This window comes from Nerophis lumbriciformis, linkage group LG05 (assembly GCF_033978685.3).
Source record: "Nerophis lumbriciformis linkage group LG05, RoL_Nlum_v2.1, whole genome shotgun sequence".
NCBI classification, from domain to species: Eukaryota; Metazoa; Chordata; class Actinopteri; order Syngnathiformes; family Syngnathidae; genus Nerophis; species Nerophis lumbriciformis.
In genome coordinates this window covers 45,139,385-45,283,563 of record NC_084552.2, presented here as the reverse complement: position 1 = coordinate 45,283,563, position 144,179 = coordinate 45,139,385, and the positions used below count along the sequence as shown (strand labels likewise).

The 144,179-nt window shown below is 41.0% G+C and overlaps 7 protein-coding genes and 1 long non-coding RNA gene across 13 annotated transcripts in view; 5 read left to right on the top strand and 3 right to left on the bottom strand.

The window, feature by feature from the left end:
* The window catches only part of polr2a (RNA polymerase II subunit A), a 12,011-nt gene extending 7,286 nt beyond the window's left edge, over positions 1-4,725 (top strand). Inside the window, exons 20-29 of the mRNA XM_061959289.2 lie at positions 1-36; positions 132-339; positions 431-531; positions 607-711; positions 791-973; positions 1,055-1,258; positions 1,342-1,528; positions 1,605-1,718; positions 1,807-1,956; positions 2,036-4,725. The exon at positions 1-36 is cut by the window's left edge and continues 228 nt beyond it. Of these exons, the coding sequence (XP_061815273.1) occupies positions 1-36; positions 132-339; positions 431-531; positions 607-711; positions 791-973; positions 1,055-1,258; positions 1,342-1,528; positions 1,605-1,718; positions 1,807-1,956; positions 2,036-3,186 (2,439 nt within the window). The 3' untranslated portion in view covers positions 3,187-4,725. The remainder of the gene's footprint in view (positions 37-131; positions 340-430; positions 532-606; positions 712-790; positions 974-1,054; positions 1,259-1,341; positions 1,529-1,604; positions 1,719-1,806; positions 1,957-2,035) is intronic.
* An 8,139-nt stretch (positions 4,726-12,864) lies between these two features.
* Positions 12,865-23,101, bottom strand: LOC133605644 (uncharacterized). The gene is made up of 3 exons (XR_009815161.1): positions 22,984-23,101; positions 21,940-22,014; positions 12,865-12,998 (listed from the first exon to the last, which is right to left on the bottom strand). It is a non-coding gene; the product is annotated as an uncharacterized lncRNA (long non-coding RNA).
* On the top strand, positions 13,484-22,194 carry capgb (capping protein (actin filament), gelsolin-like b). Of its 2 annotated transcripts, none has more exons than XM_061958971.1 (9): positions 13,484-13,626; positions 16,286-16,479; positions 16,680-16,834; positions 16,909-17,067; positions 17,139-17,288; positions 17,369-17,455; positions 17,523-17,655; positions 17,737-17,828; positions 22,006-22,194. In XM_061958971.1, exons 2-9 carry the CDS (start codon positions 16,287-16,289, stop codon positions 22,069-22,071), a joined length of 1,035 nt encoding a protein of 344 aa, XP_061814955.1. In that variant the 5' UTR covers positions 13,484-13,626; position 16,286; the 3' UTR covers positions 22,072-22,194. The 2 variants fall into 2 exon arrangements, with proteins under 2 accessions (XP_061814955.1, XP_061814954.1); XM_061958970.2 differs by lacking the exon at positions 13,484-13,626 and adding an exon at positions 13,898-14,105.
* Positions 23,102-24,383: 1,282 nt separating the features above from the next.
* On the top strand, positions 24,384-34,677 carry LOC133605708 (uncharacterized). The gene is made up of 10 exons (XM_061958973.2): positions 24,384-24,416; positions 25,381-25,430; positions 27,085-27,230; positions 27,320-27,418; positions 29,780-29,914; positions 29,993-30,109; positions 30,185-30,313; positions 30,743-30,821; positions 32,507-32,533; positions 32,607-34,677. Exons 2-10 carry the CDS (start codon positions 25,397-25,399, stop codon positions 33,143-33,145), a joined length of 1,305 nt encoding a protein of 434 aa, XP_061814957.2. The 5' UTR covers positions 24,384-24,416; positions 25,381-25,396; the 3' UTR covers positions 33,146-34,677.
* Positions 34,678-37,077: 2,400 nt separating this feature from the next.
* On the top strand, positions 37,078-41,968 carry hacd4 (3-hydroxyacyl-CoA dehydratase 4). 2 transcript variants are annotated; one of them, XM_061959288.2, is made up of 7 exons: positions 37,078-37,419; positions 37,508-37,594; positions 39,891-40,023; positions 40,101-40,210; positions 40,283-40,389; positions 41,627-41,752; positions 41,855-41,968. In XM_061959288.2, coding segments are annotated over exons 1-7 (648 nt in total). In that variant the 5' UTR covers positions 37,078-37,417; the 3' UTR covers positions 41,938-41,968. The 2 variants fall into 2 exon arrangements, with proteins under 2 accessions (XP_061815272.1, XP_061815271.1); XM_061959287.2 differs by having other exon boundaries at positions 37,083-37,419; positions 37,508-37,614; positions 39,896-40,023.
* Positions 41,967-77,894, bottom strand: focad (focadhesin). Of its 2 annotated transcripts, XM_061959283.2 has the most exons (44): positions 77,794-77,894; positions 75,881-76,147; positions 75,701-75,775; positions 73,952-74,106; positions 73,756-73,854; positions 61,394-61,495; positions 61,092-61,305; positions 60,808-61,017; positions 60,620-60,707; positions 59,601-59,794; positions 59,275-59,535; positions 57,259-57,363; positions 57,081-57,182; positions 56,872-56,999; positions 56,673-56,799; positions 55,519-55,653; positions 55,342-55,392; positions 55,180-55,263; positions 54,978-55,104; positions 54,677-54,865; positions 54,478-54,599; positions 54,306-54,398; positions 54,101-54,189; positions 53,933-53,974; positions 53,741-53,849; positions 51,010-51,126; positions 50,691-50,929; positions 50,529-50,618; positions 50,304-50,451; positions 50,103-50,222; positions 49,823-49,945; positions 49,629-49,706; positions 49,020-49,091; positions 48,854-48,956; positions 47,861-47,941; positions 47,640-47,768; positions 47,452-47,567; positions 43,376-43,636; positions 43,215-43,304; positions 42,954-43,131; positions 42,754-42,851; positions 42,435-42,686; positions 42,281-42,356; positions 41,967-42,147 (listed from the first exon to the last, which is right to left on the bottom strand). In XM_061959283.2, exons 2-44 carry the CDS (start codon positions 75,932-75,934, stop codon positions 42,074-42,076), a joined length of 5,400 nt encoding a protein of 1,799 aa, XP_061815267.1. In that variant the 5' UTR covers positions 75,935-76,147; positions 77,794-77,894; the 3' UTR covers positions 41,967-42,073. The 2 variants fall into 2 exon arrangements, with proteins under 2 accessions (XP_061815267.1, XP_061815268.1); XM_061959284.1 differs by lacking the exons at positions 73,756-73,854; positions 73,952-74,106; positions 75,701-75,775; positions 75,881-76,147; positions 77,794-77,894 and adding an exon at positions 67,078-67,120.
* On the top strand, positions 76,545-124,482 carry mllt3 (MLLT3 super elongation complex subunit). 2 transcript variants are annotated; one of them, XM_061959286.2, is made up of 13 exons: positions 76,545-76,622; positions 79,076-79,256; positions 97,724-97,806; positions 97,883-98,026; positions 98,315-98,353; positions 99,847-99,975; positions 115,434-115,982; positions 118,794-118,863; positions 120,588-120,726; positions 122,690-122,786; positions 122,889-122,957; positions 123,040-123,111; positions 123,193-124,482. In XM_061959286.2, exons 2-13 carry the CDS (start codon positions 79,160-79,162, stop codon positions 123,322-123,324), a joined length of 1,620 nt encoding a protein of 539 aa, XP_061815270.1. In that variant the 5' UTR covers positions 76,545-76,622; positions 79,076-79,159; the 3' UTR covers positions 123,325-124,482. The 2 variants fall into 2 exon arrangements, with proteins under 2 accessions (XP_061815270.1, XP_061815269.1); XM_061959285.1 differs by lacking the exon at positions 76,545-76,622 and adding an exon at positions 78,401-78,544.
* Positions 124,483-141,442: 16,960 nt separating this feature from the next.
* The window catches only part of LOC133605641 (uncharacterized), a 5,107-nt gene continuing 2,370 nt past the window's right edge, over positions 141,443-144,179 (bottom strand). Inside the window, exons 3-4 of one of the 2 annotated variants that reach the window (XM_061958875.2) lie at positions 142,903-143,205; positions 141,443-142,839 (exon numbers count right to left, since the gene is read on the bottom strand). In XM_061958875.2, the coding sequence (XP_061814859.1) occupies positions 141,464-142,839; positions 142,903-143,205 (1,679 nt within the window). In that variant the 3' untranslated portion in view covers positions 141,443-141,463. Of the gene's footprint in view, positions 143,206-144,179 lie in introns of both variants that reach the window. The other variant, XM_061958874.2, reaches the window with a different exon arrangement.

Here is a 144,179-nt window from a genome sequence, read left to right as displayed (position 1 = left end):
ATCCTCTGTCGACTGGAGCACACTACACTGAGAAAGGTGACAGCAGCTCTTATTATGATTACCTCCATTATTTTCAATAGTGTGCCTTGAATCAATCAATAAAAAAAAAATCCCCTTTTTGTGTTTTTTAGGTGACGGCCAACACTGCCATCTATTACGATCCGAACCCTCAAAACACTGTGGTCGCCGAGGACCAGGAGTGGGTGAATGTCTACTACGAGATGCCAGATTTTGACGTGACTCGCATTTCCCCGTGGCTGCTGCGTATTGAGCTGGACCGCAAGCATATGACTGATCGCAAGTTGACAATGGAGCAGATTGCAGAGAAAATCAATGCAGGTGTGTGCGCATTCAGTTCTCAAGTACTTTAGTGACTCACTTCTTCTTCTCGCAATTAATGCCCATTCGAAATGCAAAATGTCAAACAAAGGTTTTGGAGATGACCTCAACTGCATATTTAATGATGACAACGCTGAGAAACTCGTTCTGCGAATCCGAATCATGAACAGCGATGAGAACAAGTTCCAAGATGTGAGCAATTGTTTCTGAAATCGTAGCACGTAAATAAGTGAAGCCATCATAATTGTGTGTAACTTTGTTGGCTAGGATGAGGAGGTGGTGGACGAAATGGATGACGACGTTTTCCTAAGATGCATTGAGTCCAACATGCTGACAGACATGACACTTCAAGGCATTGAGCAAATCAGCAAGGTAATGACGGACATCCGACAACGTGTCGCTTGTAACTTCATAAAATGAGCTTGCCTGAGGTCAAACTTTGCTTTCCCAGGTGTATATGCACCTGCCCCAGACGGACAATAAGAAGAAGATCATAATTACAGAGGACGGAGAGTTCAAGGCTCTGCAGGAGTGGATCCTTGAGACTGATGGTGTAAGCCTCATGAGGGTCCTCAGTGAAAAAGACGTCGATCCTGTCAGGACCACGTCCAATGACATTGTGGAGATCTTCACGGTATGAAAGTAACTCTGGCAGCTTCAATGGCAGAGATGTGTTTTTCAGAAAAAATCTTGAACATGTTCTTGTCTACTGCAGGTGCTTGGTATTGAGGCTGTGCGAAAAGCTCTGGAAAGGGAATTGTATCACGTCATCTCATTTGACGGCTCATACGTCAACTACCGTCACTTGGCGCTGCTTTGTGACACCATGACGTGCCGCGGTCACCTGATGGCCATCACGCGTCACGGCATTAACCGTCAAGACACAGGGCCGTTAATGAAGTGTTCCTTTGAGGAGACGGTAATATTGGTGCTTCTTTACAGACATTCTTCAAAGATGGTTGAACTATTGTCACTTCTACATTTTTGTCTTTCTGTCTCCAGGTGGATGTGTTGATGGAGGCTTCATCTCACGGAGAAAGTGATCCGATGAAGGGCGTGTCTGAGAACATCATGCTCGGCCAGCTCGCTCCCGCTGGAACGGGCTGTTTTGACCTGCTGTTAGATGCTGAGAAGTGCAAATATGGCATGGAGATCCCCACAAACATTCCTGGCATCAGTGTAGCCGGACGTAAGCGGAGACATTTTAGCCCACTGTGGTGCCCTTTTTGTTCTTGATATTCCTGATTTGTCGTTTTTGTTTCTAGCCACCGGCATGTTTTTTGGCATGGCGCCGAGTCCCCTGAGTGGAAGATCCCCGGCTATGACCCCGTGGAACACTGGAGCAACACCAGCCCACGGTGCCTGGTCCCCCAGTATTGGTGAGTTGACACCAAGCTTCTTTCTGTTGTTGTCGTCACTATATTGTCCTTACATTTACTGACCTCTGACCTGTTTCTCCTCCCTCAGGTAGCGGCATGACCCCCGGGGCAGCGGGCTTTTCACCAAGTGCAGCCTCAGATGCAAGTGGCTTCTCACCTGGTTATTCCCCGGCTTGGTCTCCCACTCCTGGCTCCCCGGGTTCTCCTGGACCTGCCAGCCCCTACATCCCATCTCCAGGTTGGTGGGACTTAAAAAAAAAAAAAAACATTTAAATGAGGCGATGCCATTTCGTCAAATGTACATTTTTCTACTCCAGGTGGCGCCATGTCTCCCAACTACTCACCCACTTCCCCTGCCTACGAGCCTCGCTCCCCGGGTGGCTACACCCCCCAGAGCCCAGGATACTCACCAACATCACCTTCCTACTCACCAACTTCCCCCTCTTACTCCCCCACCAGCCCCAACTACAGCCCAACGTCTCCTTCCTACTCTCCCACCTCGCCCTCCTACTCCCCTACATCGCCCTCCTACTCTCCTACATCTCCATCCTACTCTCCAACCTCCCCTTCTTACTCGCCGACCTCCCCATCTTATTCCCCAACATCTCCCTCCTACTCTCCGACCTCGCCCAGCTACAGCCCCACTTCGCCTTCATACTCCCCGACCTCGCCTTCATACTCCCCGACCTCACCTTCATACTCCCCGACCTCGCCTTCATACTCTCCCACTTCTCCGTCTTACTCGCCCACATCACCGTCTTACTCGCCCACCTCTCCCTCCTACTCGCCAACTAGCCCCAGCTACAGCCCCACATCCCCAAACTATACGCCCACCTCGCCCTCCTACTCTCCTACATCGCCCTCCTACTCTCCTACATCACCCTCCTACTCCCCAACCTCCCCCAACTACACGCCGACCAGCCCAAACTACTCCCCCACTTCCCCCTCATACTCCCCAACTTCTCCGTCTTACTCGCCCTCCAGTCCACGTTATACTCCTCAGTCGCCTACCTACACGCCAAGCTCACCTTCATACAGCCCCAGCTCCCCGTCCTACTCGCCCACCTCACCCAAGTACACCCCGACCTCACCCTCATACAGTCCTAGCTCACCTGAATACACCCCCACCTCTCCCAAGTACTCCCCAACATCCCCCAAGTACTCCCCAACATCCCCCAAGTACTCCCCAACATCCCCCACCTACTCCCCGACGACACCCAAATACAGCCCCACCTCGCCCACCTACTCTCCCACCTCTCCAACGTACACACCCACCAGCCCAAAATACTCTCCTACTTCGCCAACCTATTCCCCAACTTCACCAAAGTACTCGCCCACGTCGCCTACCTACTCGCCAACTAGCCCGAAAGGCTCCACTTACAGCCCCACTTCCCCAGGATACAGCCCCACCTCGCCCACCTACAGCCCAGCCATCAGCCCAGACGACAGCGACGAGGAGAATAACTGAGGGGCTGCAAAGGAGGAGGCGAGGCAGCTGAGGGTGGACCATGATACAGTTTAGCCATCTGAGCAGTCTTTACTTCCCCAAAATAGTTGAAACTATTATATGAAAAACTAACTGATTTGCCTGAAGGGAGGAAAAAGTCTGCCGCCTGCACACAGCATTGAAGCGAAATCCCAAAAGGGTTGAGGAAAAGGATGATGCTGAAGATATTGTATTTTTTTCCCTCTAGTTTACTGCATTCAGCCTCTCATTTGCGATGTTGGACGTACAGCTGTTTTGGAGAAGCGTACATTTTGCCAAAAGCGCTTTGAAACATGTAATGGAGGAGGAATAGTTCAGATTTTTGTTTACTGCCTGGTGTTGCAGTGTGTCTTGTGGATGGAAAAGAACTGATCAGGACAAACACCTGATAAATGACATGCTGACCATCAACTATCCTCGCTGCTTTCTCCTTCATCCCTTCAAATACTGAATATGATGTCATGAAAACACTTACCAGCGCACACACACATCCTCCGGGATTTTGAAGACATTTGCATTAAAGGCAAAAAACAATAGTGTTATTTCCCTAGCATATATCATTTTATTTTCTCTTAAGTTTTAACTTTCTGAAGAAATGGGTGGTGCGTTGAGCATTCTTTCCATGGGTAGCATCATCCAACTTCATGTGGACATATTCCCAGACCCTCCTTTGTATTGCAAATTGTTTGTACCCTTTTTCCGTTCGTCATTTGGACTATTCCATTTATTTAAAGGTTAAGCTACGGATAAAGGACAATTTCAAGTTATATACATATATATATATATATATATATATATATATATACATACATACAAATATATATATTTAGCTTTTTCCTCATTTGCTTTGGTGATTTTGTAAACCTTTTTTTTGCTCATTTCTTATATGGATGAAGAGGCTAGTGGATGAAGATGAACACCCCTGCCCCTCACATAACCCCCTTTTTTTGCCTTTTCTCTCCCAAAACCTGCCTGCAGTTAAACGTCAGAAGCGACAAGTTTGGCTTTCTCACGTAAGGTTAGCACCTTGCAGAGGTCATTAAAAAAACATAAGTTGGCCTCATGTTTTATATAAATTGTTACTTTATTTGCCACTTGCTCTCCTTCCTTATCCCTGCTTTTTTCCGGTCACATATACCGGTAAATCCTTTAATTCCTCCCACAACCGTGGAGGTTGGGGGTTTGGGGTTTCTGGTTCTGACTTGCAGTCTGGAAATAGGAATTATAAGCAGTTGATCATTGTTGCTTCCAAAAATTTGTGACGCACCCCCACCCCCACTTGGTATGGGTTGACTCCACTTAACTGGGAGCACGATTTACTGCCAAGTCCATCCAGAAGATCAGGACTTGTTCAAATGAGCATTGTTGTGTTGGCGAGACAGGGTTTCAAGCTGAGGAAAGACTTATTTGAGCGAGCGAAGGAAGGTTTAATTTAATGTTGCCGCTGTATAGAAATAATTTCACAATTTTGTTATATGTATCTGTTCTGTTTCTGACTTAAAATTAAAAGTTTTACAGTAAGTCTGTGTTTTTGTGTCAGATATGTAATGTGTGCACTCAGTACATGTGTGCTGTACTTATTACGATACGTAATTTTCAATAAAAGCACATGCAGTCATACCTTAAATCAGTGATTCTCAAAGTGGTATGTGGGCTACATCTGCTATGCCAAATAGTCACTTTATTGTACTGTCATGGAATTCAGTAAGTGTTTGTTTTCCTTTATTCAAACAGTGTTACTGTTCAAACTGTAATTTTACAGTGGCCAAACATGTCAAATGTACTTGCTAAAATAAAACCTCTGCCTTGTTTTAAATGAATACTTATCGTAGGTCTTAGGACTAATACGCTACTGTATTTTAATGGTTGTCATTGTGGCGCTTAAAGAGCCAAGTGTTTTCTGAGGTGGTACTTGGTGAAAAAGTTTGAGAATCGCTGCCCTAAATTACTCAAAACACCGTTTAACTACCAGCATTTTTTTAAATCTTGATTGGAAATGACACATGTACAAGAGGAATCATTATAGGGATATTAATATTTATTATCTTTTATTTACATTTTAACGAGAACTTAAGTCATATATTTCCAGGTTTATGAATAATTTCGGGCGCGACTATATGTGCCAGTCAATATTGATATTTACAGAACAGTCCAAAAGTTATTGAAAAATACTGTTGTATTGAAAATAAATACTTGTGTCTAGTAATGAAACGAACAGTTACACTTTTAGAAAAATATTTACGAGAAAACATCAAAACATTAGCATTAGCACGAGCATTGTCTTTTAACCCGACACGTGCCACAAGAGGACGCTGTTGCTTACAAAGAAAACAAAGTGCGTTTTTTCCTCTGAAATTACATACAACTGTTTTATTGTGTAAGTAGTGTGTCCATACAACTAACTAACTAGCTAGTGGATGTTAAAGCTACTATTTATTTAGGATGACTTCGACGATCAGATTTCCAATATGTAAACGTCATCATGCTCTAATCTTTCAAATCGTTTGGGACATATGTTGCCAAATGAGAGAAGACAAATTGAAAACACAAATTATTTTATCGGAAGCTGAAAATAATGGTATTTTGAAGAATGTCATCGTACATACCCAATTTGATGTTACTCGGGACCACGTGCTTCAGTATAGTGTAGCTTACAATGCATTGTTTCGACAGTGTAATTAACTGCACTGTGAGGGGTAAAAAAAAGCTACTAATGACAGAACAGCGCATCCACCTGGCTGTAAGAGGCAGGTGACACAATGCACAACATCAGGCGCAATGCAAGATACTTATTAATAATGCCTGCGGCACGGTGATGGAAAATGTATGTATATGTATATGGTAACGCCATATATGTGTGTTTGGTACTCAGTGTTGGGTTAGTTACTGAAAACCAGTAACTAGTTACAGTTACTGGTAACTCCGTTACTAACTCAGTTACTTACACCAAAAAGTAATGTGTTACTGTGAAAAGTAACTATTTAGTTACTTATTTTTTTTAAGGCTCCTTTTCGACTTCATTTCAGTACTGTTATTGCACTGGAGAATAATACAATCTGTTGATAAACTTGACATGCATTTGCATCACTGAACTCTGCTAATCAATGTGGTCTACGTACAACACACAAGAACAAAGATATGTTTCAAAGGGCCAATTTATTTCGGGCCAGAACAAATTGACAAAACCATTTTAAATAGCTGTAACATAACATGCATAAGTAACAAACTGCATAATAACAACATGTCACAACATAGCTGTAAACCTGGCTTCACCCAAAGAAGGCACACATGACATGATTATATGTCATGTCACTATATACAGCACACACACTGCTATACACACGCCGAACAAGGCCTTTTTCTCTCTCAAGGAATTTTGAAATAAAATCATGTCTTCAGGAGATCAACGCTGTACTGAAGCCCAGAACATTCTACACATTTCCCCAGTTTTAGTTTAGAGATAAGGAAATATTGGCCTGGCCCACTAAGATTCCTCTTTATGTTTGGGAACTTTATAGTCTATACATTTATAGTGATGTGATAATCAAACACTCTAGAAGTCTAGAATGAAAGAGTATATAAGAAAATTGACGGAGTGTGTGCACCTTCAGTGCTGAATGATGAGCAGAGGCAGAGTTTGGAGTGTTTTCTTTAGCTTGCTTTCCATGTTTATGTACTCACTGTCCACTGTGTCTAGCTGCCTGAAATCGGATGACTCCACTGTAGAAATAGTCTTCTAGCACATACGCTGCAATGGCTCTATCAATGTTGTCCTGGCTAGCAGTCCCTCCGTTAAAATCCAGCCGCTGTTGTTTAGGTGGTAGTGGAGATGGAGTGTCTCTCTCTTTACTAGCTTCGTCAAAGCATGTTCCTTTTGTAGCTGTTTCAGCAGATTTGAATTGCTGTTTTGGGCAGTAGATAGGATCTTTGATCCAAGACACAACTTACATTTAATTAAAATGTTCTTTTCTTTGCGCTCGACAAAAGAAAAGTAGCGAGAATATCTCCATGTTAAGAAACTCGACTTCTGCTCCGCCATGATGTCTTGTTAGTAAACACAGACACCCAACCCCCCCCCCCCCCCCCTCCACATACAGCGCGCCTTTCTCTTCTCCGGCTTGTGAGACAGGAAGAATCAGAAGGCCGACACTCAGATCTTCTCACTTTCTAGCCGATACTACATAAAAAAAATACGTAAAATAACGCAGTAACGCATCATGTAGTAACGGTAACTGAGTTACTGAATATTAAAAAAAACACGTTAGACTACTAGTTACTACCGTAAAATAACGGCGTTAAAGTGACGCGTTACAAAGTAAGTCCCAACACTGTTGGTACTAGATATATCATGCCCCTTTAAGCTGGGTGCCGAAGGTTAGTTTAAGCTAGTAGGGTCAAAGTGTCAGGTTGTTCCATTGTTGTACACCACACAAAAACAAAAACAAGAATCTATTTATCTAGTTATAGCTATACTGTTCTAGTATTATCTAGTTATATCTATAATCTATTGATTGAGCGTGCTATAGCAGCCATGCTAAGCGATGTACCTACGTGGTGGTCATCTTAGTAGGGGCTACTTTCCCATTTGAGGCATTTTTAAAAATGTTTTCCAAAATTTCCATTTGTTTTGTTTTAAAAAAACTCCTATGAAAAAGTATTACTTGTGGCCTTGTTTAACCATACTGCATTTTTGTAACCGTACGCAGCACAATGTGCCGAGATTGTTGTTGTCTTAGTCTCCGTGCAGACTACAACAATGAAATACAATGGCATTTTGCCCCTACTAGCTTAGGTATCAAGTTCATAAGCCACTGTTATACCTATGACTCACTTGTTCTGGCCAACATGACACTGCCTAGTGATCCCAGCATTGCATCACATAAAGTGCATCCCGAAAGTATTCGGAGGGCTTCACTTTTTCCACATTTTGTCATGTTGCAGCCATATTCCAAAATGGAAAAAATATATTTTTATACTCAAAATTTTACACACAACATCACATAATGACATGTGAAGTGTATTTTATTGTATTTGCAATTGTATTTAAAAAAAAAAATCACATGTACATAAGTATTAACAGCCTTTGCTCAATACGTTGTTGATACACTATTGACAGCAATTACAGCCTTAAGTCTTTTTGAATACAATGTCACAAGCTTGACACACCTATCTTTGGGCAGTTTCGCCCACTTTGCAGCATCTCTAAAGCTCCATCAGGTTGGATGGGAAGTGTTGGTTTTCATCCAGGATGTCTCTTTTATTTGCTGCATTCATCTTTCCCTCTATCATGATTCCTGACTAGTCCCCCAGTTCCTGCTGCGAAAAGACATCCGCCCCGACACCCAAAAAACCAGGCACCTGGTCCTTACATATGCCAGGTTTTTATGATCTGTGACAACCAGGAATGGCGTCTCCAACCAGTGCTTCCACTCCTGTAACACGAGAACAATGGCCAGCAGGTCTCTATTCCCTACATCATAGCCTCTTTCAGCCGCAGTGAGGCGACGCGAACAGAATGCACAAGGGTGAAGCCTCCAGAGAACGCTGGGACAAAACTTCTCCAACTCCTGTATCCGATGCTTTAACTTCGACAAAAAATTGTAAAGCAGGATCAACATGCTCAAGGCTTGATGCTTTTGTTAACAATTGTTTTAGAAAAAGAAAAGACAGCCTCTGCTTCTGGGGTCCACCGTACCTTGGTGAATGTGAGCCTCGTCAAGGGTTCAGCTTTGCGGCTAAAGTTGCGAATAAAACGCCTATAGAACTTTTGCAAGTTCCCAATGGAGAGAAAGAGGAGGGAATGAGACCCACCGCAAGAGACAAGGAAATATAGTCACTTTATGCAGACTGTTCCGGACCTTCGAGCTTTTCTGGATGAAATGAAATTCTTTTTTCCAATCATTTTGGAGCGTATTTCTTCTTCTTACTCGTCGTCGCCATGTCTCTTCTTCGTTCTTCTGCTTCGTCTCCTTCTTGTTGTGTGTACAGTTGTGCACTGAGCTCCAAAAGCCGTAGATGTTATTGTAGCGTCTTGGAAGAGTTAGTGCTGCAAGGGATTCTAGGTATTTGTTCTGTTGTGTTTATGTTGTGTTATGGTGCGGATGTTCTCCCAAAATGTGTTTGTCATTCATGTTTGGTGTGGGTTCACAGTGTGGCGCATATTAGTAACTGTGTTAAAGTTGTTTATACGACCACCGTCAGTGTGACATGTATGGCTGTTGACCAAGTATGCCTTGCGTTATCATTAAACCAGTTAATTGATCATACAACGTGTCAGCATTTCTTGACATCTTCGAGTAAAGTTCATTGTTAAACCTGTCCAACGCTACATCATTATGTGACTGGGCCGGTACGCTGTTTATATGGAGGAAAAGTGGACGCCTGGACAGAATGCGGCTGTTAAGGGGTGAAGGTTTCAGGTGAGAGAGGACGTTAAACGCAGTGTCTTTAAGGCACGTCCCCAATATTGTTGTCCGGGTGGAAATCGGGAGAAATTCGGGAGAATGGCTGCCCCGGGAGATTTTCGGGAGGGGCACCCCGGGAGATTTTCGGGAGGGGCACTGAAATTCGTGAGTCCCCCAGGAAAATCGTCAGGGTTGGCAAGTATGCCCAGGAGGAGTTTAATGGAATAGTCATAAGGAAGATGTGGGGCAAGGGACTGAGCCCGGTCTTTTCTGTTTGAGGTTGTGATATTCGGCAAGTACCCCCGACAGATAAATGTTCTCACTAACATGGCTAGGCGTGGCGGTCGAGGGAACCGGTGAACACAAATAATTAGCGTGGCAAAAGGTGCTCCAATTCAAAACGGTGGTCATACCCCAATCAATACTGGAATCATGCAGTGTCAGTCGTGGGGAACTGAATACAATGGTTGTGCACTCAAAAAAGAGTGAGGAAAAATATATGAGGATGCACACAAAAGGTGTGAAAAAACAGAAAATGCACACAAAAATAGTTAACATGACACGGGAGCGCTGAGACACAGCCACAGGAAACGAGAAGCGTGAGTGGAGCCAAAGCAAAGGAGATGAACACGACTGGAAGAGTGAACTATCACAAATCTACTGGCTTAAGTAGAAAGAGGAAATTAAAATTAGGTGTACCTGAAGGTGGTTCCGCCCCGTGACCCAGAAACCGGGCGCTGCAATAAAAAGCAGACAATTGGAATCAGTAGAGCTGCCAGATCATCAGGGTCTGTAGGTGTGCCTCACATTAAGAAAGTTCTGGGTTCGATCCCCGGGCTCAGGTTCTTTCAGTGTGGTGTTTGCATGTTCTCCCTGTGACTGTGTGGGCACCTCCAAAGACATTCAGGCTGATTGGCAACACTAAATTGGCCCTAGTGTTTACACCACTTGTCCAGGGTGCACCCTGCCTTCCGCCCAAATGCAGTAGAAAATGGATGGATGGATGAATCACGTCGTTTTTCAAAACTTCATATTTAAATGACTTATAAAACTTTACAAAAGCCCTGCCTTTCACCTGTGCTTGGTGCACTCGTGCAACGCCCCTGAGATAAGGCTAGGATAGGATATATTACCCAATGGGGCAATGATGTGGTTGCAATGCAGATACAAAAAGTCCACAAAAATAGGGTACACGTGAAGACGATAGAAACATAAAAGAACACAAAGGACATAAAATACATTAAAAGAGCACAGAGCTGATGTAACCAGCTGCCACTTCAGCTGTGCCATTTCCACATACAGCTCCAACATACTGTTTAATACTTACAACAACAACAATAATAATCAATAATCTTCATCACACAATGATTAAGAATAACAAATGCATGTAACACAGTATATTAACTAGATTAATACAAAAAAATTATACAAATAAAAAAGTTTTACTGACATTGTATAGGCATCTGCATGTCGAGACATGTGCAAACTATGATTTGTTGTGTGCATGATTAGCACAAACGTTACACTCAGCCTGTACAGGGGTTATTTGAAGGTGTGTTAGGCTGAGTCACAGTCCTAAAACTGTCATAGTAATACTTAAGTGATATTGTAGTAGTGATGCTGTAGTGGTAATACTGTAGTAGCAATACTATAATAGTAGTACGATCTGACTGTTCCGTAGGGGTGGGTGGATCGATCCAAATATTGACAGTGAAGACATAGAGTTTAGTATCAGTATCAAAGTGAGATCAACAATTATTATTAATGTTAATTTTTTTATTTTTTTTTACAAAAATCTCTGTTTTTTGTTGTGTGGTTTATATTGTTACACTGTTAATATTCTTTTATGTATAAATTGGTATACCGGTACTGTTTACAAAATAAGGAAATATGACTTTAAATGAGAGACAATATTAGTTTTGTTTACTTGTTTTGCACTACTGACTTTATTTTGCATAAACAATTGTAAAGTAATAAAAGTGAAAACTGTAGTATTTATATCAATTTTTTTAGTTGCATTTGTTTATATTCTATTAGGGCTGATGTAAAAAATCACATTAATCACATTTTGGAATTTGGATTAACCATGATTTATTACAGGGGATGATTAAAATTTGCCTTAAAAAAGACTCAATATTTGTAAACAAATGCAATTTTATTGTCAAAATGTCAGGTGCGTGTTCAAACATTTTACTTGAATACAATGTAATTTATTTGCACAACATTTGTGAACAGTTTTAGTTTTAGTTCTTTCAGGCTGTATTTTGGAGTGAACTTTGCTAGCGAGCACACCAGTCGGAGACTCCTAGGTGTCATTTTTGTACTGACATATGCATCGATTTGATCACGGTGTCACGGCTGGTTACACCAGACCGTGCCCTTTTGTTGGTGTTCTCTGTGTTTGTGTTTATTTCCTGTCAGCATCTTATTTTGGTTCTGTTTCCTGTTCGTCTCCCTGAGGGCTGTTTCCCCTCACCTGCTTCTGATTGGCAGCCTGGCCACACCTGGTGTCGATCAGCCGGCTGCTATTTATGCCTGCTTCGCCCTCCAGTCAGTGCTCGAGGATTGTTTGCGGTCTCCAGTTTTGCTGGTATCCTGTCTCCTGTTATCCTGGTTCCTGTTTTCCCTGCATTTCCTTTTTGGCATTAAAGTCATGATTTCCTGCAACACGCCTGCCATCTCTGCATCTTGGGGTTCATCACCAGCAGTTCCTGACAGAATCCTCGAGACACATACGAACCCCGCGCAGATTTCTATGGTGGAGAGGCTTGACAGGATTTTGGCGCTGAGGGCCGAATCGAGGAGATGTTTTGCCTCGTTTCGGGCTCCTTCCCATCCATCCCTGTCGTCTGTTGGCCTCTTTGGGGACGTCTGGGATCTGTCCTTTGAGGGGGGGCTAAGGTGGGAGAGGTGAGAGCTGTGCGACAGGGGAAGCACAGCTCTCACCTGCAAGAAGGAAGTCTGTGAGCAAGCAAGAGGTCGGGGGCTGGAGAGCGGCGTCGAGGTCCGTGTCCGAGCGGGGGTCGAGGTTCGAGGGAAGCAGTCCAAAGTCCGCCGAGAAGTCCAAAGAAGCGAGGCGCACAGCTCGATCAGTGGAGACGGAGGGAATACCGCGGGGAACAGAAAGAACATGTAAGACACAGGCAGAGGGAAAGCACAGAGAGCAGGTACGAGGAGGAAAGCCAGAGACGTGGTACTTACTACAGGGAGTGAACTACGTTCCGGCACTGGATCTTCGGGTCCGCTGGTCTTTATGTCGTCTGCCCTCATCAGACCCAGGTGCGCTGATTGTTGATTGCCTGCAGCACTGCAGGCGCGTGGCCGCAATGCGTGAAGAGCAGGCAGGGGCGTGTCCCGGGGCGGTCCTAGCGGAGCTGCCTGCGGCGCTTGCTGCAGATGGCATGAGGGATTGCGCATGCGCCGTGACAGTTAACTTGTTAATTTTGACAGCTCTAATTGTTATATTTAAATGTTGGTAAAATGTTGATGAGTAAGTTTGTGGATAAAAAATATAATTTTTTATATACCGGTAATCACAATCAACCAATTTAAGGCAAATTAATTCAATGATCTTTATAAAATTGTATAATGTATCTGTATCAGTAATTCTGGCCCTATATTTGCTTATCAGCTTAGGTATCAGCTTGATACCTACAATTAAGTGGTGAGACTTCTTATCAGGCGTTTATATGTATTCCCATTATGACAGCCGTTTAAAAAAAGACAAACTCATTAGAAAAATGATTAGGTTTATTTTGTCAGCCCTTCACAACCACTACGTCGTATCAAACAGTTGCCTTTTTTATGTAAAATTGAATGTCAATAGGCCTTTTGTGTTTGAGACAGCCACAGAGGGCTGGGTTGACACAGGCAGGAAATATGTGCTGAATGTGTGTGTGCGTGTGTGTGCGTGTTAGAGAGAAATAATTTGTGTGTGTGTGGCTTGCTTAACCTTCCGTGACTGCTTTTCACTGCATTCTTTGCCTGTTTGCCCCTGTAACCACACTTCCTCTGAAAGGTAAGACTTCAACCTAACCCTTTTATATGCTGCACACTATTGTGCTTGTTGCCTTTTCGCACGTCCTTTACCTTAACTTTCCTGTTTTCCACACCACAAAAAATGGTTTAGAGCAGGACATAGTGATTAACTAGTCAGATTTTTCACTGCAAAGCTGTTGCCAGGAGTGAAAATGTTATCTTCTTCTTATTATTATCCACATCAGGCAGTGCTTCACCACTTCCTGAAAGTAAGGGCGGTGGCATTTCTAGTAAACAGTATGCATTATGCACAGACATAAGGTCGCTGTCCTTGTGGCCAGGCTAGAGGAACCCGACTCTTGCGGCCTCTTAGCCCCAGGTAGACTTTCATCACAGCGGCTTCAGTTACCTCCCACATAGAAGCCGCTCGGGTAGGTGAGCACAAACTTCTCCTGGAACTCTCCACCAGATTCTTCAGAGGCCTCTAAGGATGGCGCTCGAGTCAGACAGCGTTGTGCAGTTGAGTAGACCTTTCCTCCTGCTTGGAGTGGCCTTTCTTGCGCTCTTATTTGAGCCCTTAAATATTACATTAGCCTTGCGGATCTCTACAATATGGCAATAACAAAGCTAATTATGACTTCCTAGTGCTTGTCTATATTCTGTGGCTGCTGTCATGAACCACTGACTCACGTTATCGCTTTTGCTCCATCCTTTTTACGTAAATATTTATTGAACTCTGGGAATATGACCTGATAGGGTATCACCATCGCCAGAGCATCTTCATTATCTGTTGTGCCACATAAAGCAGACTTTGTGATGTAGAGATTTTGAGGGCAATGCCAGAACCCAGCCTTCCTCCAGTGTGATAAGAACATATTTTTGAAAACAAACAGATTACGAGAACTAAACAATATCGATCTCATCACAATAGTATGGATCTGATACTATTGCTAGTGTTGGTATTGATATATACCAAGGTGTGTGCAGGTGTGACTTGCTTGAGGGCCCACTTGGTATTGTGTTGCACAAAAACAATGTTTTAAGAGCAACACAATACCTTCTTTGAGTCTTTGCGTAATGGCTGTCATCTGTCTTTTGTGTTTACTCACAAAAGACGAAGTCACCATATGTTTTTTTTTGTAACTTTGCAAAGATAGTTTGTTTTAACTTGTCCTTCCAGCACTCTTGCACGTATGTAAAGATCTTCTTTCATGGCAGACAAGCTTTGATCTTGTTGAAAATGTTGAAATGCAGCGTTGGGGAAGCTACTTGTAAATTGTAGTAGCTCAGTTACAAGCATAGGTGGGTAGTAACGTGCTACATTTACTCTGGTACATTTACTTAACTAAGTTGTCAGAGTAGTTCTAATGCGACATCTTTTTTTACTTTTAGTTGAGTATTTTTGTGAAGAAGAAACATTTCCTCTGTTGAGTTTTATTTTGATCGTTACATTTATTTTTTATCATTATTATTTATAGTCTATTGGTAACTGCTTGCAAAAACATATGAATTTGGCTCGTCAGCGAGCCTTCTTCCAGCTGGCACTGTCACATGACTCTGTTTCACCAATCAAACGAAGCATAGCATACTACCTGGCGAAGAACAACAAGCCGGTGGTGGGAGGGATTGCGTACAGTACATGTAACAAGCACATAAAAATATAGAACCTCAAATAAGTCAATATTTTTAAAGTGTATGATTAAATAAAAACTTAACTGTTTAATAAGATACTTTTAAGACATGGCATGATTCCAGGTCATCCCAGCTGGTGGAGCGAACACGTGAACAGAAACAAACAGAAATATTTTGACACAAAACAGGTTTGAATACGCAATGGAATTAATACAGAGTATAAATAATAGGAGTATGTTTTGTTAGTCAGTAGACAAAATTAATAAATTGTAGATCACATGACTTCAAGATAGCATTGATCTTACATGGGATGAATTCAAATCATTCATGCAAACATTGTTGTTCATACTTTATTTAGTGATGTAAGAATTCCATGTCCAAATACAACAGTTTTGACAGTGTTATTGACATGTAAGCCAGCAATTGAAAAATAATTTGTAGTTTGCATTAACAGTAAATATTAACTGCTAACAGTACTTGTAGCACCGCGTAACGCTACAGTGCTATTTGCAGAACCGCTATTTGTTGCACCGCTACTTGTGGTATTGATACACCACTACTTGTGGTATCTCTACACCGCTACTTATGGCACCGCTACTTGTGGTACTGATACGACGCTGCCAGTAACATCGGTACTTGTGGCACCGCTGCTTGTCGCACCGCTGCTTGTGGTACCGATACTTTTTGTACCGCTACAACGCTGCTAGTCGCACCACTACTTGCTGTACCGCTACAACACTACTGGTAGTAAAGCTACTAGCAACGTCGCTACAACATTACTTTTGGAACTGCTACTTGTATTGCTAAAACGGTATCACTAAAACGCTACTTGTAAAACCGCTACTCACTGTATTGCTACCTGTAGCACCGCTATGCGTAGCACTGCTGCAACGCCACTTGTAAAATTGTTACTTGTACCACTTCCATGGAACTTGTACCACAGCTGCATACTTGTAGGAACAATACTTGCAGTACTACTACAACGCTACTTGTACAAACTCTACTTGTGGCACCGCTACTGCCCAACACTCTTGAAATGACACTGACACTGGTTTCTCCCTGTGTAGAATGCTCCCCTTCCAGACCGTAGCGGGACAGTTTGGTCCAAAGGTCCGTGAGCCGGGCCTGCAAGTGTGGAGGGTGGAAAAGTTGAAAGCTGTGCCCTTGCCCCCCTCAGAGGTGGGAGCATTTTATAATGGCGATTCCTACCTGGTGCTGGAGAACCGTGGCGAGCAGGGAGCCGACGTCCACATGTGGATAGGTGAGACGAGACACTGCTGGATTCTGTCTTCTTTTGAAGAGGCTGAGAGGCCGGCAGGATTGCTCACCTCCGTGAAAAATACACGAGGACAGAGTCCCAAGTGACTGTTGTTTCCAGCATGTGTCCAACGCTTCAGGGGCACATTGTCCCACCTCGCTTCTTCTTGGAAAGATATGTGTCAAAAGAAGTCGCTCTTACAGGTGAGAAGTCATCCCGGGACGAGCAGGTGGTGTGCGCTATGCTGGCCACCCAGCTGGACAACTTCCTAGGCGGAGACCCCGTCCAGCACAGGCATGTCCAAGGCTACGAGACTCCCGAGTTCATGATGCTCTTCCCCAGAGGGGTCAGCTACAAGGTTCGACCTTTAGCCCCGCATGTACTGTAGAAACTACTGAGGCTGTTTTGTTGAAGAGGAGCCTCTCGTCACAGGACGGAGGGGTGGAATCAGGCTTCAGGAAATCTCAGGGTTCAGGGACGGTGCGGCGTCTCTACCAGATCAAAGGAAAACGTAACATCCGTGCCAAAGAGGTAGAGCTGTCCTGGAAGAGCTTCAACAAGGGAGACTGCTTCATCCTGGACCTTGGAGAGGTGATGACGTGTTTAAAAAACATGTGTCCCAGAATCTGTCTGATGTATACTGGCTCCCATTGTGTGTTTAGGTGATTGTGTCCTGGACTGGATCCCAGGCCAATGTCTTTGAGAAGCAGAAAGTGCGGGAGATCGCCTCGCTGATTCGCGACACGGACAGACACGGCAAAGCACGGATTGTGGACACATGCGAAGGGGAGGAGCCTGAGGAAATGCTGAAGGTATGCACTACCTGACGTGGGCGATCATGGGATTTCTCACTCTTGTTAAAGTCTTGCATGCTTTCTGGGCTGTGGGTTAGGTCCTTGGACAGAAGCCTGAGTTGGCTGAGAGCTCGCCAGAGGAGGACAGCAAAGCAGATAAATCCAACGTGGCCTCCCTCTACAAGGTTTTAAAAATATATTTTTTTGAGTAAAAAATTACTTAATGTTTAACTCCTCTTTTTGTCTACTCAGGTGTCTGATGCGACCGGCTCCATGTCACTGACCAAAGTTGTGAATAAATGTCCTTTTGCCAAGGAGGTGCTGCTTTCTGATGACTGCTTCATTTTGGACAACGGCACCAATGGAAAGATCTTTGTGTGGAAAGGTGACCACTTGGCCTTGAATATGCCCTTTCTTGTAATGGTTCTTCTCATTGGTTCTTATCGACATTGTGCTGATTATCAAGGTTCGAGGGCCAATGCCGAGGAGAAAAAGGTGGCTCTACAGATGGCAGACAACTTCATTGATCAGATGAACTACCCCAGGATGAAAACACAGGTGATGCAATACACTCCCATTCTTCTGCATTCACACTTGTCATTTTTAGTCCGGTTAAAAAAAGACTACGGTGCCAAATTCATCCATCCATCCATCCATCCATCTTCTTCCGCTTATCCGAGGTCGGGTCGCGGGGGCAGCAGCCTAAGCAGGGAAGCCCAGACTTCCCTCTCCCCAGCCACTTCGTCCAGCTCCTCCCGGGGGATCCCGAGGCGTTCCCAGGCCAGCCGGGAGACATAGTCTTCCCAACGTGTCCTGGGTCTTCCCCGTGGCCTCCTACCGGTCAGACGTGCCCTAAACACCTCCCGAGGGAGGCGATAGGGTGGCATCCTGACCAGATGCCCGAACCACCTCATCTGGCTCCTCTCGATGTGGAGGAGCAGCGGCTTTACTTTGAGCTCCCCCCGGATGACAGAGCTTCTCACCCTATCTCTAAGGGAGAGCCCTGCCACCCGGCGGAGGAAACTCATTTCGGCCGCTTGTACCCGTGATCTTGTCCTTTCGGTCATAACCCAAAGCTCATGACCATAGGTGAGGATGGGAACGTAGATCGACCGGTAAATTGAGAGCTTTGCCTTCCGGCTCAGCTCCTTCTTCACCACAACGGATCGATACAGCGTCCGCATTACTGAAGATGCCGCACCGATCCGCCTGTCGATCTCACGATCCACTCTTCCCTCACTCGTGAACAAGACTCCGAGGTACTTGAACTCCTCCACTTGGGGCAAGAACTCCTCCCCAACCCGAAGATGGCATTCCACCCTTTTCCGGGCGAGAACCATGGACTCGGACTTGGAGGTGCTGATTCTCATCCCAGTCGCTTCACACTCGGCTGCGAACCGATCCAGCGAGAGCTGAAGATCCTGGCCAGATGAAGCCATCAGGACCACATCATCTGCAAAATGCAGAGACCTAATCCTGCAGCCACCAAACCAGATCCCCTCAACGCCTTGACTGCGCCTAGAAATTCTGTCCATAAAAGTTATGAACAGAATCGGTGACAAAGGGCAGCCTTGGCGGAGTCCAACCCTCACTGGAAACGTGTCCGACTTACTGCCGGCAATGCGGACCAAGCTCTGACACTGATCATACAGGGAGCGGACCGCCAAAATCAGACAGTCCGATACCCCATACTCTCTGAGCACTCCCCACAGGACTTCCCGAGGGACACGGTCGAATGCCTTCTCCAAGTCCACAAAACACATGTAGACTGGTTGGGCAAACTCCCATGCACCCTCAAGGACCCTGCCGAGAGTATAGAGCTGGTCCACAGTTCCACGACCAGGACGAAAACCACACTGTTCCTCCTGAATCCGAGGTTCGACTATCCGGCGTAGCCTCCTCTCCAGTACACCTGAATAGACCTTACCGGGAAGGCTGAGGAGTGTGATCCCACGATAGTTAGAACACACCCTCCGGTTCCCCTTCTTAAAGAGAGGAACCACCACCCCGGTCTGCCAATCCAGAGGTACCGCCCCCGATGTCCACGCGATGCTGCAGAGTCTTGTCAACCAAGACAGCCCCACAGCATCCAGAGCCTTACGGAACTCCGGGCGGATCTCATCCACCCCCGGGGCCTTGCCACCGAGGAGCTTTTTAACTACTTCAGCAACCTCATCCCCAGAAATAGAAGAGTCCACCACAGATTCCCCAGGCACTGCTTCCTCATAGGAAGACGTGTTGGTGGGATTGAGGAGGTCTTCGAAGTATTCCCTCCACCGATCCACAACATCCGCAGTCGAGGTCAGCAGAACACCATCCTCACCATACACGGTGTTGATAGTTCACTGCTTCCCCTTCCTGAGGCGGCGGATGGTGGTCCAGAATCGCTTTGAAGCCGTCCGGAAGTCGTTTTCCATGGCTTCCCCGAACTCCTCCCATGTCCGAGTTTTTGCCTCCGCAACCGCTGAAGCCGCACACCGCTTGGCCTGTCGGTACCTGTCCGCTGCCTCAGGAGTCCTATGAGCCAAAAGAACCCGATAGGACTCCTTCTTCAGCTTGACGGCATCCCTCACCGCCGGTGTCCACCAACGGGTTCTAGGATTACCGCCACGACAGGCACCAACTACCTTGCGGCCACAGCTCCAATCAGCTGCCTCGACAATAGAGGTGCGGAACATGGTCCACTCGGACTCAATGTCCAGCACCTCCCTCGTGACATGTTCAAAGTTCTTCCGGAGGTGGGAATTGAAACTCTCTCTGACAGGAGACTCTGCCAGACGTTCCCAGCAAACCCTCACAATGCGTTTGGGCCTGCCAGGTCTGTCCGGCATCCTCCCCCACCATCGCAGCCAACTCACCACCAGGTGGTGATCGGTTGAAAGCTCCGCCCCTCTCTTCACCCGAGTGTCCAAAACATGAGGCCGCAAATCCGATGACACAACTACAAAGTCGATCATGGAACTGCGGCCTAGGGTGTCCTGGTGCCAAGTGCACATATGGACACCCTTATGTTCGAACATGGTGTTCATTATGGACAATCTGTGACGGGCACAAAAGTCCAATAACAGAACACCACTCGGGTGCCAAATTATCGCGTTAATTGCTAAACACTAATGAACGCGTTAGTTTTTTTAATTGAATTAATCAAAATGTTTAATCTCTAATGTTACTGTCTCTGTATGCCTGTGACTTTCCTCGTTGTCTTCTTGTGCCTGACTGAGAACAACAACAGTACCGCCATGCGGCACAAAGACAGTATGTTACCATGTCGAAAAATAAGTCTTGCGTTGTCACAAGACTGATGTTGGCAGCTTTAACTGGTGGGGATAGGATGAATCATATCTAACAAATAGTATAAAGTATTCATAATAAACTTCAAGACGTATCATAAGTAGGGATGTATACAGATTACCGGTATTTTTTTGGTACAATTCCTAATTGGGTTGGTCCAGGAGGACAGTTAAGATTCAGGACATATGATACGGCTATCGGTATTTAAAAAAATATATATCTAAATTATGACACCCACTCGTTATCACGCTAAAAGGCCAGTGCCAGAGGACCTCAGGATCCTGGAGGGTTGATACGGTAAAAGCAGGTCAGATAGATGAGAAGGCGCAAGTCCAATAAGACATTTAAAAACTAATAATATAACTTTAAAATGGACCTTGAAGCGGAAGGGGAGCCAATGCAGCGACTTTAAAACTGGTGTAATGTGCTCCCGCCCTCTGGTCTTCGTCAGCACGCGGGCAGCTGAGTTTTGTAATAATTGTAGATTTCTGATATTCTTTTTGAGAAGGCCAGAGAACAAGGCATTACAATAGTCTAAACAACAGGAAATAAAAGCACGCATTAGCACCTCCGTGTTGGCCTGAGAGAGAAACGGGCGGACTCTGGCTATGTTCTTAAGACGATAAAAAACATTTTTTGTAATATGTTTGATATGTGGAATATAAGTCAACTTGGTAGTAAAAAATTACGCCCAGAATTTTTATAGACTTTGTTGGTTTGAAATCTTGTAATTTTGATTTCTACCTCTGGTCTTCAGGGCCAATAACTAAAACCTGTTTTGTCCTGGTTGAACTGTAGGAAATTCACTGCCTTCCATGACTTGATGTCTACAATGCAGTTAAAAAGTAGATCTATTGGTCCTGTGTCATCAGGAGACATGGCAATGCACAGCTGTGTATCATCAGCATAACTGTGGAAACTGATGCTGTGTCTCCTAATGACGTCCCTAAGAGGCAGCATATAAAGATGAAAAAGAATGGGACCTAAAATTGACCCTTGAGGAACCCCACATCTTATCTCATAAAGATGAAGTCCATCATAAAGTTGTTCTGCCAAAAGTTGGTCAACTTGACAACATTAGCCACCTGTTTTTGTTAGTATGGTTCACCCTTAACCTAGTAACAAAAGTCCTGCTTGGTTTTTTGGATTGATTGAGACTTTTATTAGTAGATTGCACAGTACAGTACATATTCCGTACAATTGACCACTAAATGGTAACACCCGAATAAGTTTTTCAACTTGTTTAAGTCGGGGTCGACTTAAAGAATATCTTTATCGACCGCCGCAATATAATAATAGAAAATAAGACAATTACTGCACTAAACTGAATTTACCATATATTACATGTAGGATATGTTTTTAAAAAGTGTTTTTATACCTGTTTCTGCAATTTTTTTGGTCTGACCACTGAAAGTCTGCATTTTTTGCTGCTGTTGTGCTTCAGGTGGAGATCCTGCCCGAGGGGAAAGAGACAGTCATGTTCAAGCAGTTCTTCAAGAGCTGGAACTGAAACATATCATTCTGGTTTTTATACCCGCATTGACACACGTTTAAGTAAATGTGCAAGGTACTGATGCTCTGTGTTAGCTTGTGATGCCATTTTTATAAAATAATAAAAATACATAAACCAGAAGTTTAGGTTTTGACTTGAAATGCTTTCTGTTTGGGGTTTTGTTTTCATTGTCGCCATGACATCAATAGTAGCAAACCATATGAATGTGATACGATGATTCACTGATATCATAAGTCCACTTGACCTATGAAACTAGGCGATCAAATTGCACAATATTACCAGGTTGAAGCTTTACTCACAGAACCAGTTTAAAGTTTAGAAACACATTCTAATGTTATTCAACAACAGTGTGTCTCCACAATTTTGTCCTGATATATACAGTACATTTGTACGTAAATCTATCAAAAAATATGTACTTATTTTTGTCTATATACATAGATATTTTCAGATCATGATAAACGTATGTCCATATTTGTAGATATTTGTACACCTTTTGTAAATCTGCACATCTTTGTAGCCCAACTTGTGGATAATGTACTTATGTGTATTCTGTAGTATGTGTGTATCTGTTTACCTATTTGTAAACTGATGTACACTGTTGTCACTCTATGTAAATAGTTTGTTAAATTTATGTTTGTAGTCAAAAGATTATAAACACTCGATATTATAAACACTCATGATATTCATTATTGTAATTTTTTTTTCAATTCATTTGAAAAATTGGAATTTAAATTGAATTGGGGCCACCCCACAGGATGTTGACTTGGAATTACAAGAAGTGGAATTAATTTCATTGTGTGCCCCATGACTAACGTAAGAGCTAATGAGCAAGCATTTATTAGAATACGTTGTACTTAAGCATTGAACATGGGTACATTTAAAAGAAATTGAACAACTGCAGCAATTTACCTTGTTTACCTTTCAACTGGTGCTAGAATCATTTTAACTGCTAGTTTTCTATTTCACCTTTACATATACTCTTTACCATAGTGTCGTCCTAACTTTGACATAGAAAAGCAACAACTTCTTTTTCCGTTTTCATTCGTGAGTTCCTTAACACAAAAGCATATCCGCTTGCACAACCTTCAAAATAACAGTCATATATTACATAACAAAACAGAAATACATTTACTATACCGCATTTTTAACAGTTGTCCCTTAGAAACACTATTCCTTAATTTGTACTTAGATACCTACAAAATTGGCTGAAATGCTAACAGTTAGCACGCTAACTAGTAAATTGGAAAGCACTACGCCAAAATTATAATTCGACTTCTTGCATTTTGAATTGTACTTCCTGTTTGCAACTTGGAAGACATTCTCAATTCATGTCAGAACTTTGCACAAGCCTGATTCAAATGTGTCTAGAAACCATTGACTGGTATACAATATATCTGTTTATAATGATAATGGATTAATTGTCATAATAAATCATAAAATTACTATTTAGACATACAGGACAGTTTGGACACACCTTCTTCTCATTCAATGCGTTTTCTTTATTTTCATGACTATTGTGGATTGTCACTGAAGGCATCAAAACTATGAATGTGGAGTTATGTACTTAACAAAAAAAGGTGAAATAACTGAAAACATGTTTTATATTCTAATTTCTTCAAACTAGCCACCCTTTGCTCTGATTACTGCTTTACACACTCTTGGCATTCTCTCGATGAGCTTCAAGCACACCTGTGAAGTGAAAACCATTTCAGGTGACTGCCTTTTGAAGCTCATCGAGAGAATGCCAAGAGTGTGCAAAGCAGTAATCAGAGCAAAGGGTGGCTATTTTGAAGAAACTAGAATATAAAACATGTTTTCAGTTATTTCACCTTTTTTTGTTAAGTACGTAACTCCACATGTGTTTATTCATAGTTTTGATGCCTTCAGTGACAATTTACAACGTACATAGTCATGAAAATAAAGAAAACGCATTGAATGAAAAGGTTGGGCTGTACTGTACATATAAGATATTCCCCTATTGTTTAGTTCTGGTTTAATTTAAATTACATAATTTTGTCCCCACCCTCCCCCCCACATACAGTAAAATAATACGACATACAACATTTTACGTCAAGTAGAGCCACTGTAAACTCACAGTGTGCGTCACATTCAGCGATAGCACAAATATTTATTGTCTTTACTGCTGTAAAAGTTCAAATCTGGCAGAGTGGGAATGTGCCAGCAGAATAAAGGCTGGCTGGCTGGCTGTTGGCGTGTCCTCTTAAAAGGAGAGTCCAAAGATCAAGTCCATGCAGAGACAATGAAAAAGGCTGGACAGGCGGCGGAGGTTGTTCAGTCTTTTTCCGCCTGCAGAGCTTCATCTGCGCTCCCTCCGACTACAGGTAATCATTGTTAGCTTAATGATAGGGTTTTAATGATAGGGTTACTTTTTTCATTATTATTTTCATTTTAAGGTGGATTTAAAAAATATATATATTTTACTTTATACACTAATTATGAATTGATTAATAATATATGGTACTCTACTCTAAAGCAAGGATACTCACCGTTTTTATTTAAAATGATTTTGCCTCCAACTGATTGGCGTATGCGGATTGTTATTAATCATTCAGCAAAGGAAACTTAATTACATTTTCTAATTGGGTAACGAAATTTTTTTTTGAGAATGTGTAACAATGGATAGCTGGCTCATAAAAAACAGTGCAATATAACCATAAATAAATATAATTAATTAAATAACACAAAATTCATTACATAATCTAATAGAAATACGAAAGCAATAATTATGTAGATAAATAGAATAAAACAAAATAAAGCAGAAACTACATTAGGCTACATAAAAACATGACAGATAAATAAATGAATAATACAGGAGTAAAAACAATACAGGATACTGAGCAATCATTAATTCAATTTGTACATATATTTCTGATAGAATATTGTTTTATGGATTTTTATTACAACCAGGGTTACTAATATCACAGTTTAAGAGCCTATGTTGGAGATCGGGGGTCTTTTTTCCACCGAGAGCCACATACTGAAAAATCTATAATATAATGATATTTATATATATATAAAAAAAAATAAAAAAAATAATAATAATAATAATATTTGTTGTTAGTAGCAGCATTTACTCTTTTATTTCTGTTTATAGTGAGGCTTCTTTACCATTTTTCTGGCCTTTTGGTCCATAACGTGAAGTCCAATGCTAAAGTGTATTAAAATAGCACCAAGATGGCTGCGGTCGTCATGTTGCATTTTTCTCTTCCCTTGTTTAATCTAGTTTGAAACATTTAAAACAAATATCAAATCTGCATTGATTTTTGTTTTTGTTTTGGTCCAAAGGAGTGAGAAGACTTGAATGGAGATGAAGAGCATTTTGAAATCAGAAAGACGTAAGTTCCCATTTAGTCACTTTTGGATAATTCCCAACCTTTGACCTCAGTTTGGCGCTGACACAGGTGGACTAGGACTCAATTTCTGCCTTGGACTTTTTTGTCCACAACATTCTGCAACAATCTGCATGCAAATATTGTACTAACTCAACCCTTTGATGTGCATATTTACACACAAAGCATTAATCGGACCTTAATACTCAACAGGACCCCTTTTACTGTATATTCACAGTATGTTGCTCAGGTTGCGGAGTAAAGATTTAAGATTTAGGACTATTTATTTATAACTAACCCATAGAGGTAAAAAAACAACAACTATCATTGCATTGGCAGACTGGCAGTCAGGTATATTGTAAGTAAGGGCGATACAACTGCCAAAATCCTGCCTGAGAATGACGCCTTACTGGCCCCTGAGTTCAGTTCAAAACTTGGGAGCTAATTTCTAAAAACACTACAGTGTTTAACTTGGACCCCTGTAAACACATTGGCAAATCATTGCTTGGACGTTTTAACCTTGCTAGGGGTCTATACGTACTACTACTGAGGTGTTCCCCTCAGTTCAGTCCTCTCCTATTTAGTGGTTACCATATTTTTCTTCGCAATGTGGCTTATGTAACTAAGGTGTCGCTGTGGCTTGTTTTTCAACTTCTTTAGTTATACTAGTGGTGTTCCTCAATACTCCAGTTTAAGTCCGCTCTTTTTCATCATTTGTGCTATTCAAAACACTTGCGAGAGACTTAAAATCAAAGCGCTCCTGTAACTCTGACAAAATGAATAGGGCAAAATCAAATGTCTACTACGTAGGACGCTGGTTCCCAGGAATATTCACAATAAATAATAATAAATAATAATAAAATAATAAACAGCACAGCTCAACATATTATTTGGCATATATTGTAACTATAGATATTAATTGTTTTATTAATTTAAACTGTATAATGTGTGTTATTATAGGTAGATATGATCAAAGAAACAGTGAAAATTAATTTTTGGGGCGGCATGGCGTAGTGGGTAGAGCAACCGTGCCAGAAACCTGAGGGTTGCAGGTTTTCTCCCCGCCTCTTGCCATCCAAAAATCGCTGCCGTTGTGTCCCTGGGCGGGACACTTCACCCTTTGCCCCCGGTGCCACTCACACCGGTGAATTGAATGATGAATGATAGGTGGTGGTCGGAGGGGCCGTTGGCGCAAATTGCAGCCACGCTTCCGTCAGTCTACCCCAGGGCAGCTGTGGCTATGAAAGTAGCTTACCACCACCAGGTGTGAATGAATGATGGGTTCTACATGTAAAGCGACTTTGGGTACTTAGAAAAGCGCTATATAAATCCCAGGTATTATTATTATTATTAAAAGACATCACATTGCAACAAGGACTAAAACCCGATTTACACTAAGACTTCGACTTTAAGAACGTCTAGGAACGCAACTCATTCATAATCCGAGGACCACCTCCTCCAACGAGGAGGGACATATGAATATTGCACAAAAAAGTTGCTTTTAGGACCAGTTTGTCCAAAAGACAATTTCATACAAGATAGTAAGGAGTCCCCGCTCCATCCCTCCATTAGTTTGGGGGTCCTCTGAATTTAAATCAAATCTAGATTAGATTTAAATGTGAACATTAATTACATTTTGATATGACTGGGCACGCTACAGGGACGCTCAAGGCGGAAAATTACAGCACCAAGCAGAGCAGCTCTATCGGGGCCCTGCGCTGGGCCCTCCCTGAGGAGAACATCCAGGTCCACAGCTCTGCCCCCAGCGGACCCATCAGCAGCCACAACCTCACTGGACAATCCCAGGTGAGCCACTCACATCTACCGCCATCCACTGTCCACACTAGTAAATGTATTTATCGTATGGATATGTTTGTTTTTTTTTAAAACACCAGCATCACCCTCGCAAGAGCAGCCTGAAGGATCTGCGCAGCCTGCAGGAGTGTGTAGAGTTCATCCTTCACTGGAAGGAGCAAGTGGAGCAGGTTTGCAAGGTAGACCTAACACACGTCTAGTCAAGATCAGCACCTTCTGGTACTAGCTTGGTTTGAGAGATGTGGCGTTACAGGAAAACAGAAGTGTAAAAGATATGGTGTGAATGAATTATCAGTAATATGCAACAAATAATGCTCCTTAGACTTAGACCTAGACTTCCTATTTATTATCATTCAAATTTGAACTTTGCAGTACAGATAAGAATGAAATTTTGTTGCATTAGCTCGTAATAAGAGTAATAAGATGCAGATATAAATAAATAGATTACTCTACGTCCTATCCATCCATTTTCTACCACTTGTCCCCTTTGGGACAAGTCGCCACCTCATCACAGGGCAGATAAATATATTGAACTTTTGCATATGCATCCTTGTTTATGGATGTATGTTATATTGTCTTTATATTCCAGCAAGTTAATTCGTTTTGGGGGGGAATTGAGGGGATTGTTATGATGCGTTCAAGAGTCTTATGGCCTGTGGGAAGAAGCTGTTACAGAACCTGGAGGTTCTGCTACGGAGGCTCGCGGTTCAGACATGTAGAGTTGTAACCATGTGATGTTGTGTTCCTTAACGTTGGGTTTCTTAACCATAAAGTCGGGCCCCATTGAGGTCTGCCAAAAATATCTGTTTCTCAGCCGCATAATGTCTTGGCCGCAGCGGTACTCTGTTGTAATACACTTTTCCACCATTTGTGGCAGTAATGACAATATCAAACAAACAGAAGAAGTCTGGAGCTAAAGTCATAAAGAAGTTTTTTAAGCGCAAAAATGATGGCTAAAGTGGTGAAGCTATATTTTCATTGGCACTTGAATTTTATTGATTGATATTTATTACTAATTTAGTTTTAGCACAACATAATTGTATGTAAATTTATTTTTTTTGTCAGTTATTTGTGACTCTCTTCTTATGCAGTATATTTGTTTTATTCTTATTTTTCGAGTCAGCCTGACCTAAGCGTAGGGCTTATGTGTTCAATAAATAATCATCTTTGTGATTAACACATGGTTGCATATAATCTGACAAGGTTGTAAACTGTAAATCAGTTAGATTATACAATTATTGAATAGGCTACGATTCAAATCAAGAGTAAGATTACTAATTCAGTGTGTTAATATTTAAGTGGGCCCCGAGCACTTCAGTTGTGGAAAAGTTGGGCCACAGGGGCATAAAGGTTTCGAACCCCTGCCTTAATGTATCTTGTTAAGCATGTCCAAAACAAGTAAGCCATAACTTTATTATTTTAAGGGGTGTCCCGATCTGCTATTGATGTTGACCCAATATCGACAACAAAAAGTCTTGCACGATATCAGCTTGCCTGTAAAATCTCCGATACAAGTAGTCATGCAGCATGTTTACTTGTGCAAACAGCCATTTAACATCTAAATGTTCGCCAATAAGACACAAAATTTATATTTTCTTGTAACCTGGTGGGTCATAGGCTACTAGGAGCTAGCAGCTACGCAACAGCTAAGCACACAATAGCGCACAAGTATGTAATGAGTGTCCTCAATTGAACAATAATGCAGTGTAAAACACCATATTTGTCAACATAAAAATGTACCAAATAATTATATTTACATGATACAAAGTATCCTAGGCAGAAGAGTATTAGAAAGTATCTAGTAACAAACGTGTCTGCGTCATTCAATTTACTGCGTCACGTGCACAATTAATTATCATGGCCACTCGGTGTCACCAAAAACAATTCCCACTCCACTTTACTGCGATGAGGTGGCGACTTGTCCAGAGTGTACCCCGCCTTCCGCCCGATTGTAGCTGAGATAGGCTCCAGCGCCCCCCGCGACCCCGAAGGGAATAAGCGGTAGAAAATGGATGGATGGATGGCACTCCACTTTAACTTAAAAACAGGGTGAGTCCATCCGGTTAATACGAAATAGGTTACAGTTTTTCATACCTACCATTGTTCTCTGTTTGAGTAATTTCACTGGATTTGTGCTGATTAATATCGGCATTGGCCGTTAAAGTTTTCATAAACTGTTATTGTATTGTATCGGGGCACCTCTAAGTATTTTTATTATTATCATTGCTGAAAATTGCTCACGTTTAACACAACACGGCACATGAAAAGCCTATACCATATACTGTATGGTCATTATACTGTAATAAAAGGCCATGTGCATTACTCATAACCAATTTGGTTTGCATCTCTGTGTTTTTGTTGGTTTTCAGTGTTATGTTTAATTTTGCCTGCATAATAAGTCCCGGGCCAATAAAAAAAACAACTGAGGAGCAGGCCAGACTTTGGACACATGACGGCTTTAATCATACATGAAGGCAGTTGTTTGGTTGCTATGGGAGACGGGCCTTTACATAAGTCAAGGTCTCCTTGTACTGTTCCAGCGCGATGGAGGCCATGAAGAGGCGGGAAGCAGCAGAGGGCAAGCCCAGAAGTCGGAGTCCCGCGCCGAGCGCAGTCTGGAAGAAAGCCGGAAGCTCATTTTGGAGTGGGCCAGCGAACTCAACCACGCGGACAAGGTCAGTCGGCACGCTAACTGATGGGTGCATGGCGTCTTGAAAAACACTGGGCCTCACGTGGCGAATGCGTGTCTTCAGCTCCTGAAGAAAAACCCTGTGACTCCTGAGTGCAAAGAGCATGAGAAAGACTCGGAGGCTAAAGAAGCACAGCTGAGGATCATGGATTGGGCCAAGGAGCTGCAGAAGGTCTCTGAGGTGAGGAATCCCACAGAACCCTGCGCCCTAATCTTAGGAAACACACTGACAACATTTTGCGTTTTTCGCTTGCAGAACTGCGGCGTGCCGAGTGACCAGCTGGGCAAAGTGCTGCGCCTGCTGGGCCTGAAGAAGAAACGGCTCGTCAGCATGCTGCCGCTGCTGGAGTTCATCACATGGTCGCTCCTCAAGGAAGACAGCGCGGTGAGTTGCTGAGCTGACCCCCAAGGCAGGGGAAGGCCCGCAGGTGAAAACTCATAAAGCAATCGGATTTATAGTCCGGATAAAGCGAGGTCAAGCTGATATGTGGCGCAGGGCTTTATGGAAGCATTTTATGTAAGATCTACCTGCTTGTGCGTGAGAGGGACAAGTCACTGAGTTTATATAACCGCCTCAGTGCTGATAACAGCCCACTTAAAGGTGACTGGAAGATGTCATAGAGTCGCTATAAAGGAAGGTCAATGACATTTATTGGGTTTCATAAAGTATTTTCATTTTGTTTGAATGCTGCATTTCTGCTCTCGTAAAGCCGCTTTATGTGTTTTCCCGCATTTATTTTATTTTTTTACAATTTGCTGTCCCACACAAGGAAACAGGAGAATGACTGCTGTTTTATTCTGTTTTTATTCTCAGATGATGATCCCACAGTTATGGTTACTGGTGAAGCAGCGCACGTGGATAGCCGGAACTTCAAGATACATCCCCAACTCAGGTAGTAGCACTGGGGAATACTGCAAACTGTGATCTGATATTAAGCAAATCGAGACCGATAATGCAGTGCTTCTCAAATTTTTCCACCAAGTAGCTCCTCAGAAAACACTTGTCTCTCCAAGTACCACCATAATGACCAACATTATTATACAGTAGCGTAGTGCGCGTACGTATTAATTAAAAACAAGGCAGAGGTTTTATTTAAAAAGTACATTTAAGCTTTTTGACCACCGTTTGAACAGTATCGCTGTGTTTGAATATAGGAAAATAAAACACTACTTAAATAATAATAATAATAAAATAATACTTTTTAAAATTTCCCTGAGGGAACTCTCCTGAATGAATCAATAAAGTACTATCTATCTATCTATCTATCTATCTATCTATCTATCTATCTATCTATCTATCTATCTATCTATCTATCTATCTATCTATCTATCTATCTATCTATCTAATAAATCAAATATTTTGCGTACCACTGGATGGAGCCCACGTACTACTAGTGGTACCACAGTTTGAGAATCCCTGTACTATAGACCACACCGATGCTTAAAACCATTCAAGATCACTAAATTTTACTTCAAAATAAACCCTGACTGGACTTTAGGAAAGACTGTTGGCAAATTTCGAGCGAATTAATGATGTGCATTCCATTAAAGCATTTAAAAAAAATGAAATTTTGAGAATTAAATTGCATTTGTGTCAAAATATTTGGGTCTTTTTTAAGTTAATTTAAATTCTGCAATCAAGTAATTCACTGTGATTAATTAAGATTAATCAAAATTAAAAAGCCTGATAGATCTGGTTTTAAAATAAAGCGCTTGTAATCACTAATACAATTATTTGTGGACAAATTTAACAATATATATTCATAAAACAATGTAGGAAAATTTACCAATGTCAACAAAATCGTACAAATGTCGCCTTTGATTAATTGAGCTAAATAAAGTGCAAAATAGTAAACAAAAGCAAAAAGTACTCTGGGCTCTCATTCAAATGTTTTGGCCGCTGGCACCCAAAGCCCTCCTGTGTCAGACAACTTATTCCCTGAGTTTGCAAACAATATACAGTATTGATATATTATATACACACACTACATTTAAACAAAGAACACAACATATTGATGAAAATAAGAAGAGAACCGCTAAAAACATCGATCGTGCTGGCATCAGTATCGGAACGATATTGATGCCTTGAAGATAGAAAAGCGCTATACAAGTACAACCCATTTATCATTTATTAGTCCACAAAAAGCCAAAAGATTTGAACAAGAGCCAATAGTGTTTTTTGCTTTTGCCTAAACAATTGTTTGTAATAAAAAAGGAATTATTTTTAATATATTAGATTCTATTAGATAGAATTTTATTCATCCGATGGTGGTGTCCTCAAAAAAATTAACATTAACCACAGGTGATGGATCAAATAGAATAATAAAGTATGAATAAAACATTTATGTATAATAATCACCAAGGCATAGTCACACATTATCCCAATGGGCCAGTCTTAATCTTCTGGATTAAATACTGTTAAATGTACAAGTAAGTGTATTGATACAAATGCTTCTTTTGCTTGTTTGTACTGATACTGGTATCAATCATGTCAATACTTGAGTCAACTAATTTGAGTCGACCCCTGTATGGTTAATGATAGGACAATTCAATACCTGATGTTTGTGTCTGCTTTCAGTTTGGAACTGGATCTGCAGTGCAGCAGGTGAGTCCAGCACACAAACAAAAAATGAGGCGTGTGAGAAATGGGAAATAACTAACAGACTTCACTCTCACAGCGGACGTGATTCTGGACCCCATGACCAACCACCCGTGGCTGAACCTCTCCGAGGACCAGCGTCAAGTCCAGGAGGCTCTGTCACAGGCCGACCATCCCTACAGTTCGCAGCGCTTCGACGGTTGGGCCTGCGTGCTAGCCTGGGAAGGCTACAGCCGAGGTCGCCACTACTGGGAGGTGGACATCGCCAACAGCGGCTACTGGCGGCTGGGACTGACCACGGCGAACTCCAAGCGCCACGGTCGCTTCCCCATGACCCCGAAGACAGGCTACTGGTGCCTGTGGCGCATCCCGCACCAGTTCTATGCCTGCACCAAGCCCGAGACGCCGCTACCCGTCGGCCTGGTGCCGCGGCGGATGGGGGTCTACCTCGACTACGAGGAAGGGCAAATCTCCTTCTACAACGCCGAAACAAAGTCCCACATCTACACATTCACCGGAAAGTTCAAAGAGAAGGTGTACCCGCTCTTTGCGCCTTTAGATGGCAACACTCTCATGACGGTCATTCCACAGCAAAACAACAAAGCCAGTGGCTTTTAAACTTTTTTCACCAAGTACCATCTCCGAAAGCACTTGGCTCTCCAAGTACCACCATAGGGACCGACATTAAAACCCAGTCGCGTAGTATTCATTTAAAACATGGCAGAGGTTTCATATTTTTGGCCACTGTATCATTACACACAATGCATATAAACATCAACAATGATACTCCAAATATATTTACAGACTTCTTTGGTGTACCACTTGATCGAGCCCATTCATGGTACGCGTACCACAGTTTTGAGAATCACTGACCTAAGCTAGTCTTGGACATCTGTAGCGTCAACTAGTTAGTTTAAAAGAACAAAACAAAACCAAAACACACAGATGTGTTCGGACATCATAAAGATCTCAAGAGTACTCAAGGTTATTACCAATAAATTGTCAGGAACTGGTGGTGACAAAACCCAAGATGCAGAGATGGCAGGCGTGGTGGAGGAAAACATGACTTTAATGTCCAAGGGAATCAGGCAGGAAAACAGGAACCAGGATAACAGGAACACAGGATACAGCAAACAGGAACCAGGAAAAAGGCAAACAGGATACAAGAGAACTCGAGACAGGAAACAGCAAACAATACTCAAGCCGTGACTTGAGGACGAGGCAGGCATAAAAAGGTGTGGTCTGGCTGCCAATCAGACGCAGGTGAGGGGACACAGTGCTGAGACAAAGATGTGTGACGCGGTCATGAAAAAACACCCACACAAAAGGAAAAGTCACCAAAATAAAAGTACAAGACAGGAACTAACCCAAAACACCGCAGAACATCAACAAAAGGGCACGGCTTGGTATAACCAGCCGTGACATAAATGTATAATGTCTGCACTATACAGTGTATACAACGCGTATATTCAGTACTTTATCGGCATTCTTTCTTCGTAGCTGAATGTCTAAATGACCTCTATGAAATATAGATTTGACACTTTATGATTCACAGCATTCACATGCACTTTACAATGCACTCGCATAATACACTGAAATAGATACATGTCTTATGTAAATGTCTCTTTTTTTCTCCCTGACTATAGAAAAAAACTAAGAGAATTGACCCTGCCTTACAGGAAAGTGCAATATTCTGTGAAAATACAAGCTAAACTTTAACGATATCTAAATGTATGTGTGTACTCGGTGTTGTGCTTTGTGCTTGTCTTTGAATTAAAATGCCGAAATTAGTGAGAAGAATGTTTTGTGTTACAATTCGAATACAATAAAGCTTATTTGAACAGTGATGTACTCCGATATGCTGATGAATCACAATTGTTCATCATTAATCATTTTTGCTTACAGCACCACCTGCTGTACATTGCAAAGCACTGCAGTAATTCCAGAGTTGATGAAATCAGCATTTTTAGTACTCGTCTATATTTATTTTCACAAATATCACTATTCTTGTTCTGTATTGTTACATTGCTGATATTGTTCTATTTGTGTATTGTTATATTGCTTACAAACCAAGGGAAAACGGAAAACATAGGAAAATCGAGGGCAATATAACAAGCCAAAGGATTGTACTAAATTGTATGTAATTAAAGGAATAACTGTGCCATTTTACTACTGTTTTATATATTCTCGTGTTGTATTTATAACAACAGATAAGCGTGTTCATAAACATTTGTTCTCATTTGTCCTGTTTTAATGTAATTATATCACAAAATCATCCATCTATTCATTCATTTTCTACCGCTTGTCCCTTTTGGAGTCGCGGGGGGTGCTGGGGCCTATCTCAGCTGTCATTCAATGACAAATAATTATCAGTATCACCAATGCTGACCATGGATTTACCCGGTATCGGATCGATACTGACTTTTTGCTCTGCAGTATCACCCACCCCAAAAGCCTACCGTACTGTAAAAGCAGGATGTAATTTATATAATGGCCATTAAAGGTTATTGCAAGTAAACGTTGCCAGACGTACGATAATGACCGTATACGTACAGTAATTACATATTTATTAAAAAAACTACCACAATGTTGTTGTTGTGCTTTGTCTCACGTGACTCTTTACAGCCCGTGTCAGCTTTTTTTTCTAACGAGCGCTGGTATGTCACTCATTTTTATTTTACTTTAACCAGGTAAAATCTATTCTGCAATATTATTTTAAGCTCTGATACGAAAATGTGTCATTTCCCATCTGGCAACGCAGGCGCAGGCTGAAGAAAGAACAAGGCCAATCAGCATGAAGCCCCAAAACCCACACATAAAAGTACTAAAAGATGACAAAATACAATATTAACCACGACTTTTGAGCTACTTTGTATTTACTACTAGGTAGAAGGACATATTACTTTATATATTTGATATGGACACCTTTGTCTATGTTTACATTGACAGTCAAGCGCTGACCATTAGTGATGGGATCGGGAGTTCTTTTGACTGTACTGAATCACTAGAATCAGTTCCTTAAATTGATTCGTTCAAAAAATTCGTTCACCGAATCACCGAATCACTTCTGCAGTAGCAGTTCTGTGGGCAGGTCGGCGAATCATGAGTCAGTCAGTAACAGCTTCCCCAGCGGCAGATCTCGGTGTGTCAGTTCGCGAACGACACAAACCCTCAGCACCCAATGAACGACGCGCACAGTGACTGAACGAGAGCCTCAATGTGATGTCCTCCTCCGCGACACAGTCAGTTCTCTGTGTCAGTAGGTTCGCGAGTCCTGTTGTTAAATATGTTTTATTGCACTGAAATGAAAATAAGAAATAAATAAAAGTGGGAAATAAAAAAAAATAGTTATAGCCTACTAAAATGCTTGCAATCAACAGTTAAATAAATAGGCCTCGTTTGTTTAGTGCAAAAACAAATATTAAATTAAGAAACCCTTAACAAATGCCAACATAAAAACTAAATGTTCTGTAGCAAAGAAAATGTAAACTTAAATATGCAAACAAAAAGAAAATAAATACCTTCAAAATAAAACAAACAAATTAATTAAGAGCCAGAAATGCCAACATAAAAACTAAATGTTCTGTAGCCTACGTTTAAAAATATAACAAAGAAAATATTAACTTAAATGTGCAAACAAAAAGAAAATAAATAGGCTACCTTAAATAAAACAAAACAAATATTAAACCAAGTGCCAGAAAAGCCAACATTAAAACTAAAATTTCTGTAGCTTACATTTAAAAATATAAAAATGGAAATATCAACTTAAATATGCAATAAAAAATAAAATAAATAGCTTAAATAATATAAAAATCAAGATAAATAATAGCCTATGTATATGTACATACATTAGTTATTATTTTTATATATGGCGTGGCGCAGTGGGAGAATGGCCGTGCGCGACCCGAGGGTCCCTGGTTCAATCCCCACCTAGTACCAACCTCGTCATGTCCGTTGTGTCCTGAGCAAGACACTTCACCCTTGCTCCTGATGGGTGCTGGTTAGCGCCTTGCATGGCAGCTCCCTCCATCATCAGTGTGTGAATGTGTGTGTGAATGGGTAAATGTGGAAGTAGTGTCAAAGCGCTTTGAGTACCTTGAAGGTAGAAAAGCGCTATACAAGTACAACCCATTTATCATTATTTATTATTTTAAATCTTCTCAAACAGCCTGCCCTACACTTTAGCCCCCGCCCCTCCCCCTCGCGTCGCTGCTGCTCAGCCTTGCCCTGCACTGACTTTCTTTCTGTCTCCTCTACTCTCATAACTTTATGTGTTGAGATAATGTGTGTGTTTGTTTTCATGTGGCTTGAGTCAACATTAGCCGTTAGCTTGGGGAATGAATGGAGAACGGATGCCAATGGCATGAAACATATCCCCGCGACGGGAGGAGAATCACTCGCGGCATTGGGGCAAGCAGAGCAGAGAGCGAGAGCGTTGTCGTTCACTGAGTGATTCATGTCGTTAATCCGCGGTGAACGAATCGTTCGCTCAGTCCCTCCCCCTCGCCCCCATGATGAGTAGCTGGCTGCGTCGTTCGCCGACGTCGAGGGTTCAGTGAGTCACAGAATGCGCCAGTTCCACTCATACCGGCATGGTCGCGGCGGAGCTCAACTGAACTGAGAAAGGAACGAATCAGTTCATGAAGTGATTCGGTTCAGTACGTTCACTCAAAAGATTCGTTCGTTCGAACGAATCGTTCGCGAACGACACAACATTACTGACCATCAGATTATGAGGAAGTGCAGCAGAAGCAAATATTGCAGCTTTTTCCTGCTTCCGTTTTAAAGTAGACAAAAAGAGAAAGAAGAAAACGGTTAGTGAGAGAGAAATGATGACTCGTCACATTCCTTAATAACAATAAGCAGCTGGAAGAGAAACCTGGACAGAACATGTAAGTTTGATGCAGCGTTAAAGAGGCTAGTGTTTGTTGGTAACTAAGTTACTTCATGTCTGTTTATGTTCATTATTGTTGCCTGCAGGCTCCGCTTTAGGCTTGTCTACATCTTCTTCTACAACTTGCTGCAGTTCTGTGGACACACATGGATACTGACTAACACCATCATCAGGTTTCTCATATTTGGCCAAGGTCTGCTTGAAATTATTCAGGGCAGGGGTGTCCAAAGTGCAGCCTCATTTGTGGTCTTTTGCGTAAACACTGAAAATGGACCTGTATGTCTTACTATTTACAGTACAGGGCATCCGGAAAGTATTCACAGAGCTTCACTTCTTCCACATTTTGTTATATTACAGCCTTAATCCAAAATGGAATAAAATCATTTTATCCTCAAAATTCCACAGACAATAAATACACCATAATGACAATGATTTTATTTTATTTTTTTAATTTTGCTAATTTAACAAAAATAAAATCACATACTCACAGTCTTTGCTCAACTTTGTTGATACACCTTTGGCAGAAATGACAGCCTCAAGTCTTTTTGAATACATTTCGCTCATTCCTCTTTGCAGCACGTCTCAAGCTCAATCAGGTTGGATGGGAAGCATTGTTTTTCATCCAGGATGTCTCTGTACATTGTTGCATTCACATTTCCCTCTATCTTGACTAGTCTCCCAGTTCCTGCCATTAAAAACATCCCCACAGCATGATGCTGCCACCAACATGCTTCACTGTAGGATTGGTATTGGCCTGGTGATAAGCGGTGCCTGGTTTTCTCCAAACATGATGCTTGGCTTTCGCCAAAGTCAAATCAAATCAAATCAACTTTATTTATAGTGTTCAATCTTTGTCTCATCACACCAGAGAATTTTGATTCTCTGAGAATATTTGAGGTGCATTTTTACTAAGAAATAGCTTCCGTCTGGTCACTTACCACACAGGCCTGATTGGTATTGAATATTAAGCAAATGCTGTGAAAACAAGTGATTTTTTTATTTTTAATAAATTAGTAAAAAAAAGTATTTAAATATTTTTTTCATATTGACATTATATATTCCATCCATCCATCCATTTTCTACCGCTTATTCCCTTCGGAGTCGCGGGGGGCGCTGAAGCCTATCTTAGCTACAATCGGGCGGAAGGCGGGGTACACCCTGGACAAGTCGCCATCTCATCGCAGGACATTATATATTGTCTGTAGAATTCTGAGGACAAAAATGTATGTATTCCATTTTGGAATAAGTCTGTAACATAAAATGTGAAAAAAGTGAAGCGCAACGTTTGAGTTACAAGCAGATACCCGCCATTAGTTGACGTAATAAATGTCAGTTGAACCCCGTAGGTTTCGACTAAAACATCTGGTCTTACTCGCTAGCTTGCTTATAGCTAGAGATGGACATAACTTTGGTTTTCAACCATGGGAAAGAAGAAAGTAATTGTGAAAAAGAGTGCTGAGAAAAAGTGGATGCTATCCATTGAACTAAAACAAGAAATTATCAAAAACTCGTATTACCAATTTGGCGCATCAGTTGGAGCGTATCGCTGCTAGTCCGCACCGTACTAAAGCAGAATGAGTCTACCGCCAGCCAAGGATGTTTAACATAACATCTGAACAACACACATTTAGCCATAAAAATATGGAAAAAGTGCTGATGGTGTGTTTGATGGAGAAGCAGCTCGAAGAAGATACTGTAGACGTCCTCTCTCCATGGTAAATGCTGTAAATTATTACATTACTTCATAAAACTACTATAGTTGTTAGTAATACAATCTGTTGTATTTATGCAATATTTCTTATTTAAATTAAAAACTACTGTAATAATAATAACGGATTAGATTTTTAAGTGCTTTTTTAGACATTTCCAGCGCTTTTTAGTGAAAACTGAGAACCCATCATTCATTCACTATTCACACGTTGATGGTGGTAAGCTACATTGTAGCCACAGCAGTCCTCGGGTAGACTGACAGAAACGTGGTTGCCAATTTATGTATACGGCCTCTCTGACCACCACCAAACAATTATTCATATTCATACACCAGCGTGAGTGGTGCTGGGAGCAAAACGGGTGAAGTGTTTTGCTCAAGGACACGACGGCAGTGACTCGGGTGGCAGAAGATGAATTCGTACCAAGAACACATTGGTTGACCGCTTCACCGTTTGAGCCACACAGTTTATATCAATGATGATAATGAAGAATAAAACATGGTCCTTTGGTCACTAATACTACAAATTCATTTATTTTATGTAACAGCTCAGTGTATTGACCCACACTGGAATGAAATGAGTGTGTTTAGGGAATTAAAATGTGAATATACCTTAATTTATTGGTATGTGGTCCTGAGTGGAAAAGGTTTGGACACCCCTGAATTATACAAATGTGAAAACCGGGGTTAGAGCATGTGCCTCACAATAAGAAGGTCCTGGGTTCAAAGTTCAAAAGTATTTTGATATGGTTATTTGCTAGTATAGATGCCGTGGCAGACACTTTTTACACTGTCGGACTTGTCATGAGCCTCTGCCAGCTGCTCTCCATTTTGGAGCTTTTCCACATCGCAGATGGGATTGAGGAGGCCAAACTACTTCCACGCCTCATCCAAGTGGGCACAACTTCTTCCTTTAAATCTGTCACACTATCGTTTAGGAGATTTCAAGAGGGAGTTGACGCTTTGTCCAGGTTTTGGAGAAGAACCTGCTGCTCATGATGCTCGTCCTGTTGGAGGAGTTTCAGAGCAAACCAGTCGTGTGCGTACAGCTCTTCTTTTGGAACATCTTGGACTTACTGAGGTGCACTTAGTCCATTCTGTCCATGAAAACAATGTCGGTATTAGCTCTTACACATGTGGTGTTTGCTATCAGGTACCCTCATGAAGTGCTCTGTGTGATGGATACCACCTTCACGGTCATACTGTGGGCCCGCTACACGCTGTGGATCCCAGTGTACATCCTGTCTGCCATCACAGAAGGTGATATGCTCATTTTAATTATTCATAGGCTGAGCGGATGTTCCATGAATTAGCAAAGAGCTGAGACTGTCATTGTGGAGGAACATTTAGGGCTATATTTTACAAGAAAAGGACTACAATATAGATTCAGTGGTACCTCAACTTAAGAGTGTTTTAAGATAAGAGCGGTCTCTTACCTAATTAAGTTGCCAGACAAAATTCAAGTTACAAGCATCCCTGACATTAGTTGGCAGTGCAAATCCCACAAAGGTATGTCCAAAACATCTTGTCTTAGCTTATTGCTAAAGATAGAGATAACTTTGTTTTCAGAGCATGGGAAGGAAGTAAGTGGGTGTGGCGGACAGTGCTGAGAAGATGGAGCGGATTATATTCATTGTATCAAAGAAAGAAATCCAAAAAACTTGACCTAGCGTGTAGCCAACTAAACGAAGCAGTTGGAGCGTATCACTGCTCGTCTGCACCATACTGAAGCAGAATGAGTCTAATGCCAGCTAAGGACGTTAAAAATATCTATAAAGAGCAAACATTTATCTAGGAAAATATGGGTAGTCTGCCGATGGTTGTTTAAAGGAGAAGCAGCTGGAGGAAGATACTGGTCAGTGGCCTAGTGGTTAGAGTGTCCGCCCTGAGATCGGTAGGTTGTGAGTTCAAACCCCGGCCGAGTCATACCAAACACTATAAAAATGGGACCCATTACCTCCCTGCTTGGCACTCAGCATCAAGGTTTGGAATTGGAATTAAATCACCAAAAATGATTCCTGGGCGCGGCCACCGCTGCTGCTCACTGCTCCCCTCATCTCCCAGGGGGTGAACAAGGGGATGGGTCAAATGCAGAGGAAAATTTCACCACACTTAGTGTGTGTGTGACAATCATGGGTACTTTAACTTTAACTGTAGAAGTCCACTTTCCAAGATAAATGCTGTACATTATTATTACATTACATCATTATAGTAGATTTTATTTTATTGTTTTTATACAATATTTCTTATCTCTAAGGTTTTTGTTTTATTGTAAAATGCATGTTAGTCAAGAACCAATTAAATTGATTTCAATTCATTTCAATGGGCTTTGAGTTAAGAGCTCTGTCACAGAACCAATTGAATTGGTAAGTTGAGGTACCACTGTATATTATAATATAGGTGTATACATAGAGCATGCAAGTTCTTCTAAGAAAGGTAATCATTTAAACGTAATGTACTTTTCCAACTTTGCTTATATAGTGTTTTCTTTCTCCAGGGGTCACAATATACCAGGCAATGCTCGACACGGCGACGTCAGCCTCCGGCATGCAGAATTCCACAGATTCCTCACACAGTCATCAGCCGTTTGTCCACAAGGCTTCTCTGCCTCTTCTTGCTCTTGGTAGGATGACTCTAGACTCATCAAATAGGAGGGGAAAAAAACAACGTAATAGCGCATCTTTTAATCCGACACTGTTTTTCTTCTATACTTTGCTGTTGACAGGTGTGTCGTTTACAGTGTGGCAGTCACTGAAGGAGAGACAACATCAGCTGGAGAGGTGGCACAAGAAGATGAAAAGAAAGTGACCGCTTACTAATAAACTAAGGATACAATGTAGTTGCAAGTGTTCTTTTATTTAGACAACACCCCGAAGGGAATAAGCGGTAGGAAATGGATGGATGGATGATGTTTGAATGGTCTGAGACTGTTTGTGTGTGTGGGCTACCAGCCATACGCTCTGGTCCACACGGACTTCTTCTTGAAATCAGGAAAACACTTCAGGGCCAAGAGAGCAGCTGAAAACAACAATTCAAACGTGGTTAACTTCACAAATTGGTTTTGACTGGATTGCGTCATACCGAACATGAGAGAAACAATGCAGTTATTTTTATTCTGTATGAATATCTTCAAGATAATGACACATGTCACCTTTGGCTGTGTTGATAGTTGAGCTTGTCAGACTTTGCTCTGGTCCCTCCACGATGCTGAGAAGCCACTCTATGAACTGACACATGTGCAGACACACTTTTAACGTCATATCTTAAAAAGTAGCTTTCAAGCTGAGGTTGCTGGTGATGATGACCTTGTGCGACTGGCAGCTCCAAGGTTCTTTGTTGAGAAGAAGGGTCAGGCTGTGCGACAGTCCCAGTAGGCACTGGGGCAGGGCACGGTCCGTCAGCGACTCCTCGCCGTACAGATTGTGCAGGAGGACGGCGGGCTTGGACGTAGATTGCCAGGGAAACCACCGAGTCCTAATGCCAAGCAGGAGGGGCATGGAGTGGTCGCCCCAGGAAACGACCGCGGCGGCAAAAACTTGAAAGAGGAAGTCTGTGGCCTGTGAAACATAGCATTTGGATACAGATTTGTTTGTACACACTCACACAGATAAACGTCCAACACACCACTTTGGTGCTTCCAATGGTGACAGAGGTGGTGCCGTAAGCAACATTTCGCATGAGTCCCATCAGCTCCAGCAGCCACTCTAATCGTTTGCTTACACCTGGAACACAGAAATCCATGAAAAAAAGAAAACTTTACTGCCCTCTTGTTGTCAAACGTTTTGCAACATGAGGTTTTTTCTTGAGTAGCTATAAAAAAGGACCTGTGTGGATGCTGGCGGCCAGGCGACACTGGTAGAAAGTCTGCAGGAGGATCCAACCCACTCGGTGACTCGGCCAACCACGGAGCACACTGGCGATGATGTCATTCAGTCCGAGGAGGGGAATTCTACCTTGGGATGTCAGGTAAGCCAAGACAAAGCAAGTTTTCTCCATCTGATCCTAAAAATAGCCCAGCCGTGACATAAAGTGCATGAAAGAGTGGGAAAGCATTGGAAACAACACACCTAATGACTACATCGTACCTCGGTGACACCAGAGATGCGGTCGATCTCAGTATCAGACATCTCATGCAAACATTTGGCGATTCCAACGTACAAATCCACTTCACTCTCCTAAAGCAAATGAGCTTCAAACACACTTCAAAAGAATGAGGGCGGGCGAATGAGATGATGTGTCAACGTACCTTTATTTGGTTGGGCAGGAGGCTGAAGATCTTCTCTGTGGTGGAGCACATCAAGGCCCAGCACACGTTGGGTGGGTTGGGCAGGGCCATGGCATGAGCTAGGCCCTGTAGCAGGGAGCAGCACAGGGAGAGACGCTGGGGTCGAAGTTCATCCTGGAAAGCCTGCAGGCCCACAGTGTCGACATAGAACTGGAGCTTCTCCTCGACAACATGCTTCATCCACAAGGAGAGAGTCTCATAGAGGTGGGCCCGGGTCTGGAACTGGATTATAGCGAGAACACCATTTAAGACTTCCAAAAAAATTGTAAAAGGCTTTTTCTTTTTACGCTGTCAGTCCCTCCAAAATTTGGCTGGCTTTTTTTGTGATTGTTGGAACCTAAAATGCCTGATTTTGTGGCAGCATTTTTACAAATTGCAGCAAATTGTCCTGTTATGCAAAACCAACTTTTCCCACCTGTCTTTCTGTGTTTGGGATCCCTATAAGTCCTAAAAATTTGAAATCAAATCATCAATGAATCTTGGCAGAGTTATTTATAAAACAATCTTGCCTTCTCCCAAACGAGTCGTTTGGAATTTGGCGCAGTGGAAGAGTGGTCGTGCGCGACCCGAGGGTCCCTGGTTCAATCCCCACCTAGTACCAACCTCGTCATGTCCATTGTGTCCTGAGCAAGACACTTCACCCTTGCTCCTGATGGGTGCTGGTTAGCGCCTTGCATGGCAGCTCCCTCCATCAGTGTGTGAATGGGTAAATGTGGAAGTAGTGTCAAAGCGCTTTGAGTACCTTGAAGGTAGAAAAGCGCTATACAAGTACAACCCATTTATTTATTATTTATCTTGCCTTAACTCATTCTCCTTCTATGCCACATCAATATGGAATGCACTCTCAACAGGTGAAAAAGAAAGTGCATCTCTATCCTCCTTCAAAAACCGCACTAAAAGAACACCTCCAGGCAGCTACAACCCTAGCCTAACCCCCTCCCCCCAACACATCCCACCTACCCGGATTGTAAATAATCAAATGTATATACATGTTCTTATGCTTTCTGAGCTCACTATGTTCACCGCTTGCTGTACATATCCTACGAAGTGAGACCTACACTGTTACAATGTCCATTTCTCAGATGATTTAATTGTTGATGACTGAAGTATGCTGATAGCAACCCAACCTACCCCCCCAAACCCCTCCGCATCTCACCCCCCGGATTGTAAATAATGTAAATAATTCAATGTATATACTCTGATGATTAACTTGTGTGATGACTGTATTATGCTGATAGTAAATATTTGTACCATGAATTGATTAACGTGGACCCTGACTTAAACAAGTTGAAAAACTTATTCGGGTGTTACCATTTAGTGGTCAATTGTACGGAATATGTACTGAACTGTGCAATCTACTAAATAAAAGTTTCAGTTACTACAGCAAATATCTCCATTATGGTAGAAAGGGAGAAGCGGTAGAAAATGGATGGAGGGATGGATGGTAGAGGGTTACCTGAAGAGCATTGTGCGAGTCTGCCAATTTTATTCAGTTGTAGTCCAAAGCTGTAGCCAATAATATCCTTCTTTTCTCTATCCTCTTGTTGAGCGGCAGACTGACTCATACATGCACATGCATCCTCCGAAGTTGCCTTTTCTAACAAAAAGTAGCGTATAGTTCTTCTAACTTATATCTGTCAATAGACTCCACATAGAAGCGCTAAAAGCTACAACATGGCTGACTTGGTGGAGACGGAGTCGAAGGGGGCTTTGCCTGGAGGAGGGTTTTGGCAGGTAAATAAAACCGCACACAAAATGGGGCATACTGAAGAGACAGTCAAAAAGCAGCTTGAAGATGGTCTCTAAAACATGATCTATGCAAAATGTTAACCAAAGAACCACCATTACATGTTATGTCGACCACAAGGAAGTGTTTTAAATGTAGAAAAAACAATCTAATATGACCCCTTTAAGACTTTTATTTTCATTACTATTACATTCTCTTGAGAGTTTATGCATTTTTAAATTTGTTCAAGTGTTTCTTATGAACCCAAACATCAAAAGGCACAGAATTTCAATATATTTAACAAAATATGCTTTATCTGCATCTTAAATGAAACGTTTTTGATTATCGACTGCAATTTACCAGTAACCCCAGGATTTTGTGGCCCTTTTTTGAGATGCCTGAATGTGCAGAAGTTCTACCCAAAAGTTGCAATAGAAAGTGCAGGTTTCTTTCAGGAGTTTGTTGCAACAAAATTGCGGGTCAGAGTGAAAGTTAAAATAAATTGTTGTGATTTTTCCTCCGTAATTATAATAGTAGCATTTCCATCCATCCATCCATTTTCTACCGCTTATTCCCTTTGGGGTCGCGGGGGGCGCTGGAGCCTATCTCAGCTACAATCGGGCGGAAGTCGGGGTACACCCTGGACAAGTCGCCACCTCATAGCATTTGCTGAAGAAAAATACATTAATGAACAAATATAAACAAAAATACAAAATTTTATTGGCAAAATGTCCATGATTGCTGCAGGGAAATGCGTCGATCGGACAAAGTTGCAAAGCAGCGCATGTATTGGTTGTACTTGGCGCGATTGCAACATCGCAAAATCCTAGAGGAAATGCATTGGGCTGTTTAGTTTCATTTCTTCAATGGGCCACAAGCCAATTTAAAAAAATTAGGCACGGGCTGCAAAAGTCCTCTGATAACATTTTGGACATCACTGCTTTTATAGCCATTTGTCGGAGTTGATCATGTGACTTGACCTCTCGTCACAAGCCAACAATGGTAATTAAAGAGAAAAGGGGAGTATTTTTGAAGCCAGAAATAATCTACTGTATTTTTCGGAGTATAAACCGCTCTGGAGTATAAGTCGCACCGGCCGAAAATGCATAATAAAGAAGGGAAAAAAACATATATACTGTAAGTCGCACTGGAGTATAAGTCGCATTTTGGGGGGAAATGTATTTGATAAAACCCAACACCAACAATAGACATTTAAGTTAAGTTAAAGTTAAAGTACCAATGATTGTCACACACACACTAGGTGTGGTGAAATTTGTCCTCTGTATTTGACCCATCCCCTTGATCACCCCCTGGGAGGTGAGGGGAGCAGTGAGCAGCAACGGTGCCGTGCCCGGGAATAATTTTTGGTGATTTAACCCCCAATTCCAACCCTTGATGCTGAGTGCCAAGCAGGGAGGTAATAGGTTCCATTTTTAAAGTCTTTGGTATGACTCGGCCGGGGTTTGAACTCACAACCTACCGATCTCAGGGCGGACACTCTAACCATTAGGCCACTGAGTAGGTCATTTGAAAGGCAATTTAAAATAAATAATGAACAGTGAACAACAGGCTGAATAAGTGTATGTTATATGACGCATAAATAACCAACTGAGAATGTGCCTGGTATGTTAACGTAACATATTATGGTAAGAGTCATTCAAATAACTATAACATATAGAACATGCTATACGTTTACCAAACAATTTGTTACTCCTAATCGCTAAATCCGATGAAATCTTATACGTCTAGTCTCTTACGTGAATGAGCTAAATAATATTATTTGGTATTTTACGGTAATGTGTTAATATTTTCACACATAAGTCGCTCCTGAGTATAAGTCGGAACCCCGGCCAAACTATGAAAAAAACTGTGACTTATAGTCCGAAAAATACGGTAAGTGTTAAATCAGAATACTTTATTGCAAATGTTGATCCATAATCGAATGAAAAGGCGTTATCAAAGGTGCACAGTACACCCTTTGAACGAGTCGTATAAACACAGGAAATAATTTTTACAAGCAGACCAACCACAGCCTTTACAGTCCACATGCTGCATTGTGAGGTTAGAATTGCGAGATGATGCTACGTTAGATGGTTTGCAAGGGGCTTCAGAGACTGAACATGGCCAAATGCAACCAAATGCTTACCTGGAAAGCAGCAAAGGCGTACAAGGATCAAAATGAAAAAGTAAGAAAAATGCGTACATGTTGGCACTATCCTCCATTGGTAATGTATGCCTTTGTTTAATATGAACATAAACAGGACACACAAAGAGAGTGTGCAGGTGTGCCTAATAAAGTGTCACTACTCACACTGAGACTGTACACAAGAGGCGGGGACAGCCACGACCCAAGAAAAAGCGATGCATTATGGGAATACTGAGCTTGAGCGGCAGCCAGCACCACACACTGATGCTGAAAGTCCTCACCTGTCCCAGGAATAAAATATGAAAACATAATGTGCACCGATTTGTAATGGACGCTATATTTTCAGGTGTTACCAAAGCTGAGTCTCATCAGAGGGGACAGGACAGTGCTCCAGTTGATAGGAGGGTACTGGAAGCTGCCTCCAACTGAAGCCAGAGCTGTCAGAGCAGTTTTAACCACCCTCGCATGGACAAACTCTGGACCTGCGTCATATCAACAACAACACATTACTTGTCGTCACAAACTACTCAATAGCTTGTGTTACATTAAGGAGACAAGGTGACAAAGAGCAAACCTTTCTTCCCAGCTTCTGTGAGCAACTCCACGACAGCTTTGATGACACTTTTCTCTGAGAGGTAGCTGAAGTCCTGAGGCACTGAATGACGGACGACAGCATCTTGTCAGAGTCAGACACGGCCGTCTCTGTTTCAAGGGGAACTATGATGATTGTAATCTACATTTAACACACTCCCTTGTGGTCTCGATAAAATGTATTGGATATGCTTTGCTGTAAATTTTGCTCCACAGACACAGTTTTTGAGCATGTCTGCAAACAGGTTGTGTGTGGAGGCGTTCCCTTTAGATTGCAAATGAAGCCTTCCACGCCACACTCCTCCCCAAAAGTATCAGAATTTATCGTTGGAAAATCTATGCTGTTTATTACACATCTTTAAGACAAAAATGAGCGCTATTTTTTCAGTCAGTCGAAAATAAACAACAACAACATTAGGTACACCCTGTGTGGCGCACAATGCCGCATCAACACAAGCTGCTTTTACCAGCATATATCTCAATGCATGTCGCACGTCAATGTTGTGTGCATGCTACAATTAGATAAAAATAAAACTTTATCCTACCTTTTATTGTGTTTCCTCAAAACAAGTAGTAATGTCGCAATGCTACGTTTAGTTTAGCGGCTAATCCAACTTTCTGTTGGTCCATGTTGATAAAAACAGTCCCGTGTAAAATGTTGTGGACAGATAAACACAAAAATATTAATCTTACAGACATCAGAGCAAGGGAAGGCATGAAACGAAAATAAATTACAGCAGAGGGGGAGGAGGCTGGTTGATAGAATGTACAAGGGACACACAGTATGTGTGATGTCACAAGTGGCTCACTGTAAAAAAAACAAAGCATTTAGAGGCATCCAAAACTGTTTGCAAGCTCACGTCCAAATGCATGAACCTAATGATTGAACACTTTGGCATTATTTAACATGAGTATTCAACATTGTAACAACACTTAGAAGTCAAAAAAGAGAAAAATTATCATGAGTTCTACCAACCTGCTGTGTGACTATGGCCGGTGAACATGTGCGACAAATGCAAGTGACCCAGCAGGCAGGCACAGTTGGACTGCAAGCCAATCGCTCCCGAGAAGGTTATAATCTGCAAGTACAGAATGGAAACTTTACAAGGTGCACAAGGAGAGAAAGGAAATGCATGTTTCACCTGCGAGATGGAGCGAATAACCTCGTTAAGTCTGCTCTGCTGATGAGAAGAAAGCTCCAGTTCACCCTTGAGCTGGAATACAGAATACATAAATCCCAAAAAGTTAGGGCTATTTCCGGATGAACCTAAAATGCACTTAATTTGACCACATCTAAACTTAGGAATTCACATCCACCTATTCAGTGTTTCACTTCTTTTTGCACAACTTTCTGCTCTCTAACAAGGATCTGAACAGGTGTGTGATCCATTAATAGACAAGTACATTTTTATTTTCACTGTATACACTAAGTCTTTCTGTGACAACGCCAGTCTCTCTGTGTTTCTAAACTCATAGTGGTCACTTGCTGTTGATTAACAGTTACAGTAAGTCGTCTTGTACTCATGAAGTCAAAAAGTGAACAGCATGACCAAGAGAATTGTTTAAATACCAATTATAATTGAAGCAGGACATTTATTGGTCCAATCATGTGTCACACAGACGTGTGTGGCTTTACAGCGTATTTTAGGTTGATCCTGAAATTTCATCAGAAGGTCCATTATCTCCAATGTTTAATGAGTAGTGTATACATATTTAGTCAGCCTTACACAGAAAATAGATATGACATTTACCTGAATTAGATAGCTCTCTGATCCCACTAAAGCTACCAGTCCATTAGCAGCAGCAAGACGTTGCATGGTGGGGCATCCCTAAAAAAACAACACATCTCTAAATAGTGGATGTTTGACTGTGCAAGTGTGCATGTTGAATGGTTTGAAAACACAATCACCACATAAAACTGAACAGAGCACTTAAGATGACGTACCTCAGCCAATAAAATCTTGACCCAGGCAGCCAGGAGACGAGGTTGGAGGTCCTCTGCTTTGCCATGACCGCACAGAGACAAACCATGGACCACGAGGCCCAAAGCCAAGGAGAAGCCTGGAGTCTGATCACACATACAAACATAAACAGTACAGGGCAGTTTTGTTATTGCCATGGCAACTACCGGTACATAGCATCTATTTCACTTTAAGAGTGGCACATTTCTAATCCTATTACTAGTATAAATGTAGTTACATTGCAAAATGAACACTTAAACTGACCTGCTGGCTCTCCTCTGTCAGGGTGCGCAGTGTGTTCATGACCTCCTCTGCCTTGTTGGCATCGATGACTGATCCACTGAAGGCAGAGACGCCGACACACGCCACAGAATACGACAAAACCTGCACATGAGCATCTTTAGTGTAATGAAATGCAGAAAAAAAGCCTAATTTAGGGCAAATTAATGTATTTTTACTGTGCACCTCCTGCTGCAAGCGCCCCTGCCCACTGCTGTCCTGCAAAGCACTCAGTAGTTTGTCGAGTATTTGGATTACGTGGCTGTGTTGTTGTGTCTGTCCACTGTTACAGAAGGTTGAAAGCACCAGACCCAGACCCAACATGCAGCCGGTACTGAGGAAAATAAAAAACTATCATCACAGGGAATCATATATTAGTGAGTCCACTTCAATGCTTGCTGGTGCACGCACTTGTATTCTACATTGGTGTCAAAGGTACACGCTTCCAGGGCAGACATAGCGTCAAGGAGCAGCTGAGCATCCCCCTGAGGGGAGACGTCACTGCAGAGCAAGTGGGAAGCAAAGAGTCAGTAATGGCTGATATTGTTGTTAAGACACAGAACCCTTCCTGACCTGAGGCGCTGCTGGTGTAGGCTGGACAATACCATACCCAGAGCTAGGCCCGAGTGAAACTGAATGACCTGAGAGTCATCTGCGGTGGGCGACCTTGGCAAGCTGGCTTGCAGTGCCGACAAGACCTGGTTCAGACTGTCTTTGTGCCATAGAACCAGCACCGGGACCAGCAGAGACAGGGCTAAGCTGGCGCAGGAGCGAGCAATGGCGCTTGCTGTGTTGTCACCTGAATAGGAGCGCTGATGATAAGGTGGAGAAGCACAAGTTGGACTTTTTAAGTCTTAATTGATGGACACATATAAAGATGGTGAAAACTTACATGCAGATACCACGGAAACACTTGACCTTTGGCTTTGTAATTGCTGCTGCTGATGCTGAGCAGCGTGTCGAGCACCATGGATAACCAACTGCTTGTGGGGACAAACTCTGGTCCAGCCTGGTCACCAATTAAATCAAGGCATTGTTCAATTAAAGAATGTGTCATCGTGTACATCCGGGGTGTTTTTCTGCTTGCTTTTGAGGTATATTGTTAGATATTACCCTAATTTGCTTTGTCACCTATAACACAAATTTAACATATGGATTTTTTCTTCAGTTAGCTTAAGTTTTATTGACCTACATTAGTTATGGTTATTGTATTAGTTTACAATGTTTTGAACATGCATACACTTGCAATATGGTACATTACATATTCACAGTTTAATGCATGTCGTAAACATGTCCAAAAAAAAAAAAAAAGAGTAAGAAGAAGCAGAGTTGATTTAATCCTACCCCTTTTTTCCGATTCATACCAATTGCTCACACATTTGTTCTCTTAGATTTGTTTCTTTTGCATTACCATAAATTAATGTTTGTATAATAGATGTATGTTTTGACCGGAGCCTGAAGGCTTATAAACGGCGCGTGCAACAGCAACCAACATCAGTAGACACAAAGTTAAATCATGAAATGCAACCTTACCTGAGCAAAAACGATTCATATTTATCCGAGAGTCTTGATACCAATTTCCTTGACCCAGCCACACACAAAGAAGTTGTAGGCCTTCATGCTTTTTGTCGTGTTGAATGGCGTCTGGAGCACAATAGTTCGATATGTCTGAGAACACGACCGACATATAATCCCTGATATCACTCGCAAAATCTTTTTTTGATATACCGGTAAGTAGATTTGATATAAGTATTCCATTACATAGTTTGATTTTTTGCTCGTATTTGCTCTCTGCAGGAAGATTCAAGCCTCTTTTGTACTCAGATAATTTGCACGCTGCTTGCTGTATAACAGCCATCTTGGCTTTGTTGACCACCATTGGTTTTCATGTCTGTCCTGAAAGCGTTTTCTATTCTAGGAAGAAGTCACGTGTCGGAATACAAGCATCTTATTTATGTACAAATTGTCATAGTTACGTTATAATCAGGGCGCTGCTGCTTGGCAAGAAAATGTGTTGTGGTGTGTGGGTCTGCATGACAGTGAATTGGTGAGTCCTCCCCAAAATTTGGCTTTACTGCGGGCTGTACTTAATTTTTACATGTTTAGCAAATAACCCTCTTCAACCTGGTATTAGTTTACATGCAGACTTAAATCATTGGGACTGCCAATCAGGTGTGAAAACAGCTGTGTACAGTGATCAATGCACACACACTCTCACTTGCGCACACTTATTTGGAAGAAATAATCAGAAAGAAATATAGGATTTGTCTTAAAATTGTAACTACAAGTGACCGTAACTTTCTTTTAACTGTTCTGAAGTTAGTGTAATAATTTTTCTATTTGAATTTATATAACTGCTTTATCTAACTACATTACAGGCGTGATATTACGTTACAGATCTCATAAATGTATTTATATATATACGTATGCCAATTTTTTTAAGCCCAATGTCTCCCCGAGTCGAAAAGCTTAGACACTCCTGGTTTAAACCTATCGGCCAGCGTAAAAACTAAATCAGGGTTTCCTCTTAGTATTATTGGCTGTGGCAGTCCCGTGATGACAAAACAAAGGCAGCCACACTTTAAATTAAAGTACTATAATGTATTGTAGCGATCAGAGAAAGTCCCACAAAGTGTGACGCTCTTTTTATCTTTTATTGCCAATCTTATGCTAACACCTGGCCCAATTTCAACATGTATTCCCTCCCGTGCACACACATCTGTCTCCGTGCTTTACTCTAAGACACACAACAACAATTCCTCATTCTCCACCAATCCCCTTTCAGGCATGGTGTGTTCACGATCATAGGAACAATGAATAACACACAAACATATTCATTAACACCAGGAAGTCGTTACAAAATTATTGGATACATGAAGACTAATATTTGCGCACTGTTGACTAGCGGTGCACTGAAAATTTGGCCGCCGAAAAAAAGACTGATCACCGAAACAGCTGTCAAAACCGGATGTTGTGATGACACAAACAACATGCACAGGATTTGTCTGGAGCAGAGGCAGCATGTCAGCAACGTCTGTGGACATACTTGAATATATCTGAGATATACCAGCGTACAGCAATCTACGAAATGTGCAATGGCCAGATAGTGGCGGCTTTTAAGGAGAGAAAAACTTTCAGCGGTGTCACGCAAGTGTGACTTCAGTGAGTGTTTTGAGAAAGTGGAGACTGGCTGCTGCTCGCACTGTTCGTCAGGGACATGGAGCCACAAAATAGTCTCTAAGCATGTGTACAGTCTCAAATAACACCAGGAAAATATACTCGATTGGTTGCTAGTCGTTTTTAATTTTTTTTAAAGTCACTAAAAGGATTGGAAAAATCTCTAGGAACTTGAAAAGTTCTGAACAATGTACGATATATAATACAAAATACAAAAAAGAATAAAAACGGTATAAGAAAAATATATGTTAATACTAAATAACACAGATTGTTTTTTTAATATATGTATACTTTTTTTTGGTAGCCTTTTTAAAAACAAATATATGCGTTATAGATTAAGTTAATTATATGATGATGTCATGTTGACCAGGCCCCACCACCACAGGTATATTGGGAATCTGGGGGAAACCCTGTACATGTTTGAAAAAAGAAAAAGACGATCTTACCCCAAGGCCGGCGTCATTATCAGCAGGCAGGTTGCTCTCATATTTTGCCACAACAGCAGCCAGGGAGCTCAGAGCCAGTACAGAGTTTCCCTGAACAACAGGACTGTCCCTGAATGCCACATTGAACATACAAATATTATTTATAGGTATTAAGAGCAGCAATCGGAATCAATTACAAGACAATCCACTCACTTTGTCGCACTTTTTATGGCATCTGCTAACTGATCCCTGGCCCTGAGATGAAAATAACAGTAAAGCAGTGAGAGAGTTTTGAGAGTAATTATTACTCATACTTTTAAATTGGTCATGCTTTTAAAAAAATAATTTGTGTGTGTGTGTGTGTGCGTTTGTATTACTGACCACAGCCAGGCACAATGTTGCTTGTACTGAAGATCTTCTGGGTTCTCTTTGCCTTGTTTACTCAACATTTCCAATTCGGCATGTCGACCCTGAGTACAATTTAAGCAGAGTAGGTGATGCTGGGTCACTATAGCAACTACAGAGATGCTATCCTCTTCATTTCTCGGTCCCAACTCCTCCCTCCTTCCATCACCCACCCACACACCTCAAGGACTGCATGAAACGTGCGATTCATGAAGCCACGCCACGCCTGAGGCAGCAGCAGCGCACGGTGCCATTCGGACGGCTGAATGTTCACCTACAGACGATAGAAACAACGTTCAGGCTTGTAATTCAGATAAAGCAAAAAGCGCATGTAGTGTCCGGAGTGCTCGTACCTCGTGCATAAGAGCAGCCAGAGTCTGCTGATAGCTTCGACTGCGGCTTAGGAGGAAGCGATCAATGGGTCGGCCTTCGCGGTCAGTTTGCTGGGGCAGCTCATGGCAAAGCAACAGGCCAGCTGCGGCATACAATAAGATCAGTGCATTAGAACATGAAAAAATGTTATACTCACATGTAAAAGTTCAACTGAAACACCTGCGAGTCCATGTTTGAGTCCGGGTTGCTTGTTCTTCTCATAGTACTTGAGCATGAAGGACGGGATCCCTGCCACAGTTTTACCCTGATCTGAACGAAGGTTGCCCCCTTTCAGGGCAGAAAAATACACCCCTCTCGGCATCTGGCTCATCTCCTTCTTCACCAGTGATGTGAGGAAGACCTGGAAAGCTGTGGGGGAAAGATAAGGTGAGTGATGGGAACATTTAAAATAGTATACAGCGCTCTAATACATCACTCATTTGAAAGGATGAACACTATCACACATTGTTTAATCATCTACCTGGTAGAACAGGTGAAGAGGTGAGAGTCAGCAGCTTCACATAAGATGAGCCCGGCACAGAGAGGTCCTTTTCCTCTTCATCTTCCTCTTCCATTCCCTCTTCCTCATGCTTTATAGCAGGTCTGGCCTACATCGTGAACCCCAACAGTTAGAACAATATTTCCCTGCTTGAGAGCAAGACGGTGTGAAGATGACCACTGACTGCCTCAGGAAGATGATTTATTGTATGAACCACTTCAGGAAAGTCTGCTAATGCCCGGAAACCACAGCTGGCCATCTCTGGATCCTGGTGACAAGCGTTAAACATATCGTCATAGAAGTTCTTGTATTGGATGCAATTACTTAATGTGTTCTAATCACAAACCTCGCTCAGGGCGTAATTCCACAAAAAGCTGACCACCTCCTCCATTAATTTCTATAAAAATAGAAGAGGAACATTGTTTAAATTATCAATCACATTTGTCCAGGGTTTTTTCATGTTAATTATAACAACATAAGGAATACATTAAGTGTACATGGTAATGTTTTTTCATGCAAGCACCTCATACTCCTCAGACTTGACGGTGAGTTGAGGAACTAGAGCTAGGAGCTGAGCGACAGCCTTGACCATCGGAGGACGGGAGTCACACTTGAGCTTTGGACCAAGACTTCTCCATGTTGACACCATGTCCACTATCTGCAAAAACAACCATCTCCCTTGAAACTTTACCTTTAAAGGCACATTCTGGAACAACTACAAGAGGCAACCAGGCTGGTCTGCCACTATTTTCGCAAAACCAATGAGTGAAGATGGCTCAAGAAGTGTATGCACACTCTGGGTGTGCAGATCGAGCCAAATATCCATGGTATCGATACTTCTGTAATATCAGTATAAAATTTGGTTGAGATCATGGCCGCAACTACCATTGGGGACACCAAGGTCATGTCCTCTGTATTTTTTAAGTGATAAAAAGAAGATGATATGACTGACTGAAAATACATTTTGTGTAGGACATTATGTGCGCTGTACATCACCATGCGGTAGATCATCCTCTCTCAATATAATATCTTTGGTCATGCACAGCCCACTAAAAGTCTAGACAAGGTAACGCAATGAAGTCCACTTTTACTGTAAACATCATCTGCACTGAAATATGCTGTCAATTAAACATTAACATTAAATTATACTGACGTCACTAACGTTGGTTTTACCTGAATGAAATTTATGTTAAATCCATGTCGGATTTGGAATTATGTAAAGTTTTTAAACGTAGGTTTTAATGCTCTCAAAATTGTTTAATAAACTAAACTCCAGCATAGCAATTAAAAAGTGTATTGTTCATTGTGTTGCTCAAGGTAATATTTAATATATTGGACCACCAATTTTTGACCTCGTTATTTGTCAAATCCTGGTTACGGCCCTGGTTGAGATCGATATTTTTCAGTTCTCTTTCATGTTTGTTTCCCCAAATTCCTCTGTTCATTATTGTGCTGTTTAATATACTGTAGGGTTAACATGATCGAAAAATTAAAAGGCATAAATAACAAAATTATTTAAAAATCTTGAAGAACACCCAAGTAAAAACTATTGGTATATGCATCTGCAATGCTGGTCCTGTAATTATTTGGTATTTGATCAAATGCAACATTTGTTTTATCACCCACCTCTACAACACACATTCTACAATCTGGTTACAAATCTGTTTAATAACCAACCTCTGCACAGCACAGCTCCTGGAGTCCTTGCAGAGCGAGAGCTGCAGGGGTCGCCTGGTCAGGTCTGGTGCATTGATTTAGAGTGAAAGCAATGGAGGCCAACATGTCACTTGCGTGCTGGTAAGGCCTGGTGAGCACACACAAACAGAGTTATTAAAAGTATGACACGTTGTCTCGGCTAGACTATTTGTGGTCAGACCTTTCTCTGCAGATGTCCCGAAGGCAGGCCGCCCTGGCCAGCACCTGTTCCCACTGGGTGTCCCTCCCCATCACCACCCTATTGTCCTGCTGAGTCAACAGACGCTGCAGCGCAGGGTAAACTCGGTCCTTGTGCAAAGAAACAAGCTGATTAAAAAAAACGCAGACAAAGGATAAATCATCATAATTATTGTCACTTTTGTTTGAAACCTGTTTCTTCCAGAGAGCGGTAATGAGTCGCATGGCCACAGCTTTCAGCTTGGGGTTGCTTGCAAGCAGGCTGAGCGTCTGCAGCACCATGGGGACGCATAGCTGCAACAATTAACTTGCCTGAATACACGTGAGCGTACAGTGGCATGTATAGCAGAGACCAAAGAAGGCCGAGTACCTTGTGACTACCGAGGTTTGGCAGGCAGTTGAGAACAGCATGAGTCAGACCTGGATTCCTTTCTTTGCCCAGCTTGAAGTGCAGGACAGGAAGGAGTGGGGGAACCTGCAGACACACATGTCGAAACTGTCATGTTATGGCAGCTCTGCTGCCACCTGCCTTCTTTTTGTTGCAGTGCCTGGTTTCTGGGTCACGGAGCCAAGCCACCTGTGTGCACACTTGATACTCATTTCCTCCTGACTACTTAAGCTCTCCGATCCCTTTGCTCGGTGCTGGTAGATTCCTGATGGTTCACCCTTTCAGTCATGCACAGTTCCTGTGCTTTGGCTCCACTCACGCTTCTCGTTTCCTGTGGATCAGTCCTGGCGTTGCCGTGTAGTGTTAACTGTTAGCTCTCCACACATTTTGTGTGGGATTTCTGTTTCTCCACACCTTAAGTTTACATCCTTAACTATTTAATCCTCACTAATTTTTTAGTGCACTTTTTTGTTATAATTCTTATTTATTTTTTGCTCCGCTTTGGGGTTCTACTCCGGCTAAGCTGATCGTGAGAGAAGCAAACGTAGGAAACTTACACACAAAACTGACACTTCATGGAACTGTGCTTCATTGTTGGTTATGTCTGAATGTTGGCCTGCCAGGCTGCTCAAATATTCAATCCATAGTGAGCTGTCACACCTCTGCCTTTCCAAACAGATGGAGCAATGAATGTAGGATGATGTTGTTAGAATAACATCTCTGGTCTGCAGCAATTGCTTCATTTGCTTGGTCTACATTGCGCAAACTACAGGATGTCATGTCGGTAAGTCAAGGGCTTGGCTAAGGAAGAAAAATTCCTAATAGGCTTCTTCTTCTTCTACTACAAAAAATGTCGTGTTCAAGTAGCCGGGGGTGGGGGAGGTGTACTCTTAATGAGCAGCCTTGACAGCAGGTGTTATTTCACTATTTCACATCATTGTCTGGAGCTCGTGATTCATATAGCTGTCCCACTGGCACAGACGGGAGTCTGTCATCAGCAGGAAGTAGGCAGGTTTCGCTTGAAAATTAAATCAGATGAAAAACGCATAAAATATACTTCAAACAGGGTATAGAGTTGTTGTTTTTTTAAAGACAGAGTTTGTGACTGAATCACTTTGATCCAGTAACAGGTAAGAGAAGTGTTTAGGTTTAAAAAAAAAAAAAAAAGGACTAGTTTTGCCCCTCGGCTCTCTATTTGTGTTACGTTCTGAGACCTTCAGTGAATGTCAAATACAGCAAATAATGGACACACACATAAAAAGCCCTTAACAAGGCCTATTTCAGATACTCTGATACTCTAATATGCCTCTCACACTTATTAACACATACAATGCAAAATTCATAGGTACACACCACTGATGACCGATAATGAAAAATTATGAGCATGATTATGAAGACACCACAAGCATCAAAAACCAATCTGCAAGAGATACAGGTAAAAATTAAACGGCTCAGCCATTTGCTACATTCAAACCTCACACCAACATTGTGATGTTCTATTTGATCAAAAAATAAAACATGAATTTGTCTTTATATGCTGGTTTTAGCCAGTTCCTTTTATTATTGTTGTTGCAAACCAACAACCTTCTTCTTACTATTTGTCTAACATGTAGTGTACATATATCTGGTGATGTTTTATTGCCACCTACTTACTGGTCACTTTCTTAAGCAATAATCAGTACAAACATGTATTGTATAGTGCATTGTTATGCACTACATGCTGTTTTTATAATTTACAAATCATCCCGAGAGGGACAAGCGGTGGGAAATGGATGGATGGATACTGACTTACGGTGAATGACATGCCAAAAAACAAAAAGAGACAAAGTTAAAAAATGTGTTGGTTTTTCCTAAGAAAAAAAATGTTTTCTAAATAATTATTCTAAAAAGGAATCCTTAAATATGCTGGGGAGAAAGTTTCAAACGGCAAATAGCTAGGGATCTACTGTTATGTTAGCAGTGCAGAAACTGAGTCTCGGCTCGTTCTCAAGCACTAACCTGGTGGGGGTCTGCGGCCGCGATGGCCTGAACGGAATTCAAAGCGAGCTGGCAGACGTCCTCCCGGCCAGTAATGACGAGGTGGGCGACGATGAGTGTGAGAGAGCTCGGCAGGCGCTGGCTGTTGGACAGAGCCGTGGTGAGCGACAGCAGCCAGTCGACAGCTGCAGAAGGATGGTCCACCACTTGACGCAGTATGGACACGGCCACTCTCACCTCACTCAACCAGGAAGTCAGAAGAAGGGCTTCTGGTAAAAAAGACTGAGAACCAGGAGGACATTAGACTTCTCTCAATATTACTACTTGTTCCACTTGAATAGTATCACCTGTTGGACTCTATCAGTCTGTCTGCTGATGTTGCACAGGACTCTGTGAGCCAGGTTCTTGTTGAGGGCGTGCATATGGCGTTCTGCAAGTGGCTCTGTGAGCTCTGAACAGCACAGTAGTTGCAGCACTGGAAGAACCAGGACAGGACACAACCAGGGGGACAGCTCACTGTGCTCAGGCACTAACTTCAACACTTAAAGGAGAAAACAGGGAACATACATAACAAATAGGTTGTGAAGTACAGGCATGTTACATATGACTAACAGTTGTGGTAATCTTTTTGATTTATTTCAAATATGCATAAAGTTACAATATGGTACATTGCATAGTTCAAATTTTTTTACAGAATGCCCGAAAAGGAGTAGCACGAAACACAGTTTATTTAATCCTTCCTGTTTTCATTTCATAGCAATTACTTACACATTAGTTTGTTCACTCCCTTTGCTCAATTTGTAACATATTTACCCAAACATATTTATCCTCTTTTGTTGTACATTCTTGGGTAGTAGGTTATTGTTTGCTTTGTGCATAATGTTAGCTGTTTGAAAATATTTTCAATATTTTTGATTAAAAAAATAAAGGTTTTGATGAAAAGTTTTTTTACAACCAACAATAAGTATTTTTTGTAAGACAATTAGTGAATTAAGCGTACTTTTGTATTTATTTCCCCATATTTCAACACAATAACTCAAATTGGTAACATTATAATTTCATGATGGTGATTTCGTACAAGCAATTGATCGCAATAATGTGTAATTATGTTAATGGGAGGGAAAGATCTGACCATTCCTTGGTTACCAAGAGGTAGATAATTACACAATGTGTGCCAGGAGCAATTACATCTAATTATATACAAGCTCCTTGTGAAGACATAAACAACCTTTTATTTTTTAATTAAAAATCATTTTAATTTGCGTAATGAAAAAACTTGACCTACTTTTCCTTCAAACAGGAATAAACAATGGGGAAGTCAGAATTAGAACATGAAAAGCACATTTAATATTTGACATATATTTACCTAGACTGAGCAAGCAACTCTGCTGTGTAGCTGGAGCCTCAGACAGGAGAAAGGCCACACCCATTAACAGCTCATCCAACGGCAGCTCCTACAAACAACCAAATTATCAATATTAGTGGGAATGCATGAAATATATATGCTTTATAAAGTGTGATATTATGATTTAGACAAAAGTCATGCTGGTTGACCTTTTGGCACGCTGGGAGAAGCTGCGTCATCAAGCTGACGAGAGGTCGGCAATCTCCGTTTAACACGAGGCAGCGCTGACAGGCACAAAGCAGCTGGAGAAGGATTCCCACTCTCTCACTCCTCCAGGGTTCTTCACACTGTAGAGACAGACTAGGAAGCAAAGCATGGATGAATCCATGCAGCTCCAGCACCGCCTCCACACAATCAACCTGCCAGTACAGAACAAATTATGTATTTTTTTATTCCAATAATGGGAAATAGTGGCAAATGATACTATTATTACCGGCATGCGTGGCACCAGCTGGCAGAGGCACTGGAGCAAACTGTCAGATACCGGGGAGCAATTGTCCATAGGGATGGGTGCACACTCTGGATCTGTATGGAGCAGCACCCTCAGGAGGCCTTGTCGAAGAAGGGTGTGCTCGGGTCGCCTCTGAGGTTGGCAGTAGAGGTAGCACAGAAAGGGGACCAGCATCCTGACGTAAGCACTTTCATTTCTGCTTAAGTAGATTGAATGAGAATAAACTATTACAGCCACGACTGCCTATCATAACAGACTTTGGACGGTGGATTCAAGGTGCTTGCCTGTCAACAGCCTGCTGTACCAAGTCATTAATCTCAGAAAGAAGGGCCGGCCAGCAGTCCAGCCGGTTTTCCAGGGCTGTTATATATGGATGAGGACTACTCCTATTTAGGACAAAAGACCACATTCACATAATGTACCCATTTGGAGTTGCAATGTACGGTAGACCTTGAGACACAGTAGATGGATGAAACATGTTTTTTATGTGGAGAGGCTCAAGTTTATATAGCATTGACAGGCACTACTCCCACACATCCTGACATATAGTAGTATTCACTAGAAACGTAAGGATGTTGATGTTCTCTAACAAGAAGCTAAGCAGTGTGCAATCCATGATTGGGTCAATAAATGTCCTGCTTTTACCAGTTAGAATTTGTATTTAAATAGACCTCCTAATCATGCTGTTAATATTTCAACATTATAAGTTTAAGACGACACCTAAGAATTAATCAATAGCACCTCACATTTGTGAAGCTTTAAACAGGATGTCCTCAAAAGGGAAATGTTCACTGAGCTTAGGGTGTCACAAAGTCATCAGCAAGTTGCAACAGGGATACACAGTCTGGAAGAGTGAATATAATTTTACACTGTTGCAATTTAACCTGTTTGTAAAGATAAAATACTCACTCTGGGGATCTAAGTATTGTTCTGCACCTGGAACTGCTGACATACTTAAGTTTTGACCCATATAATTCAGTAGGGAGCATACAGCCTTAAGATATACTTTTTTATTACCAATATTTCATGTTAATTAATTAATTTCAAAAACGCATCACAAGGTTTGCTTTTTTTTTTTTCATTACTGATTTCTGCAGACTTTATGAGGGCCAACAAACATAACTTACTATACAATGTCTGCTGTCATTAGGTTGCTGACTGCTAGGATGTTCAAATATTGCCATATAGATGAAAAATGTATCATAATCCTCGTGAAGAAACAGGGTGGGGGCCTGGGCAGGAACCAGCATTTTTCGTGTCATTCTTGCCATTTCCAGGTCCTAAACGGCTGTCAAAGTGTTCTAACTTGTCGGATTATCTCCTCGGTCATCTACTTTTCAGGTGAGAGGCATGATTTATGATCTACAATAAACTTACAGGAAACAGCACACCACTCGATGATGTAAACATAGTGGCACATGGTAGTGATCACGGCGCCGCTATAAATAGTTTGTCTGTGTTAGCGCTTATAATAACAATATGACCAAAACTTTGTTAATATTCGAGTCACAAACTGTAAATGGAGCATTGTTGGCGCTTTTTGAATGGTTATTTATTGGATTTTATGGCCGGAAAAGTGGAGCTCCCATTGGCTCCGCTGTGAGCTGACTTTTATTTACGTTTATTTAATATTTAGAATGCATTCAAAACAATCCGTAGTCGTGTCTTTCATAATGATAGTGAATGATAGGCCAAATTCCCAAAAAAGTGCAGTTCCCCTTTAACTCTTTTAGGTGTTGCTCACATTTGATGTATTTTATTTAGACCAGTGGTTCTTAACCTGGGTTCGATCGAACCCTAGGGGTTCGGTGAGTCGGCGTCAAAGGTTCGGCAGAGCCTCCGCCGCAGCGGTCAAGACACACCAGACTAATGAATTGATTAACGTGGAGCCCGACTTAATTAAACAAGTTGAAAAACGTATTCGGGTGTTAACATTTAGTGGTCAATTGTACGGAATATGTACTGTACTGTGCAATCTACTAATACAAGTTTCATTCAATCAATCAATCGTGCAAATAAAAACTTCTCCCTATCGGCGTATCTGTACTGTAAAGTTAACATTTGAATGACAATAAAAAGGAAGTCTAAGTCTAAGTATTATGGATCCCCCCAAACAATGTTCCCTCTAATTTTCCATCTGATTTGCAAGTGTGTAATTTGTTGTGAGTTCATGCACTGTGTTGGTTTTTTTCTTTGAACAAGGTGATGTTCATTCACGGTTCATTTTGTGCACTCGTAAAAAAAACATACAGTATAACTTTGTCTTGAATTTGAACAAAAAAAAATAAAAACATTTATTTTTCACTAAAGAAGGGTTCGGTGAATGTGCATATGAAACTGGTGGGGTTCGGTACCTCCAACAAGTTTAAGAACCACTGATTTAGACACATCGAGTTGGTTCTTTTTGAAACACTCGTAGCAAAAATGTGTTTTAATAAATACAAATAATATCAAGATAATACTTAAATGGGAATAACTAAACGTTAAAAATATATCAAACAAACTTTTAACGAAGTGATCACTGTAAACTCGTGCATTCTTTGATTCTGCTCCTTTGGACTGGAGTGCGTGCTACTTTTTTAGTCATCGTTTTATAAAATCTTGCACTCTTCCGCCCTTCTTGGTTTTACTCTCGAGGAACCCTGAAGAAATGTTTATCCTTTTCGCGATGTGAATGATTCATACAGCTGAAAACAACGCAAGCATTGGGCACGTTTCTTTGAGAAAGCCTAAATGCCACCCAGTCCCCAGTGAGAACAGACACTGGCTGGACCACGACGCATATTTAATGAGCGGGACTTGACATAATTTAAAACCAAGCAATTTGCACTTAAATTACCCATTTCTTTATTGAACCATTTATTTTTTTCCTTTTTATTTTGTTTTATTTATTTTAAGGAATTAGAAATCCTCTTTTGTTGGTGATTGGGTGTCGACTATAACAGGATTTTCTCCTGTAGGTTTTTCTTTTGCTTTACATGAAAAATGTGACCATTTGTTAATGTATGTATTTTCTTCTATTTTTGATTTTTTGTATATTGGGCTGCAGCTTTCGATTACCATTATTTTAGGAATAGAGTAATCTGTTGATTAGTTGCTTGTTCGATTAATCGAATCATCGGATATAACACACTTTATAGCCTCAATGCGTGTTCTGCTCGCCATGACGTTCATTCTTTTTCTCTAATAAATGCATCAACAATAAAATTGCACTTTTAACATGTGTGCATTAAAATAAATAAATAACTGTTTGCTGGCAAAAACACCACCACTAATGTGCGCTCTATTGCAGCAGCCGTGCAGAAACTATGTCAGCGTATTTAAAGTTCTGGGCACTTTATATAGTCCAGATTTGATCAATTTTATTTATGTAATCTCATTAAACAATTAATCAAAGCAACAGAATATAAACAAAAATCTCTTTTATAATGAAACTAATATATTTAATCAATTATCTTTGCAGCCCTGCAACATGTGTACGATTTATCTCAATAAAAATACACATACAAAAAAGAAAAATCACCTTTTCACCTTTCAGTTTCTTGTTAGAGAACAGCAAGTTGTGCAAAGAGTAGTGGAACATTCAATAATTAGACATATGCATTCACAAGTTTAAAGACGGTCAAATTAAGTTCACCTGTAAAGGCTATAGTGTGTTGCAGGCTCATCTGGAAATTTCACCCGAAAGCACAATACCCACATTATTTGTGAATAGTGTATATTTATCAAAGTAAGATGATCCAACTTTAAAAAAAACACTATCAGACACCAGGGAAGGGAACATGTGGTCCACGTTATATCTTAAACGCTCTTGTTTAAAGAGACTGGAAATAATTAAGTGCCACATCTTTTAGCGACTTCCCATCCGTTGGCAAGCATTGCCCTTGACTCTGTAAGCAAGCGAACAAAGCTGAGGTCAAATCCAAAGTGAGGTATTGATGGAGTGTTTAGTGCATAGGTTAATCCCCCCCAACCGCCTAAAAACACACACAATTTACCCCAAAGGTCCACTTAACTAATCTTTAGTCCCATCAATTCACACACGGACGGAAGTCCAAGACCGACTGGCTTACTTCCCTCCCTCTTGGACTCTCTCTGCCCAACTGGAACATGCAGCAATCTGAGCGACCATCTCTCGCACTCCTCAGCTTCCTTCATTTGCCCCTCAGTCATCATCCATCAGCCTCTCACACCATTCCCAACCTTTCAACAGCCTCAGGAAATCACGTGGGAGATAGTCCTGCTTTTCACTCAACTCATTTTATATTACCGTGTATATATATATATATATATATATATATATATATATATATATATATATATATATATATATATATATATAAGTTCAGAGCTGACATGGTTCTTTTTAAATTTGTTTCAAGACGCTGCAGGTCAAATCCTTTTAGTGATAAATATTTCACTGCAGAGTACCTACGCAGGCGGATGGATTATGAGTATTTGGGGGAAAGCCCTATCAGGACCAACTAATTCATGCCAAGGGGCTCAAGTGGCTCCGAGTCTCTGTTGCAGATTACACAGGACACTAGCAGATGCTCAACAATGGGCACCCTCCATTAATGCAGTGACCCAGCAGTGCCAGTGCCAGGCCCAAACCCACAATCCTCCCCACCCTTTAAAACACATTCATCTTCCCACCGGGGAGGTTTAGGGCGGCCAGACAGATGCAGACAGCAGTTAGACAAACTGAAGAGGACAAAGAAAAAGGAGTAACCTGCAGGAGAGAAAGAATGCGCGGGGTGAAGAAAGTACAGCGTTGAAAGTAAGAGAAGGACGGGAAACGTGAACGACAAAGCAGCTCAGCCTTTTTATGAGGCGCTGTAACTGATTAAGGAGGCCCCGGGATCTTGGCAGAAATTCAGAGTGTGGGAAGAGGAGGTGGGGGTGCAGATTAGACCCCAATGTGGACCCTGGTGACTGTGTAATCAAAAAAGACATCAGCGACTGAATAGTACTGGCTATGAAAACAAGATGTGGAGGTTGCTTTCAGGTCAAATGTCCAGATGTGCCAAAAATAAACTGTAACCTTTACAGATGAACATAATTTGATATTTTTTCAACTTTTAAATGCACATCATGTCCAACTGCTATGTGACCAATACATGTCCTGCTTCAATTATAATTGCACTGTAAGCAATTGCTGTTAATTTACAACCAATTTCTGGTAGTAATATACCCTATTAATCTAATAGGGTCTTGTACTGGATTTTGCAATGCATTGTGGGCTGTTAAACCTGAAGCTACAGCGCACAGGCAACAGTATGGTAAAAATAAAGAATTATAGTAAACTACAGATCGAGACTACTGTAGATCTGACCAATCTACATTTGCGTGATTTACAGCCTTTGTAAATTGTTTATGCATTATTTAGCATAGGTTTCTCTTTAGCCTACAAAACTTACATTTTGATTGCAGTAAATGTTAACATTTTACATATTTTTATTAAGTCACAATATCAGTTCTGCCTGTCAACAATAAACAGTGGCCTTTTAAAGTAACCCCCAGAATGTTGCTGTAAATTTACATAACCACTGAAATATAATAAATGCTATTTTTTTATGCCGTGAAGTTGGTCAACAGTAGGGAAACGACAAAATTACAATATACTGCAAATAATTTACTGTAAATAGAAAAAACACAGAAATGTACTGTATCTTACAAAACAGTAATTAACTGTAAATACACAGTATGATACCGTAAAATAACTGTAAAGTGCTGGCATCTCTACTGCCAGTACTTTACTATTATTACTATTACAGCAATAAGCCGTAAATTAATTTAACAGTACTGTCCAATACTGCAAAATTAACAGTAATGTACAGGATTCTCCTCCGCCAGCAATTTACTGTTAATTTGCAGAGAAATGGTTTACAGTGTGGTCCTCTTCATCAAGCTGTTCACATTTTGACATCATGAGGCCAAGTAACGCGTGACAATGAATTAACAGCACCTTGAAATTATGAGGCGTCAAACAGGATGTTCTCGGAGGGAAGTGGCCGCTGAGCTTAGTGTGTCAAAGAGTGCCATCAGCAGGTTGCAACAGTGAAATAGTCTGGAAGAGTAACAGAAAGGAATACTGTATGTCCAAAAAGGTCACCTGTTGTGAATTTTGCTGTTCAGCACCTAAAAAGTAGCAAAACTTTCAACAATTGGACATGTGCATTCAAATGTTTAGGGTCAAGTTAAGTTCACCAGTAAAAACATAAACAGGCGGTCCTTGTTATGCAAGGTTTTGTGGTTACCTCACACTTCCAAAAATGATTATTAATGGAGAAAAAGACAACTAGTTTTGTGCGCGCAGTAGAAGAATACATAATCGTATGTTGCTACACTGAGGAAGGACATTATAATTTTTGCTGTTTTGGGTTATCTTTTTTCCCTTCCTTATCTCTTCTGATGGCAGTGCGTCAATGAAAAGGAAAGTGAATCGTAAAGGAGAACTAAACTTATTTTGGAATTTTGCCTATTGTTCACAATCATTATGAGAGACAAGACGACAGATGTATTTTTTTATGCATTCTAACTTGTAAATAAAAGTCAGCTTACAATGGAACTAATGGGGGTCCTCTTTTCCACCCATAAAACCCAATAATTAACCATCCAAAGATTGCCAACACTACTCCATCTACATTTCGCGACTTGAATTTTAAGTATTGGTAATATTGTTATTATAAGCGCTAACACAGACAAACTATTTATAGCAGTGTCGTGATCCCTAGCCTGTGTGACTATATTGACATCATCGGCTGGTGAGTTGCTTTCTCATGTTGGAGCTCATGGAAGTATATTGTAGATCATAAATCATGCCTTTCACCTTGACAGTAGAAGGATGAGAACGTAATCCAACAAGTTGGTACACCTTGACAGCCAATTTAGACCCGGAAATTGACAAGAAAAGACGCTTGGTGCCACCCCCCTTTTCTTTGCAAGGATTATGATTCATTTTTCATCTAAACGGGAATATGACAACATTTTATCAGTTGGCATCCTAGTGACAGCAGACACTTTACAGTAAGTGATGTTTTATTATGTTTGTTGGCTGTCATGAAGTCTGCAGTGACGTTGTCAAAGAAAAAAGCAAACGTTTTTTTTAAATGAATGGGCCATGTATGCTTAAAATAAGCAAAACATGTAAATATTACATTTTATTATAAATGTGCCTATTACTACATATATACTCACAGCATGTATATAAAATATGTTTGGATGTTTTTAAGAACTTTATGTCTTACATAATAATTGTGAAGGATAAGCAACATTTCTTTTAAAAAGTGCAGTTACCCTTTAAAATGCAAAACAAAACTCAAGACTTGCTGCATGCTTTGTCCCAGCAGCTCAAACACATCAAGTGATTAGATTTGGGGGTGATCCAGATTTGTAATAGGCCTGGGCATTATGGCCTAAAAATAAAATCCCTAATTTTTTCACCAAAAATTCGATTTACGATTTCTACCAAATTTTTTCTCTATTTTTTAAAGAAACCATTAAATACAAATGACAGAGAAAATTCTAAACAATTTTTTTTTTAAATTTAATCAAAAACTAGCAGTTTGAAATTACACTGCATACACTGCATCTTCCTCTTAGCAAAATTCTTATTCGTATAATGTTGTTTTTTAGACCAGATATAAATTGTACTTTTTATGGAATCATTTTCAGAGAATTACATTACGAGCTTCCTTTGGGAAGCAATACTTCTGCTTGAATAGAATAATTTTAACAAAAATGTAGCATTGCATATTTTGCATGCAAATAAACAATCCCCAACATTGAGATCAACAAAGTGTAAACTGCAAACATCTTTCTTGAATTAAATATTTCTGTAAATAGGAATGTAGTAGGGCTGGGCGATATATCGAATATACTCAATATATCATGGGTTTGTCTCTGTGCGATGTAGAAAATGACTTTCGTGAGTATTCGAGTATAGGTTCTCACGCAGTTGCTTTTAGCTGCGGGCATTACACTGCAGGCTTTTTTCACACTTTCTTGTCTCTCCTTCGCACAGAGAGATAAAACAAGCGCACCTTGCTACATACTGTCACGCTTGCAACGTCATACGCCCTCGCCCAGCAGAGAGGTAGCGGCATAGGTAACTTTAGCTGTGGCAGGTGGTGCAATCGAAGCGGTGCGAGTGGTAATACGAGAGAGAGAAGGTGCCAATCTGGTAACAAATGGAGGAAGAATTGGCCGTCTTCACTTCCCGCTCCCTCAAAAAGGGAAAATGGGGGGGGGGGGGGGGGGGGGTAGGCTCAGCCGGTCGGACTCCCGGCTTGGAAGGACTGTGGGGAGGCGGGGCTGGCAGACCGACAGCGAGGCGTGCCCCGCCGGGGCTGACTCCAAGATGGCGGCGAGGAGGCGTGGCCGGCAGTCCAACAGCGAGGCAGGGCACACCGGAGCCCGCTCCAAGATGGCGGCGAGGAGGCGTGGACGGCGAGCGAGCAGCGAGGCGGGGCGCGCCGGGAGAGACGCCGCAATCATTATAAGATGCGTGGAGCGCGCAGCTAGAGACAATGTAATTATCCTCTCGCACCGTATAAAAGAGCGACAGACGTAAACATCAGGGAGAGAGGCGGAGAGAAGAGAAGGAGCCAGAGGGAAGCTGACGCTGAGCGAGAGCGAAAGAGAGCGCAAAGAAGACGACAACGCGCGCAGCTGAAGAGCTGGAGCCGAAGAGCGAGCAGAGAAGCGGAGCTGAAAAGCGACCGACTTTTGATTGATTGATTGAAACTTTTATTAGTAGATTGCACAGTGCAGTACATATTCCGTACAAATGACCACTAAATGGTTACACCCGAATAAGTTTTTCAACTTGTTTAAGTCGGGGTCCACTGAGGTTCTTATTGAAAAATAAAGAAGTCAACCCTGCTCGCGACAATGTCCTTCCTTGATGGTCCTGAGAACCCGGACGACAGCTTGAGTCGTTCACAGTAGTATTATACAATACATCCAAATAAATAATGAAGTAAAACATTGAGAGGACTATAGTGTTTCAGTAAGTGGATAAAGTAAACGCAGCCTTTTTCATTCACGTATCTTGGCGGTGTGCAGAGCAACTACTTTAGTGATCGCTCTACGCGTTGTGTTTCTTTCTCATCATACATGGAATCAGCATACATACCTGGTGTAAATGATTCCACCATAGTAAGGTGATTTTTAGCTCGTAGTTTTTTTGTTGTTGCGTATTGTTCGCCTCGTTAAAAGTTGTATTTCCCGCACTCGGCTGGAGGCATAGGTTTCAGATGCTGGAACAAGTTTGTTGTGCTGCTGCCTTTTTGAAACAAACTTTGCACCGTGCAGTAACTTGTTCTAAGCCTGTTGCCGCAAGACCAAAGTATTGACAACACTTTTCCTTTCTTTGTAAGAAACGTCTCTCTCTTGTTAGCGTTAGCCATTTTTTTAATGTGTGCCGCTGAAAAAGTAGGGGGGCGGCGCAAGCTACGGAAGCTCCTGAGGGGCAAAAAATATGTCTGACCTCGAGGAGAAAAAAATAGATTTTTTTATTTTTCAAATCGTCTGCAACAAAAAACTTGACTACATCGATTAAATCGATGTATTGCTCAGGCCTAATTTCTACTGTTACCCCACTTTTACAATACAAGGCTGGACTTCTCTGTGTGTGTATGCTAGCTTCCCCGTCCCCGCCTCCACACACAGAGAAAAAGAGAGTGAATTACAAACAATAGGGTTCACTCCATTTATCAATACAAAAGGTTATGAGTGGATTTTAAATAAACCTTCGGAAAATGTTTAGAATGGGATAAGGAACGAGTGATTATATTTTGGAGGTGATTCGGACAATTTCTATGTTACCTCACGTAGGGCTGGGCGATATATCGATATACTCGATATATCGTGGGTTTGTCTCTGTGCGATATAGAAAATGACTATATCGTGATATTCGAGTATACGTTCTCACGCAGTTGCTTTTAGCTGCGGGCATTACACTGCATGCGTTTCCCACTCTTTCCTGTCTCTCCTTCTCACAGAGACTTAAAACAAGCGCACCTTCTTACATACATCACGTGTGCAACGTCACATGCTCCCGCGGAGCAGACAGGTAGCGACATGGTAACGTTAGCTGTGATGCTAACGGTGCGGTGCGGGTGGTAATACGAGAGAGAGAAGGTGCCAATCTGGTAACAAATTAAGGAAGAATGAATTCCCAAGAAAAACAGCATGGGTCCACCGTCTGGCGGTGGTTTGGCTTTAAGTAGGAAGCTGTTGAACAATTATGCGGCAAAAGCGTTGCTACAAAAAGTAGCAGCACTGCTAATTTAGCATCATTTGAAAAGTCACCCGCTAGATAGAGAATAAGGAGTGCTTGAAACTCTGCATGTCAACATCTCCGTTCGGTGCCACACCAACAAAATGCTGAAGCAACTATTTCCAGATCAACACCGTATGAAAAAAATAGTCAACAACATAAGGAGATAGCGTCCGCAGGAACCTACCACATAACGAAGAACATATACTATTTGATATGCAGCTCATTTTTATGTGACACTTATTGAAATATATTGTGTGACATCATACACAAAAGTGCAGTTTATTTGTTTTAAACTATTGTAGTGGCGTTCTGTACAAAAAGTGCACTTTAATGTAGTGTTGTTTTGATTTGACATCTTAGTGACATCATGCACAAAAGTGCACTTATAGCTTGTTTTAAAATGTCTCTGACAATCTTGCACTTTCTGTTTTGGAAATGACATGAATGTTTGTGCCACTGCTTAATAAGTGTCTAATAAATACAATTTTAGTAAATTGACTTAGTTGTGATTTCCCTCTCTGCATGAAAGTTTAAAATAAGCATATATTAATGAAGTATGAACAAGAATGTTTTAATGTAGACACATAGAATCATCATACTGCTGTGATTATATGCATCAAGTGTTCATTCAAGGCTGAGGCAAAATATCGAGATATATATCGTGTATGGTGACATGGCCTAAAAATATCGAGATATTTAATAACAGGCCATATCGCCCAGCCCTAACCTCACGTTTATTTGATGAGGCTCAACTTCTTCCCCACCTCCACCCATAAAGACAAAGAGTGGATTACTGTCAAGAGGGTTCACTCCATTTATTTTGGCAACATAACTCAAGAAGTTATTGACAGATTTTGATAAAATGAGATAAGGAACAAGTGATTACATTTTTTCAGAATATTTTTCCAAGTATTCTTCATTATTGGGAGATAGATGGAGGTCTGCACTTTCCCAGGGCTTTACTAGTTGAACATCTGCTCCTATTGATTGATTGATATATTTTCATTTCAAATGGACAGTAATTATGATTGATCATCATTATTGACCTTCTCCTTCCAATAAGCCTGTCTTTCCCTACCTTGCAACCAACCTCTAAGGTGCGCGCCTGCGCAATTGCGCACTGCTCAAGCGTCCTCTGCGCACAGCAAATATATGCCGCGCACCAAATCAAATCCCATCTGAATTCTAAACAAAATAAACACATAATTTATTCTGTGTAATTTTGCAATGCAACTCTGAGTGACAGTGACAACAAGCGGCTCTAACGGTGTTCGTCAACACCGTTCAATTATTGTAACGTCTATCGAGATGCTTCGAGGACAGGAATAATATCGATCACTTTATTGAGCAAAACTGTTTATATTCGGCCATAACCGCACCAAAAACATGAGTAAAAAACTTCTATCTCGAAAAACTAGTCATTTTCTGCCGTACAAAGCAGGCCAAAATCAACTTGTCATCTGTCACCAACGCATAGCACTAAGCCACTGGTGCGTTTATGGCCACACAAAAAGTCGGACAACTCAAACACCACACAAAGTTACACTATGACTCCTCAGTCATATGTGTGCTTATTCTACTGTCATTTATCATTAATGTTAATTCATTTATATTAATCATGGAATGCTGTTACTAGAGAAAGTTACAGGAATACACACTTCATCCTATGCTTACATTTCATTGTGCAACATGAGGATGTTTAAGGGGAACTAAATGTGATCTCTGATAGGGGTACAAATGATTTCCAAAGCAGGACCCCCACCCAGACATATTGTACAATACTAATCCATAGCTTATGAAAAACAAGATTTATTTTATTTTCATTACAAGTGGGCCAAATCACTAATATTACAAAATAATCTCATGAAAATGACTCTTCTCATTTGAGTGTTATTATAAAAGATTGGTTTGAGACAGGTGTGCTGCTGGTATTGCCACGTGTGATGTTGCTCACATGTGATCCACTGAATGCTCAGGGAGTTTTTGTGTTTGCTCAGACACATGAACAATTAGAGGGAACATTGCTTGCAACACCCTTTTCAGTGTGCAAGACAACAAGGATAACATTAGTTAATCTCTTTTAATTTTTACTGTTTCATATGATACTGTATTTTATATGGCCGCGTGTTAAATACACTTTGTGAGTGACTTAATGAGAAATAGGTATAATTTTCCAACTTTAAACGCCAACTTGTACATAGGCGGAGAACCTCCTGTAGTGCTTCATCCTGAAATTTCACCTAAAAGTCAAATATCCCTAACTTTTTGTAAATAGTGTATTAAGGCTTTTTTCTCTCTTTATGTGTCACCTTAAAGGCATGGACAAGCACAAATAGGAGTAGAGTGCATATGACTGACCTGATGCTGTAAGGACAGCTGAATTGTGCATCCTTGTCTCTGAGGTCTGCCTGCATCTGTAGCAACCGTGCAAGAACTTGAACTAACCCCTGCACATTTCTGGCATTGGCGTAGAAACACATACAAAACCACGAAAAGGAAATATGAGGGCTCTGTGAAACATGTTCATGTCTCAAGGGGCGTCTGGGTTGTCTACCTCGAAGAGGGCAGCAGGTTGAGGACGCTGTTGAGGACATAAAGCAGGTCCGCGTGGCCTTGGTCCACCAGCAGAACGACGGCGTCGCAGCAGGCTGAACGCACCAGAGCGCTGTCATTGCAGCACTGCTTCCACAAGGTTTCCAAAGCAGAGCCCTGATGATGATTTAGTATTATTGAAAGGGTTTACTGTGGTGCGCGACTCTTACACCGATCTGTCACTACTGTGCCTAAAGTCAACATAACTGTTTTTTCCTTTAAGGAGGAACTGCACTTTTTTTTTTTTATTTTGCCTATAATTCGCAAATCCCTATGTAAGACAAGAACACGTTTTTTCCCACTTTTTTATGCATTCCGACGAGTAAACAACCGTTAACAAAAGTCAGCGAACAATGGGGCTCATGGGAGTCGCTCTATTCTGCCTATCAAGCGTATAGCGGTATGTATGAGAGCCTACAAACATAATTAAACATCACTTCATGTACAAAGTCTGTTCTCACTGGGATGCCGACTGTTTGGCTGAAGAATAACTCATAATCCTCGCAAAGGGTTGACCAAAAAAAGATTGGTGCAAACCAGCTTCTTTTGCGTGTCTTTCTCACCGTCTCCAAGTCTAAATTGGCTGTCAAAATGTACCAACTTCTTAATTTATGTCCACATCATTTTACTATCAAGGTGAGAGACATGATTTATGATCTAGAACAGGGGTCCCCAGACTTTTTGACCGGGGGGGCCGCATTGGGTTAAAAAAAGGTGGCCGGGGGCCTGTCGCTGATCTGAACAGATGACAGGCTTGCCTGTGTTTGGCGTTGCATTTTACTCTGCTGGGCAGCAAATTCAGTTTAGCAAATCCAACTTTTTTCTTCTCACTTTGCCCAGCAAGCTCACATACTGCCCTCCGTGACAAGTTTCATAGTGTCGCCAAATGTTAAATTCTTTAAACACCGTCACTGTCTCTTTGTAGATTAGACAAACTGCAAAATGTCAAAACTCTACACTCTGAAACTATTTTACGTTTCCCCAACAATTTCGCCATTTTTTTTTCTCACGCACTAATTGACTGAAAGAGAATGCACTTGACGTCACATTATCGATGGGGAAATGCATTTTTAGACAATATGATTTGCCTGAGCGGCTAGGAAACCCCAAGAGTAACAAGCGGTAGAAAAAGAATTGATGAATGGGCAAGAAAGGACAAATAAAAAAATAATGATTAAAAAATAAATAAATAATAACAACAACAAAAAATGTTTAACTCGGGACTTTCCGCGGGCCAGATTTTGGACACTGGCGGGCCGTAGTTTGGGGACCCCTGATCTAGAATAAACTTTCATGATCTCAGAGGCGAGAAAGCAGTTCACAAGCTGATGATGTCAGGGCAGCATCATAAGGCAGTTAACTCTCCCTTATCAATACGTCACTAAATGTACGTCCTTAACGTTAGCACTTATAATAACAAACTTGCTAATACTTGGTTAATATTGAGGTCACGAAATGTAAATGAAGTATTGTTGGGTGCTTTTTGGATGGTTATTTATTGGGTTTTATTGTCGGAATAAACGCAATGATGTCATGGCTCCCATTGGTTACATTGTAAGCTGACTTTTGTTTACATCTACTCACGAGTGATAATGCATTAAAAAAAAAAAGACTTGTGTTCTTGTCTTTCATAAGGATTGTGAATTATAGGCAAAATTCCAAAAGAAGGTGCAGTACCCAGTTAAAAAAACATTGTTATGAAGAAACTCACCTGTTTGGAGGACTGGCTGATTTGTTCATTTGGACCTTTCTCTTTGAGCACAGCAGCAACAAGCCTTCTCACTGCCTACAAAACAAATCAAACTAGTTTGAGAGCTGATGAATTTAGTTCTTAGTAAAATGTTATGGGTTTTTTTTTATCATCGCTGCTATATAGTTATCCACAGCTCACCTGAGCTTGTACAATAGGGCTTGTGAAGTCAAAAGGTGTTTCTAAAGCCTCCATTGTTCCTAAAGCAGCATTAGAAGTCGAACTTAATGTCGCCTTGGTGCTTCCCTCTTATTTAAAACAAAAATATCATGTGTCGCCCTCTTGACAGGCAACCGATGCAGCCACCTGACGTTTCAAAAAAAGATTCCAAGGATGGCAGCACTTGGAGGTATTCACTGTCCACGCCTTTGGAAGATGATCCCTGTCCTGTGTGTTCAAGTTTTCAGCCTGCAGCGGTGACATAATTTGCCATTAAATTATTCACAAGTCAACAGAATAGCAGCCTCACAATGCATGTGACTATCTAAAGCCAATTTAAAGTTACCAACAGTGTCATTACTAACTGTTAAAAATTATTTTTGTTATTGTTGCGCTGTATCATACTGACAGCTGTTTTCAATACAGTGCTTATCTTTTTTAACTACACAAGAGAGACAGATCATATTAATTACCAAATAAACACCAATTGTTTTTAGCAAATCACACATGCGCCAAAGATATTTATATTTACACCAGCGGCAACATGCGTAAGCCGATATTATGGTTTAGCATTACTAGAAACACAGGCAACACGAACCCACCCAAAACCCAACCCAACCCCCAACCGTTATCTATTTGATAAGCCAGTGTGCACTACTGTCCAGCAGCAGCACGCAGGCCACTGGGCCTCCCTTCCAAAGCTGCTAGAGGACGACAAGAACAGGTAAGTCGGTTGCAACTTCTTACATAATAACTGACACAAAAGTTTTAAGTTTCATGACAAAGAACAGCTACGCTATGTACATGTTATTGTCAAAATGAACATCTATGAAGGTAAGATGTGCTACAAGCTTATTTCTCAATCAAAAACCTGTCCTGAGCGTTTGGATTCACATTTAAAGTCTATAAACGGTCATTAAAACCCTTTAAGAGTTCGCATTCGAGGAGTTTCTGCAGCATATTTTCCATATAGCTGAACAATATCGGCCGGCCTGGACTGCTAAGGTCTGCATTAGCGATAGAAGAGAGGACAATGCTGCAGCACTTGTTGAGCCAACAGCTTTACAAATGTCACCAATGAGGCTTTACTGTGCAGGCAACACGCGCGCGCAGGCAACACGCGCGCACACACACACACACACACGGGGTGTTAAGCTATAATAACAATTTCAGGGGTCAAATTGGAAGCTTAGAATAACAGGCAATTCAGAATCAGCTTTATTGGCCAAGTATGTTTAACACACAAGGAATTTGACTTCTGTCCTCTCTTTTTCAATGCAAGAAACAAAGGAAAACGCAACAACTACGAGAGAGCACAGTACCGTGGTTATGGCATTACTGTACTTACAATATCTAACAATTGTTAACAGTTCCTAGGGTTACATGTAAATTATTAAAAGATGCAGTTGGAAAAATCCATAACTCTTATTATTTATACAGCATCGTTCTCTTCTCTTTTTTTGCTTCTAGATGACGACGGCCATGCAAAAACAGTCTTAAAACAACATATTGGCAACAGTGGCCCACACCCAGCAGCTGTTATATTCAGCTCACTGCAACTCTGGGAGAAAACAAATTTTTTAGAACAAAATAGTGCCGAATTAAAGTCCGTTGTTTGTTCTAACATTCAAAAGCCAGAGTGTCGTTTTCAGGTAGTGTGCAATTACACTAACAAGTTGTTTTAGCAATTGGCAAATTTCAACATCGTGTTCTGACAAGCTAACCGCGTAGCTAGCCTAACATGCTACGATAGCTACACAGCCACAAATACAAACTCAGACATTCCTGGGAATAACTAGTTGAGGCGGGGCATGCAAGACATAAAGTAACATATTAGACTCTTCATCTAATTTAAATAAAAGTTTACACTCTTTTGACAGTGTACTTAACTTTACCTTATTTACAAATCATCTTCGGGCATTGATGTACGGAAAGCACCGAGGGTGAAACAGGATAGTAGTTCATACTGGATCGCATTATTTCTCTGCTGAATACAATGACAATGAATTATGTTTCAATCCATACCAGTACTGTGCACTCCAATGGCCAACAATGTATGTTTAATTTATTTGTATAGAGTGTTTGCTTTTGATTTAGTTTGAGGTTTAGAAAAGTGTTGCTTTTTGGGTATCGTAATCCACGGGGGGACTTGAAGGCAACATAAACGCTGCCTGTCTCCTGACCTCCCATTGGCTGATCCACTATGATACTCGGATTCGTTATTATGCGCATGCGCATCTCTGCTCCACCAAGGGAGAGGACTTGAGAAACAGAGATGACGGAAAGGAAGATACCAGAATAAAAGTAATGCACAGCGACGTCAAATACAATAGTATATCAACAGAATATTATATAAACTATTCTATTTCAAATGTATAATTTGATAATTATTAATATAAAGAACGCTATGTGCAAGCAGCCAAGGCCAGATTGTGTGGTTTTAGTTTATTTTGAAGGTTCATAACGGAAGTGTTTGGAAGCTTGATTTGTATTGACCACCGGCGAGTCTTTGAAAGTCTCGACTTGATTTCGGTGGAGAGAGACCATGTCCGCCGTCATAAGCAAACTGTACTTACCTCCACTCTCATTGCCAAGTCATTCTTCATGAAATAGCTGCAACGCGGGGCGTCAGGGATGGCCAACTCGGTGAGTAAACAAAGGGGACACCATGCTGCATACAAGCCAATGTTTGCATGATGTTTCTCCGCTCTTGACACACTGGAGGAGTCGGTGCTTTACCCCCACTTCGTAAGGATTTAAGCAGCCCGCTGCTGGCTTCAGCGTGTACGTGCTCCATCATCTTGATAAAACATGAACTCTCAAATATATCAGACGGTACTTTTCCTTCAATGGAAACGAATATACAGTTCTGACTTATTGGTGAGATGAGGAATGTTTTTTTTAAGTTAATTGGTGGCCACTCCATCGGGTACACTTGCATACACTAATGCAGTCCAATGCAAGCGTTGAGCCCACAAATGAACATAAGGGATATGCATTTTGCAGTTTTGTTAGAGGTGCATTGCATCACACTGGGATACTACTGTACTGCAGCACCAAATATTAACATCTCTCAGTATGAAGCAGTATCCCAGTCTATGCGGTGGTTGTTTTAGTATGTAAAAACCCTACAACTTTGCAGCTCATTAATGTTGTAATGTAAATCTGTCTCCTCAGGGCGCTGTTCAGGTGAAACTAGAACTCGGCCATCGTGCCCAATTCCGAAAGAAACCCACGGTGGAAGGCTTCACCCACGACTGGATGGTGTTTGTCCGCGGACCGGAGCACAGCAACATTCAGCACTTTGTGGAGAAAGTTGTCTTTCACCTGCATGAAAGTTTCCCAAAACCAAAAAGAGGTCAGGTGTGCTTCTTTTCATTTGTGTCTCACCTTTGACCTCACTGCAAGAAAGTCCATGTGGTGCTTTCAATGCCATCTCCCATCCAAGCTGCAATTGCCTCAACGGATGTTTGTGTATTTCATCCAGCTGATCATAGTTTAAACTCTCAAATGAGGGTTGACGTCACTAAGGGAGTGTACTGCATATCCCCGTTGGGCTGCGTTGTTATTTAAATCAGAGGAAGCAGTTATGCAGTTAAAGCTGGAAGAAGAAGAATGCAGTTGTAGCACGTGTGAAAACAACATACACATTGCGCTGTTTTATGAGCTGTAATAAAACCACAACAAGGGAGCTGGAGCCTTAAACATTCGGTTATCTAAAGTTCCAGGGGTGAAAACGTGCAAGGGATTCACCGTTTTTGTGAATTTGTGACCCCTGCAGTCTGCCTTTTGTCAGTTTAGACTTCTTCTCTGAGCCTGAGTGTTTCATTCGCAATGTGCCGGTGTAATTACGCAGCACTCACTTGTGCATCGATTCACTGCACGTTATTTACTCATTTGGACTGACTTGTGGTGGATGCTAAAATCAAGGAAGTAATGACTGTGTGCTCTTCAAAAGGTGTAATAAATAGCTTGTTGGGGAAGTGATTGAATGTGATTTATGTGCAATATGCAGACCGTATTTCCTGAAGAAATGTAAAGGTGCAATGGAATCTCATTGCAGCAAAAGGCTACATTGAGGTGAATGGCAAGATGTCTTAATAAAGCCGCCACTCCTGTTTCATGATTACCTTGTGTTGCCATGGGAACAGCCAAATGGCAATGCTTCTCCGCCAAATGGAGCCATGTATGATCCCTGTGCGATTTTTGGCAACCCGCTGCTGGAGCATGTTGTTGTTTGAATGCACTTAATGGCGCCTCCTTGGAGGCGTTTGTGTTTTTGATTTTGTCTCGCGTAGAAAGCTTCTGGTTTGTGCCTCTAATGCCACTCGTTCAAAACGAATTCCCAAAAAGAAAGGGCTTACTGTTGGCCACCGTACGCGCACCCCCAGCCCCCCACAGTCTGATGCCGTAATGATTGGTCCAACATGTTAGCCCCCTGGCATGAACCCTTTTAACTTCCCTCGTCCCTGTGCTAGTGCTTCATTTGGGGCTTGCTTGTGTGCACAAGTCCAATCTGTGACCTCTTACAGATCTCACACACATCCTCCACGTTGCCCAAATATTGTATGTCTCAGATGCTCCACGGCAGCCCTCTTTGCTGTAGCTTTGCTTATATGAGCTCTAAGCATACTGTATTCTGTTGTAGGTGCAAGAAATGTGTGTGCCTGCATTTTTATAGTGAGGCTAGATTAATATACCGTAGTTTCTAACATATCAGTAGACTGATTTATTAATGAGTTATAAAAGCCAGTGTCGTCATTTTCTGCTTGACAGCATCTCCAGAGCCCAGTAATTAATGGTCACTAATAAAGACTGTAAACATTTGCTGTTTCTCTCTATCCTGACTTATTCGAATTACATTCTAGGTGTTTTTGTAGTGTAGTTTAGAGGCAAGAGTTTGTTTTTACATGTACAAAAAACAGGGACTCTCCTTGAAGGAAAACTGCACTTTTTTGGGAATGTTGCCTATTGTTGACAATTACTATGAAAGACATGACGATGGATGTTTTTTTTTTTTTTATACATTCTAAATATAAAATAAATACAATCAAAAGTCTGCTTACAATGGAGCATATGGAAGTGGCTCTATTCTGCCTTTAAAGCCTTGAAAAACACCTCCATGAAGGTTTTACATACATGCTGTTAGTATATAAGTAATGTAGTAACAGGCACATTTATAACGAGGGCTGTGAATCTTTGGGTGTCCCACGATTCGATTCAATATCGATTCTTGGGGTCACGATTCGATTCAAAATCGATTTTTTTTTTTTTCAATTCAACACGATTCTCCATTCAAAAGCTATTATTTTCCCGATTCAAAACGATTCTTTATTCATTCAATACATAGGATTTCAGCAGGATCTACCCCAGTCTGCTGACATGCAAGCAGAGTAGTAGATTTTTGTAAAAAGCTTTTATAATTGTAAAGGACAATGTTTTATCAACTGATTGCAATAATGTAAATTTGTTTTAACTATTAAATGAACCAAAAATATGACTTATTTTATCTTTGTGAAAATATTGGACACAGTGTGTTGTCAAGCTTATGAGATGCGATGCAAGTGTAAGCCACTGTGACACTATTGTTCATTTTTTAAATTTTTTATAAATGTCTAATGATAATGTCAATGAGGGATTTTTAATCGCTGCTATGTTGAAATTGTAACTAATATTGATACTGTTGTTGATAATATTCATTTTTGTTTCACTACTTTTGGTTTGTTTTGTGTCGTGTTTGTGTCTCCTCTCAATTGCTCTGTTTATTGCAGTTCTGAGTTGCTGGGTCGGGTTTGGTTTTGGAATTGGATTGCATTGTTATGGTATTGCTGTGTATTGTTTTGTTGGATTGATTAATTAAAAAATAAAATAAAATACAATTTTAAATAAAAAAGATATTTAAAAAAATCGATTTAAAAAAAATGAGAATCGATTCTGAATCGCACAACGTGAGAATCGCGGTTCTAATTCGAATTGATTTTTTCCCACACCCCTATTTATAACCTTTTAATATTTACATGTTTTGATAATTTTAAGCATACGTGACGCATTAATTTCAAAAATGCATCACGACTTTTGCTTTTTTCTTCGACAACATCACTGATTATTACTCACTGCAGACTTCATGAGAGCCAACAAACATAATGAAACATCACTTACTGTACAAGGTCTGCTGTCATTAGGAGGCTGACTGCTAGGATGTCAATATTTTCCTATTTAGATGAAGAATGACGCCTAATCAATACAAAGACAAAGGGAGTGGACTCAAGCGTCTTATCGTGTCGTCCTCGCTATTTCTGCGTCCTAATCGGCTGTCGAAGTGTACCAACTTGTCGGAATACCTCGTCAGCCTTCTTCTATCCAGGTGAGAGTCATGATTTATGATCTACAATATGCTTCCAGGGAGCAAGGAAGAGAGGAAACACCTCACTAGTTGATCATGTTGAAAATGTACACAAGCTTGTGATCACAGTGCCGCTATAAATAGTTTGTCTGCGTTGGCACTTATAATAACAAAATCACTAATACTTGCTTAATATTCAAATCACGAAATGTAATTGGAATATTGTTGGCGCTTTTTGAATGGTTATTTATTGGATTTTCTTCCATAGGTTCCGCTGTAAGCTGACTTTTGATTGCATTTATTTAATATCTAGAATGCATTAGAAAAAGACCCAACCTTCGTCATGTCTATCATAATGATTGTGAACAATAGGCAAAATTCCCAAAAATGTGCAGTTCCCTTATTAAACTTTTTTATTTTATTTTTTGTTTTAAGTTGAGCATGCGTTTAGGTGTCTGCAAGAGTCCCAAAGAGCTGTTTTACAGTTGTCTGGTAATCATACCTCCAGGCAAAAGGTGCAATACAAAAGAGAAGTTACGGACCGAGCGCTGCTGGCTGCATGAAAGGATTCCAGAGGGGCGGGCTTGCTGATATTTGGGGCAGCCGCTACCAAAGAACAGGAACTGAGCCGTAAATCCTGGCTCTCCCTGGCTTCAGTCAATGAGAGGAGGTTTATTGAAGCACGCTTTATTTGGCCTGTCTATCAGCATGTTTTTCACTCTTTTCTGCCACAAAATACACAGGCTAGCTTGCTTTTTTTGGATGCTGCTAACTCATATTCAAACGAATAGATGCCAAAAAGCAAATGTACAGTATTTGATGAAATCTCTGTTTGATAGCGGAAATTACTAAATTAGCTATTTGCTGTGTAAACCTAGACCTTATGTGTGTCTAAGGGTGTACTCACACCAGGCCAATCGTACCATAGCTCCAAATAAGACTACCGGTAGTCCACAAAGTCAGGGAAATTTCAGGAATTCATCAGAATACATTGTGTGATTTAATTAATGTGATTGCCACCCTTGCAAGTCCCGGTAATTAACAGTGCAACCTTGTGGAGGAAAAAAAAAATCTGACTCAAAGTGAGACTGAAAATGGTCCACAAACTCAGGAAAATTGCAGTATTACAGCAGAAAAAAGTGTCATTTTAAATCATGCAAGCTCCTCTCTTGCAAATAATTAATTACAGCGACAACCTTAATCAATCTCAGAACGACTCCAAATAAGACTGAAAATAGTCAACAAACTTAGGAAATTGCAGTAATTCATCACAATAGAATGCATGATTTAATTAATGTAATTGTCCCCCTTGCAAGTAATTGATGACAGCAGCAACCTTGTTCAAAATCAGAACGACTCCAAAAAAACAGAATAGTTCACAAAATCAGGTTGATTACAGTAATACAGCAGACAATTGTTTTGAATTTAATGAACGTAAGCTCCCCTTGTGCAAGTACTTCACTCCAAATAACAAATGTTCCACAAAGTCACTGAAATTGTAGGAATACATCAGGATAGAAGTCATGCTAACAGGCCGTGGGCCGTATACACTTCTATTCCAGGAAATGGGATATATTTGTGTGATTGAATTAATATGATTACCCCTCTTGCAATTAATTAATGACAGCAGCAACTTTATTCAACTACAAATCGACTCCAAATAAGTAGTGCACAATGTCAGGGAAATTGCAGTGATTCATCAGAATAGAATACATGATTTACTTATTCTGATTGTCCCCCTTGCAAGTAATTGACAGCAGCAATTTTGTTCAATATCAGAACGACACCAAATAAGACTGACAATAGTCCACAAAGTCAGGAAAATTGTAGTAACACAGAATTTTTTTTTCAATCTAATTAACAAAAGCTTCCATATTGCCAATTGACATCGGCAATCTCGTGTAAAATAAATAATTGGAACGACTCCAAACAATAAATAATCTACAAAGTCACTAAAATTGCAGGAATACAGCAGGATAGAAGTGATGCAAAACAGGCCTCGGCTTGTAAGCACTTCTATTGCAGGAAAATGTTAAATAAATGCATGTATAGTATCACCAAATTGACTGCATGTTTCTTGCAAACTGATTCTTGGATGTAAGCAATACACCTTGTACATGGCAGCACAGCTATATATATATGTGTGTGTGTGTGTGTGTGTGTGTGTGTGTGTGTGTGTGTGTGTGTGTGTGTGTGTGTGTGTGTGTGTGTGTGTGTGTGTTAAAGTACCTGCTTAGTTGTGTTTTATTGTATCCATTAGACCATTTCCAATTGTATATACAATCCACAAAAGTTGTGAAAATACCGTCTAAACATCACAAAATGCCACAAATTCAGTCAGCCATTTTGAATATTACGCTCCAAACCTCTTCGTAATTTCCGTAGATTGGGGTCACTGAAGTAACACTTCTGCACTCTGACTATCAGATCAGTCATACTGGAAATATGCAAAAATAAGACAGAGATGTGCGGTCTATCATTCAAAATCCTTATATAAGACATGTATCTAAATGGGAATATATTGACATCCGGCCTCCTTTATTATGCATTCTAAGTCGTAATTAAATAAATACATAAATAGTCCGGCAATGGGGTCTGTCTATTCCGACCACAAAACTCTCTAAATAACCATCCAAAACCCGCCATCAATACTCTATATGCAAATCGTGACCTATATATTAAGCAAATATTAGCGATGTTATTATAAGCGCTAACGCAGACAAACAATTTTTAGCGGCGGATTGATAACACACAGCTCAGTAGGCCTCTGCTGCTTTACTGCTGCTCCTGCATCATCGCTTCTCGTCTCATCAAAATTATTCTAGATTATAAATCATGCCTCTCATCTGAATAATAGGAGGATTTAGCCATACATCCAAAAGTTGTTCATCTGTGACATTCAATTCATACCCGGAGATGGAGACATACAAACACACAACCGAAAACAATGTCTGCAAGGAGACGTTTCCTTGTTAATCCTTCGTGTGCATCATGATTAATGCTTCATCCAAACGGGATTTTATGAACATTAGAGGTGGAGGAAATAAATAGATTTTTAGATGCATTGCAATTCAGACATGGATATGATTATAAAAATCGATTAGTAAATGTCAATGATAGATAATTTACTTATTGTAAATAAAGTAATTCAGACAGTTTTAAAATTTGGCTGTCTGCAGCGAGCCACCTCACCGAGAGATACGAACAGCTCCTTTATTGTAGGGCACTTATGTTCCAGTTTTGCACACATTTCCATGAATTTAATAAATGTGATGGGAATTTCTTGTTACAAATGCCCTTTTTAAAAGTTGCAAGTGATAAATGCTTATTTAGTGAAACAAATCAAATTTAAAACTGCATCAATATACACAAATTAAAAATGCATCAATAATCGATTTTTAATCGAATCGTAACTCCTGAATCGTAATCGAATCGTGAGGTGGCCAAAGATTCCCACCTCTAATGAATATCCTATCAGTCGTCATCGAAATAAGAGCAAACATTGTACAGTAAGGTGTCTTTTTATCATTTTCGTAGTTTGTATTTCTGGTTTAGCACTTAGCAATACTGCTACGTGATGCTTTGTTTTTCACTAAAGCTGGATTTGTTTGAAGAGCCTTTAAAATTTGGAGATCATTCTCCTTATATTCAGAATCAACAATATAAGGTTCTAAATCATAATTTTTCCCAAAGTTATCGATGTTGGCTCTCACAAAGTCTGCATGATTTGCATTGATGTTGGTGGCGAAAGGAACTGCGGTTCCTACCTCTACGTCACATGATCGCCATCTGGCTGGCTCATCCATCCATCCATTTTCTACCGCTTATTCCCTTTGGGGTCGCGGGGGGCGCTGGAGCCTATCTCAGCTACAATCGGGCGGAAGGCGGGGTACACCCTGGACAAGTCGCCACCTCATCGCAGGGCCAACACAGATAGACAGACAACATTCACACTCACATTCACACACTAGGGCCAATTTAGTGTTGCCAATCAACCTATCCACAGGTGCATGTCTTTTGGAGGTGGGAGGAAGCCGGAGTACCCGGAGGGAACCCACGCAGTCACGGGGAGAACATGCAAACTCCACACAGAAAGATCCCGAGCCCGGGATTGAACCCAAGACTTCTCAGGACCTTTGTATTTTGAGGCAGATGCACTAACCCCTCTGCCACCGTGCTGGCTCATTATCTCTCAAAATGGCTCGGGAATCTCTGTGAGATTGATAATTTTTTTGATAATATCTATTTACTCGCTCACTTTTGAAGCCTTTTGGTGTCATACATCAGATATACTGTATATGATAATAGCTTCAACATAGAGGAAACTTGTTTTTCCACTCTACTGGTACTTTGATATATTTGTTTTAAAAAAGAACCAAGATTTGTATTGTTTGTCGTCTTTCGTTCATGTTCAGGGTCCATGAGAGTCAAACAATGTACGGTATATCTATTGACTGTATCTCCTGTAGCGCAGTCAAAAGTCACTAAAGTGACGTGACACGGTCGGATCCTTATACAAGTGTTGCATTAGAAGGTATTTGTGTGGCTGCTAAACCATGCACATTTTACAATGAACCAAGAATTTCTTCAAAGATTTACCTAGAGATCAATAGTGTAAAATGAAGTTTGGCCTTTACACTCCCATCCTGCTAAAAAACAGTTTCCAGGATTTTTTCGTGAGCAGCCACCTGTGGCGCGTCTTCCGACTGACTTGGCTGACAAAACAAACTTGGATGTTTCTTTTAATCTTGCCAGATTAATCTTGACCCTGTCGGCGTTGTCCCGTCTCGCTGTTAGCTGATTAGCGCTAGGTCACTTGGGTCAGTGGGGTAGTTAAGAAAACATAGTGCCAGGTTGTTTTTAAAAGACTGGGCTCGTTGGACCGTGCCCCGATGCTAATCACCTCCCACCATTGTGAGGGCACCTCGTGTCACAGTTACACTTATACCCCATAAACTGTGAGATTGTTCATTAGTGATTCATCTGACGGCTGTCTGACATTATTGCATATTGTTACGTCCCAGTAGGGCTGCACGATTACGCAAAAATGTGGGTTTTCTGGGTTAATTTTTGTAGCACCATGTTGATCATTAGATTCATTGTCTTGTTCTGCTTTAAACAAACTTCCAATGCTCCTGGTGCCCTTCCTCATTGGAGGTCCCAGAAGGACAGTTGACGGGGGACTTTCTAGATAGAAATGAATAAAGTCAAAATAATCAAATTCTCACTTAACAGTACATACATGCACTAAAAATAAATTAATGAAAAGTCTGTTAAATATTGTGATTGTTCCTCCTTTGAGCGAATGAATGATAGCCAACGGGACATATCCGTTGATGGCCATTAGTGGGTAGGATCAGAGAAGGAGAGCCCTATAGGACGACATGTCGGCCATCATGCCAATGATAAAATGTTTGTCTTTGAGTAAAATGGCAGCATTTGTAATAAGTTTAAGAAAAGTAGAAAGAAAATCACAATTTAGAAATTAGACTGCATATTAAAGGGGAACTGCACTTTTTTGGTATTTTGCCTATCATTCACAATCCTTATGCAAGACAAGCACACATGTTTTTTCTATTTTTAATTGCACTCTAACAAGTAAATACATGCGAGCAAAAGTCCACTTACAATGGAACCTATATGTCATTAGCCAGTTTGGCGGTGTATTTGGACCCCAACGCAGAGACATAGGCAAAAGTCAAATATACAAAAAATTTAATAACAAAGGGAGCTCACGGGTGTGAAAAAACTCAAAGTCCTAATGATTAACAAAAAGCGACGGCAACCTTATGTTGCCGCGGATAACAAAAGACTAAAGGGAGCTAAGCCACCGAATGAAAACTGGTAAAAGGTCAAAAGAAAAGGCAAACAAATCTACACAGGCTAAGGAACCATAGCAGGCATGGCAGAGGAACAAACCGGTGACCATGGTCGCAACAGCAGGGCTTAAGAAGGCCTGATTGCAATCAGGTGTGGGAAAGTGACTCCGCCCCAGGAAACACCAAATATGGGCTCTGCAGCAGACTGCATGGTAGGAGCAGGTCTGGTATGGCATGTAGAATATAGAAATATAGAAGCATGACACTACGGGAGTTTCTCTATTCTGCTTATAAAGCGATTAAAAAATATCCAAAACACATCACTGTTTTATATACATGTAAGTATATAATGTAGTAACAGGCTTATTCATAATAAAATGTAAAATTTACGTACCATATATTGCTAATTTCAAGCATACGGCGATGCATTATTTACACAAACGTAGTACGTTCGCTTTTTCCTTCAACAACTACTCACTGCAGACTTCATGAGAGCCAACACTTACTGTACAATGTTTGCTCTAACTGCGATGCCGACTGTTAAGATGTTGATATATGTCCATTTAGATGAAGAATGACTTATAATCCTCGCAAAGAAAAAAGGGGGGTGGAATGAAGCGTCTTTTTGGGTCTTTTTCAACGTTTCTGGCTCTTAGTTGGCTGTCAACGCTTACCAACTTCTTATGTCCACATCATTCTACTATCAAGGTGCGATTCATGATTTATAATCTAAAATAAACTTTCACAAGGTCAGAGGCGGGAAAACAGCTCACCAGCTCATGATGTCAATACAGCAGCAAAAGAAACGTTACCTTCGCCCATAAAATAGGTTCCTAACGTTACCGTAATATTGCTAATACTTGGTTAATTATCAGGTCAGGAGAAGTAAATTGGGTATTGTTGGCGCTTTTTGGATGATTTTTAGTTGGTTTTATGTTCGGAATAGACGCAATGACGTCATGGCATTGTTAATTTTGACAGCAGTATTTAATTTAATTTTAGTAAAAGTCTTTTGATGAAAATGTATTTTATTTTTAGTCATCTAAATTAATTTAGTTTTAGTTGACTAATTCCCTCAACATTGTATACTTACTAAAATTACAGTGAATGTTGTGAACTAAAGTATATAGTATAACGCATATTTAAAGTTGTCTTGAAACCACTTTCATTAATGTTTTTGCAGAGCATCTCTAAAATTAAATTCACAACAAGACCTGTATTCTGAGAATATATCAATTAGTAAATTTCAGATTTACTTTACTGTGTGTTATTATTATACCTAGAATTATTTTTGACTACAATGGTCATATAAAGAACGTTTTATTCTGTATTGTGTATAATTACACAGGCGGTACACAATTGGCGTCCTGGCCGCTGTCCCGTTTAAATACTGCAACCAGTGTTATATGTATGTTGTCTGTCTTTCTTTGTGTTTTAGCTTGAAAAATGACAATCCTGGTCTTTTAGGTTGTCAAGTTGTGCAATTAACTGAACAGTGTGCAGAGGACAATGATTAAAGTGCAATGTACGGGTATCTTGCTTATTAAATTGGCGGACAAGCTCGACCACGTAGTGGTAGAGTATGCAGTCTTGCTCCTGCCCTCACCTCTTTAACAGTAGCAGTAATTCATTACAGTATGTCTAATTTTGAAATATTAGCTTTGACCTACTTACCGTATTTTTTGGATTATAAGTCGCTCCGGAGTATACGTCGCACCGCCCGAAAATGCATAATAAAGAAGGAAAAAAACATATATACGTCACACTCGAGTGCCCACTGCTCCCCTCACCTCCCAGGGGGTGATCAAGGGTGATGGGTCAAATGCAGAGAATAATTTCGCCACACCTAGTGTGTGTGTGACAATCATTGGTACTTTAACTTATAAGTCGCATTTTTGGGGGACATTTATTTGATAAAATCCAACACCAAGAATAGACATTTGAAAGGCAATCTAAAATAAATAAAGAATAGTGAACAACAGGCTGAATAAGTGTACGTTATATGACGCATAAATATCCAACTGAGAACGTGCCTGGTATGTTAACGTAACATATTATGGTAAGAGTCATTCAAATAACTATAACATATAGAACATGCTATACGTTTACCAAACAATCTGTCACTCCTGATCGCTAAATCCGATGAAATCTTCTTCTTCGTTGTCGCTCCTGGTATGCGCTGTTCTTTGGCAGAGTTTTTATTGACTGGCATGCACACACAGGTAATATAGCAAGTGCATATACAAAGTGGAATGAAATTGTTTGGACCCTTTCGTGATCTATCCCACATGGAACTATGATTGGATAACTTGTCCCACCCGCCAAAAGACAAAATTAAATATGATTGGATTTCCTAGCTGTCATAATTTCTGTCTCGTTTTTATTAGTAGACGATGTTGTCAATTATTTTGTCATTGTTTTCATCAACGTGCATTTGTTGTGATTCATTATCGTCCTATTTTAGTCATGAAAAATGAGGTAATTGAAGATAACTAAGACAAAAAATGTTATCCTACAAAATGAACACTGCTCCTATTAATTCCTTTGTAAGCAGATTTTTCTTTACGAGTTAAAATGCATTTTAAAAATAAAAAAGACATTTGTTCTTGTCTGTCATAAGGATTGTGAATTAAAGGCAAAATTGTGCAGTTCCCATTTAAAGTTGACTGTCATTCACAATCCTTATGAGAGACAAGAGCACATCTTTTCTTAAGGATTTTAAAGATCATAAACACTTCAAAGATGCGGCTAGATGGAGGCACCATTGTAATCTTCAAAGCTCACAAAAAAAACCTTCAAAACCCTCAGTTTTATATCCACACTGCAAGTCTATATGGAAAAAGAGTGTTCGCTCTTCAAATAACAATGCCGCTACAGCTTGGTTATTATACAGGTCAAGAAATGTAAATGAAGTATTGTTGGTGGTTTTTGGATGCATTTTAAAGGGGAACATTATCACCAGACCTATGTAAGCGTCAATATATACCTCGGAGCGATGACGTCACAACGTGACGTCACATCGGGAAGCAATCCGCCATTTTCTCAAACACCGAGTCAAATCAGCTCTGTTATTTTCCGTTTTTTCGACTGTTTTCCGTACCTTGGAGCCATCATGCCTCGTCGGTGTGTTTCGGAGGGTGTAACAACACGAACAGGGACGGATTCAAGTTGCACCAGTGGCCCAAAGATGCGAAAGTGGCAAGAAATTGGACGTTTGTTCCGCACACTTTACCGACGAAAGCTATGCTACGACAGAGATGGCAAGAATGTGTGGATATCCTGCGACACTCAAAGCAGATGCATTTCCAACGATAAAGTCAAAGAAATCTGCCGCCATACCCCCATTGAATCTGCCGGAGTGTGTGAGCAATTCAGGGACAAAGGACCTCGGTAGCACGGCAAGCAATGGCGGCAGTTTGTTCCCGCAGACGAGCGAGCTAAACCCCCTGGATGTCTTGGCTCACACCGTCCCTTATGCCACCGAAGATGATCAAGAGAAGAATATCGACCCTAGCTTCCCTGGCCTGCTGACATCAACTCCAAAACTGGACAGATCAGCTTTCAGGAAAAGAGCGCGGATGAGGGTATGTCTACAGAATATATTAATTGATGAAAATTGGCATGCACTCTCAAAGTGCATGTTGTTGCCAAATGTATTTCATATGCTGTAAACCTAGTTCATAGTTGTTAGTTTCCTTTAATGCCAAACAAACACATACCAATCGTTGGTTAGAAGGCGATCACCGAATTCGTCCTCGCTTTCTCCCGTGTCGCTGGCTGTCGTGTCGTTTTCGTCGTTTTCGCTTGCATACGGTTCAAACCGATATGGCTCAATAGCTTCAGTTTCTTCTTCAATTTCGTTTTCGCTACCTGCCTCCACACTACAACCATCCGTTTCAATACATGCGTAATCTGTTGAATCGCTTAAGCCGCTGAAATCCGAGTCTGAATTCGAGCTAATGTCGCTATAGCTTGCTGTTCTATGCGCCATGTTTGTTTGAGTTGGCATCACTATGTGACGTCACAGGAAAATGGACGGGTGTATATAACGATGGTTAAAATCAGGCATTTTGAAGCTTTTTTTAGGGATATTGCGTGATGGGTAAAATTTTGAAAAAAACTTCGAAAAATAAAATAAGCCACTGGGAACTGATTTTTAATGGTTTTAACCCTTCTGAAATTGTGATAATGTTCCCCTTTAAAGTCATTTAAAAGCAGGATTGATCGCTCTCATTAGCTGCTTTGCGAGCCACCTAAAATGTGCTGATTATTACAAATTAGAATGCAAAAAAAACCCAAAACCTTTTGTCTTCTTGTCTCTCATAATGATGGTGAACGATAGGCAATATTTAAAAAAAAACAAAAAAAACTACAGTTCCCCTTTAATTAGGATGCACACATAAAGACAATCGGGCTGTTTCGTCCCAACGCCTGATTATTATGTTTCCCAAGATTCCATCCATCCATCCATCAATCCATTTTCTGCTGCTTGTCGTGTGGGTGCTGGAGCCTATTCCAGCTGCAATATTCTAGGAAATTGTCCTGTGTTCTGAGGGGTGTTAAGAGTGAATTTGTCTTGAAAATTGGCTCCAAAACAGGTCGGAACGACCACTTAACTATTAAACCTGTTCAATATTTAGGACCACAAATCTCAGCATTATACAAATGAAAGGCTTTATCACAATTAACAGTGCACAATGTCTATTTCTTGATGGCTAGGCTAATAACACCAGCCGTTTTCATAATTTGAGAACAACTTAACTCTAGTTTGCTCAGTAGTTTATAAAGTGTGTTTGTTCACACGTTTTCCAGGTTTTTTTCGAGTCTTTGCTTTTCTTTTTTTTTCTTTTTTAAGAGTTATTCCTTCAAAAATAGTCCCAAGAACAGCATCATCTAGGGCTGAACGATTGTGGCAAAAATAATAATCACCATGATTTTTGATTGATATTGTACGGTAATCAAGAATAATAACACGATTTTTCATTAATTTGAAAACATGAGTATTAATTGTACCACCAAATGTCAACTATAAATATATATATTTTTAAACTCATATAAACTAGTAACGAATAAACCACAAGTAAAATAATAATAATAGTAATAACAATAAATTGACATAACAAAAACTGTAAAAAAACAAACAAACAATACAATTCAGTTTTTCCGTTGGAATTGTTTTCAATTTCGTTTTTTAGTTTTTATACTTATTTTACCACCATAGAGTGTGGGCTTTTGTGTCAATTACAATTTAAATAATTGTTTGTTAATTCAATGCAACAATTCTCAAATGTATTGGTTAAATATATATTTGGACAATTTTGACCAATATTTCAAGTCAAAGCATAATTTTGTTGAGTTTATTAATTATTGATTAGGTATACTAGCTGTTGTGGCGGTAATCCTAGAACCCGTTGATGGACACCGGCGGTGAGGGATGCCGTCAAGCTAAAGAAGGAGTCCTATCGGGTTCTTTTGGCACATAGGACTCCTGAGGCAGCGGACAGGTACCGACAAGCCAAGCGGTGTGCGGCTTCAGCGGTCGGGGAGGCAAAAACTTGGACATGGGAGGAGTCCGGGGAAGCCATGGAAAACGACTTCCGGACAGCTTCGAAGCGATTCTGGACCACCATCCGCCGCCTCAGGAAGGGGAAGCAGTGCACTATCAACACCGTGTATGGTGAGGATGGTGTTCTGCTGACCTTGACTGCGAATGTTGTGGATCGGTGGAAGGAATACTTCGAAAACCTCCTCAATCCCACCAACTGTGGTCCCCTGCTCAATGACAGTTAATAGTAATGGACCCTTGGTCATTCGGTTTCATATTACATTAACATTATTAGCTATATAAGAACTTAAAATGTAGGAGTTGGGGAGGAATTTAATTTTGGTGGACTCTGTTCCACAGTCAGGAAAATGTGTTTACTTTAAGTATGTGAATTTTTATTGATTTCTGTTCATGCACTGATAGTTTGCTAAGGGGGAAGTGCACTTTTTTTGGAATTCTGCCGGTCGTTCACAATCATTATGAAGAATGTTAAATAAAGGCGATCAAAAGTTTGCTTACAATGGAGCCTATAGGAACCACTCTATTCCGCCTATAAAGACCTAAAAACATACAAACACCTCCATTAAGGTTTTATACACATGCTGTGAGTATAAATGTAATGCAGTAACAGGAACATGTATAATAACATGTAATATTTACATATTTTTATCATTTTAAGCATACGCGACACATTAATTTTAAAAATGCTTCACAATGTTTGCTTTTTGTCCAACACAATAACTGATTAGTACTCAATGCAGACTTTATGAGAGCCAAAAACATGATAAAACATCACTTACTGTATAATGTCTGCTGTCTCGCCATTCGCGGGTCTAAATTGGATGTAAAAGTGTACCAACTTGTCGGAGTACGTCCTCAGCCTTCTCCTATTCAGGTGAGAGGCATTATTTATGATCTAGAATAAACTTTTACAAGCAGGGAAGCAAGGAAACAGCTGACCACTCGATGATGTAAAGATAGCAGCATAAACTGGATATCACGTCGCCGCTATAGTTTGTCTGCGTTAGCGCTTACAATAACAATATCACTAATACTTGGTTAATATTCAAGTCACAAAATTTAAATGGAGTATAGTTGGTGCTTTTTGAATGGTTATTTATTGGGTTCTATGGGCGGAATAGAGGACCTCCCATTGGTTCCGTTGTAAGCAGATTTTTATTTACATTTATTTAAAAGTTAGAATGCATTAAAAAAAAAATCCATCCATAGTCATGTCTTTCATAATGATTATGAACGATAGGCAAAATTCCAAAAAAAGTACAGTTCCCCTCTGTCTCTTTTGTGAGCAAATGTTTTGTTCCTTCGACCAAGTTATTGTCACTTTGCCTCCGTGGTTTCTGTTAAAACAGTAATTTATCCTGTGCTAAAAAGTCTCCATTAAAGTTTATAATATTAGAGTATATTGAGATAGGCTCCAGCAACCCCCGCGACCCCGAAAGGGACAAGCGGTAGAAAAATGGATGGATGGATGGATTATTTATCATTATTGTGTCACTGCCTTTTATGTTTTTCTCTCATTTTGTGCATGGTACGCAATTTAAAAGAAATGTTAAAAGCCAAACAGATGGCATGTTTCTAACTTGTGTTTGTGGTAATAAACAATCAAACTGAGCATTTTTCTCATGTTTGGTGGAAAGTTGTGCATTAATATATATTTCTTTAATGTAGCAAGCTACTTTTGCTGCGTAGCTTGTAGTGTAGCTTGCTACAATTCTCTGCGGATAGTTTCACTTGTGGCTTAGTTACATTTAATCAATAGTAGCTTGTAGCTTAGTTTATGACATTTTCCAAGTGTCTTCTGTCTTCATGGGTGTATAGTCTCTAACAAATAATAAACCTCCTCAGACATAAAAAAAAAAATCTCTCTGTTTATAGCCCACTTTACTGTGAACTGTGGTAGTGCAGCCCTACCTACTGTTGAGTTGAGTTTGAGTTTATTTCGAACATGCATGCATACAACATGATACATCACAATTTCCAGTTTCTCTATTCAACATGTTCGAAAAGGAGTAGGAAGAAGCAGAGCTTATTTAATCCTATCCCTTTTCCTTTACATAACAGTTGCTAAAACTTTTGTTCACTTCCTGTTCTCAATGTATTCACAATATACTTCATAAGTAATAACAATAAATAATAATTGGTGAATTAAGTTATATTTCATATGGTGAGATGAGAAGATATCTACAAAATGAATGGATGGACGAAATAAATTAATCATGTTTATCATGGTTCTTCTTTGTACTTTGTAAACACTTTAAGTTTAAAGAGTTTCTTGAAGTGTATCATATTAGTACATTGTTTGATTTATTTGAATCCATTCTATAATTTCATTCCACATACTGATATACTGAAGGTCTTAAGTGTTGTACGTGCGTACACATGTTTTAAATTACATTTTTCTCTAAGATTATATTTCTTCTCTTTTGTTGAGAAGAATTGTTATGTATTCTTGGATAGCAGATTATAGTTTGCTTTGTGTATAATTTTAGCTGTTTGCAAATTCACTATGTCGTGGAATTTCAGTACTTCAGTACTGTAGCTATACATCTACTTCAAGTGCTAAGGATGCTTGTCGCACTAATGCTGACAATTATTGCTGAGATGAATAGCTCCATTGGGATTCAACTGCGTTTGGAAAGTTCTTATTTTTTAGTCTTTTGTTTTCTCTTCTTAAGCTGCCTGTCTAGCCTGACCTCATTACAACGCAGTCTGTGGAAAAAGGCCAAATGCAGAGTGACTGGCATTGTTCTGTGACTGGCATCTCATGTCAAACCAAAAGTGAGTGGATGAGCGGTACTTTGGTGGCTGGCTAATTTTCCTTTTACAGGTCAGCGGCTACTTTGTGCCTATTTTCTACTTAAACTGACACATTTATTGGCCTTATGTCCTCTTCCTTGTGAAAGACATCTTAACAAATCTTCCACAGAGAATCAGTTGACCGAAAATGCCATTTATGACCAATAAAACCAATGATCAATGGGTCTTATTGATTGAGACTTTGCAACGTATGGATCTCCTCCATCTTAAAGCAGAGGTGTCCAAACTGGTCCACCTAATTCTGAGAAATTGGAACCCGTTGATAAATTTTGTGCATTAAAGACACTAAAACCAATCGATTGTCTGTCAATATTTAAGTTAATGTTAAAGTACCAATGATTGTCACACACACACTAGGTGTGGTGAATTTTTTCCTCTGCATTTGACCCATCCCCCTGATCACCCCCTGGGAGGTGAGGGGAGCAGTGGGCAGCAGCGGTGCCGCACCCGGGGATAAACAATCTAAAACAAAACATCTTAGTTTTGTGTTATAGGGACAAAGCAAATTTGTGGACTACTTTTCAATAATAATGGATTATAAGTATAATTTTAGAATATACAGAGAGCCATTGAAAATAAGCTGTTTAAATATAGCTGCACTTTGTACACCTCCTACAGTAAATCATGCCATATGCAGAAAAAAATCGGACAGTAAAATACAGTACAGTTGTAGTGGAGTGACTACTATTAATTAAAAAAACAAGTGTAATAATAAATGTGTTCTTTTAGTCATATGCCATTAAGTGTCGCCCTCAAAGCCGTTATGTTTGCGCAGCCATGTTGGCTTTAGAGTTTTTCAAGCCATCCATCTCACCCGTCTTCGCCACTATTCACAGCGGAGAGACATTGAAAAATTAAACACACGCTGCTCCTTACAAGTTTTGGTTTTAAGGGTAAAATAAAATGTTTTTCCTCCTTGTGATATTTTCTCTGCAGTCTTAAAACACATTAAGGGCCTCCATGTGCTGCTTTCAAGTCCACTGGGAAGAAAGGCTGACAAACATCTCTGAGTACCTCTGAGGCGAGAACACCTGGTCTCCAGGAGAGTTTGTTTGTCCTGAATGCCCACCAGGGAAAATGGGGGCAATTATTTACCCTGGCAAGAGTTTTAAGCTTAAGAGCTGTTTTTTTTTATTAGTTTAGCCCAGAACACGGGAATGAGAGTTAATTACCTCTCAAGAGCTTTGTTTAGTGATAAGTAAAAGACTTCCAGGTTGGTTTTATCACCAAAGAGAATATGATTAATAAAATAATTCAGTATATTCTTCTTTTTTTTTTAGTTTGCAAGGATCCACCATACAAAGTAGAGGAGTCAGGATATGCCGGCTTCATCTTGCCTATTGAAGTTTACTTTAGGAATAAGGTACTTTTTTACTGCACCCTTCCCATTAAAGCATCCAAGTGAAGCTGCTTCAAAGATACTCATCGTTTCACTGCAGGAAGAACCAAAGAAAGTTCGCTTTGACTACGACCTCTTCCTCCACCTGGAGGGCCACCCGCCTGTCAATCATCTCCGCTGCGAGAAGCTGACGTTCAACAGCCCGGCTGAAGACTTCCGTCGCAAGCTACTGCGAGCTGGGGGGGTAGGTGTGCTGGAGGAGCGGAGTCATTGCTGCTGTGATCAGTCCCCTGTTGTCTATCGCTTTTATGACCTGAGCTAAGTGCTCTCTATTTACTTTGCCTGCACCCCTTTCTTAGCCTTCAAAGACAAAATGTCCAAACCCACATTGCATGTCTGTGTCACTACTGGAGAGACATTTAGCGCTCTCTCCTTTCTCACACGCACACTTTTAAAAAGGAGTCAGACATTATGCTGCTCTGTGGGTTTATCACAACCTGCTAACATGATGTTTCTTTTTTTCTTTTAACAGCAACGAGACCCGCACAAACGCACCTCAGAGGACTCAAAAGTAAGATTTATATACAGTATGTCGGTTGTTTTTTTTTGTTTTTGTTTTAATACAAGAGGTCCTCCGTTTACAATTGAGTTTCATACGACGCGTTGTAGGTCGACTTTGAAGGGTGTATGAAATACAGTAATTAAAAGATTAAATATAAGAATTAAATTAAACGGTAATACGAGAGATTCAAGTTATCACTGTGGATTTCATAGAAGTAGATCCTTCTACATGTTCAAGGATACCATCATTGTCCATGATGATGGTTGTGGTCACTAAAGACTAAGCGGTCTCAGCATTTTAAGATGTCTAATTTCACTTCACTTTCATTTTTCTTGACGTACTGCTATCACAAGTCGGCTACGATAAAAGAACGGCAGAAAGTTTAAAACCAACGCACACATAACTAGTTCTTGAGTGTGTGTGTGTGTGTGTATATATATATACACACTATGTGTGTGTGTGTATATATATATATATATATATATATATACACACTGTGTGTGTGTGTGTGTGTGTATATATATATATATATATATATATATATATATATACACACACACACACACACACACACACACACACACAGTGGAACCTCGATCTACAAACTTAATTGGTTCTTGAACATGGTTCGCCGACCAAAATGTTCATCAAGTGAAACTGACTTCCCCATATGAAACAATGTAAACATGAATAAATTGTTTCTAGCCTCGATAAAAGTCCCCATTTTGTATTATACAATGCACACTTTGAAGACAGTATAATGTGTGTATAAACTGTGTATGTATCAAAATAACATGACAAGCGGGTAATGGCTAAACAACATATTTTTTTGCATCACTTATCACAGTTAAAAAGACAGGTAGAAATCTCCCCTCGTGAATAAAATCCAAGTTGAAGAGTCAGCGTTGTCCAAGCAGTCTCGCCGCATCAGCGGGCATGCGGCACCAATGCTGTGAATGACGACTGCTCTTTTGAAACGTTTATTTTCCAAACACCCACTGCTCGCCTTAAATTGTTCTTCCGTGTTGGTTCCAGCATGGTCACCAAAACAATGTGCAGTTCCCCTTTAAGCTCGACACGTCGTAAATCGAGTTAGCCCTGCAACTAACAACTATTTTAATAGTTGACTAATCGATTGTTTTAAGGATTAGTCGCTTAATCAGATTATGAAGAATACACCTATTCGGTGGCTTTAATTTTGTCATTGAATTTTAAAGTCAGTTTTTAAGCATGTGCGAACTACAATTTAAACAATAAAATGACTAATTTAAAAGGACAATGTTTATCAATCATACTTGGTTACAATGATTATTAAAGCTAAGTTTTGCACAACTCTCTCTTAGTTGTTATCTAGCTGGTTAACAAGCTAACTAACTTATCGAGGAGAGTCCATGCTATTTCTGAGGACAACGTCAACGAATCGTTGCACCTCGAAACCGAGGACTTCTTGTAAAAGAAAAAGTAGCGTAGCTCATTGTGTTTTGTGGCTGTCCTTCTCGCAGGTGATGGTCATGCAGGAAGGCTCGACATCCTTGTTTGGGCACCACATGAAGCTCCCTATGCTTCCCAATACCTCCTTGATGTCTCCTTTCCCCGATTCCCGGAAGAGCAAAAGCTCGCTTGGGTCAAAGGTAAGTTACGGACAAAAAAAAACAAGAAAATGTGAATGCAAGGATGTTTGGAACACGTGCCAAAATTTAGTCAATAGTCTGCTAATGGCATTGAAAGTTAACGGCAATTTTGTATACATATTATTTAGGGATGCACAATAATATCGGCAGCTGATAATTACTAACCGATAATGGCAATTATGATGTCACATCGTTAGTTTCGATAATGAAAAATCAACCGATAAAATGAGCCAATAATTTTAAAGGTCTCTGCTGTGGCTTGTGCTGGTGCTTTGCTCCTCAACCCTTCCCCTCTCTACTGTATTGTCGCATATTTGTGATGTCATGATACTACGCGCGCTGCCTGTTGTGTACTGAGAAAAGAATCATGGTGGGCAGGCACCAGTCTGGGCTTTCTTTACCATGTCAGAAGAAGACATTTCACTCGCTGTTTGCAAAACTTGTGCAGAAATTCCACCGGGAGGGGAAAAGACGAGCTTCAACACAATCAATCAATCAGTCATATTTTATTTGAATAGCCCTTATTAACAAGTGCCTCAAAGGGCATATAAAATGTATGTACGTGTATCTGTATGTGCATGTGTATGTATACTGTGTGTATATATATATATTTTTTTATTTTTTTTGGATAGACGTGTGTGTGTGTGTGTGTTGATATATAAACTGTGTATGTATATATATATATATATATATATATATATATTGATATACAAACCCCGTTTCCATATGAGTTGGGAAATTGTGTTAGATGTAAATATAAACGGAATACAATGATTTGCAAATCCTTTTCAACCCATATTCAATTAAATGCATGACAAAGACAAGATATTTGATGTTCAAACTCATAAACTTTTTTTTTTTTTGCAAATAACAACTAACTTAGAATTTCATGGCTGCAACACGTGCCAAAGTAGTTGGGAAAGGGCATGTTCACCACTGTGTTACATGGCCTTTCCTTTTAACAACACTCAGTAAACGTTTGGGAACTGAGGAGACGCATTTTTTAAGCTTATCAGGTGGAAGTCTTTCCCATTCTTGCTTGATGTACAGCTTAAGTTGTTCAACAGTCCGGGGGTCTCCGTTGTTGTATTTTAGGCTTCATAATGCGCCTCACATTTTCAATGGGAGACAGGTCTGGACTACAGGCAGGCCAGTCTAGTACCCGCACTCTTTTACTATGAAGCCACGTTGATGTAACACGTGGCTTGGCATTGTCTTGCTGAAATAAGCAGGGGCGTCCATGGTAACGTTGCTTGGATGGCAACATATGTTGCTCCAAAACCTGTATGTACCTTTCAGCATTAATGGCGCCTTCACAGATGTGTAAGTTACCCATGTCTTGGGCGCTAATACACCCCCATACCATCAAAAATGCTGGCTTTTCAACTTTTCGCCTATAACAATCCGGCTGGTTCTTTTCCTCTTTGGTCGGGAGGACACGACGTCCACAGTTTCCAAAAACAATTTGAAATGTGGACTCGTCAGACCACAGAACACTTTTCCACTTTGTATTATCAGTCCATCCTAGATGAGCTCAGGCCCAGCGAAGCCGACGGCGTTTCTGGGTGTTGTTGATAAACGTTTTTTACTTGCATAGGAGAGTTTTAACTTGCACTTACAGATGTAGCGACCAACTGTAGTTACTGACAGTGGGTTTCTGAAGTGTTCCTGAGCCCATGTGGTGATATCCTTTACACACTGATGTCGCTTGTTGATGCAGTACAGCCTGAGGGATTGAAGGTCACGGGCTTTGCTGCTTACGTGCAGTGATTTCTCCAGATTCTCTGAACCCTTTGATGATATTACGGACCGTAGATGGTGAAATCCCTAAATTCCTTGCAATAGCTGGTTGAGAAAGGTTTTTCTTAAACTGTTCAACAATTTGCTCACGCATTTGTTGACAAAGTGATGACCCTCGCCCCATCCTTGTTTGTGAATGACTGAGCATTTCATGGAATCTACTTTTATACCCAATCATGGCACCCACCTGTTCCCAATTTGCCTGTTCACCTGTGGGATGTTCCAAATAAGTGTTTGATGAGCATTCCTCAACTTTATCAGTATTTATTGCCACCTTTCCCAACTTCTTTGTCACGTGTTGTTGGCATCAAATTCTAAAGTTAATGATTATTTGCCAAAAAAAAAAAAATGTTTATCAATTTGAACATCAAATATGTTGTCTTTGTAGCATATTCAACTGAATATGAGTTGAAAATGATTTGCAAATCATTGTATTTCGTTTATATTTACATCTAACACACTTTCCCAACTCATATGGAAACGGGGTTTGTATATACTGTATAAAGAAAAAAAATATGTGTATATATATATATATATATATATATATATATATATATATATATAGGCTGCTGCCCCCGCAACCCGACCTCGGATAAGCGGAAGAAGATGGATGGATGGATGGATATATATATATATATATATATATATATATATATATATATATATATATATATATCCCCATCTTCTTTCGCTTATCCGAGGTCGGGTCGCGGGGGGAGCAGCCTAAGCAGGGAAGCCCAGACTTCCCTCTCCCCAGCCACTTCGTCCAGCTCCTGCCGGGGGATCCCGAGCCGTTCCCAGGCCAGCCAGAAGACATAGTCTTCCCAACGTGTCCTGGGTCTTCCCCATGGCTTCCTACCGGTTGGACGTGCCCTAAACACTTCCCGAGGGAGGCGTTCGGGTGGCATCCTGACCAGATGCCCGAACCACCTCATCTGGCTCCTCTCAATGTGGAGGAACAGCGGCTTTACTTTGAGATCCTCCCGGATGGCAGAGCTTCTCACCCTATCTCTAAGGGAGAGCCCTGCCACCCGACGGAGGAAACTATTTTCGGCCGCTTGTACCCGTGATCTTGTCCTTTCGGTCATAACCCAAAGCTCGTGACCATAGGTGAAGATGGGAACGTAGATCGACCGGTAAATTGAAAGCTTAGCCTTCCGGCTCAGCTCCTTCTTCACCACAACTGATCGATACAGCGTCTGCATTACTGAAGACGCCGCACCGATCCGCCTGTCGATCTCATGATCCACTCTTCCCTCACTCGTGAACAAGACTCCGAGGTACTTGAACCCCTCCACTTGGGGCAGGGTCTCCTCCCCAACCCGGAGATGGCACTCCACCATTTTAAGAGCGAGGACCATGGACTCGGAGTTGGAGGTGCTGATTCTCATCCCTGTCGCTTCAAACAAAAATGTTGCTGTTTGGCCACAATATCCAGCAATATGTTTGGAGGAGAAAAGGGGAGGCCTTTAATCCCAGGAATACCACACCAACCGTCAAGCATGGTGGTGGTAGTATTATGCTCTGGGCCTGTTTTGCTGCCAATGGAACTGGCGCTTTACAGAGAGTAAATGGGACAATGAAAAAGGAGGATTACCTCCAAATTCTTCAGTACAACCTAAAATCATCAGCCCGGAGGTTGGGTCTTGGGCCCAGTTGGGTGTTCCAACAGGACAATGACCCCAAACACACGTCAAAAGTGGTAAAGGAATGGCTAAATCAGGCTAGAATTAAGGTTTTAGAATGGCCGTCCCAAAGTCCTGACTTAAACGTGTGGACAATGCTGAAGAAACAAGTCCATGTCAGAAAACAAAAAGGTAAAATGGGTTGTACTTGTGTAGCGCTTTTCTACCTTTTTAAGGAACTCAAAGCGCTTTGACACTATTTCCACATTCACCCATTCACACACACATTCACACACAGATGGCGGGAGCTGCCATGCAAGGCGCTAACCAGGACCCATCAGGAGCAAGGGTGAAGTGTCTTGCTCAAGGACACAACAGACGTGACTAGGATGGTAGAAGGTGGGGATTGAACCAGTAACCTTCAGATTGCTGGCACGGCCGCTTTCCCGACTTCGCCACGCCGTCCCCAACACATTTAGCTGAACTGCACCAATTTTGTCAAGATGAGTGGTCAAAAATTCAACCAGAAGCTTGTGGATGGCTACCAAAAGTGCCTTATTGCAGTGAAACTTGCCAAGGGACATGTAACCAAGTATTAACATTGCTGTATGTATAGTTTTGTGTGTGTATATGAATGTGTGTATGTATTTATATGTATCCATCCATCCATCCATCTTCTTCTGCTTATCCGAGGTCGGGTCGCGGGGGCAGCAGCCTAAGTAGGGAAGCCCAGACTTCCCTCTCCCCAGCCACTTCGTCCAGCTCCTCCCGGGGGATCCCGAGGCGTTCCCAGGCCAGCCGGGAGACATAGTCTTCCCAACGTGTCCTGGGTCTTCCCCGTGGCCTCCTACCGGTCGGACGTGCCCTAAACACCTCCCGAGGGAGGCACTCGGGTGGCATCCTGATCAGATGCCCGAACCACCTCATCTGGCTCCTCTCGATGTGGAGGAGCAGCGGCTTTACTTTGAGCTCCCCCCGGATGACAGAGCTTCTCACCCTATCTCTAAGGGAGAGCCCCGCCACCCGGCGGAGGAAACTCATTTCGGCCGCTTGTACCCGTGATCTTGTCCTTTCAATCATAACCCAAAGCTCGTGACCATAGGTGAGGATGGGAACTGTTGCATTTTGGACCAGTTGTTCCTCCCAGGGAATTCAAGTCACAATTCGCTCCCAAGTTCTTTCCGACACTTAAAGCTGAGTTGAAAAACCACCAGAGACAGAATAGGTATTTTGTTGTATATTCTCAAAGCTTTGCCAATATACATTGATTGAGACCAGTCTAACCCTAGAACATTCTATTTCGCCTCCCAAAATGGTCTGTCTTCCCGATCCCACCACCCTCTCTCTTGTCCCATCTCTGTAGACAAAACAAATGCTAGTCAAAACACATTCCAAAGAACTCAAGGTTAACACGCACAGTATACTTGCTGACAGCATCAAGAGAAGAAATGGAAAACACGAGCTGTTTTCAAATATGACTAAGAAATGAAAGAAGTACAACTTAAATTCGGATATATGTAAATATCTGCTTCCGACAATGCCCCCTTCAGATCTTCTAGAAAGATCTTTATCACTGTACAACACTTCTAAAATATGCCCCTCTTTGAGCAAGCTAGTAAAAAATTAAAAGCATAGTTACATGGGAGATAAACGGATGGAATCTATGTCAATGTCGTCACTCTCAGGGAAGGAAACTAGCATTTCTCGAAAGTCACCACTTTGCCAGACCCCCTTCAGTGACATAGCAAAGCCAGACCCCCTTCAGTGACATAGCAAACCCAGGTTGTTCAGCAAGTCCTTCAACAGCGTCACGAGTCAGGTTGGTCAGTCTCAACAGATTATAAAAAACATAGTTAATGCGTTCTACATTTTTAGTAGCAGTCACAGGGAAAATAGCACCAATTATAGGTTCTCGAAACCTGCACAGGATTCACACCACAATTTATGTTGTGGTGGGACCCCCCTTGGTTGTCCAATTGCATCAAAGTAAACACCCTCAGGGTTTCTCATCAAATCAAAGGAGCCCGTTACACTCCTCCGAGATAAAACATGGCGTCTTCTGCGGGAAGTAAGAAAGGCCGCTGAAACAGGAGTTCCAAGGGGTGTTAATTTGGTACCCCCTAGGGTGACTGGGGTCACCAGTCTAACCATAGCACAAAGCTGACGTCGGGATTCTAATGTACAATCTGTGCTCCCCACAATACCAGAATAAGTCAGCTTGTGCCCAAGGGCCTATCCTTGAGCCATCTATCAGGGTGGTGCACCAGGAGGGGGTAATGTCACCCAATTTGTAGGGGGATGAAGGGGGTCCTGTAAATTGAAAACACGTGTATTTCAGCTTTTAGGCCACAAAGGGAAGAAGTCGGGTGAAATTGTCAACAGGAGGGTACACACTAACCAACAAATCACAACCTGGCGGTGTGGGTTCAGAAAACAAGGAGATAAGACAGTTTGAGCCATTAGTGTCAGTCAACTTAAAAGGGGCGGGGTAAGTGTGGGGAAAGGGACATCCAGCGGAACAAGCAACACAGTCACCCAGGTCTTGGCTCTTAGCCATGCTAGTCATCCACCTAAGCCACAGGTTGCCTGCACCTGCTCCTAAGGTCAAAGCTACCAGGTCTTCAAGGGGGCAGAGGTAGTTAACGCCCTCTCAAGGACATTAATTTTAATAATTCCTTTAGGGTCTGTACCTGTCTGGTCAACCCCCAAAACAACATAAAAGGGACTAGGTATAACACCTGTTCTGGCAATTGTAGGGGAAAGGGGGTTCTGGGACCGATCAAAGTTCCTCTGAAAGGTCATCCCTCTCAGAATAACTTTGAATTGTGGAGGTATGTTGGCATATAAAGGGTCATGGTAGTCTAAGGGCCCTGTGTAGTGGGTTACCTGCTTCCACGAGGGGCACCACTTACCAGAGTATGTTGTCCGCATCCGACACCAATAGTTCAGGTTTGAGTCGTAACAAGGACATTAATTTTAATAATTCCTTTAGGGTCTGTACCTGTCTGGTCAACCCCCAAAACAACATAAAAGGGACTAGGTATAACACCTGTTCTGGCAATTGTAGGGGAAAGGGGGTTCTGGGACCGATCAAAGTTCCTCTGAAAGGTCATCCCTCTCAGAATAACTTTGAATTGTGGAGGTATGTTGGCATATAAAGGGTCATGGTAGTCTAAGGGCCCTGTGTAGTGGGTTACCTGCTTCCACGAGGGGCACCACTTACCAGAGTATGTTGTCCGCATCCGACACCAATAGTTCAGGTTTGAGTCGTAACAAAGATAGAGGTTACTAGCACGGTAAGAACTAATTTTCCCCTCGCACTTAATCACACTGCACAGGTCAAAAAAGTAAGTCTTGCTGTCCCCCTTGACCAAGTCTATTTCAAGTCCGCCGTACGTTCTAAGACACTTGTCAGTCACTGTCGTCGGGAAGGAAGAATTGAGACACAAGGTCAGTAGAGCAAGCCCAAACACCAGTCCGTCAGGGAATCCTACTGGGTATAACATCCTGCCTTTCAGAAATCAAAATCAGAGTAATTCAGGTAACGAGACGGGGATAAACATCAAACTTTTCACTTAATGTAACGACACAAATAGTATGCTGAAAGCAAGCAAGAAAAACTAAGAAACATCTAGCATATGGACTGGTCTCACAATCAATGGTATACAATATTGGAGTTGATCAGAGTAATGTAGGTAGAAAATCTGGAAGATCTACACGACGGTAGACGGCAGCTCAACGGAGAGAGGTGTCTCTCAGCGTCGTCTTTTGGGCCCCTTCCGTGGCAGGCTCCTCCGCGGGAGTGCGGAGGTAGAGGTGGTACCAGGTGTCCCCTGTACCAGCTAGTCGAAGGGCGTGGGACGTCCGTACCACGACCTTGAAGGGACCATTCCACCTGGGCTCCGTACACTTGCGTTTGATGACCTTGATCTTGACCCTCTCAGTGGACGGAAGGGAATCTGGAGTGGCGGGCTGTCATCCTCGAATCTGTACAGAAGAACTGGCACACAAATTCTGCATTTTGTGTAAAATACCATTTTGGTTTTACGCTGATTCCTTCTTCCAGGGTGGTGTTGATCCTGGGAAGGGGCTGACCTGTATGCAGTTCATAGGGTGAAAAACTCAAAGGGCGGTAAAACAGTTTTATTCACGGACATTCGAATGATCATTAACGCTAATTGCAACATGTCAATCCAATTCAATTTGGTCTGTGCACAGATTTTAGCCAATTCGTTTTTGATATTCTGGTTCATCCTTTCAACCTTACCTTGGGACTGTAGATGGTACCCCCAAACCGAACCTGTGTTCTAGTCCAAGAGCATTTTCGACCAAGGCTAAGTGAGTAATTTTAAAATGGGTGTTTTGTCTGACCTAATCTTTTTGGGGAAACCATGTCGGGGAATTAGGTCATTCACAAGCCATTTAATTACTGATTTTGCATCCTCTTTTGAGGTTGGGGTTGCTTCTGGCCAACCACTGTGATTGTCAACACAAGTCAGCAAGTATCTTTTCCCTTTCACCGGATTGATCATATCAATGAAGTCAAAAACTATACACGGTTCACCCTCACCTCCTCCATATTCCAAATTGATCTACTAAACTACTATTGATGTGCAAAATCGTTATTTTCAAGTTAAATTTACAAACTTACAACAATTTAGTTATAACTTCTTACCCACAGGAATATTGTTAAAGCTATTTTGTTGTTCGGAGTCTGAATCCAAAAGTCTGAATCCACCCTCCCCTCTTCCCCCTTCTGTTTCTGAAAAAGAGACTGTGTCAGTAATACTATCACTTTCAGAAACATCTAAGAATAAGGTCAGCTAATAGTCAAGTACAGCAAGAGCAGGGGCGGAGGACATGTCATGTTTGAGGTCAATGAAAGTCATTTCAGTCTCTGTGGACCACTGGAGGGTGGTATTAGGGTAGGGGACCCCTTAGCGAAATCAGAAATAACTCAAACTCAACTAAATCCTAAATTTTATGTACCTTATTCAATATGGTGAAAGCTTCAAAATATGCCTATATTTATATCGACACAAATACTAGAAAAACACTAACCTTATGGCGGATGCTTTTCGCAATAGTAATTTGAAATTTCACCACGCCTGGTGGCCACAATAACAAATTAAGTCAAGCTCATGTTGTAGAAAGTCGAATGATGCGGACACGTTTGTTACTGAATACTTTCTATCAGACTTCTGTCATGGTGACTGTGTGTATGTAATAAGCAACTATAATTTTTTTTTATATGCTTAAATGTAATGTGTCGTTTTAGCTCAGCTGTTGTGTAGCTGCTAGCTCCTCGTAGCCTACAGCCGGGGTGTCCAAAGTGCAGCCCATAGCTATGTGTTTAACAGAAAACTTAAACAATAGAAAATGTGGTTTTGGGGTGTCGGTGCAATGAGTGGCAGCTACGCCGTGTTTTATCATTGGACCTAAGTCTTTGGTTATGTAGGCGGGGCAAAGAGCAAGGGAACAATGTGGGACAACAATTGTGTCCATCTTATACTATGCTAGTTGTAGCAAAGATATGTCAACATGAGCAGCCACACCTTGAGTTCCAACATATATAAATATAAAGGAGTCAAAGGCCTCCTGGCATGAACATGAGGCGAGTCGGGTGGCGGTACACACGGAAGCATCTCAGTCAGCCAGGGTTTTCACTGATAGAGCAGTTGGAGATGTCAGCCATTTCTGGTGTTTCAGGCTGTGGTATGAGCTCATGGAGGAGCTTTGGTAGTGGTGTCGCAGCTTGGTGGTTGAGCCGTCAGGTAACACCAGGAAGGTTCCTTCTGTGTGATATTGAATGTCAGGGTACAGTCTGTAAAGGAGGTCACTACCAATTAGGCAAGGTGTGTGCAGGTCAACCACGAAGGGGTGCTTCAGTGTGTGTTCAACAATCTGAACCGGAAGAGGTTTGGTTTACCTCAGCGAAGCCTTCGACCTTCAAAAAGGAAGCACACAGTTTCTTTGGTACCTCTGCATTCAGAAATGAGTGGGTGGCACCAGTGTCAATCACAAACTGATAACATTGTCCGTTGACACTTATGTCCAGCAGGGGGCCTGTCTGTATTTCCTGCTGGGGCTTCTGCCTTGGGCGTCCTTTGCCATGCCTGTATGATGTTTTGGCTGCAATTGGGAGCCTGTCTCGTTCAGAGGAGTTAGGACATTCACGTTGCCAGTGACCCGGCTGGTCACAGATGAAACAGTTTTCACCCTGTCTTGGCCTTAAAGCACCGTGTCCACCACCCGAGTCCAACCGTCTGGTCACACGTCTGATGTCCTCCACCTGCTGGGACTCAAAAGCAAGGTCACCCACTGCTGAATATACACTAGCTGATCTTTGACCTTTGGTTCTTTTAACTTTTCATCTTCAGCGATCTGTAATTTAAGTAGTTGTTTCCTTGTTACTCTACCACCATCCTGCTCTGTCCAATTTTGCATGTGATGAATAAGATGTCCCTGCCATGTGTTGTTTTTGGCACCGTGTATATCAGGGTTATCCTCCATCCTGCGTCTCACCACAGTTGGCATTGCGTCAAGTACTGCTCGTCTAAAAAACTGTCGGTGTTCCCCTTCTTTACTGGGATGCACACCTGTAGCACGTGACCACTGCTCTTTAGCTTGGTCTATAAATACATAAGGTGACTCACCATCTTTCCACCGATATGTAGGAGTGGCATTTTGACACGGAAGAGGAAACAGACTGCGCATAGCAGTAGCTATGCCTCTTATGTACGGTGTTACCGGTGAAGTCGAAGATTCAGCCAATAATCCTGCTTGTTGTTCCATATTTTGGCCATCTTGTGTGGAAACACAACGATACAAAATGCCTCTAAAGTCTGCTACGGAGAGAGTGTATCCCGCTGTTAGTTTGTCTAACGTGTTAAGCCAAAGACTCCCTCCTTCAGGTACAGGTGGGAAAGCAAGGTCAACAATGGCTTGCATGTCTGTGACGGCAAAATGCTTATTTTGAAAGTGGCCCCTAATAGCAGCTTTATGTGTCAACAATGTCTGGTATGCACGCGCGAGGTTGCCATCTGCCGGAGGAAAATGGTCAGACGTGCAAAGGAAGGGGTTAAGAATTTGAGCCGATGTCTTAGAGAGGGCGTGTGAGTACCTCCCTCTCTTGGCACTTGAGTAGGGGGCGTTGGCTTAGTCAAAGTCTGGGCGGGTCGTGTGAATAGTCTCGTGCATTCGCGACAGCCCGTCCTTATCTAATTCGCCTTGTTCCCCCCCTACGTATCTCCCCGCGGACTACATCGTCACCAATAGCAACACACACACACAAGCACGCTTATGCTCTCAGTAGACACACACAAGCACACGTACACACACACACACACACACACACAAGGAAAAAACTGCACGAAAGCTCTTTCTCTGCGTTACACTTTACCATAAAACTTCCAGTTACTTTTCTTTATTTACCAAACGTTTAAGTTCACGACTTTTCGAGTGTTGTAAACTCCCTCTTAAACCTTTCATGAAACGTTCTCCTTTTTTTTTCTTTTTTTTTTTTTTTTCTTTTTAAACTCTACCTGCCAATTTCATTGTTGACAACAGTACATTCAATTGATCATTAACCGGTAGCCATTCATCACATTTCCCCCATCCGCCATCACATTCCTGTCTGTCACACTCCGTAGCCATTGTGTCTTTTACCTCAGAATTTTTCGTCCCAGACGAAGGGTCTGGAACCCCTTATCTCAGAATTTTTCGTCCCAGACGAAGGGTCTGGAAACCCTTACCTCAGAATTTTTCGTCCCAGACGAAGGGTCTGGAAACCCTTACCTCAGAATTTTTCGTCCCAGACAAAGGGTCTGGAAACCCTTATCTCAGAATTTTTCGTCCCAGACGAAGGGTCTGGAAACCCTTACTCGTTTAGGCGACGACCAATGACCCAGGGTGAGCTACACCCAACTATTAGTTTATTCGTCAATGAAACTGCCCGTCACGGTAGTCGAGACACAATGACGCGAGATGACCACTTATTTACAGCTTTTTATGTAATGGCGGACAAGGGAGAAATGCAATCAATCCATCAAAATGTCCACTCTCACATCCCCGTCTCGTACAAAACACCCACTCTGTGTCTGGGGTACAAACAGTGTTTGACTTACATACTTCAAGACAGACTCCTAAAGCAGATTTTAGAAAAAGGCTCTGCTTACCTTGTTTTTGTTTGGCCACTAGTGAGTCTGTTCAGAAGAGTGTAAGAGGTGTCCAATTCTCAGCGTGTCGCCCAGACGAGCCCCCAAATTGTTGCGTTTTGGACCAGTTGTTCCTCCCAGGGAATTCAAGTCACAATTCGCTCCCAAGTTCTTTCCAACACTTAAAGCTGAGTTGAAAAACCACCAGAGACAGAATAGGTATTTTGTTGTATATTCTCAAAGAACATTCTATTTCGCCTCCCATAATGGTCTGTCTTCCCGATCCCACCACCCTCTCTCTCGTCCCATCTCTGTAGACAAAACAAATGCTAGTCAAAACACATTCCAAAGAACTCAAGGTTAACACACACAGTATACTTGCTGACAGAGCATCAAGAGAAGAAATGGAAAACACGAGCTGTTTTCAAATATGACTAAGAAATGAAAGAAGTACAACTTAAATTCGGATATATGTAAATATCTGCCTCCGACAGAACGTAGATCGACCGGTAAATTGAGAGCTTTGCCTTCCGGCTCAGCTCCTTCTTCACCACAACGGATCGATACAGCGTCCGCATTACTGAAGACGCCGCACCGATCCGCCTGTCGATCTCACAATCCACTCTTCCCTCACTCGTGAACAAGACTCCGAGGTACTTGAACTCCTCCACTTGGGGCAAGATCTCCTCCCCAACCCGGAGATGGCACTCCACCCTTTTCCGGGCGAGAACCATGGACTCGGACTTGGAGGTGCTGATTCTCATCCCAGTCGCTTCACTCTCAGCTGCGAACCGATCCAGTGAGAGCTGAAGATCCTGTCCAGATGAAGCCATCAGGACCACATCATCTGCAAAAAGCAGAGACCTAATCCTGCAGCCACCAAACCGGATCCCCTCAACGCCTTGACTGCGCCTAGAAATTCTGTCCATAAAAGTTATGAACAGAATCGGTGACAAAGGGCAGCCTTGGCGGAGTCCAACCCTCACCGGAAACGTGTCCGACTTACTGCCGGCAATGCGAACCAAGCTCTGACACTGATCATACAGGGAGCGGACCGCCACAATCAGACAGTCCGAAACCCCATACTCTCTGAGCACTCCCCACAGGACTTCCCGAGGGACACGGTCAAATGCCTTCTCCAAGTCCACAAAGCACATGTAGACTGGTTGGGCAAACTCCCATGCACCCTCCAGGACCCTGCCGAGAGTATAGAGCTGGTCCACAGTTCCACGACCAGGACGAAAACCACACTGTTCCTCCTGAATCCGAGGTTCGACTATCCGGCGTAGCCTCCTCTCCAGTACACCTGAATAGACCTTACCGGGAAGGCTGAGGAGTGTGATCCCACGATAGTTGGAACACACCCTCCGGTTCCCCTTTTTATATTTATTTATATGTATATATATATATATATATATATATATATATATATATATATATATATATATATATATATATATATATATATATATACATATATATATATATATATATATATATATATATATATATATATATATATATATTGGAATAAAACTCAATGCAACGTAGTAAAAGTAGCCTTCTTAAAAAAAACTAAATAGTATGTTATTCTGACAAATACTAATAGCGATTCCAGCAGTTTACTTATTGTTCTTGAATTTAAAGATTACTTGCTTAAGTTGTTGTGCTGACACGTTTGACAAAAATGCGCTTCTTTTATTGTCATCATTCAATGTTAATAGCTGTACGGTCACTTTAGGTCTCTCGCAAAGCACTAAAACAGTACTTTATGTCAGGCCGCCGACGGGTGGGGGGGGGGGTAGTTTTACTACTGTGGCGGAGCATGCTTGAGTTTAGAATGAACTGGCAGCTTTACTTCCTCAGGGTCCTCAGGTCACCAGCAGATAGGCCAAATAAAAGCCTCTTGATCGTGTTTAGGAGGTGTAACACAGCCCATCGTCTAGACTACTTTAATTGCTTTACGGCATTGATGAAATATTTACTGGATGACCACCCGCCCATGGTAAATATTAATCCAGTTCTTCTTTTTCCTCCATGTTGAGACTGTACATACTGAGAACCATCACTGCCCAGAGCTATTTAAGATTAAAAAGACAGCCAGGCATTCTTGCAGTTGTAAAATCCCCTGCCGAGATAAGTTTATATGGCCAGTACTTTGCTACACATTTTCAAATAAATCTCTGCCAACTAATCATTATTCAACTACAAACGTTTGAGGTATAAGTTTCCTCATTTAGTTTATCTTCATCAAATAGGCTAACTTAGCATGAGGTTGTTGTTAAAATGTGACTGTAATGTTAGCACTGTAGCTCACAAAGAGGAATGTGTACCTTTTCATATTTTAACTGATATGGTCAATTCCCGATATCTGGGAATCAATACTGGTACTTAATAGTACCAATTTTTGGTATTATTATTTGTACTAATAAATCTTAATTGCTTAATAATAAACTCTGTTTTTTACTTTTAAAAAATAGCTGATTTTGGTAACTGTGCTGACCCATTTTGACTTCTTGTTTTCTTCCATTTATGAGTCTCATTTGCATGTATTATATATAGTGCAACTTTGATTTACGAACTGAATTGCTTCCTAAACATGATCCGTAAATCGAAAAGTTTGTATAGTGAAGCATAGTTCCCCATAAGAAATGTGTCGAGGCTACAACCATTTACAAGTCCCTATTTTAGTAAAATAATGCACACTTTGAAGACACTATAATGTATATATTTATATATATCAAACAAGGGGGTAATGGATCAACAATCTATTCATTATCAAAATAACCCAACAACAACCGCAAGCTTAAAACACTGACAAGTGTGGACTAAGTAACGGACTGCGAAAACAGGATGTGATGTAGAGGGCTCCTGCTCTCTAAAATGGCTGCAGCTGTGTGCACTGTACTGCACAGGAAGTGAGCTTGTCAAAATGGCAGCGTTCAAAGACTTTCAACGGCATACAAAATGAATGAATGAAGTGTTCGTACACCAAGACACAGTACGCACACAGAGGCGTATTTGGCGCGATCTAAATTTTCGTAAAACAGAAAGGTTAGCAAACGTAGGAGTTTGTAAATCAAGGTCCCACTATAGGAGACTTTTCATGCAAAGATGTTAGATTGCAGTTGTGTTTAGGCTAAGTTTGTTGCCTAGCCAGGAAGTAGGCTTTGTCACAAAGCTGAATTTACCAGTGTAGTCTGTGTACATACTGTATGAATTTACCAGTCTAGTCTGTGTACATACTGTAAGCATTGCACTTATTACACTTCAGCTGTTTGATTTTAACATTCATCTTAGTTGTAGTTTTCCTTACCAAATTTGGAGGTGTTGAAATCACCATGTAATATCGCTAATGCTAATCAATAGGATGTATATGGCAAAGCCAATGCAAATTATCATGAAGCTAGCACATTTTGGAAAAAGGAATGCCTTACTTTACACTCGAGTGTTTTCTATCAGGTATACTTGCTTTGTTGCTATGGAAAAAAATTGCATTATTACCTAGTGGCAGTTTGGCTGAGTTCGCTTTGAATGCTGCTTGTGTGATTGTTTCCTGTGTGACATGATGTCACAAGCAACAAAGGGCACAAAATATGGCACCATTTGATTTCACATGAATCAATACCCGGTTGCACCGAATTTGTCGGTGCCTCTTACCGTGCTAAATTTGGTACCCATCCCTGCTCACATACAGTAGATATGGTAATGTCGCAAATGTTTGTGTCCTCCTGTCCCACTCCTAATGTTACGTTATTGTATGTGATATGATGCAACTATTATATTGGAGAAGTTCAGAGTCAAAGTATGTTTTTTTCTGGGAAGCTAATGTATCCCGTTTTGGAAGTGTCTTTCATTGGTGTGCTTTATTACACAGGACATCTCAAAAGGAAGTGGCGGTACACTCTTGACCACAGCCACAACCACCACCAGCACCACCAACAGCAGCAGCAGCTTCTCCAAACTCCACAAGCCCTGCAAGGACCACAAAGACAAGCCTGCGAAAGACTTGAAAGAAACCAAAAGTGCCTTGAGAGACTCTTCCCTGGAGTCCAGCAAAGCCCCTAAAGAGCCTTCCAAAAAACCCAAAGAGAACCAGCCACTTAGAGATATCAATCCTAAAATGGGATTTAAGGAGCCGAAGTCTATGTCCAATCACGGCTCAGGGCCCAACAAGCGTCTGTCTGCTTCTGATGCGGACAATCGCGTCACCAAAAAGAGCAAAAAAGGATTTGCGGATTCGTCTGTGAAGCAGACGGATGCTCAACATGCCGATAAAAAACTGCTGAAGGAGCGTTCACAAATGCGGAGTAGTAAATTGCATCCAGAGGGCGAGCAAGTGGACCACAGGAAACTGTCAACACTTCCCCCCTTCCACGAAGTGGTGGACCACAATGACTCTGACATGGAGTCCGCCAAGTCAGATGTGAGTTGCTATCAAACATGTTCGTTTAGTCACATTTAAGCTTGAAGGTAACTTTGCTGTGAAAAAGGGAGTTGGTGTGAAAATAGATCTTATTCTTCTTCAAGGGGGGAAGGGTTTGTTTATGGTCACTTGTTCCGTGGTGTTGCAGGGCTATAAAACCGAACGCCTAACAGGGAGGAAATCTGCTTTAATGGCAGTCTGCTTGACTCCAGGGGTCTACTTCGATGAATCACTAGAAAGGGTGGGCATCAATAAAACTAACAGGAAATAAGACTTTTTTTCTAACTCCAATTTGACATTAGGTTGTTGTTTTTTTGCGGGGGGGGTTCTGATAAAAAGGTCTTTATCCACAGACATTCTGCCGAGGGGCTGTGTTGAGGCCAAATAGTAGAAAGATTTATGGTTTTACAACACCTGAGGAAAAGGGGGAATCACGGCAGTGATTAGCAATAGAATAGCAGGTTCCTCTTATAATCCGTCAAGCAGTTTACTCTCTGCTCTTTCCTTTCGTCCACTTACATGAAGGTCTTTGTTTTGTCTTAGCTGTGCTGAACTGCCTTTAAAGATGGCCTTTGCAGCAAAATGGGCTCGGACTGGGTTGTAAAGCGGGCTGAGGAGGGGGTTGACAAGCGCCAGGTGTTTGATTCTCTCCAGACTAGCAACCCTGGTGGCCGCAAAGAGCTGCCCCTCATTTGTCATGGGACCACTTGTTTGATCTGGGTTGTTTTCCACTGCTCACTGGGCTGGAAACTGCAGAATAGAAGTGGAAATGTGGCGGATTAGGAGGAGAACGTTCCGCTCTTGCGGGAGCCACCAAGGGCTATTTAATGTGCATTTGAAGCTGAAATAGTGAAGCAATGACGGCAAGATTCAAGCCGCTCGCACGACTAATGAGAAATGTCTATTTTAAAGGCGTTCATACATTATGAATTTAAACCTTTCCTATATGCCGAGAGGGGGAAGACACAATGGAAAGTATTTTATTTACATTAGGGTTGCACGATTCTGAAAAAAATGTGATTCACAGTTTTTTCGCTGGCAGTTGAGATATCAATTGTCTGGGATTATTTATTTCTTACAAACACGCACACCAGGGCCGACCCAAGATAAACTGGAACCCCAAGGAAAATTTAATTTAGAGACCCTACTCCCCCTTCCCCATTACAAAATGTTAAATGTTGTTTTTTTATGTAAAATGTTTTATTCTTTTTCAATCAAACAATTTAATTTGATGCATTTTTATGTACTAAAACACATTATTTTAAATAAATTGTTCAATAGTTTTATTGTGCAAAATAACAATTTTAACATCATTAAAACATAAATTGATAATATCAACTAATGTTAGTACGGAGAATCAAACCCAGTACCTCTGCCTTACTATGAAACAAGGACTAGTAAGAAGCGGCTGAGAATGTTTGCGGTAAAAAATTATATAAAGTGCCCGTCAATCATTGACATTTTAATGCGCTTCTTTCTTCACGCAAAACGGGACCCGCAGGAATTGTGGGGCCCTATGCACAGAGCGTGTTCTGCCTATAGGGTGTGGCTGCCCGAACACACACACACACCTAAGAAATATATTTGTTTTTAAATGATCAATTATTTTTACTGTTATTATCATTATTAATATTATAAGACGCCTCGTTGTCTTGTTCTGTTTTAAAGAAACATATTTTTTACACAAATGATTAGAATGACAAAGTAATTGATCAAGTAAAAAATATTGCGCAATCACTCACCTCACATTACATTTATGCACATAATAAAGTTTGAGCTCTGCCAGGGCAAGTTGGCTCCACTGACCTGGCTGACGAAGCTTGCAGGGGGGGCGAGGTGTGTGAGAAGGATGTGTCAGCCGCCATGTTAAAGTCAGTGGGTGTATCCATGAGTAAAATGGCAGCATTTGTTTTTGATGCAGCGTTTTAAAATAACATAACATTTTGACAAAATAAAACAATACGAAGGTCCTGGGTTTGATCCCCTGGCTCGGGGTCTCTCTGTGTGGAGTTTGCATGTTCTCCCCGTGACTGCGTGGGTTCCCTCCGGGTACTCCGGCTTCCTCCCACTTCCAAAGACATGCACCTGGGGATAGGTTGATTGGCAACACTAAATTGGCCCTAGTGTGTGAATGTGAGTGTGAATGTTGTCTATCTGTGTTGGCCCTGTGATGAGGTTGCGACTTGTCCAGGGTGTACCCCGCCTTCCGCCCGAATGCAGCTGAGATAGGCTCCAGCATTCCCCGCGACCCCAAAAAGGGACAAGCGGTAGAAAATGAATGGATGGAAACTAAAGTAAGATGTTTAGATATTAGATTGCATGTTAATGTGAATCAAGATTGCAATTAAACTAAAAAAAATATATACTTTGCATGTCAGTAAACTACAACTAAGACAGATCGTCTTTGAAGAGGGCTCTATTATGGCTTTAGGTAAGACAAAACAAAAGCTCAAAAAAGCAGTGGCATTAAGATTTTTGATAGTCTGTCTATGCCGTCCCATAAACCAACAGACCAGCTGTGTGTTGCTGGTGGCAGGAGGCAATAGGTCGTCCAGACACTCTGCCTTTTATGTTCAATTCTCTTTTCCGAAAAACAACTGTATTTTTGTCCAGTTGATGTCTCATGATGCACGTGATTTGACTGTTGTTGGACACCGCTTAGCTTTTAATGACCACTTAAAAAGCAGATGCTAATGTTTACAAAATGTCCTAAAATGACCATCAAAGCAAACATGTCATCATTTAAAAGCCGCACACTTGGATTAAGAGACGTGCTTTTATTTATCGCTATTTTTCTCTCCCTCATGCAAGTCCGAACAGCCCAGTCCAGTCAGCTCCAGTTCCAGTTCAGGCTTTGGTCCCACACACCACAGACGCCAAGGTAATGGACGACTACTTCTTACAACATTTAGTACAATGCAGGAACGCCAAGTAAATTGTGGTCGGCAGTGTGCATTCTACATAAATACAGTAAATGCACAATACACAACTTACTACAATCTTCTTGTATCTAAACTTATGGACCCAACGTTTGTAATTTGTCTCCGGATGCAGTAATGGACTTGATCATCAGAAAAAGGTTGGCTATGCAACCACACACACAGGTAAACGTTTTTGCAGGGAAGCCCTCACATGCATGGAGGAATTTTTTTCCAGCTCCTCTTTATAGCATGAAACCTCATTCATATAATTATTTCAGCTGTGCGTTACGGATAAGTCCGTGGCCACACAATATTTTTAAGAGCTTCTTATTCACACGCAAACATACGTTTTTTATACTTAAAATCTCCGGCTTCAGTGTTTGTGTGTGGACGGGTGAAACTGCCCTTTTTGGTTTATGTCATAAGAAATGTATGAGTTGTAACTCAAGTTGTAATCCTTTAATTTGACTTAATAACAGACCATGAAGTTATTAACTTATGAATGTTGGTTTCATTTTGTGCAACGGCAGATGCATGTGCGCCTTTTAACATGCTCAAGGGAGTAGATAAAAACATTCATGATGTTTACTCTGCTTCATGTATGTGTGCGCTGATTGTAAAGACAGTGATAGTCTGTAGTGATGATTAGAGGTGTTATAATGCCAACAGGTCACCCTCTAAATTAACTACATTTTGTGCAGATGGAGTTTGTTTTAAAACAGGACAAGGGGAAATGTGCATTATTAAATATCTGATTTTGTGTGGAACAGTGACATGCAGTGAGTAACAAGAAACAAGAGAATAAATCATCACTAGTGGTAAAAAAATTTTTTTTTAATGTATTTTTAGATACAATTTTTGAACTGTGTGTGTAAAAGTAAACCTCCTTACTGTCTTACACCCAAATTCCACAGAGTGTTGCGGTTGCAGAGCCGATAAGTTCCCACTCTCGTCAATGTTAATACTGGTTGCCCATTAAGAGGATACTTTATACAACAAGAAAATGAGAGAATAAATCACCACTATGGGTGAAAAATGTTTTTTGTCAAAAACAGTACTCTTTCCCTTTTTTTAAATCAAATTAAAAACCTCCTTACTCTATTACCTCAGATTCCACCTACTGTGTTTGCATTGGGGCTGCACTACGGCTGCAGAGCCGATAAGTTTCCACCCTAATCCATTTGTCATCTTCTGCTGCGTTGCTTGTCTAGTCCGTCCAATTTCCATTGCTCAGAAGTGCTCCGGAGAAAATTTGCAAGAATTCTATTTTTACCAAATGCCGCCGCACAGCCGCCTCAATTTTGCACAGGTGGGGTGGAACAGGAAGTACAACACATAAACAAAATAAATATGGTTAATTTTCTGCCCTAGCTGCCTCACCTAACCACTACGTGACATTGCCTGAAACATGTGCGACCTCAGCAACATCAAATAATCTATTTAAAAAGCCCACAAATGGTAAGGAGTCGTTTTAATTGCAAATGAATGGATGGATATACAATATATTTCTGTTTTAAGTATTTTCAAGTGGATAGTTAATCTATACTGCTGTACAATGACTACTCTAAACTATATCATGTTCACTTTCTTAAGTATTGTCCTTTGGAAACATGTGAGGGGTGTACACACTTTTCTTAGATAGTGTATCTTTAAAGTGTCATATGGTTTGTGTGTTATTGGGCAGTGCTGGGTCCACTGCAGTCGGTGATGCAGGATCTGCACTCGGACGACGACGACAACGATTCTGAGGACGACGACGACCTCGACTTGGATTCAGACGCAGAGCGGCCAGCGCACACCCACCTCACACACCACCAACGCAGGTATGCTCATTCAGCTGTGACTCCATTGAAAATATAAAATATTTAAGTAATCTGTCAATTTAAGACTTACCACAGCTCAAGCTCACTATAGCTGCTGGGAGAAGTAGTTAACAAATTTAGGCATGTGGTTAAAACGTGATTTTGAAGTAAATATTTAAATCGGCCAGATTCTCCCTCCAGTGGCCCCCAGGTAAATTGAGTTTGAGACCCCTGATTTAGAAAATGATCTATTGGTATACCTCCGTACCTTGTTTTGTGCAATATTATTGCAAAATTGTTTAAAATGTAAAAATGTGTTCATATTATAGTGTTGCCAAGATTTGATTAAATAAATTATTTGTAATAAAGTATGTAATATTGGGGTCATTTGTAAAGTTACAGTAATTTTAACTATGCAGGCAAGTAATTAACTGATCAATCCTGAAAAATCAAAAGTGTGATTAATCTAATTTGAAAAATAATAATTTGACATTGCTACTATGTATAGATCCATCCATCCATCCATTTTCTACCGCTTGTCCCTTTCGGGGTCGCGGTGCTGGAGCCTATCTCAGCTGCATTCGGGCGGAAGGCGGGGTACACCCTGGACAAGTCGGATATAATTAAATTATGGGATAGATTAAGCAAATAAGTCAAACACTGTACTAAAATGATCCAATTTAAGAAACTCTTAAAACTCAGTGTGTGTTTACAAAGTATCATGATAAACATTTTGAACTTACTAAAATGAGGTAATCTTATTCATCTCATTATGTGAATTACAACTTACTTTATTTATTTTTTGTAGAATTGTTTTGTTTATCAAGTAAATTGTGTACAAATTGAGAACAGGAAATTAATAAATGTGTTTGTAATAGCTATGTAATGGAAAAGGGGTAGGATTAAATGTGAAGTGAAATGAATTATATTTATCCATCCATCCATGTTCTACCGCTTGTCCCTTTTGGGGTCACGGGGGGTGATGGAGCCTATCTCAGCCGCATTCGGGCAGAAGGCCGGGTACACCCTGGACAAGTCGCCACCTCATCACAGGGCCAACACAGATAGACAGACAACATTCACACTCACATTCACACACTAGGGCCAATTTAGTGTTGCCAATCAACCTATCCCCAGGGGCATGTCTTTGGCAGTGGGAGGAAGCCGGAGTACCCGTAGGGAACCCACACAGTCACGGGGAGAACATGCAAACTCCACACAGAAAGATCCCGAGCCCGAGATTGAACTCAGGACTGCTCAGGACCTTCGTATTGTGAGGCACATGCACTAACTCCTGTTCCACCGTGCTGCCCCGAATTATGTATATATATATAGTGACTCAAAGCGCTTTACATAGTGAAACCCAACATCTAAGTTACATTTAAACCACTTTACCCACCACTGGGAGCAGGTGGGTAAAGTGTCTTGCCCCAAGGACACAACGGCATTGACTAGAATGGCGGAAGCGGGGGATCGAACCTGGAACCCTAAAGTTGCTGGCACGGCCACTCTACCAACCGAGCTATTAAGCTCTGCTTCTTCCTATTCCTTTTTGGACATGTTGAAAAGGGAAACTGGAAATTGTGATGTATCGTAATTCATAATTCTATGCATGTTCAAAATAAACTTAAACTATAAACCCTAGTTGTCCATTAACGTTGCAAAATCTGTTACCTTTTTTTAATTCACATACATTTGCTCATTAGTATTTTTTATTTTTCAAATCCTTTTCCTTCTTTTCTTTCCTTCATCACTACATAAACTATCTATTGCTACAAATTCCCTATTCTGATTTTTTTTTTTAAATGCTGACTCTTAAGCAAGCTTTTATTTGACACAATGTAAGCAAATGAAATAGGTAAACGCCATGGTGATGGAGAAAGGTTTAGGATTATATCAACTCTGCTTTTTCATGTTGAATTTTACAAGTGTAACCATGTGATGTAACTTGTTCGGCATGTCCATCCTCTGACTACCTTCTCAGGGTCAGTTTGAGCGACGGCAGCGAGAGTGACAGCTCCGCCCCCTCACCGCCTTCACGTAATGACGTCCCGGGCTTACTTAAGACTACTAATAACCAGGTAATGTCTAAGTCTAAGTAATAGCTCCCATATGTTACATATTTTTAGATGGCGCGTTTACATCAATACTGTTCTGCTCAAAGTTATTTTTTTTGCCGTCAGATACTGGAGGTGAAGAGTCCCAAAAGGCACAGCAAGCAGGACAAAAGCAAAAACGTAGATTGTGACAAGGTGTGCAAGGTTCCTGGGATGTCGCAGTGTGTTATCGGGCGGCAAATATATGAGCGATTGTGTGTTTGTGTGTGTTGTGCAGGCGTACCTTGATGAGTTGGTGGAACTGCACAAAAGGCTGATGACCCTAAGAGAAGGCCACATCCTGCAACAGGTAAACTGCTGCCCGTATCACAATCAATCTTCAAGCAGAAATGTCCTCTTTGCTCAGTCAGTTGTCGCCTGTGTTTTCCAGATCGTCAACCTCATCGAAGAGACCGGCCACTTCCACATCACAAACACGACTTTTGACTTTGACCTGTGCTCATTGGACAGAAGCACAGTAAGGAAACTCCAGAGTTACCTGGAAACTTCCGGACTGTCCTGAAGCCCTTTTTCGTATGGCGGCAGCTTGAACGTGTGATTTTTTTGTTCTGGTTTTTCTTTCGGAGAATAACTTAACATTGGATGATATGCAAAGAGCCTCGCCGTGGTTGGTGGGCTGGATCCAGTTGAGTTATGGGATGAGCCCCGGCGCCGATCAGATCACCTGCAAAGCCTTGAAACCTTCTAAAACACATGGGGGACCTTTTTGCTCTTAATGAATGTGCAGATGGTTGCCATGTATGCGTCTTCAGTTGTTGTCCAGTTTGACACGTGCATGGTCAACATTGCCTTACAACGTTGTACTATAATGTTTTATTTATTGAATTTGTGTGCGTGCGTGCGTGCGTGCGTGCGTGCGTGCGTGCGTGCGTGCGTGCGTGCGTGCGTGCGTGCGTGCGTGCGTGCGTGCGTGCGTGTGTGTGTGTGTGTGTGTGTGTGTGTGTGTGTGTGTGTGCGTGTGTGCGCGTGTTACAAGTAGCCAAAAAAACGACTTTGTTGAAGCACTTCACAGCAGGCACGGTGATGTTTGCGTGACGGTTACTTTGACCCTCAGTCGGTCACTGACTTGAAATCATGACGATGGGATCTCGTACGAATCCTGTGCACATGTTTACAACAATCAAAAGCTACTTGTAAATATGTGACTTAAGTAGTATACATATTATATATGCAAAGCAGCTGTCCCCTGCCGACATCCTGTGAGGCCCAGCTGAGTGGTTCGGTGACTGAAGTGAAAGTGAAACAGAAGCACATTTTTTGGGACCAAATCCTGGAAGGATGTGCTGCCCAGTGGCGTCAAAGTTTTTGTCGCATAGTCTTTTTTTTTGGTCTTCGCCAATAGAACATGCCAAACGTACGAGTGTTTAATGCACAAAAAACTGCTGCAAAAATTTCTGCAAGTTTGGAGGAAAACAAGCAGTCAGTGAACGTCGGCTGAAGACTAACTGTTACGGGTGTGCGAATAAAATGTTATTTATTTTGTGTCAACATTTCCAAGGACAATTACATTTTTGTTTTTAACGTGTGATTTGTAATGTCTGAGATGTTCAGGATGACTAATGGGCCTTTCCAAAAAAAAACTAAAAGGGTTTACGTACGTCCTTGTCTTATGGTATCTTATGTATTTTGAGCACATACAATAAACTCTGTATGATGTACAAATGAGACAAGCACCTTGTGGATGTTGTCTTTTTTTAATGTATTTTTCTCAGGCTTAAGAGTATCTTGCAGTCTTGAGGGCGGAGCAAGACTGCTGAGCCAATCACAACGTTCTCTCTGGCTGTGTGTGTGTGTGTGTGTGTGTGTGTGTGTGAGGGGGATGTTCTTTGAAGTAATAAACCTACCACAGATGACACGGTCCCAGCTGTGAAAACTTTGAGCATACGGCAGAGGTGTTCGAAGTACGGTTCACAGCTTTTATTTTTCATTAGGCCTCGTCATATCCTGAAAATGTTATGTTTTTTATTGTTAATATATATGTTACACTAATTTCCTTTGTCACCTTAACACATGTTTTTCTTAAATATCCTAGCGTATATTGACCTAAACCTACCATTTTCAGCAGGGATATGCAACTGTTTTCGGGGCCACATTTTACCTTCGCTATTATTCTTATTTTGAGAACCAGGATTCTCCGTATTGTATATTTTTGGTCTATTTCTTTAGTCAGAGATCCACATTTTGAAAAATAAATATAGCCATGTTTTGCAAAACACAAGTTACCACTGCAGTGGACCATACTTGCCAACCTTGAGACCTCCGATTTCGGGAGGTGGGGGGGTGGGGGGGTGGGGCGGGGTGTGGTTAAGAGGGGAGGAGTATATTGACAGCTAGAATTCACCAAGTCAAGTATTTCATACATATATATATACATATATATATATAGAGAGAGAGAGAGAGAGAGAGAGAGAGAGAGAGAGAGAGAGAGAGATATCTACATCCTGAAAATATGCAAACAAAACTGTGTTTAGATAATTGATACTTCAAACATGCATAAATAAATATTAAGGAATATAACATAACTTGGCTTCTGAGAGTTTCAAAATGTAATGAATAAAATGCTAAAGTTGTTGATAAACAAGCAATTATTTTAATAATTAAATATGGTCATTTTAAATGAATTATTATGATAATTTAAAATCAATTATTTCAAATATGTTTATTTTAATGTATAATTCTATGGCTGGATGTAATAAGGAGTCAGGAAAAAATAAAAATAAAAATACAATTAATTTTGATGTTTTTAGCAAAATATAGTAAAAATGTATTTAGTTTTTTTTTTAAATTAATAAATATATTTATTTTTAGGTAAGATAAACATATTAATACAATTTATCTCTAGTCTGGATGATTTAGTTCTTGTCACCCTGTTGTCCTCCCATCATGAAAAAAGGCTGTCCTCACTCAGGTCCGCATGGAGCTGGAGGGGGCGTGGCTTCCAGCTCCGGCTGAAAATCGGGAGATTTTCGGGAGAATGTTTGTCCCGGGAGGTTTTCGGGAGAGGCGCTGAATTTCGGGAGTCTCCTGAAAAATTCGGGAGGGTTGGCAAGTATGCAGTGGATGCTGGCTAAATTTGGGCTTTTAGAATTTTTTCAGATTTTTTTTACTATTTAACCCTTAAATTTAGATGGATTTATCCTTTCCACCGCAACTCTCAGCAAAGATCCAACCCAATACATCTGGCTTACAAAAGCGGGACAACGCTGTGCGCCACTTTTAAAACGTAATTATTTATAGTTACTTCACCAATAATGTAACTGAATAACTAACATAATTACTCTTTAATAAAAGTAATTATTTACTATGCTTAAAAAAACAACTTCATATATCTGGCCTACGCAGTTGAGACATTTCATGAAAACAGAGTGTGTGTATGTGCCTTTAAAAGGCGGTGCCTATTGCGAAGTGACATGTTACATCAGCGAGCGCGCACTCAGAGCAGCATTTTAGCGCTGCTGGGTTTGTTAGCTTAGCAGTGAAATTTGCCAGCAGTGACGGTAGTTCTGTTGAACCTTTTCACTGGATAGTGTTAGCGCAAGTTAATGAAGAGATTGAATGTGCTTCGATGGCTGTAGTCTCCTTGTCCATAAACAGGGTATTGTAGGATTGCAAGCTTGTCACTTGAATCATTGCCGTGTTGTACGTTATTACCTCATAGTGGTAGTGTGTGTGTGTGTGTGTGTGTGTGTGTGTGTGTATACTTAGCCTGCATGTTGTTTGCTGTGTGATATTGCCTCTTCCTATTTAACATCAAGTTTATTTTAGTGTTGCTTGTTGTTGCTTTCATTCGTAAAAAGTACAAAGTTCATCAAACGCATTGTAATGTAGGTAAAAGTCAATAATTAGATTACTTAGTAACTCCGTTATTATGTAACGCTGTTTTTCCTGACACTGACCAATATAAATGGTGATTCTTTTTGACTGGGGATGGCCTGATGCTGTCCTTTAGGACAGTGATTCTCAAACTGGTATGTGTACAACTAGTGGTATATGCCAAAGAATCACTTGATTAAAGTGCATTGTTTTATGTTCCCATATTCAACACAGTATTACTGTTCAAACTTTTTTCCAAGATGGCGCCGCTGTAGTGGCTGCTGGTGGCAGGAGGTCCGTGCTATAAAGTCATTTTTTTGTGTTCCTGATGTTTCCCTCTTGTGTTTTTGAGGTTTTTTTGCCTTTTGATTCGGAACCCTTTGGGACTGTGCAACAAGGGGTGCCACTTTCGTGACTTCTGCGGTGCTTTTTTTGTGTACTTCTGTACCTGCCTCCCGGGAGCCTTTTGGCCATGGAGACCAGCTGCTGGGTCTCTGCCACACCACAGTCCATTTGGAGAGACTGGAGGAGCTGCGGATGAAGAGACAGGGCTGCGGAGCTGGTGCTGAGCGCCAGGACGGACAAGCTTCACAGTGTCTTGACTGAATGAGCAGGTATTGGACACCTTTGTCTCCTTAGACGCATCCTCGTTCATCCATGCAGACTGGACACTGGCCGAGTTAGTGGGCGGCCGAGAGTGGAGTCGGCTCTCTTGGTTGCTTTGTTGGGTCTGCTCCTGTCTCTGGCCATGCTCTCCCCCACCCCAGCAGACGATGGCGTGGAACACCGCAGAGGCCACCACAGTGTATACGTTTTTTAAATGTTTTATTTATTTATTTTTTTGTAGCTGTATGTAGAAGTGGCTGGTTGCATCATCTCTGCTCTTTTAATGTCTCTAATGTCCTTTGTGTTCTTTGATGTTTCCCTCTTACACACATGTTTATATGTGTACTATGGCTATGAGGTTTTTTTTTCCCTTGGCCTCAGTCTGGACCCCCTCTCCAGGGGCCCAGGCTTAGACTGAATGTTTTTTTTCCTCACCCTCCCTCCCCAGCGTTTACCTGTTTCTCACCTTTTTTGTAAGGGGCGCCGAAAGTTGGCAGACCCGTCAGCGATCCTGTTCTGTCTCCCTGTAATGTTTGTCTGCTGTTGAATGGGATTTTGCTGAAAATCTTAATTTCCCCTCGGGGATTATTGAAGTATTTCTGATTTTGATTCTGATTCTAAAATTGTGCGTAATGCCTACTACGCTACTGTACTTTAATGTTTGTCCTTATGGTGGTTCCTGGAGAGCCAAGTTTTTTCTGTGCAAATACTTGGTAAAAAAAAGTTTGAGAACCACTGCTTCAGGAGGTTAGAATGTCAAAGCGAGGCTCTGCCAAAGCGTTTACACTGGTCCATGTTCCTCTGTACAACAGGAGCACCCTAGTGTGTTATTTGCTTTAATTTACGGAAAATCTTAAAGTCTCTCCCACGTTTTGCGCTAAACTCAGGGGCCAATGTGATGCCTTTCATGGGCCGGATTTGCCTGCTGGGGCACCAGTTTAATAGCCCTGATGTACAGTTCTTAAATGTTTACGTATGCGATGGTTCTTGCTGGAAAAAGTTAGGACTCTGTCATACAGTGACGTCACGTTCCGGCTGAAGATGTGATGCTACATTCAATGTAGTTCCAACAATGTGGTTTTAACCTCATTTGGATCGTTATTATCCTCGGTCAAGATGAGTGACAGAAGAATCGCTGAAAGTGTTTGCTGAGAAGGAATCGGACTAGTGTCTTCATGCATGCCCAGGGGTCAATATGTGTTCCTTTTAGTGTGAGACTATATTTAGGCCTGCTGCAAATCCTTTATTTGTCCTATTTTTTATGGGTTCCAGCCCCCTATGCCTCCCAACGCTAGGTCGCTTCAATCACACTGGAGAAAGTGAAAGGCTCATTGATTCATTTAGTCGTAAGAGGAGGCGGTGGGGAGACCTCTGGTCCAGAGTCCTGTCTAGTAGGGATAGGTGGATTGATCCAAATATTGATATTGTGGCAATATAAAAGATGTACAGTTGCTCTCGGAACACGTCGTTATTCTTCACTGGCCAACAACGAACTGCTGAACAGGAATTGCAAATGGCACATGTAACAACACCCCCCACCTGATGTTGAGACCTAGGTCCGAGTGTCCGCCACAACATTGTTCAGTTTAGTTTATTAAGGATCCCCATTAGTCTACACCACAGTGGAGACTATTCTTCTTGGGGTCCAGTCAAAAAACATCACACAATCACAAAACATAAGAGTTTCAATGCAGTACAACATGAACAATAATTAAAAAAATGTAATACAAAAATAGCAACAACAAAAAACAAAAAAACAATAACTTGGATTTTCCATAATAATGTTCATACCAAATCTAAAAAAGAGAAATATAAAAATAGATATATGTTTTGCAAAAATAAAACAATGAACCAATGGCCTACAACAGTGGTTCTCAACCTTTTTTCAGTGATGCACCCCCTGTGAACATTTTTTTAATTCAAGTACCCCCTAATCAGAGCAAAACATTTTTGGTTGAAAAAAAGAGATAAAGAAGTCAAATACAGCACTATGTCATCAGTTTCTGATTTATTAAATTGTATAACAGTGCAAAATATTGCTCATTTGCAGTGGTCTTTCTTGAAATATTTGGAAAAAAAGATAGGTTTTTATTTATATTTATAAAGAATTTTTGAATTGTTGCTATTTTTAATATATTTTAAAAAAATCTCACGTACCCCTTGGCATACCTTCAAGTACCCCCAGGGGTACGCGTACCCCCATTTGAGAACCACTGGCCTACAATATACACATTAGTGTACCAAAGACAAACAATATTCTAAGCGACAAAAAAGTAACATAATAATAATATATGACATAAAGTACATACAAAATCAAGATAATATTAATATAAAAACGATAACCAGAATCAAGAATGAATTTAAGCAAAAAATAAGTCAAAGAAGATAAATGAACCAGTCATGACATTGTATCATGACTGGTTCTGGTTTCTAAACTTCTCACTCTTTATTTTCACAAATATCAGTGTTGTGTTGTTTTTTAAATATAATTGCTTACAAGAGAGTGGAGTTTAAATGTTCTTGCCGTGTGTGTGCGGGGGGGTTTTCAGCTTAGTAATGCTGCTTTCTCTCACATTCCAAAACCAGCCGTGTTAGCCTGGTTATCGAAATATGAGTGTGAATGGTTGCTTGCCACTCTTTTATTGTTGTAACGTGTGAATGCTTGTTTGTCATTAAAAAAAAACAAGAGTAGGATTACTAATTCAGTGCTAAGATTTGAGTGGGGTCCGGCCCCTCTGTAATGGAAAAGTTGGTCGCTGAGGTTAAAAAGGTTAAGAACACCTGACTTAAACAATGCATACAATGCATGCAACAATATATCAAAAATAATATTGATTTAATATATCTATATGTGCCCTGCGATTGGCTAACAACCTACCCAGCTCTTTTTTTTTTTAAATTAATCAATCCAACAAAATAATACACAACTATACCATGATAATACAATTCCAATCTCAAAACCAAACCCGACCCAGCAACATTCAGAATAGCAATAAACAGAGCAATTGAGAGGACACACAAACATGACACAAAACAATCCAAAAGCAGTCAAACAAAAATGTATATTATCAACAACAGTATCAATATTAATAACAAATCCAACATAGCAGTGATTAGAAATCCCTCATTGACATTATCATTACAGCAATTTATAAAAAATAAAAACATTTAAAAAAAATGAACAATAGTGTCACAGTGGCTTACACTTGCATCACATCTCATAAACTTGACAACACATTGTGTCCAATATTTTCCACAAAGATAAAATAAGCCATATTTTTGGTTAATTTAATAGTTTAAAAAAATTTAAATAATGGATCCCATATTCCAATATATGACTCATTATTATCTAAACTAAATGCAGTTTTTTCTACTGATATCATTTCCATAGGTTGTGCGTACCAGACAGTATGAGTTGGACTATCAACACCTATCCATTTTGTTTTAATATTACCCAGCTCTTAACCTGCTCCAGCTCGGTGAGGATGAAGAGGACAAGTGATATAGAAGATGGCTGGGTGAATGTTTGCAAACTCAGAGAATAAGTCTTTAGATCAGGGGTGTCGAACTCATGTTAGCTCAGGGGCCGCATGGAGGAAAGTCTATTCTCACGTGGGCTGGACGGGTAAAATCATGGCATAATAACTTAAAAATAGAACTATGACAACTTAAGATTGTTTTCTTTGTTTTACTTTGGCCCAAAATAAAACTAGCACATTCTGAAAATTTACATATCACAAATAATCCTCTTCTGAGGAAGAAATTGGTGCAGTTTCAAAAACACCATGAAGAACACAATGAATTTAGACTTAATCTCAGTGTGTCTACAAAGCATTTCAACTTTAAGTCACAGCCCATCAAGTATTGAACAAAAAACAAAATAAAGCATAAATAAAAAACTATTCTATGTATCAACTACCTCATTTGTCATTTCCACTGTTCACTTTCTTTAAATTTACACTGAAGACAATAATTTTCACAGAACTATATCAATGTGTACTGTCTCATGCAGCACTTTAAGTGGGGTTACCAATTGTTTATTTTACTTCTGTTTGTTTGATTGGGTCGAGGGGGAGGAGTCGCAGCCCCGCTTTACCGTGTACCTCTTGCCTGGTATACTTGCTCGCCCCGGTTTATACTATTTGCTTGCCTAACAGAATTGCTATTGCGACATCCAGTGGACACATTTAGAACAGCAGTTTCTTTCATTTAAAAATGCAGGTCAACTTTACCCTTAGCAAACTTACCGGATCAGGTTCAATCCGGCCCGCGGGCCGCATGTTTTACATCCTGCCTTAGATGGAGGAGGGCTATGGGGGCAAACGCTTTGAATGACAGTCTATTGCTTGCATTCTGTCACGTGACTTCTTCCCTGAAGTGAAAAAAACTGGTGGTCAACCAAGCCAATGTGGCTGTAGTGCAGCAAGCAGCGCGCAAACTATCTGAGTACGCTAGGGGCCTAGATCTTCCTGCAAAAATCAGATACCAGCAAAAAACTCTAACTATGCAATGGAATAGATCCCTATCAAATCAATCAATCAATACACATTTATTTATATAGCCCTTAATCACAAGTGTCTCAAAGGGCTGCACACGTCACAACGACATCCTCAGCTCAGATCCCACATCAGGGCAAGAAAAAACTCAACCCAATGGGATTACAATGAGAGACCTGATACTTGATACTTTATCAATAAAATATTTGTCGAGTGATATCGAGGATTATACGTTGGTTGCGTTCCCAGACATATTGAACTATCTTGTGCTCCAGACGTCATTCTACATGACAAAACAGATAAAAACTTGAAAAAGCATGGAGGCCTACAACGTCTTTGTGTGTGGCTGGGTCAAGGAAATTGGTTTTAAGACTCTCCCGGATAAATATGCATCGTTTTTGTTGCAACGATACCCAAAGACTGACACCCGTGACTGCACATCCATTTAACAAACTAACAATTACTGAATCATCACCATATTTGATTTTTGTCCTGTTGTCATATTAATTCTGACAGATTTGTGTACAAAATAAACTAATGGGGAGACATAGAAGTACCTTTCCTGACAAAGTATCATTGACTATGACTTTCTGGTTTCTGTTTGTTAAAAATTTAAATACAAACAATATCAAGATAATATTTCAATGGTAAATACTAAACGAATGAAGGGTTTTAAAAATATATCAAAACAACCTTTGAACCTTGGAGTTTAAACTTGTGCATTCGACTCTGCTCCCTTAGACTGCAGTGGGTTTTCTTGTTGCCATTCATAAAATCTTGCACTCTTCAGCCCTTCTTGATTACCTCTCGAGGAATTCCGAAGAAACGTTTATTCTTTTCGCGATTTGAACGATTCGTACAGCCACATATTCAATGAGACGGATGTGACATCATGTAAATGCAGGGAATAGTATGTTTTCTTTTGTTCACTTATTTTTCACTATTGACTTTATTTAGTTAGAAAATTATGTATTAAACGGGAATAAATGTAGTATTTTGTTAATATTTCTATGTTGTTTTATTTATATATTGTTAAATTGTTCACAAATAAGTGAGGTGTTGCTTTGGGGCTTATAATATTTGTGCTATTTTCTCTCGTCACGATTAACAAAATAAAAACAAAAATCTGAAAATCTTTCCATGATCTAGAAAAATGTCCAAGTCAACTGTATCAGTATCAGTATTGGCAATAAGTGTATTTTGTTATTGGGTTGATCCCAAAATGTGTATTATCGCCCACTTCTGGCCAGCAGGACATCCCAAATACTGTATCCTTCACTAAAAAAGGGGGAGACCCTAACCATCTCTGCAGGCATCTCAAGGAGGTCATTAAAACTCCAGGAAGAGAACAAGCCTGATATAATATGACTTATTCACCAGGCTGTCACAGACCTGCGCTAAAGAAGGTGGTTGCCATGGCGACTACAAAGCTGCTATCCAGCCTGTTAAGGTATTAAACGCTCATCATTCTAAGGTCTAATTACTGCTATTCATGTAAAGTGCATTAAGTGTTTTTATTCTAAATGAGATCTCTATTTTATTTTTCAGTACTGTTTTAAAGTATTTTGAAGTGTGTATTCATTCATTCATTCCTGAGCCATCTTTTCCAGTGGACATCAAGCACCAAATGAAGACCACCAAAGAGCACATTTTTAGCCCCCTGACCACAGCGCCATTGTCCTCAAATGTGCCCAGAGCTCCCCAAAAAAATTCTGAGACACTTACGGTACCCCCCTCCCACCACACACACACACACACACACACACACACACCTTCTTGTTTTACCGCCATGTCCCCTGTGGAATTCTGGGTGGCACATACAAATTAGTCTTGACTAAATCACATCCCGTTATATAAAGAACAAAAGCAAGCAGATTTCAAAAACCAGGCAAGGGAAGAGAGATGGATACTCGATCTGATCATTGTCTTTAACACACATACACACACACACACCCACCCCACCAGCAAATAAAGTCCAGCTTCTTGGAGCGGATCCCAATCTTAAAAGAGGTCTTTGATATCAGGGGCTTTGGCACTGTTCCTCATTCCCACTACTTTGTTCCTCTTGATGGATCTGGGCGGCCCAGTGAACCGTGACCCCGCCAGCCCACCCCGACTGCGTGAGACAAATACACACGCGAATATGCAGACAATGCCAAGAGGAAAGGAGGGGAGAAGGATTTTTTTTTTTTAAAGGTGGACAAACGTGCTGAAAGAGGATCTTGGAATCAAAGTCTCATCCCTGACAGAGATTACCAACGCGCTGTGAGTGTGGTCACTGCTTTCATTATGTCCGTTCTCATAAGTTAGCCATGTGTGATGGGCGACAACCAGAGTCTAGACTGCGGCCTATTCAGCTGCTCCTGAGCACCTGTCGCCACATGGGCCGGCCGTGAACTTGAACAAGAAAGAGAGAAGAAGAAGAAGATGAATGGAAACTCTAATTAACAGACCTCCTTCCAGCCCCTTCACTTTGTCTTATCTGCGTTTACCAGTGGTCATGTGACATGCAGGTGCCCCACTATGTAGCATGTATGCAAGCCTGGCACACTTAAAAAAAAAATCTTTCACAAAATACGAGATCACTTTTGCTATCTTGTCGTTATTTAAGCAGAGGTAGAGATGGAACATCTGTGTCAGGACACAGAGAAAAAAGAATATGATCCCTTGTCATATGGTGTTTGTCATGTTCTCACGTATTGATACCCCAAACTTTTTGACTCGGGGGCATTTTTTTTTAACTTTGGACTTCCCGCGGGCCGGATTTTGGATGCTGGCAGGCCATGTTCCGCCCTTGGGCCTTAGTTTGGGGATCCCTGCTCTATACAATTGTTTTCACCAAGTACCACTTCAGAAAAAACGTGGCTGTCCAAGTGGCACCATTATGACCAACAGCATAGTTGGCCTAATTATTCATTAAAAACAAGGCCAAGGTTTTATTTAACAAGTATAAATAATATTATTGGCCACTGTAACATTACACATAGTTTGAATAGTAACACTGTATTTGAATATAGTAAAATAACAACAACTGTACTTTAATCAAGGGATTATTTGGCGTACCAGTAGATGGAGCCCATGTACTGTGGTACACTTACCACAGTTTTAGAATCCCTGCTCTATACCAAATTCAACTTTCAGTGTACATGAGATGTATGTCATCCCCTAATATGAGTTTTAATCAGTCAATCAATCAATCAAATTTTACTTATATAGCCCTTTATCACAAATGTCTCAAAGGGCTGCACAAGCCACAATGACATCCTCTGCTCAGATCCAACATCAGGGCAAGAAAAAAACTCAACCCAATGGGAACAACAAGAAACCTTGGAAGGAAGCGCAGATGGGGAGACACCCTCCGCCTCCACTTGGTTGATCGGTGCAATGAATGCCGAGTCGATACGGTTAATAACATGAGAGTCCAGTCCAGCAGGGGATCCTCTTGCATGTAGACAAGTCAGCAGCGCAGAGACGTCACCAACTGATGCACAGAGCAGTGGTCCACCCCGGGTCCCAACTTGGAACAGCTAGCAAATCCTCCATGGAAACTGATCTGATAACTTCTCCACGCAGGAAAAGAGAGACGGCAGATCAACTGGTCTAAATAGGGGCCTATTTAAAGGCAAGGGTGTATAAATGAGTTTTAAGATGAGACTCAAATGCTTTTACAGAAGTAGCATCTCTAACTGTTAGCAGTAGGGCATACCATAGTACTGGAGGGCGAATAGAAAACGCTCTAAAGCCCGCAGACTTTTTTTGAGCTCTGGGAATCGCTAATAAGCTGGAGTTCTTAGAACACAGATTTCTGGTCGTGACATATGACACAATACAATCAGCAAGATAGGATGGAGCTAGACGTTTAGTGTTTTTTATGTGAGTAATAAAACCTTGAAGTCTCATCTTAAGTGCACAGGAAGCCAGTGCAGGTGAGCCAGTATCAGTGTAATATGATCAAAATACTTCAGAGAACATGCTACCACTTACATCAACAATATGTGCAATACATGCAGGGGCATATCACCAAATTATGGGCTCCATACCCAGGACTCCTGAAGCCCCCATCCCACCCAAAACCTAAACGTCACCACCCCTTACACGTACACTTGGAATGGTTACATTGTTTTTAAAAACCTGGTTTAGGTTTTTGACACTTAAAAAAAAAAATGGGATTAACATATCTAGAACATTGCTAGATAAACCCACAAAACTGTTTATTTAGGATTTTTTTTGTGCCAACAAATTCAATACAAAGTGGCCAAAAGTTGATTTTAAATAATCATACAAGCTGTCATTATTCACTTGAATATGATTATTAATACGTTTACTTCAGAGTGTAAAGTAGAGATCAGCTGATTCATTTTGCATTATCATCCGTAGGTTATAGTGATCATAATAATACATCAATATTATGATTATATTATTATTATCACATCTCCTGTGGGTTAAGTCTCGCCATCTTTAAAACGTAGTGAGGCCTTCCTTTGTTTCTAACTTTAATCGAGTGTCATTGAACGCACAACAGTTATGTGCAATGAGGTCCAAAAAGGAAACTTAAACAAAACGTTCTCTTCTGCTGGTACAGATAGATTTATCATGACACGCCATCCTTCAAAATGGTGGTGCTGTGCATGAATGCTAAAAGGTGAGCTTTGATGACACTTTGACATCTGTGTTGAGTGAACTGTTCCATGCTCCGTTTGCAGCTATTCAGGTGGAACGAACCATTTTGTATTTCTGATAGGGAGAGTAGGTAGTTGGGCACACCCATTACATGTACAATAGCATTATCTGGAAAACGGGGTTGGTTGTCATACTTTTTAATCGACACTATAGTGTGATTTGTACATCATAAAAAAAATCTTTAAATATTAAATCCCATAACTGAAGTCGAAAGGGGAAACTGGACTTGGTTTGGAATTTTGCCTATCGTTCACAATCGTTATGAAAGACATGACGACGGATGTATTTTTCTAATGCATTCTAACGTGTAAATAAACGTAAATAAAAGTCTGCTTACAGCAGAGTCAATGGGAGGTCCTCTATTCTGCCTATAAAGCCCAAAAAAAGCATCCAAAAAACGCCCAAAATACTCCATTTACATTTCCTGACTTGAATATTAGTCAAGTATTAGTGATATTATTATAAGCGCCAACACAGACGAACCATTTGGCGCCGTGATCACGAGCTTATGTGGCTATGTCGACATGATTGACTGATCAGCTGCTTCCTCGTTTCCTTGCTCGTCAAACTTTGTTGTAGATCATAAATCATGCCTCTCACTTGGAAAGTAGAAGAACGAGGACGTATTTCGACTAGTTGGTACACGTTGACAGCCAACTTTGACCCGGAAATGTCGAGAACAACACGAAAAGACGTTTAGTTTCACCCCCCTTTTCTTTGTGAGGATGATCAGTTATTCTTTATATAAAAGGGAATATATGAAAATCCTAGTAGTCAGCATCCTAATGACAGCAGACATAGTAAGTGATGTTTTATTGTGTTTGTTGGCTCTCATGAAGTCTGAGCAGTAATCAGCTATGTTGTTAAACAAAAGCGAACGTTGTGATGCGTTTTTTAAATTAATGCGCCGTGCGTGCTTAAAACGATCAAAATACGTAAACATTACATGTGTTTATAAATGTGCTTGTTACATTATATACTATACATACTTACATACAGTGCCGGCCCAAGCCTCCATGGGGCCCTAAGCAAAATTTGATTTTGGGGCCCTCTATTTCTGCCAATAATATTGATTGTTGATCATTCACACACCTACTATAAGCTCATTGCGGCTCTGGCAGTGTTGTTTACATTATCCTATTGTCAGCCTGGCATGTCTTTACAAATGACATGTCATTTATAAAGATATGGGGGTGGCCCAGTTAAGAACATAAACAATACCAATGAATGAACGAATGATGTCCAGAGTGCCACATACGGTTCCTAATCTTAAAATGTAGAAAACATTCAGCTACAAGAGTGGCCTGGGGTTGAACAGTCCAAGTGATAAAGCTTTGTATTTACAGTAAAAGTGTCATCTTGTCTCATCAGTCTTGTACATATTAGTCTTTAATTACTAGTTTATATTTTTAGTTAATTGTTCATATTTAATGTTTACTTTGTACAAAGAGAGCGCAGTCTACTGAAGTTAAATTCATCAATAGTTTTCCCCTTTGAAAGACGCAAGGCAAATTCCTTCCATTTCACCATGTTGCTACAATGATCTTCACTGTTTTCATGCTGTTTCAGCAGTGCACCTATGTCAGGGGTCGGCAACCCGCGGCTCCGGAGCCGCATGCGGCTCTTTGATCTCTCTGATGCGGCTCAGCTGCATACTTGCTGACCCTCCCGATTTTCCCGGGAGACTTCCGGGTTTGGGTGCCTCTCGCAGAAACCTCCCGGAATTAATGTTCTCCCATTTCCACCCTAACAATGGTAATAAGGGCATACTGTGGTGGTACAGCATTTAGAGCCCACTACAACCTGCATAAATAGAGTGCCAGTTTCTGTGTAATGCATTTTCTGCTTGCACACGTAAGCGACAGCAAGGCATACTTGGTCAACAGCCACACAGGTTACACTGACTATGTCCATATAAAACAACTTTAACACTCTTACGAATAATGCGCCACACTTTGAACCAAAACCAAACAAGAATGACAAACACATTTCGGGAGAACATCTGCACCTTAACGCAATATAAACACAACAGAACAAATACCCAGAATTCCATGCAGCCCTGACTCTTCCGGGCTACATTATACACTCCTGCTACCACCAAACCCCGCCCCCACCCCAACCCTGCTCCCTCACACATCACCCCCCTCCCCCTCCCCCCTGTGCGTCGGTTGAGGTGAGCGGGGTTTGGTAAGGGGGGGGGGGGGTCAGGGCCGGCCCGTGGCATAGGCCGTATAGGCAAATGCTAAGGGCGCCGTCCATCAGGGGGCGCCACGCCAGTGCCACAAATGTTGGAGAAAAAAAAAAAAAAAAAAAGTTGGTACTATTATTTCTAAATACAAAAAATAATCCCACGTTAATTAAAATGCAAAGTAAAGCCTATTTAATAGAAATATTATTTGTTACAACATTACGCCCCCTCCCCCCGCACGGTGCGCCCCCTCCCTTCCCGTATCATGACTCTTTTTGGACGTCACCACATCAAAAAATCAACACAAGATGTCAAAACGGCCAAAACTGTCAGGTGCCCAGGGAAGAAAAAAAGAGAAAAGAAGAGGAGGAGAAACGAGAAAAGACAGAGGTAGCAGGTAGGTAACGTTAGCCTACATGAAATTATTTGTCTGTTACAGAATGTGATAGTAGCTGGCTTTTTAGCATTAAGCTAATGTTACATGATTCGGCAATTGCTAATCAATTAATAGCTAGTTTTCTTTTAACGTCGGCTTAATATTGTTGGAGGGGGCTAAATTGTTATGGAAAATAATAATGTAACGTTAGGTAATTACAGTACTCCCACCTTACATTCCTCAGGGACATTTGTATTAGATCTTTTAAGCAGGTGTTTTTTGTTTACATTGTTTTTGCCTTCTGGTTAGCTAATGTTTGCCCTGCAGGTAATAGTCACTTTTCCACCCCTTTATATATTAGGTATAGTTGTAAGTAAAAAAAAAAAGGTCAAAGACAAAGCTATTCAGTTTCTTGTGAGTATATACACTTCACTGCCGATGTGGGGGGGCGCCACCTAAAATCTTGCCTAGGGCGCCAGATTGGTGAGGGCCGGGCCTGGGGGGGGGGGGGGTGATGTGTGAGGGAGCAGGGTTGGGGTGGGGGCGGGGTTTGGTGGTAGCAGGAGTGTATAACGTAGCCCGGAAGAGTCAGGGCTGCATGGGATTCTGGGTATTTGTCCTGTTGTGTTTATGTTGTGTTACGGTGCAGATGTTCTCCCAAAATGTGTTTGTCATTCGTGTTTGGTGTGGGTTCACAGTGTGGCGCATTATTAGTAAGAGTGTTACATTTTTTTTTTTATACCTCCACCGTCAGTGTAACCTGTGTGGTTGTTGAGCAAGTATGCATTGCTGTCTCTTACGTGAGCAATCAGAAGCCTCATACGCCGTGTGGCTGGGCCGGCACGCCAATTGTAATGGGCGTTCAATGCTAAGACTTCACGACACGTACGAGCTAACAGTGTGAAATTCGTAGTTTCCGAGAAAAATCACCGCATGGTGCGTGTCTGAGACCCATACTTTATTACATAGCATTAAGCAAAAAAAAAAACTTTGTATGCAGTGTTATGTCATGTTAAATTTCAAAAGATTTTTGTGGCTCCCATTGTTGTCTTTAATTTGTGAAACTGGTCAAAATGGCTCTTTGACTGGTAAAGGTTGCCGACCCCTGCACTAGGCCTAGATCAGCAGCAGCACTCTGTTGACCTAAAATTGTGTTTTTGTACAATAATATATCTTTGATCATTTAGAAATCATCAGTCAGACTGTACATGCAAAAAATAAGAATTTTTTGTTAATTGCTTTTGGGGGCCCCCTGGTGGCCGCGGGGCCCTAAGCAAGCGCTTAGTACGCTTATGCCTTGGGCCGGCTCTGCTTACATAAACCTTAATGGAGGTGTTTGGATGTTTTTTAAGGGCTTTATAGGCAGAATAGTGCAGCTTCCAAAGGCTCAATTAGCCTCAATAATAAGCATATTATATACATATATATATATATATATATATATATTTGTTTATAGACCACGTTTTTCAACCAATTTTGCTCTAATTTTACACACGTTTGTCACTTCCCTGAAAATGCCAACTTGCCGATTTGACCTAACAACCTAAAATTACAATGCAGCGTTAAACAAAGCACATTTGAAGTGAATTAAAGTTCAACGTTAAAGTACCAATGATTGTCACACACACACTAGGTGGGGCGAAATGATTTTCTGCATTTGACCCATCACCCTTGATCACCCCCTGGGAGTCCAACATATGAAGTTTTAGTTAGTCAGTTTCAGTTTATTTCGAACATGCATACAATTGTAATAAAATGCATCACATATTCCCAGTTGTTTCATTACAGCACGTCCGAAAAGGAATAGGAAGAAGCAGAGCTTATTTAATCCTACCCCTTTTTAATGTCATAGTAGTTTTATCCCATTTTTTTTGTTCTGTTTGTAACAGAACAGTGAATAAATAAATGAATATACAAAAAATAAACAAATATTAAACACATAAGTATTAGACATATAAACATATACACAATCATTAAATTTTTCAAAAATAAATAGTTAAGAAATTTATGGTTCATACAGAAGATCTATGATATTATCTCTTTTTTTCTCAAAAGGTTCAATATGTTTATAATTTTTCCTCTTTGTACTTTGTGGACACTTGTAGTTTGAACAATTTCTTGAACTGAATCATTTTAGTGCTTCGATTTCCTTACTTAATCCATTCCATATTTTAATTCCACATACGGATATGTTAAAGGTATTTAGTATTTTACATGCATGCAAATGATTTATATTTGATTTTACTATTAGATTACATTTTTCTTTTGTTGAGAATAATTGTACATTTTTGGGTAGCAGTTTATAGCTCGCTTTGTTTATAATTTTAGCTGATTGCAAATGCACCAATTTCAATATTTCGTAATTGTAATATCACTGACGACATTTGGGGTGCATGTTATCATTCCTGGTGTATTCACATTATGAAACGTGTGGAATAATATTTTATTACACAACCACACATGTTCTCCATCTTTTATTGGTTCATTCTTCCTGCTGTGCATCCAGGTTATTAATTGACTTGAAGGACGTGTTAATTGTTGAAATTTGGAGGTAATGTAGTTCCAATAAATCTTCCTCCAGAGCCTCACTCCCAGTCTCCAAACTATCAGCCATGTCCAACGGCTCAGTGTCATTAAACATCTGCCATGTTGTAGTGTTGCTCTCACTCTGCATGGTTGGACCACGTGCGTCCCAGCTTGTGTTGTCTCTGCCCTGCATCAACTCCTCCAAGCTGTTTGGAAAAGATGCCGTGCCAGGCGTCTGTGTTGTTGATGTGAAGCTTTCCAATGTGACATTCCTACTTGCTGGTTTCTTGGGCCGCCTGACTATGGGCCAGTTCTCAAAAGCAGGCATTTTGAAATGTTTGAATTTGGTGTCGTTTGCATGGCCGCGAACGCCTCTCACTGTACTGCTGGTGAAAGTGCTGAGGAGCCTGGCTCTCCTCTCAGCAAGCTTCCTTGATGTGCCATTAGGCCTCAATCCTGCTCCCTTTTCAGTGATTTTGCCGCCGCCCACTGGCCTGAGAGAAGCTGATGAGACCACAAAGCCGAGTGATGGGGGTGAAAACGCTGCTCTTTGCTTTTCATTTTGCATTTCTTTGCTGTTGGACTCATTTTGCGCCTGGTTTGGAATTGTGCTCGCACTAAGATGTCTCAGTTGAGAGGGTTCCAAACCTTCAAAAATCTGTTGGACGAGAGACTTGTTCGATGACAATTTGGTGACCTCTGCTGGTTTTAAAGTGCTAAAGGGTGAAAAGCCCAAGGTTTGATTCTCTTTGTAGCCCCTGAGCAGACTGAGATCCAGGATTCTGGCTTGCTGGGACACAGTTGAGATGTTCTGCCGGCTGGACTGAAAGGCTCTTCTTTGGCTGAAACTGTATTTTGATGACAACGAGGGATAAATGTTGGTTATTTTGAATGTATGGCCTTTGTTTGCTGGAGAGAAGCCAGGAAAAGCCATAGAGGATGCCCAGTTAGCATGTTTAAAAACCAATTTATTTTCTGCAGATACAGGCTTTCTGGTGGTCATAGCATCTGACCTGAATGATTTTTTGCTGCTTGAGTGAAAATGTGCAACAGGGGGCAGTAAGCTTCCTAACGATGCACCTGTGACACCTCCAGAGATGGCAGCTAAAACTGGCAAATGTTCTTGTTCACTGTCTGATTGCACTAAATAAGGACTGTACTCTTTAACTTCTTCATCTTGCTGTCTATATGCTGGATCTTCTTGTGCACTAATTGCAACTAAAGGTGGCTGTGAGTCTTTGAAGAGAAACGACTGGAACTTCTTTGGTCTCCAAATGGCATCTCTCTCACTGGGTGAGAGCTCCTCGGTGTCCTTATGACCTCCGTGACGCCCTGCCGGAGTTGACAGCAAAGCACTCATATAGCGTCCAGATGATGTTTTCCATGTGGTTCTACCTCCTCTGCTCGTGTCCACTCTGGAAGCATCTTCAAATGCATCTTCTGTCGGGTTCCCGGAGCTCTGATGTGACGGATGCCCAGCTATGAAAGGAGCTGGTCTCCTGATGAAGGCTGGGTACATACTTTTGCTTTGTCCTCTGTGCTGAGGGCGACTGGGCAGAAGGTGGTTTGAGGATCCTAACATGTCTGCTTTGGAATCTGCACTCAAAGCTCCCTGGCTTGATTGACGTCCAGAAGAGGGCGACAGATACGCAGAATTCAATGACCTCTTCACTCCTCGGACTCTCACTGCAGGACTGGCTGGAAGAAAATGAGTTTAACTGATTATTGTTATTTTTCATTTTTGAAGATGCAAAATAATTGTCAGGCCGGAAAATTATGGGTTAGATGTAGTTATATATTTACAATTAACACATACAACTGCTGCAGAGGGCACATGATGGACTTGTGTGCTAATTTAATTTAAGTCTTATCCCATTATTCTACCTCATTATACAGCCGTCCCTCGCCACATTCTTTTTGGAGGTATATTTTTTAAGCATATTCAACAATTTTTCTGTCCTAAATTGAGCATTTTCAAGCATAAAAATGCACTGTGAAAATTACAGTATTTGACCATATTTTTTCCACAGTAAAATACTGTAATCAAAATTTGACATAACATTAGAACAAATTACTGTAAAAATTACGCTATCCTTATATTTCACCGCAATTAACTGTTACTTCACAGTACTGTGATCATTATCCTTTGTAAATCACAACAAATTACTGTAAATTCAAACTCTTACGGGGTCCCGAGACTAAATTGCACACTCGTAGAGTAGGTGGCGGTATGCTGTTAAACCAAAAGTAAATAACCCCCCTAAAAAAATCACTGCACCTAGTTTTTATTTTTATTTTAATTAACTGTATACAATTACAATTGTGAAGTTAGAGCATTTAGTTGTAGCTTTATTGTAATTAAATGTAAAACCACAGCTCTGCAATTACTGTAAAGATAATTTAAGTATATTACTGTAAATGTTACTGTGAAAGTAATATAATTAGTAGCCAGTAACGTTCTGGGAATTTACAATGAAAATGTTTCACAATGTGGCTAAATAAACTACAAATATCAATATTACACTAGTATTGGCCACAAAAAACCCCAATCAGTGAGCGGTGTTCATCGCTGATTGGCCCGGCCTCAGACAGCATTAGTATATTGGATTAAGAGAGTGTAAAAGTGACTAAAGGGTGTTATTTTAAGTCTAGAGAGCTCTCATAGTGTTGAA

Bases quoted from the DNA above. Each gene is read 5' to 3' on its own strand.
- capgb (XM_061958970.2), top strand. From the start codon at position 14,077: ATGGCGCTCGAGTCAGACAGCGTTGTGCA. The intron at 17,289-17,368 runs GTATGCACTACC...GCTGTGGGTTAG, and splicing joins AGCCTGAGGAAATGCTGAAG to GTCCTTGGACAGAAGCCTGA. The intron at 17,456-17,522 runs GTTTTAAAAATA...TTGTCTACTCAG, and splicing joins ACGTGGCCTCCCTCTACAAG to GTGTCTGATGCGACCGGCTC.
- LOC133605708 (XM_061958973.2), top strand. From the start codon at position 25,397: ATGGAGATGAAGAGCATTTTGAAATCAGAAAGAC. The intron at 27,419-29,779 runs GTAGACCTAACA...GTACTGTTCCAG, and splicing joins AAGTGGAGCAGGTTTGCAAG to CGCGATGGAGGCCATGAAGA. The intron at 30,110-30,184 runs GTGAGGAATCCC...TTTCGCTTGCAG, and splicing joins AGCTGCAGAAGGTCTCTGAG to AACTGCGGCGTGCCGAGTGA.
- hacd4 (XM_061959287.2), top strand. The intron at 40,211-40,282 runs GTGCACTTAGTC...GTTTGCTATCAG, and splicing joins AACATCTTGGACTTACTGAG to GTACCCTCATGAAGTGCTCT. The intron at 41,753-41,854 runs GTAGGATGACTC...TGCTGTTGACAG, and splicing joins TCTGCCTCTTCTTGCTCTTG to GTGTGTCGTTTACAGTGTGG.
- focad (XM_061959283.2), bottom strand. From the start codon at position 75,934: ATGGAGGCTTTAGAAACACCTTTTGACTTCACAAGCCCTATTGTACAA. The intron at 57,000-57,080 runs GTTTCAAACAAA...TCTTTGCACAAG, and splicing joins CCGCTCTCTGGAAGAAACAG to GACCGAGTTTACCCTGCGCT. The intron at 49,092-49,628 runs GTAAATGTCATA...TCTGTATTCCAG, and splicing joins CAGAGAGCTATCTAATTCAG to CTCAAGGGTGAACTGGAGCT.
- mllt3 (XM_061959285.1), top strand. The intron at 79,257-97,723 runs GTCAGGTGTGCT...TTTTTTTTTTAG, and splicing joins TTTCCCAAAACCAAAAAGAG to TTTGCAAGGATCCACCATAC. The intron at 99,976-115,433 runs GTAAGTTACGGA...TTTATTACACAG, and splicing joins AAAGCTCGCTTGGGTCAAAG to GACATCTCAAAAGGAAGTGG.